The sequence below is a fragment of the Engystomops pustulosus genome, chromosome 10, assembly GCF_040894005.1.
Source record: "Engystomops pustulosus chromosome 10, aEngPut4.maternal, whole genome shotgun sequence".
In the NCBI taxonomy this organism is placed as follows: Eukaryota; Metazoa; Chordata; class Amphibia; order Anura; family Leptodactylidae; genus Engystomops; species Engystomops pustulosus.
In genome coordinates, this window is record NC_092420.1 from 90,746,134 (window position 1) to 90,890,312 (window position 144,179).

At 47.2% G+C, this 144,179-nt stretch overlaps 5 protein-coding genes across 13 annotated transcripts; 2 read left to right on the forward strand and 3 right to left on the reverse strand.

The window, feature by feature from the left end:
• Positions 1-702: 702 nt before the first annotated feature.
• CCDC17 (coiled-coil domain containing 17) lies at positions 703-48,581 on the reverse strand. 3 transcript variants are annotated; one of them, XM_072127111.1, is made up of 32 exons: positions 48,229-48,578; positions 46,312-46,526; positions 45,482-45,616; positions 45,319-45,375; positions 45,109-45,238; positions 44,781-44,934; positions 44,597-44,710; positions 44,260-44,396; positions 41,926-42,048; positions 37,728-37,954; positions 29,759-29,844; positions 29,456-29,671; positions 28,268-28,490; positions 26,406-26,516; positions 23,961-24,118; positions 20,879-21,011; positions 15,289-15,381; positions 14,889-15,087; positions 12,814-12,917; positions 12,436-12,576; positions 11,924-12,078; positions 11,656-11,776; positions 9,691-9,807; positions 9,484-9,581; positions 9,236-9,391; positions 3,421-3,601; positions 3,157-3,339; positions 2,504-2,716; positions 2,322-2,390; positions 2,152-2,235; positions 1,946-2,086; positions 703-1,154 (listed from the first exon to the last, which is right to left on the reverse strand). In XM_072127111.1, the coding sequence occupies exons 2-32, from the start codon at positions 46,519-46,521 to the stop codon at positions 1,062-1,064; spliced, it is 4,362 nt and encodes a 1,453-aa protein (XP_071983212.1). In that variant the 5' UTR covers positions 46,522-46,526; positions 48,229-48,578; the 3' UTR covers positions 703-1,061. The 3 variants fall into 3 exon arrangements, 2 of the variants coding, with proteins under 2 accessions (XP_071983212.1, XP_071983213.1); XM_072127112.1 differs by lacking the exon at positions 45,482-45,616 and having other exon boundaries at positions 48,229-48,581; XR_011850193.1 differs by lacking the exons at positions 703-1,154; positions 1,946-2,086; positions 2,152-2,235; positions 2,322-2,390 and having other exon boundaries at positions 2,578-2,716; positions 3,157-3,344; positions 48,229-48,575.
• A 1,626-nt stretch (positions 48,582-50,207) lies between these two features.
• Positions 50,208-65,187, reverse strand: GPBP1L1 (GC-rich promoter binding protein 1 like 1). Of its 2 annotated transcripts, none has more exons than XM_072127966.1 (12): positions 65,016-65,187; positions 57,982-58,768; positions 56,616-56,735; positions 56,319-56,448; positions 54,842-55,131; positions 54,624-54,696; positions 52,653-52,846; positions 52,330-52,446; positions 52,085-52,243; positions 51,628-51,755; positions 51,271-51,373; positions 50,208-51,125 (listed from the first exon to the last, which is right to left on the reverse strand). In XM_072127966.1, the coding sequence occupies exons 3-12, from the start codon at positions 56,673-56,675 to the stop codon at positions 50,973-50,975; spliced, it is 1,407 nt and encodes a 468-aa protein (XP_071984067.1). In that variant the 5' UTR covers positions 56,676-56,735; positions 57,982-58,768; positions 65,016-65,187; the 3' UTR covers positions 50,208-50,972. The 2 variants fall into 2 exon arrangements, with proteins under 2 accessions (XP_071984067.1, XP_071984066.1); XM_072127965.1 differs by having other exon boundaries at positions 56,616-56,738.
• Positions 62,329-68,311, forward strand: TMEM69 (transmembrane protein 69). Of its 6 annotated transcripts, none has more exons than XM_072127971.1 (3): positions 62,329-62,350; positions 66,883-66,940; positions 67,024-68,309. In XM_072127971.1, exons 2-3 carry the CDS (start codon positions 66,899-66,901, stop codon positions 67,720-67,722), a joined length of 741 nt encoding a protein of 246 aa, XP_071984072.1. In that variant the 5' UTR covers positions 62,329-62,350; positions 66,883-66,898; the 3' UTR covers positions 67,723-68,309. The 6 variants fall into 6 exon arrangements, with proteins under 6 accessions (XP_071984072.1, XP_071984071.1, XP_071984070.1 ...); XM_072127970.1 differs by lacking the exon at positions 62,329-62,350 and adding an exon at positions 63,989-64,010; XM_072127969.1 differs by lacking the exon at positions 62,329-62,350 and adding an exon at positions 66,412-66,550 and having other exon boundaries at positions 67,024-68,308.
• A 316-nt stretch (positions 68,312-68,627) lies between these two features.
• Positions 68,628-78,923, reverse strand: IPP (intracisternal A particle-promoted polypeptide). Its single transcript, XM_072127963.1, has 9 exons — positions 78,773-78,923; positions 74,928-75,235; positions 73,651-74,082; positions 73,417-73,572; positions 73,163-73,330; positions 71,242-71,379; positions 71,049-71,171; positions 69,726-69,946; positions 68,628-69,491 (listed from the first exon to the last, which is right to left on the reverse strand). The coding sequence occupies exons 2-9, from the start codon at positions 75,217-75,219 to the stop codon at positions 69,267-69,269; spliced, it is 1,755 nt and encodes a 584-aa protein (XP_071984064.1). The 5' UTR covers positions 75,220-75,235; positions 78,773-78,923; the 3' UTR covers positions 68,628-69,266.
• A 28-nt stretch (positions 78,924-78,951) lies between these two features.
• DPH2 (diphthamide biosynthesis 2) lies at positions 78,952-82,595 on the forward strand. The gene is made up of 7 exons (XM_072127964.1): positions 78,952-79,108; positions 79,801-79,976; positions 80,199-80,311; positions 80,559-80,779; positions 81,121-81,753; positions 81,863-82,054; positions 82,254-82,595. Exons 1-7 carry the CDS (start codon positions 78,967-78,969, stop codon positions 82,376-82,378), a joined length of 1,602 nt encoding a protein of 533 aa, XP_071984065.1. The 5' UTR covers positions 78,952-78,966; the 3' UTR covers positions 82,379-82,595.
• Positions 82,596-144,179: the final 61,584 nt, after the last annotated feature.

The window sequence follows — 144,179 nt, forward strand, 5'->3', positions numbered from 1 at the left end:
CCCTACAACACACCCCCTCACACGGCTTGGAGGCTGGATTCCCCTGGAACCTGAGTGGTTGGCACGACCTAGCACTAGACATGTCAGTTACTTGGTCCAGGGAAAACGCCTTGTCCACGCAGGGGATGCAAGAGGGGGAGGCTGCAGTACGATGGGGGTTTCCTCTTTGGGCACATCCCCATGTATGTGTGATGCAAGGATCCACAGGTAAAGGGGAGGCCCATCTTAGTGGCAGCCAGGCATCACAAGTAGATGAGATGTAGACCAACACAGCAGTGGTACCGGGCCGAGTGTCCTATTTGCCAGGTCCGATGTCACTGGTTGTATGCAGTCGTAGAGAAAACTTACAGAGCAGGGAGTTAAGGGTTACAGAAGGTCTGAAGGGATCACCCTCAGGTAGGACTGCGGCTCCCTATCATATTTAATAGGGAGCCGTTCAGGAGCCAGAGCTACCTCTTAGTGAGCTGGCTCATTAGGTTCTGCTCACAAAGAGCCGGAATTCCCCTTACTACTCTGGAACACCAGCCAGATGAGGGTAAATTCCCTTCTGGCCAGAGATCAACCAGGAATCTCAAGGTGCAGCAGGATTGACGGAGCAGAAAACACTTATTGGTTCATCAGTAAACTTTCCCTTCCCAAGCAGATCCCATAAAGCTGCATTACCAGTTATGGTCAATAGATGGCGGCAAATATACCAGGGACTTAGTCTGGAAACACCTGGATGTCAGATCCATGGATGGACCAGGTAAGTGTTTAATGTTCATAAGGATGCATGGAGGAGGTCAATTACACCTCTGTCTGTGTAACAGGTTTCTAGGTGTTCCGATCTTGTAGATTTGTGTATTGCCAGAACATGATGTGTTCCGGTACCAGTGATACGGGTCTGGTGGTGCTGCCTTGCTCTGTCCTGATGCACTCCATTGCTTCCCAGGAGACAGGAGCAGAACACCCGATCATCAATGGAGTTTAGTTTTCTACAAGATGCATCAGAGAGCTTGAGAGTCTCCATTCACTGACAGCAAACTCAGGCGGACAATGTCTCAGGCTCTAGTACTGTGAGCTCACTCAGATGTTTCCAGTGTCAGACTTTCAGTTCTGGGGGTCCGATGCTCCTCCACGTCATCAGAACCGGACTGAGGGGGAGACCAGAGATACTGGAGAGAGAAGAGACGTAAAGAATTAGATCCATGGCCCCACAGACAGGATCACAGGTTAGGATTAGATACACGGCTCAGCAGTCAGTATCACACAGGTTAGGATTAGATACACAGCTCAGCAGGCAGTATCACACAGGATGGGATTAGATACACGGCTCAGCAGTCAGTATCACACAGGTTAGGATTAGATACACAGCTCAGCAGACAGTATCACACAGGATAGGATTAGATACACAGCTCAGCAGACAGTATCACAGGTTAGGATTAGAAACACAGCTCAGCAGACAATACCACACAGGATAGGATTAGATACACCGTTCAGCAGACAGTATCACACAGAATAGGATAAAGATACATAGCTCAGCAGACAGTATCACACAGGATAGGATTAGATACACAGCTCAGCAGACAGTATCACACAGGTTAGGATTAGATACACAGCTCAGCAGACAGTATCACACAGGTTAGGATTAGATACACAGCTCAGCAGACAGTATCACACAGGATAGGATTAGATACACAGCTCAGCAGACAGTATCACACAGGATAGGATTAGATACACAGCTCAGCAGACAGTATCACATAGGATAGGATTAGATACACAGCTCAGCAGACCGTATCACACAGGATAGGATTAGATACACAGCTCAGCAGACAGTATCACACAGGATGGGATTAGATATACAGCTCAGCAGACAGTATCACACAGGATAGGATTAGATACACAGCTCAGCAGACAGTATCACACAGGATTAGATACAATAATGACTTGTTACTCTCCTCTTTACCTTCCTGTAGTAATGCACCAGCAGAGTCTTGTAGTCGTCGGGTTGCTGTGTACCGGGTACGAGCTCGGCTAGGCTCCTCCCCCTTGGCTGTGCGGTGTAGGAGTCTATAGCGTCCTGCGGTAGGTACATCAGGTCTACCTCCTATAGGAGTGCAGGGGTGAGGTGACAGTCGCTGCTGTGTGTATGTGTGTGTGCTGTGTACTTACCTGCGGACTGTAGGTTGTCACCTCCTGGTGGCGGCGTCCATCTGCTATCCTCACAGTGACAGCTGCTGTGTCTATCCTCACAATCTGTGACAGGGAGTGGTACAGTAATAGGCGGCCGACCTTGGAGGTGACCCCGGAGAAGCCCCCGGGCCGCCCTGAGCTTTCCTTACCGTTCCCTCCTCTTCCATCTGCCGCAGTTTTTCCCGGCAGTTTCCTGTCTGTAAGGAGCGTAACGCAATCTACGGAGGAGTAATCCGCAAATCAGGGACTGGCTGCCACCAGAACCTTGACCCACATGTGGGGTCCAATGATGTCCTGATCACATGACATCACCCACATCTACAGTCATTACCTGGCTGGGGGCTCCTCGGTACAGGGGCAGCTGGTAGGCCCCCAGGTTACAGTAATTGTTGTAGAAGACCCCCAGCGCTGTCCAGGCCTGTGACCCCACGCGGAGCTCAGGTGATGCTGACCCGCTCCGATCAGACTCCGGGTCTTCTGTCACAATCTCGTGGAGATGGAAGATGAGCGCCAGATGTTTCTGGAAAATTCTGCGGGTGAAAGTCTGTGAGAGAGAAATGGAGGGCAGACAGGTGTGAACAGGAACAAAGCAGGAGGGACATGCAGGGACCCAGGAGAGGAGGGTGATGGGGGACGTGCAGGCACCCGGGAGAGGAGGGTAATGGGGGAATATGCAGGGACCCGGGAGAGGAGGGTTATGAAGGAACGTGCAGGGACCAGGGAGAGGGGGGTGAAGGGGGAACGTGTAGGGACTCAGGAAAAGAGGGTGATGGGGCAACATGCAGGGACCCAGGAGCGGAAGGTGATGAGAGAACTTGCAGGGTCTTGGCAGAGGAAAGTGATCGGGGACATGCAGGGTCCTGGGAGAGGAGGGTGATGAGGGAACATGCAGGGACCTGGGAGAGGAGGGTGATGGGGGTGTGCAGGGTCCTGGGAAAGCTCCTGAATCCACCATGAAGGGGTGAGATTGAGGGTTAGACTCACCTTGAATCCATCCCGCCACATGGGGCAGCGCTGATCGCTGCTCATATCGATGTCATGTACAGAGGTGGGGGGGTCGTATCTCATCCACTGTCCCCCATAATAATAGGCTGCTGGGGGGCTAAAGCAAATATGGCCGAAGGTAAATCCGGACCAAGGCAGGTTCTGGGCGGAGTCCAGAGAGACCTGCACTGACAAGAAAGGGTTAAAGATAAAGCAATGCACAGGTCACACCACAAGCTGCAAGAGACTATCACATCTACTTACCTTCACACCTGATGTAAGAAGATACGGGGAGACACAGCACAGATGGAAGGGTCGGGGGGCTTCCTTCATCTTCTCAGTAAATGTCTTATTTACCCAATCAGAAAGGAGCTTGTCCGCCAACAGACTCCGCCCAGAATCACCTGCGAGTAGAGGGATCACCTCCCGCACCCGCACCAAGGACCTGCAGACAAGAAACCTCTATATAGTAACTGCTTAATGCATGTCCCCCAATATCAGGGCAGCTGAGCCCCATACAGATCATCACTGTGCATATACACTCTGTATTATAGTCCAGAGCTGCACTCACTATTCTGCTGCTGGTGCAGTCACTGTGTACATACATGACATTACTTATCCTGTACTGATCCTGAGTTACATCCTGTATTATACCCCAGAGCTGCACTCACTATTCTGCTGCTGGTGCAGTCACTGTGTACATACATGACATTACTTATCCTGTACTGATCCTGAGTTACATCCTGTATTATACTCCAGAGCTGCACTCACTATTCTGCTGCTGGTGCAGTCACTGTGTACATACATGACATTACTTATCCTGTACTGATCCTGAGTTACATCCTGTATTATACCCCAGACCTGCACTCACTATTCTGCTGCTGGTGCAGTCACTGTGTACATACATGACATTACTTATCCTGTACTGATCCTGAGTTGCATCCTGTATTATACTCCAGAGCTGCACTCACTATTCTGCTGCTGGTGCAGTCACTGTGTACATACATGACATTACTTATCCTGTACTGATCCTGAGTTACATCATGTATTATACACCAGAGCTGCACTCACTATTCTGCTGCTGGTGCAGTCACTGTGTACATACATGACATTACTTATCCTGTACTGATCCTGAGTTATATCCTGTATTATACCCCAGAGCTGCACTCACTATTCTGCTGCTGGTGCAGTCACTGTGTACATACATGACATTACTTATCCTGTACTGACCCTGAGTTACATCCTGTATTATACCCCAGAGCTGCACTCACTATTCTGCTGCTGGTGCAGTCACTGTGTACATACATGACATTACTTATCCTGTACTGATCCTGAGTTACATCCTGTATTATACCCCAGAGCTGCAATCACTATTCTGCTGCTGGTGCAGTCACTGTGTACATACATGACATTACTTATCCTGTACTGATCCTGAGTTACATCCTGTATTATACTCCAGAGCTGCACTCACTATTCTGCTGGTGCAGTCACTGTGTGCATACATGACATTACTTATCCTGTACTGATCCTGAGTTACATCCTGTATTATACCCCAGAGCTGCACTCACTATTCTGCTGCTGGTGCAGTCACTGTGTACATACATGACATTACTTATCCTGTACTGATCCTGAGTTACACCCTGTATTATACTCCATAGCTGCACTCACTATTCTGCTGCTGGTGCAGTCACTGTACATACATGACATTACTTATCCTGTACTGATCCTGAGTTACATCCTGTATTATACTCCAGAGCTGCACTCACTATTCTGCTGCTGGTGCAGTCACTGTGTACATACATGACATTACTTATCCTGTACTGATCCTGAGTTACATCCTGTATTATACTCCAGAGCTGCACTCACTATTCTGCTGGTGCAGTCACTGTGTACATACATGACATTACTTATCCTGTTCTGATCCTGAGTTACATCCTGTATTATACCCCAGAGCTGCACTCACTATTCTGCTGGTGCAGTCACTGTGTGCATACATGACATTACTTATCCTGTACTGATCCTGAGTTACACCCTGTATTATACTACAGAGCTGCACTCACTATTCTGCTGGTGCAGTCACTGTGTGCATACATGACATTACTTATCCTGTACTGATCCTGAGTTACATCCTGTATTATACCCCAGAGCTGCACTCACTATTCTGCTGCTGGTGCAGTCACTGTGTACATACATGACATTACTTATCCTGTACTGATCCTGAGTTACATCCTGTATTATACTACAGAGCTGCACTCACTATTCTGCTGGTGCAGTCACTGTGTACATACATGACATTACTATCCTGTACTGATCCTGAGTTACATCCTGTATTATACCCCAGAGCTGCACTCACTATTCTGCTGCTGGTGCAGTCACTGTGTATATACATGACATTACTTATCCTGTACTGATCCTGAGTTACATCCTGTATTATACCCCAGAGCTGCACTCACTATTCTGCTGCTGGTGCAGTCACTGTGTACATACATGACATTACTTATCCTGTACTGATCCTGAGTTACATCCTGTATTATACTCCAGAGCTGCACTCACTATTCTGCTGGTGCAGTCACTGTGTGCATACATGACATTACTTATCCTGTACTGATCCTGAGTTACATCCTGTATTATACCCCAGAGCTGCACTCACTATTCTGCTGCTGGTGCAGTCACTGTGTACATACATGACATTACTTATCCTGTACTGATCCTGAGTTACATCCTGTATTATACTCCAGAGCTGCACTCACTATTCTGCTGGTGCAGTCACTGTGTGCATACATGACATTACTTATCCTGTACTGATCCTGAGTTACACCCTGTATTATACTCCATAGCTGCACTCACTATTCTGCTGCTGGTGCAGTCACTGTACATACATGACATTACTTATCCTGTACTGATCCTGAGTTACATCCTGTATTATACTCCAGAGCTGCACTCACTATTCTGCTGCAGGTGCAGTCACTGTGTACATACATGACATTACTTATCCTGTACTGACCCTGAGTTACATCCTGTATTATACCCCAGAGCTGCACTCACTATTCTGCTGCTGGTGCAGTCACTGTGTACATACATGACATTACTTATCCTGTACTGATCCTGAGTTACATCCTGTATTATACCCCAGAGCTGCAATCACTATTCTGCTGCTGGTGCAGTCACTGTGTACATACATGACATTACTTATCCTGTACTGATCCTGAGTTACATCCTGTATTATACCCCAGAGCTGCACTCACTATTCTGCTGCTGGTGCAGTCACTGTGTACATACATGACATTACTTATCCTGTACTGATCCTGAGTTACACCCTGTATTATACTCCATAGCTGCACTCACTATTCTGCTGCTGGTGCAGTCACTGTACATACATGACATTACTTATCCTGTACTGATCCTGAGTTACATCCTGTATTATACTCCAGAGCTGCACTCACTATTCTGCTGGTGCAGTCACTGTGTGCATACATGACATTACTTATCCTGTACTGATCCTGAGTTACATCCTGTATTATACCCCAGAGCTGCACTCACTATTCTGCTGCTGGTGCAGTCACTGTGTACATACATGACATTACTTATCCTGTACTGATCCTGAGTTACACCCTGTATTATACTCCATAGCTGCACTCACTATTCTGCTGCTGGTGCAGTCACTGTACATACATGACATTACTTATCCTGTACTGATCCTGAGTTACATCCTGTATTATACTCCAGAGCTGCACTCACTATTCTGCTGCTGGTGCAGTCACTGTGTACATACATGACATTACTTATCCTGTACTGATCCTGAGTTACATCCTGTATTATACTCCAGAGCTGCACTCACTATTCTGCTGGTGCAGTCACTGTGTACATACATGACATTACTTATCCTGTTCTGATCCTGAGTTACATCCTGTATTATACCCCAGAGCTGCACTCACTATTCTGCTGGTGCAGTCACTGTGTGCATACATGACATTACTTATCCTGTACTGATCCTGAGTTACACCCTGTATTATACTACAGAGCTGCACTCACTATTCTGCTGGTGCAGTCACTGTGTGCATACATGACATTACTTATCCTGTACTGATCCTGAGTTACATCCTGTATTATACCCCAGAGCTGCACTCACTATTCTGCTGCTGGTGCAGTCACTGTGTACATACATGACATTACTTATCCTGTACTGATCCTGAGTTACATCCTGTATTATACTACAGAGCTGCACTCACTATTCTGCTGGTGCAGTCACTGTGTGCATACATGACATTACTTATCCTGTACTGATCCTGAGTTACATCCTGTATTATACCCCAGAGCTGCACTCACTATTCTGCTGCTGGTGCAGTCACTGTGTACATACATGACATTACTTATCCTGTACTGATCCTGAGTTACATCCTGTATTATACTCCAGAGCTGCACTCACTATTCTGCTGGTGCAGTCACTGTGTGCATACATGACATTACTTATCCTGTACTGATCCTGAGTTACATCCTGTATTATACCCCAGAGCTGCACTCACTATTCTGCTGCTGGTGCAGTCACTGTGTACATACATGACATTACTTATCCTGTACTGATCCTGAGTTACATCCTGTATTATACTCCAGAGCTGCACTCACTATTCTGCTGGTGCAGTCACTGTGTGCATACATGACATTACTTATCCTGTACTGATCCTGAGTTACACCCTGTATTATACTCCATAGCTGCACTCACTATTCTGCTGCTGGTGCAGTCACTGTACATACATGACATTACTTATCCTGTACTGATCCTGAGTTACATCCTGTATTATACTCCAGAGCTGCACTCACTATTCTGCTGCTGGTGCAGTCACTGTGTACATACATGACATTACTTATCCTGTACTGATCCTGAGTTACATCCTGTATTACACCCCAGAGCTGCACTCACTATCCTGCTGCTGGTGCAGTCACTGTATACATACATGACATTACTAATCCTGTACTGATCCTGAGTTACATCCTGTATTATACCACAGAGCTGCACTCACTATTCTGCTGCTGGTGCAGTCACTGTATACATACATGACATTACTTATCCTGTACTGATCCTGAGTTACATCCTATATTATACCCCAGAGCTGCACTCACTATTCTGCTGCTGGTGCAGTCACTGTGTACATACATGACATTACTTATCCTGTACTGATCCTCAGTTACATCCTGTATTATACTACAGAGCTGCACTCACTATTCTGCTGGTGCAGTCACTGTGTGCATACATGACATTACTTATCCTGTACTGATCCTGAGTTACATCCTGTATTATACCCCAGAGCTGCACTCACTATTCTGCTGCTGGTGCAGTCACTGTGTACATACATGACATTACTTATCCTGTACTGATCCTGAGTTACATCCTGTATTATACTCCAGAGCTGCACTCACTATTCTGCTGGTGCAGTCACTGTGTGCATACATGACATTACTTATCCTGTACTGATCCTGAGTTACATCCTGTATTATACCCCAGAGCTGCACTCACTATTCTGCTGCTGGTGCAGTCACTGTGTACATACATGACATTACTTATCCTGTACTGATCCTGAGTTACATCCTGTATTATACTACAGAGCTGCACTCACTATTCTGCTGGTGCAGTCACTGTGTGCATACATGACATTACTTATCCTGTACTGATCCTGAGTTACACCCTGTATTATACTCCATAGCTGCACTCACTATTCTGCTGCTGGTGCAGTCACTGTACATACATGACATTACTTATCCTGTACTGATCCTGAGTTACATCCTGTATTATACTCCAGAGCTGCACTCACTATCCTGCTGCTGGTGCAGTCACTGTATACATACATGACATTACTAATCCTGTACTGATCCTGAGTTACATCCTGTATTATACCCCAGAGCTGCACTCACTATTCTGCTGCTGGTGCAGTCACTGTGTACATACATGACATTACTTATCCTGTACTGATCCTCAGTTACATCCTGTATTATACTACAGAGCTGCACTCACTGTTCTGCTTTGTGCAGACATTAGAGAATTCTGGGAGATTTCAGCTCTGTAGCCTGCATTACTTGCCCTCACCTGTTCGCCATTGCCCTGTAGAGCTGGGTTTCCCCGGGGTTGGGGAGAGCTGTGCTGGAGATATACACCCCCTGTGAGTATTCGGGGCGCTCCCTGGTGGTGGTTGGAGTTTTGGCCTTTGTGATACGGAGTAACAATGTGGCGCAGGGGACAATACTGTACAGAGGGAGATAAACGATAATTGTTAATGATTGCTCTGCTCTTTATATCAGTTCCCCCCTCTAGACTATAACTCCCATCATTCTCACCGTCCTGGTGAGGTCAGTGACTGCACAGAGAAGGCGCGGTCAGTAGGGGGCGGGCTGTAGTAGACGCGGATCTGATGCGCTCCCTCATTTAAAGAGACCTGGGAAAAAACACATAATACCGTCATGTAATATCATCATATAATACAGTCATACAGCGCTGCCGTGGTGAGAGGTCACAGTCAGGGTATCGGGACCCCAATATCTCACCTGAACCTCTCCAGAGTCAGACATTGGTGCCACCTCGGTTCCTGACTCTACAAAGAGATTGATGGCCGCCCAACCAATCAGGGCAAGGTCCCTGGAGAATCGGTCGATGGTGTAGACCTGGTGAGGAGGAGGGCAGGGGGTCAGTGTATGAGGTCACATGGGATCACACACCGACAGGGGGGTAACTAGGAGAGGCTGGAGGCATGGAGCCCCCTACTGTATACACTCACACACATCTATATACACCCATACAGTCCTACACTCATATACAGACTTACACACTCTCAGGCCCCATTCACACTGCACATGTGGAGGCGTATATCCAGACAAAGTCTGTAAGATCGGAAAATTGGAAAAACTTTGAAAGTGTCCCCAAGTGCAGCTGCAAAAACCATCATGTGCTACAAAGAAGCTGGGTGACGTGAGGAGCGTCCCAGGACAGGAAGACAAAGAGTCACCTCTGCTGCGGAGGATAAGTTCATCCGAGTCACCAGCCTCAGACATCGCAGGTAACAGCAGCTCAGATTAGAGACCCGGTGACTGTCGCACAGAGGTCCAGCAGCAGACACATCTCTGGTAAGAGGAGACTGTGCAGCAGCTTCATGGTAACATATCTTCTAGGAAACCGCTGCTAAGCACCAGCACCAACCACCGGAGACACAAGGAACGGTCACAAGACCTGAACCCAATCCAGATGGTTTGGGGTGAGCTGGACCGCAGAGTGAAGGCAAAAGGACCAACAAGTGCTCAGCATCTCTGGGATCTCCTTCAAGACTGTTGGAAGACCATTTCAGGTGACTACCTCTTGTATCTCATCCAGAGAAGCCAAGAGTGTGCAAAGCAGAAATCACAGTAAAAGGAACCTAGATTATAACACAGATTTTTAGCTGTCTCACACTTTTTGGTTAAGTCTATAATTTCACATGTGATAATTCATAGTTTTGATGCCTTCAGTGTGAATCTACAATTATTATATTCAGGAAATTACAGAAAAATCTTTGAATGAGAAGGTGTGTCCAAACTTTTGTACTGTATATACACACTCATAATAATAATAATAATAATTCTTTATTTATATAGCGCACACAGATTACGCAGCGCTGCACAAATCATGTCAAATTGTTCCCTGTCCCCAATGGGGCTCACAATCTAATCAACCTACCAGTATGTTTTGGAGTGTGGGAGGAAACCAGAGGACCGGGAGGAAACCCACGCAAACACAGAGAGAACATACAAACTCTTTGCAGATGTTGACCTAAGTGGGATTCGAACCCAGGACCCAGCGCTGCAAGGCAGAAGTGCTACATACACACATACAGTATATACATACACACATACAGTATATACATAACACACATACAGTATATACATACACACATACAGTATATACATAACACACATACAGTATATACATACACACATACAGTATATACATACACACATACAGCATATACATACACACATACAGTATATACATACACACATACAGTATATACATAACACACATACAGTATATACATACACACATACAGCATATACATACACACATACAGTATATACATACACACATACAGCATATACATACACACATACAGTATATACATAACACACATACAGTATATACATACACACATACAGCATATACATACACACATACAGTATATACATACACACATACAGTATATACATAACACACATACAGTATATACATACACACATACAGTATATACATACACACATACAGTATATATACGGCAGGAAGTGGAGATGAAATATTCCTAGCTCTGTAAGCGGCAGGGTGATCTGTGTACTGTGGATGATGTGCAGTATAATAAGTATATAATGAGGCACTTCCTCACTTCCTCAGTGTGGTGGGGCCCCCTGTCACTCCCCGCCCCACAGCAGCTGCTATGGCTACTCCCCCTGTAGTTACGCCCCTGGACAGGGAATGTCACCCCCTTGTACCTTTAGCAGGACGGTGGCGGTCGGGGGGACGCCCGGAGACCTGATCTCCACCGAATAATCGTAGAACGGATGGAAAATATCACTGGACAGATCGATCCCACTACAGAGATCCGGCCCGATCCTGGAGGATGACAACACGATACATTGTAACGGAGGATGCAATGAGAGACATATATGTCGTAGTCGCCGTCACTTACTGGTTGTAAGGACATATGCAAATACGTTTTCCAGGATGCAATAAGGAAAACCACGCCTCCTGGTAACTTACTGGTCGTAGTTTTGGTCAAATATCCTCCCAGTGACCCGAGTGACCGTCACGGCATCCGGCAGGAATCGCGCGCCATCAATATGGAGCCTGATGATGTCATCACTGCGGTAAGCGTCTGCGGGGGGGCGACTCCGGGAGCGGGGAATGAACACATCCTGTACGAGAGAACAGACAAGATCCAGGACACTTCAGAAACCAAAGGGAAAAGGACGTCCCTGATTCCCCGGACGCCATATTGGATCCATCGGGAAGAGGGACACGCAGTCAGATGCAGGAATTCTCTTGGGGTTCACAATCAGCTCAGAGATTCGCCAGGGATTCTTATGCAGGTCCATAATGATTGGACCCGGCGCCTTCAGTACCAGGAAGAGCACGTTGTGTAGCTGTGCATCACAGGGAACGTCCCTGGATGTGGTTGCTCCTCCCCTCCACCATTACTCCCCGGGGATCACATAAGATATTTTCCCTTTAAGGTCATCCTAGAGCTTACAATCTATAGGGGCGGATCTTACCTGTGGGAGAGCTCCGCCTCCATCGCTGTCCGTATCCGATGACTCTTCAGGAAAAGGGAAGTCGGGTCGTGATGTGCTGAACATACAGATCCGCAGTCGGGCGTCGCCATACGGCTCAAACATCTCCGCCACGGAGTCCACCTGCCGAGAGGGAAGAAGAGGATGCTGGGACGGCACAGACGTAGATATAGAGGGGCCTCTACATAACGGGGAGGTCCGGAGGCGTTACACTGCAGCACATCAGGATTACCATAAAGAGCTGAGGTTCTGGTACACAATATTATCAGGCGCTGTAACTGTATACAGACGCCTGGAAGCTGCACTACAGAAGATATAGGTCCATATTATATCCATCTACCTGCGACCCATGACACTCACCATAGCGGAAAGCTCCAGAACCGGGGGCGCCGGCCCGTGATACAGGGGGAGGTCATGGACTCCAGTATTCCACTCAACATGGCGGCTCCTAGGACCCTGAGAACCTGAGGACAAGGAGAAATCATCATGTGTGATACTGACTGCTGGGCTGTGTATCTAATCCTATCCTGTGTGATACTGTCTGCTGAGCTGTGTATCTAATCCTATCCTGTGTGATACTGTCTGCTGAGCTGTGTATCTAATCCCATCCTGTGTGATACTGTCTGCTGAGCTGTGTATCTAATCCTATCCTGTGTGATACTGTCTGCTGAGCTGTGTATCTAATCCTATCCTGTGTGATACTGTCTGCTGAGCTGTGTATCTAATCCTATCCTGTGTGATACTGTCTGCTGAGCTGTGTATCTAATCCTATCCTGTGTGATACTGTCTGCTGAGCTGTGTATCTAATCCTATACTGTGTGATACTGTCTGCAGAGCTCTGTATCTAATCCTATACTGTGTGATACTGCCTGCTGAGCAGTTTATCTAATCCTATCCTGTGTGATACTGTCTGCTGAGCTGTGTATCTAATCCTACCCTGTGTCATACTGTCTGCTGGGCTGTGTATCTAATCCTGTCCTATGTGATACTGTCTGCTGAGCTGTGTATCTAATCCTATCCTGTGTGATACTGTCTGCTGAGCTGTGTATCTAATCCTATCCTGTGTGATACTGTCTGCTGAGCTGTGTATCTAATCCTATCCTGTGTGATACTGTCTGCTGAGCTGTGTATCTAATCCTATCCTGTGTGATACTGTCTGCTGAGCTGTGTATCTAATCCTATCCTGTGTGATACTGTCTGCTGAGCTGTGTATCTAATCCTATACTGTGTGATACTGTCTGCAGAGCTCTGTATCTAATCCTATACTGTGTGATACTGCCTGCTGAGCAGTTTATCTAATCCTATCCTGTGTGATACTGTCTGCTGAGCTGTGTATCTAATCCTATCCTGTGTGATACTGCCTGCTGAGCTGTGTATCTAATCCTGTCCTGTGTGATACTGTCTGCTGAGCTGTGTATCTAATCCTATCCTGTGTGATACTGCCTGCTGAGCTGTGTATCTAATCCTGTCCTGTGTGATACTGTCTGCTGAGCTGTGTATCTAATCCTATCCTGTGTGATATTGTCTGCTGAGCTGTGTATCTAATCCTATCCTGTGTGATACTGTCTGCTGAGCTGTGTATCTAATCTTATGTGTGACACTGTCTGCTGAGCTGTGTATCTAATCCCATCCTGTGTGATTCTGTCTGCTGAGCTGTGTATCTAATCCCATCCTGTGTGATACTGTCTGCTGAGCTGTGTATCTAGCCCTATCCTGTGTGATACTGTCTGCTGAGCTGTGTATCTAATCCTATCCTGTGTGATACTGTCTGCTGAGCTGTGTATCTAATCCTATCCTGTGTGATACTAACTGCTGAGCTGTGTATCTAATCCTATACTGTGTGATACTGTCTGCTGAGCTGTTTATCTAATCCTATCCTGTGTGATACTGTCTGCTGAGCTGTGTATCTAATCCTATCCTGTGTGATACTGTCTGCTGAGCTGTGTATCTAATCCTATCCTGTGTGATACTGTCTTCTGAGCTGTGTATCTAATCCTAACCTGTGTGATACTGTCTGCTGAGCTGTGTATCTAATCATGTCATGTGTGATACTGTCTGCTGAGCTGTGTATCTAATCCTGTCGTGTGATACTGTCTGCTGAGCTGTGTATCTAATCCTATCTTGTGTGATACTGTCTGCTGAGCTGTGTATCTAATCCTATCCTGTGTGATACTGCCTACTGAGCTGTGTATCTAATCCTATCCGGTGTGATACTGCCTGCTGAGCTGTGTATCTAATCCTATCCGGTGTGATACTGTCTGCTGAGCTGTGTATCTAATCCTATCATGTGTGATACTGTCTGCTGAGCTTTGTATCTAATCCTATCCTGTGTGATACTGGCTGCTGAGCGTGTATCTAATCCTATCCTGTGTGATACTGTCTGCTGAGCTGTGTATCTAATCCTATCATGTGTGATACAGTCTGGTGGTATGTACCTTCACCTGCCCCTGTGTCCGGTGAGTGTCTGCTGAGTCTCAGTGCGGTCCAGGCTGCGGCCCACTCCTCGGTGGCCAGTAGCGGCTGCAGGCTCTTGCGGTACTGCCATGGTGCCCAGGCTGTGCTGCCCCCCGGCCAGTGGTAGAATCTCAGCATCAGCACCAGGTCGTCCTCTGCAAAAACCTTCTCAAATATTGCCTGAAAGAGCAGGACAATGGTGACAGATCCTGCTCTATGATGGAGGCTGCTCCGCAGGGGCGGGGCCCTGAGATCCTCCTAACATTGTATCCAATCAGCTTCACTCATCAATTAAACAAATCAGAGAACGGATAAATGTACATCCTGTAGATACTCACCCAATAATAACAACCATATAAATATACAGTCCCCACAACTAACCTCCTGCTCCCCAAAGACGAAGCAACCACTCTGGACTGATGAGCTGACAGCCGAAATAATGCAGGACATCCCCCGGCCATGTGTGCGGATCACCTGCAAAAACACAGATCACTGATTAGGGATAGAAGCAGCATTATAGTAGTTATATTCTTGTACATAGGGGGCAGTATTATAGTAGTTATATTCTTGTACATAGGGGGCAGTATTATAGTAGTTATATTCTTGTACATAGGGGGCAGTATTATAGTAGTTATATTCTTGTACATAGGGGGCAGTATTATAGTAGTTATATTCTTGTACATAGGGGGCAGTATTATAGTAGTTATATTCCTGTACATAGGGGGCAGTATTATAGTAGTTATAGTCTTGTACATAGGGGGCAGTATTATAGTAGTTATATTCCTGTACATAGGGGGCAGTATTATAGTAGTTATATTCCTGTACATAGGGGGCAGTATTATAGTAGTTATATTCCTGTACATAGGGGGCAGTATTATAGTAGTTATATTCCTGTACATAGGGGGCAGTATTATAGTAGTTATATTCCTGTACATAGGGGGCAGTATTATAGTAGTTATATTCCTGTACATAGGGGGCAGTATTATAGTAGTTATATTCTTGTACATAGGGGGCAGTATTATAGTAGTTATATTCCTGTACATAGGGGGCAGTATTATAGTAGTTATAGTCTTGTACATAGGGGGCAGTATTATAGTAGTTATATTCCTGTACATAGGGGCAGTATTATAGTAGTTATATTCTTGTACATAGAGGGCAGTATTATAGTAGTTATATTCTTGTACATAGGGGACAGTATTATAGTAGTTATATTCTTGTACATAGGGGGCAGTATTATAGTAGTTATATTCTTGTACACAGGGGGCAGTATTATAGTAGTTATATTCCTGTACATAGGGGGCAGTATTATAGTAGTTATATTCTTGTACATAGGGGGCAGTATTATAGTAGTTATATTCTTGTACATAGGGGGCAGTATTATAGTAGTTATATTCTTGTACATAGGGGGCAGTATTATAGTAGTTATATTCCTGTACATAGGGGGCAGTATTATAGTAGTTATAGTCTTGTACATAGGGGGCAGTATTATAGTAGTTATATTCCTGTACATAGGGGCAGTATTATAGTAGTTATATTCTTGTACATAGAGGGCAGTATTATAGTAGTTATATTCCTGTACATAGGGGCAGTATTATAGTAGTTATGTTCCTGTACATAGGGGCAGTATTATAGTAGTTACATTCTTATACATAGGGGTCAGTATTATAGTAGTTATATTCTTGTACATAAGGGGCAGTGTTATAGTAGTTATATTCTTGTACATAGGGAGCAGTATTATAGTAGTTATATTCTTGTACATAGAGGGCAGTATTATAGTAGTTATATTCCTGTACATAGGGGGCAGTATTATAGTAGTTATATTCTTGTACATAGAGGGCAGTATTATAGTAGTTATATTCCTGTACATAGGGGGCAGTATTATAGTAGTTATATTCTTGTACATAGGGGGCATTATTATAGTAGTTATATTCTTGTACATAGGGGGCAGTATTATAGTAGTTATATTCCTGTACATAGGGAGCAGTATTATAGTAGTTATAGTCTTTTACATAGGGGGCAGTATTATAGTAGTTATATTCTTGTACATAGGGGGCAGTATTATAGTAGTTATATTCTTGTACATAGGGGGCAGTATTATAGTAGTTATATTCTTGTACATAGGGGGCAGTATTATAGTAGTTATATTCCTGTACATAGGGGGCAGTATTATAGTAGTTATAGTCTTGTACATAGGGGGCAGTATTATAGTAGTTATATTCTTGTAGATAGGGGGCAGTATTATAGTAGTTATAGTCTTGTACATAGGGGGCAGTATTATAGTAGTTATATTCTTGTACATAGAGGGCAGTATTATAGTAGTTATATTCCTGTACATAGGGGGCAGTATTATAGTAGTTATATTCTTGTACATATGGGGCAGTATTATAGTAGTTATATTCTTGTACATAGGGGGCAGTATTATAGTAGTTATATTCCTGTACATAGGGGGCAGTATTATAGTAGTTACATTCTTATACATAGGGGGCAGTATTATAGTAGATATGTTACTGTACATAGGGGCAGTATTATAGTAGTTACATTCTTATACATAGGGGTCAGTATTATAGTAGTTATATTCTTGTACATAAGGGGCAGTATTATAGTAGTTATATTCCTGTACATAGGGGGCAGTATTATAGTAGTTATAATCTTGTACATAGGGGGCAGTGTTATAGTAGTTATATTCTTGTACATAGGGGGCAGTATTATAGTAGTTATAATCTTGTACATAGGGGGCAGTGTTATAGTAGTTATATTCTTGTACATAGGGGGCAGTATTATAGTAGTTATATTCTTGTACATAGGGGGCAGTATTATAGTAGTTATATTCTTGTACATAGGGGGCAGTATTATAGTAGTTATATTCCTGTACATAGGGGGCAGTATTATAGTAGTTATATTCCTGTACATAGGGGGCAGTATTATAGCAGTTATATTCTTGTACATAGGGGGCAGTATTATAGTAGTTATATTCCTGTACATAGGGGGCAGTATTATAGTAGTTATATTCCTGTATATAGGGGCCAGTATTATATTAGTTATATTCTTGTACATAGGGGGCAGTATTATAGTAGTTATATTCCTGTACATAGGGGGCAGTATTATAGTAGTTATATTCGTGTACATAGGGGGCAGTATTATAGTAGTTATATTCTTGTACATAGGGGGCAGTATTATAGTAGTTATAGTCTTGTACATAGGGGGCAGTATTATAGTAGTTATATTCTTGTACATAGAGGGCAGTATTATAGTAGTTATATTCCTGTACATAGGGGGCAGTATTATAGTAGTTATATTCTTGTACATAGGGGGCAGTATTATAGTAGTTATATTCCTGTACATAGGGGCAGTATTATAGTAGTTACATTCTTATACATAGGGGGCAGTATTATAGTAGTTATATTCCTGTACATAGGGGGCAGTATTATAGTAGTTATATTCCTGTACAGTATTATAGTAGTTATGTTCCTGTACATAGGGGCAGTATTATAGTAGTTACATTCTTATACATAGGGGTCAGTATTATAGTAGTTATATTCTTGTACATAAGGGGCAGTGTTATAGTAGTTATATTCCTGTACATAGGGGGCAGTATTATAGTAGTTATATTCCTGTACATAGGGGGCAGTATTATAGCAGTTATATTCTTGTACATAGGGGGCAGTATTATAGTAGTTATATTCCTGTACATAGGGGGCAGTATTATAGTAGTTATATTCCTGTACATAGGGGCCAGTATTATAGTAGTTATATTCTTGTACATAGGGGGCAGTATTATAGTAGTTATATTCCTGTACATAGGGAGCAGTATTATAGTAGTTATAGTCTTGTACATAGGGGGCAGTATTATAGTAGTTATATTCCTGTACATAGGGGGCAGTATTATAGTAGTTATATTCGTGTACATAGGGGGCAGTATTATAGTAGTTATATTCTTGTACATAGGGGGCAGTATTATAGTAGTTATATTCCTGTACATAGGGGGCAGTATTATAGTAGTTATATTCCTGTACATAGGGGGCAGTATTATAGTAGTTATATTCCTGTACATAGGGGGCAGTATTATAGTAGTTATATCCTTGTACATAGGGGGCAGTATTATAGTAGTTATATTCTTGTACATAGGAGACAGTATTATAGTAGTTATATTCCTGTACATAGGGGCAGTATTATAGTAGTTATATTCTTGTACATAGGAGGCAGTATTATAGTAGTTATATTCTTGTACATAGGGGGCAGTATTATAGTAGTTATATTCCTGCACATAGGGGGGAGTATTATAGTAGTTATATTCTTGTACATAGGGGGCAGTATTATAGTAGTTATATTCTTGTACATAGGGGGCAGTATTATAGTAATATTCTTGTACATATGGGGCAGTATTATAGTAGTTATATTCTTGTACATAGGGGGCAGTATTATAGTAGTTATATTCCTGTACATAGGGGGCAGTATTATAGTAGTTATATTCCTGTACATAGGGGCAGTATTATAGTAGTTATATTCTTGTACATAGGGGCAGTATTATAGTAGTTATATCCTTGTACATAGGAGGCAGTATTATAGTAGTTATATTCTTGTACATAGGGGGCAGTATTATAGTAGTTATATTCCTGCACATAGGGGGGAGTATTATAGTAGTTATATTTTTGTACATAGGGGGCAGTATTATAGTAGTTATATTCTTGTACATAGGGGGCAGTATTATAGTAGTTATATTCCTGTACATAGGGGGCAGTATTATAGTAGTTATATTCTTGTACATAGGGGGCAGTATTATAGTAGTTATATTCCTGTACATAGGGGGCAGTATTATAGTAGTTATATTCCTGTACATAGGGGCAGTATTATAGTAGTTATATTCTTGTACATAGGGGCAGTATTATAGTAGTTATATCCTTGTACATAGGAGGCAGTATTATAGTAGTTATATTCTTGTACATAGGGGCAGTATTATAGTAGTTATATTCTTGTACATAGGGGCAGTATTATAGTAGTTATATTCCTGTACATAGGGAGCAGTATTATAGTAGTTATATTCTTGTACATAGGGGGCAGTATTATAGTAGTTATATTCTTGTACATAGGAGGCAGTATTATAGTAGTTATATTCTTGTACATAGGGGGCAGTATTATAGTAGTTCTATTCCTGTACATAGGGGGCAGTATTATAGTAGTTCTATTCCTGTACATAGGGGGCAGTATTATAGCAGTTATATTCTTGTACATAGGGGGCAGTATTATAGGAGTTATATTCTTGTACATAGGGGGCAGTATTATAGTAGTTATATTCTTGTACATAGGGGGCAGTATTATAGTAGTTATATTCTTGTACATAGGGGGCAGTATTATAGTAGTTATATTCCTGTACATAGGGGGCAGTAGTATAGTAGTTATATTCTTGTACATAGGGGACAGTATTATAGTAGTTATATTCCTGTACATAGGGGGCAGTATTATAGTAGTTATATTCTTGTACATAGGGGGCAGTATTATAGTAGTTATATTCTTGTACATAGGGGGCAGTATTATAGTAGTTATATTCTTGTACATAGGGGGCAGTATTATAGTAGTTATATTCTTGTACATAGGGGGCAGTATTATAGTAGTTATATTCTTGTACATAGGGGGCAGTATTATAGTAGTTATATTCCTGTACATAGGGGCAGTATTATAGTAGTTATATTCCTGTACATAGGGGGCAGAATTATAGTAGTTATATTCTTGTACATAGGGGCAGTATTATAGTAGTTATATTCTTGTACATAGGGGGCACTATTATAGTAGTTATATTCCTGTACATAGGGGGCAGTATTATAGTAGTTATATTCCTGTACATAGGGGGCAGTATTATAGTAGTTATATCCCTGTACATTGGGGGCAGTATTATAGTAGTTATATCCCTGTACATTGGGGGCAGTGTTATGGTAGCTCTTTGTGCATGTACGGTTGTCTATGTCTTTGAATGTACCTGTCCTGTGGTCATGTGGTATCCGGTCAGTCTCAGGGTCCCATCTCCCGGTGGGGCATTGGTCACTCTGTCTATAATGAAGCCGATTCTGCTCCCTGCTCCAGACTTGTCTCTTCCTTCGTTTCCGTCCTCCCTGAAACACATGGATGTTATGACATTACACCTGATCCTTCTCATCATATGGAGGAGACATCACAGTCTTATTCATTCAACCGTGACTCGAATTTGTGTTGCAGTTTTTACTTCATAAACCCTTCCCCTCCATTGCTGGTGCAGGGCCTGAGGAAAAAAAACTACAAAGCGAGATGAAACACATGTGAATATACATTATACAAGCCCAAAACAAACAATTATAAAAAAAAGAGTTATTGAGTGACAGGGCCAAGCAGGACAGTGGCCCCGATCAGAACCAGTGCAGTGTGTACTATGTGCAGTGTCCTGTGTAGTCTGCAGGGGGCGCCAGATTCAGGATTTGTGGAGCACGTTCTTCATGAATCTGGTGCCCCCTGCACTGCCCCCACAGAGTGCACCAACTTTTTTTCTGGTGCACCTTTAACATTGGGCCTTATTTACTAAGGGTTCACAGTTCACAAGTTTTCGAGATTTGCACCACTGGAACAGATATTTAACTAGGGATTGTGGCGCACATGCACTGCTTTCATGTGAAAGAAAGTGCAGGATTTAAGATTCAAATTGTGTCGCAAGACAATGCACTTACATGCACCAGGAAGAATAAGGTGAACTCCGGGGACCTGAGCGGGGAAGCGACACATGCAGGATATCGGGTGCAGGATCTTAGTGACTCCCCGCACAGCGCATTATACACGGACAATGCACTACATGCACCAGGAAGAATAAGGTGAACTCCGGGGACCTGAGCGGGGAAGTGACACATGCAGGATATCGGGCGCACGATCTACGTGACTCCCCGCACAGCGCATTATACACGGACAATGCACTTACATGCACCAGGAAGAATAAGGTGAACTCCGGGGACCTGAGCGGGGAAGTGACACATGCAGGATATCGGGCGCACGATCTACGTGAACTGCGGCACAGTGCATTTTGGTCGGACAATGCACTTTCGGGGATCACGCAGGACGGGTAGGTAAATGAGCCCCATTCTGTCAGATTTTGCTTGATAAATGTGGCACCTGGTCCGAATGAGCACCGGACCCCCCTGCAGTGCAGAAATTTGTGTCTCGGACACTTGCAAAATACATGTACAAGCAGTCTTCACAGAAAAGAACGGGCAAAATCAGAAAACTGGCGCAGGGGTTTCTAATAAATCGGGGCCACTGAGTGTATAACCAGTGATGATCCTGTTATGGATGTGAGCACAGAGGACGGGTGACACGTGAGCGGGTGCTGCACGCAGGATCCACCGCAACACCTGCAGCAGACGGCAGTATCCACGCGCTGCTCTCTGGATGACGTGAACCCCCTGACCTGATGCCCTGTGCTCCAGAATGTATCTTACTTCCAGGGGCGTAACTACAGAGAGAGCAGCTGCTATGGGGCCCGCAGTGCCAGGGGGCCCCGGATCCAACCTGACACACTGAAGAATGGAGGATAAGCACCATTATATATACATTATATGCACATTATAATATATTATATTTATATAGCAGTGCAGTCAGCAGCTCAGATAATAAATGTCGGGGGAGAGGGAGGGGACAGCAGAAAGACAGGACTACGAATCTCTCATCTCTAATTCCTGCCTTGTACTTCCCCCATGTGGTCATCAGATACTGAGACAGATCTGTGTGCGTGTATAAATGTGTGAGTAGTTAGGTACAGAGAGAGGGGGTAGGGGGCCCCATTCAGAATCCTTCCATGGGGCCCTGCCTCGCCTGGTTACACCCCCACATCCTTCCCATGAGCCGTCCTCTATGTCACATGTTCTGTGGTTTTTATACTAGGAGATGTTATTTGTATCTTTACAAGCTCTGTAACCTTTTGTCTTTCAGATCTCTGCTTGCTGTCAGTGAATGGGACACCAGACTTTGTTTTTTCATATATCCCCAGGTTAAAAACCTCTAAACTTCACCTTGTTCACAGCTGATTGTCTTGTTACTATGTATCAGTGCAGCTCAGAATGGAGGTAGATAACTCTGTGTGACCTCTCCTAGGGGTAGGCCTAATAGTGGGGGCTATTGGTTGTCCTAGGGGGGCTCATTCCCTTTGGGGGCAGTCCAGGACAGCCACACAGCAGACTGCACCACCGAGGAGATGAACCCCTAAAGAAGGCGATAATATCAGACACAAGAAAGCGCAGTCCGGTCACAGAAGGTTCCAATCACTTTTATTATTTATCCAGAAGATTCTGAACATTTACAGCAAAGACACAAAGAGGATCAATGACCGGATAGAAGGCGGGAGAGATACTGAGGCAATGACACCAGGGGGCAGTATAATATTATAAGACCGCCCCGTGGCTGCACTCTATGTACAATACATGGGCCCCATTTATTAAGGTCTGTGCCCCAGTTTTCTGTCGGAGCAGTGCAGGGGGCACCAGATTCATGAAGAACGTGCGCCAGAAATCATGAATCTGGCGCCCCCTTTATTATACACAGGACACTGCACATAGTGCTTAGTAAATGTGGCGCAATGTGTGAGCGCAGGACGTGATGTCTCTGAATATGGAGGGTTCCCTCCAGGTCCGTTCTTGCCTCTAATAATTAAGTGATTTTGGTCTTTGGGGTCCAATTGCATTTTGGATAATAATCCTTATTTATGCTGAGGGGTCTCTAATGTTACAGGGATGAGGCCAGAAGTGATGCAGCCCTGAATATTCTCCATCAGATCCCTTCTATAGCCCCCGTGTACACCCCCTGTACCGTGTCTCTGTGTAGTAATTATAGGGGGTCCTCAGATACGCTGGTGCTTGTTGTGAAGCCCCCGCATGTTGAGGATGAGGTCGTACACATGGGATACAGTGATGGCCGGGGACCGCTGTGTCACAGTCTTGTTCCATCCTTTGGACCTTAACATTTGCAGTTACTTGCAGTTTTAGGGTGTAAGTTGCTCCCAAGGTGAATGTGATCTGCGGACCCCCATCCTGGCTGCGCTGTCTCACCTCTGACTGGGTCCTGGCTGGTTCGGAAGCTCTTGGACTGGGGGAGGGTCCACATAGTCAGTGTATGGGGAGAGAGCCAGGTGAAAGGAGCTGGGGGGCTGATGGTGAAGCGGCGGGGGTGCAGGGGTATCTGTGGGGGCCGCAGAAGGGCCAGACATCTGTGTGAGACAAGAAGGAGGCAAAGGTTAGTAAGAAACAATAGTAAGGTATCAACAGGTAAGACCTAAAGACACTTTGGGGTCATCTCAGCCTAATACTCCTTTAACCATTTACTCTATAGGAGCATCAGGACCTCTGCCCCAGCAGCAATCCGGCTAACCCGGGCAAGTGGCGGGGCCCCGGGGTACTGGAGGGGCCCACCCGGACCCACGGATCTCCCCGGGTCAGCAGGACATCTGCCCCGCTGCCCGGGAGATTCCTTTCCTCTCTCATCGCGATCTGTGTCCTCCAGACACAGATCGCGATAAAAGCATTTGCACTCACTGCTTTCCCCAGAGGCTGAAGGACCTTTGATGATGTCATGGTCACATGACCTGCCGGGGAAAGCAGTAACAACACAGAGAGAGCTGCATCAGGTGAGGGGGAGACATGACAGGGGCCAGGGAGGGGGTCAGTGTGTATACAGGAGGGGGGACAGTGTGTATACAGGAGGGGGTCAGTGTGTATACAGGTGGGGGGGGGCAGTGTGTATACAGGAGGAGGGGGGGCAGTGTGTATACAGGGGTCAGTGTGTATACAGGAGGGGGTCAGTGTGTATACAGGAGGGGGGCAGTGTGTATACAGGAGGGGGGCAGTGTGTATACAGGAGGGGGGTCAGTGTGTATACAGGAGGGGGGTCAGTGTGTATACAGGGGTCAGTGTGTATACAGGAGGGGGTCAGTGTGTATACAGGAGGGGGGGCAGTGTGTATACAGGAGGGGGTCAGTGTGTATACAGGAGGGGGGTCAGTGTGTATACAGGAGGGGGGGCAGTGTGTATACAGGAGGGGGTCAGTGTGTATACAGGAGGGGGTCAGTGTGTATACAGGAGGAGGGGGGCAGTGTATATACAGGAGGAGGGGGGCAGTGTATATACAGGAGGAGGGGGGCAGTGTATATACAGGAGGAGGGGGGCAGTGTATATACAGGAGGGGGTCAGTGTGTATACAGGAGGAGGGGGGCAGTGTATATACAGGAGGAGGGGGGCAGTGTATATACAGGAGGAGGGGGGGCAGTGTGTATACAGGGGTCAGTGTGTATACAGGAGGAGGGGGGCAGTGTATATACAGGAGGAGGGGGGCAGTGTATATACAGGAGGGGGTCAGTGTGTATACAGGAGGAGGGGGGCAGTGTATATACAGGAGGAGGGGGCAGTGTATATACAGGGGGAGGGGGGGCAGTGTATATACAGGAGGGGGTCAGTGTGTATACAGGAGGGGGGGCAGTGTGTATACAGGGGTCAGTGTGTATACAGGAGGAGGGGGGCAGTGTATATACAGGAGGAGGGGGGCAGTGTATATACAGGAGGGGGTCAGTGTGTATACAGGAGGAGGGGGGCAGTGTATATACAGGAGGAGGGGGGCAGTGTATATACAGGGGGAGGGGGGGCAGTGTATATACAGGAGGGGGTCAGTGTGTATACAGGAGGAGGGGGGCAGTGTATATAGAGGAGGAGGGGGGCAGTGTATATACAGGGGGAGGGGGGGCAGTGTGTATACAGGAGGGGGCAGTGTGTATACAGGAGGGGGTCAGTGTGTATACAGGAGAGGAGGCAGTGTGTATACAGGAGAGGGGGCAGTGTGTATACAGGAGGGGGGGCAGTGTGTATACAGGAGGAGGGGGCAGTGTGTATACAGGAGGGGGGGCAGTGTGTATACAGGAGGGGGTCAGTGTGTATACAGGAGGGGGTCAGTGTGTATACAGGAGGGGGGGTCAGTGTGTATACAGGAGGGGGGGCAGTGTGTATACAGGAGGGGGGGCAGTGTGTATACAGGAGGGGGGCAGTGTGTATATAGGAGGGGGGCAGTGTGTATACAGGAGGAGGAGGGGCAGTGTATATACAGGAGGAGGGGGGCAGTGTATATACAGGAGGAGGGGGGCAGTGTATATACAGGAGGAGGGGGGTAGTGTATATACAGGAGGGGGTCAGTGTGTATACAGGAGGGGGTCAGTGTGTATACAGGAGGGGGGGTCAGTGTGTATACAGGAGGGGGGGCAGTGTGTATACAGGAGGGGGGTCAGTGTGTATACAGGAGGGGGGCAGTGTGTATATAGGAGGGGGGCAGTGTGTATACAGGAGGAGGAGGGGCAGTGTGTATACAGGGGGAGGGGAGGAATGTGTACACGGGGATGGGGGGGCAGTGTGACTACTGGAGGGCGGCCCATAAAGGGGCCCACTAAGGCTCTGTCGCCCAGGGGCCTACTAAAACCTGGAGCCGGTCCTGACCCCAATGTCCCGGCTACTCACCAGTGGGGGATAGTGGTAGAGCGAGGCTTTGCGGTGGTCTATCTCAGCCATGGACTGGAGGTCCGCGTCTCTGGCATTGACCACACGGAGGAAAAGTTCTGCGCTTCCAACCTGCAGACATAAGATAGTGAAAAACGTCACCTCCTGTTGTGTCTTTCCTTTCTTTCTAGTGCACCCCCTTACACCTAGTGCACCCCCTTCTATCCAGTGCACCCCCTTACAGCTAGTGCACCCCCTTCTATCCAGTGCACCCCCTTACACCTAGTGCACCCCCTTCTATCCAGTGCACCCCCTTACACCTAGTGCTCCCCCTTCTATCCAGTGCACCCCCTTACACCTAGTGCACCCCCTTCTATCCAGTGCACCCCCTTACACCTAGTGCTCCCCCTTCTATCCAGTGCACCCCCTTACACCTAGTGCTCCCCCTTCTATCCAGTGCACCCCCTTACACCTAGTGCACCCCTTCTATCCAGTGCCACCCTCTTACACCTAGTGCTCCCCCTTCTATCCAGTGCACCCCCTTCTATCCAGTGCCACCCTCTTACACCTAGTGCACCCCTTCTATCCAGTGCACCCCCTTACACCTAGTGCTCCCCCTTCTATCCAGTGCTCCCCCTTACACCTAGTGCACCCCTTCTATCCAGTGCACCCCCTTACACCTAGTGCACCCCTTCTATCCAGTGCCACCCTCTTACACCTAGTGCTCCCCCTTCTATCCAGTGCACCCCCTTACACCTAGTGCTCCCCCTTCTATCCAGTGCACCCCCTTCTATCCAGTGCACCCCCTTACACCTAGTGCACCCCCTTCTATCCAGTGCACCCCCTTACACCTAGTGCACCCCCTTACACCTAGTGCCACCCTCTTACACCTAGTGCTCCCCCTTCTATCCAGTGCATCCCCTTCTATCCAGTGCTCCCCCTTACACCTAGTGCTCCCCCTTACACCTAGTGCACCCCCTTCTATCCAGTGCACCCCCTTCTATCCAGTGCTCCCCCTTACACCTAGTGCTCCCCCTTCTATCCAGTGCCACCCTCTTACACCTAGTGCTCCCCCTTCTATCCAGTGCACCCCCTTCTATCCAGTGCTCCCCCTTACACCTAGTGCTCCCCCTTCTATCCAGTGCCACCCTCTTACACCTAGTGCTCCCCCTTCTATCCAGTGCACCCCCTTCTATCCAGTGCTCCCCCTTACACCTAGTGCTCCCCCTTCTATCCAGTGCACCCCCTTCTATCCAGTGCACCCCCTTACACCTAGTGCTCCCCCTTCTATCCAGTGCCACCCTCTTACACCTAGTGCTTCCCCTTCTATCCAGTGCCACCCCCTTACACCTAGTGCTCCCCCTTCTATCCAGTGTACCCCCTTCTATCCAGTGCTCCCCCTTACACCTAGTGCTCCCCCTTCTATCCAGTGCTCCCCCTTCTATCCAGTGTACCCCCTTCTATCCAGTGCTCCCCCTTACACCTAGTGCTCCCCCTTCTATTCAGTGCTCCCCCTTCTATCCAGTGCTCCCCCTTACACCTAGTGCTCCCCCTTCTATCCAGTGCCACCCTCTTACACCTAGTGCACCCCTTACTATCCAGTGCTCACCCTTCTATCCAGTGTACCCCCTTCTATCCAGTGCTCCCCCTTACACCTAGTGCTCCCCCTTCTATCCAGTGCTCCCCCTTCTATCCAGTGTACCCCTTCTATCCAGTGCTCCCCCTTACACCTAGTGCTCCCCCTTCTATCCAGTGCTCCCCCTTCTATCCAGTGCTCCCCCTTACACCTAGTGCACCCCCTTCTATCCAGTGCACCCCCTTACAACTAGTGGACCCCCATTTATCCAGTGCACCCCCTTCTATCCAGTGAACCCCCTTATCACCTGGGGGACAGCATTGAGTTGTCCAGTGCTGAGGCCGGGTCGCAGGGGCAGGGCCCTCACTGGAAGCTTCCATCGGCCGCTCAGGACCTGGTTGTGCTGATCAAACAGGTCCAGTTTGCTCCACCCGGCAGAGGACATGTGCTGCACCTCCTGACCGTAGGGGTTGAATCCACCGGCCGCCTGCAGCTCCAGAATGAGGGAGATGGAGGATGAGGGACGAACCCTGAAGAAGAAGGAACATTCATGTTATGTGACACCTTCTATCTGACATTGGGGCAGATTTATCAAGTGTCTGAAACTCAGAATATTTCTAGTTGCCCATGGCAACCAATCACAGCTTCCCTTTAAAATATTCATGAGCACTGGAAAAATGAAAGCTAAGCTGTGATTGGTTGCCATGGGCAACTAGAAATATTCTGACTTTCAGACAGCTTGATAAATCTGCCCCATTGTGTCACTTGCTCCTGTGTTTAGGATCTCTGCTTGCTGTCTATGAACATGGACTCTCAGGTAAAGATTGTCTACAGTATTCACTGACAGCAAACGGTTTTAGCGTTAAAGCACCTTGTTGCCAGTATGGAGGTCACTTGAGTGGGCAACCTGACAGTGAGACCCCGGTGAGGACCTGACAGTGAGACCCCGGTGAGGACCTGACAGTGAGACCCCCAGAAAGAACCTGACAGTGGGAGACCCCCAGTGAGAACCTGACAGTGGGAGACCCCCAGAAAGAACCTGACAGTGGGAGACCCCCAGTGAGGACCCGACAGTGGGAGACCTGGTGAGGACCTGACAGTGGGAGACGCCCGGTGAGGACCTGACAGTGGGACCCCGGTGAGGACCTGACAGTGAGACCTCCAGTGAGAACCTGACAGTGGGAGACCCCCAGAAAGAACCTGACAGTGGGAGACCCCCAGTGAGGACCCAACAGTGGGAGACCCGGTGAGGACCTGACAGTGGGAGACCCGGTGAGGACCTGACAGTGGGAGACCCGGTGAGGACCTGACAGTGGGAGACGCCCGGTGAGGACCTGACAGTGGGAGACGCCCGGTGAGGACCTGACAGTGGGAGACCCCCGGTGCGGACCTGACAGTGGGAGACCCCCGGTGCGGACCTGACAGTGGGAGACCCCTGGTGCGGACCTGACAGTGGGAGACCCCCGGTGCGGACCTGAGGTGGATGCTGCGGTACCTTGGTATGGGTTGCTTGGCCCGTATCATTGCGATGTTCCCTCTGGGATTGTGGCTCAGGTGCTGGGAGGGGGTCCACACCTCACTCAGGGCGTCTGGGAGGGTGGAAGGTTGCCCCATTCTGTGCCCGTTACCGAACAGCCCGCTCACCAGACGCACCTTCTGGAACGTTGGCTCCAGCCCCAGGATGAAGTCGTAGAAGATGACAAACCCGGCCCTGACAATAAGACGATGCAAAATCAGAACTACAACCCCCATCATGTGTACAGGGCATATATCATCAGACCCCGTACAATGTCCTTACACCGGGTCATAGGGCGCCGCTCCCAGCACATCCAGGGGCTCCAGGAGATGTCTGTTTGCTGCCGCGCTCTGAGGACGCATAGATTCCTGCAAGAAAGGAAATCCTGGTCATACAACGGCGCCTCCTGCAGGCCAGACTGGTACTACAGCAAGTGTGAGCATCCAGGCAGGTCCTTTACACCCTGACATAACAGCGCCTCCTGCAGGCCAGACTGGTACTGCAGCAAGTGTGAGCATCCAGGCAGGTCCTTTATACCCTGACATAACAGCGCCTCCTGCAGGTCAGACTGGTACTACAGCAAGTGTGAGCATCCAGGCAGGTCCTTTATACCCTGACATAACAGCGCCTCCTGCAGGTCAGACTGGTACTACAGCAAGTGTGAGCATCCAGGCAGGTCCTTTATACCCTGACATAACAGCGCCTCCTGCAGGTCAGACTGGTACTACAGCAAGTGTGAGCATCCAGGCAGGTCCTTTATACCCTGACATAACAGCGCCTCCTGCAGGCCAGACTGGTACTACAGCAAGTGTGAGCATCCAGGCAGGTCCTTTACACCCTGACATAACAGCGCCTCCTGCAGGCCAGACTGGTACTACAGCAAGTGTGAGCATCCAGGCAGGTCCTTTATACCCTGACATAACAGCGCCTCCTGCAGGTCAGACTGGTACTACAGCAAGTGTGAGCATCCAGGCAGGTCCTTTACACCCTGACATAACAGCGCCTCCTGCAGGCCAGACTGGTACTACAGCAAGTGTGAGCATACAGGCAGGTCCTTTACACCCTGACATAACAGCGCCTCCTGCAGCCCAGACTGGTACTACAGCAAGTGTGAGCATCCAGGCAGGTCCTTTACACCCTGACATAACAGCGCCTCCTGCAGGCCAGACTGGTACTACAGCAAGTGTGAGCATCCAGGCAGGTCCTTTATACCCTGACATAACAGCGCCTCCTGCAGGCCAGACTGGTACTACAGCAAGTGTGAGCATCCAGGCAGGTCCTTTACACCCTGACATAACAGCGCCTCCTGCAGCCCAGACTGGTACTACAGCAAGTGTGAGCATCCAGGCAGGTCCTTTACACCCTGACATAACAGCGCCTCCTGCAGGTCAGACTGGTACTACAGCAAGTGTGAGCATCCAGGCAGGTCCTTTATACCCTGACATAACAGCGCCTCCTGCAGGCCAGACTGGTACTACAGCAAGTGTGAGCATCCAGGCAGGTCCTTTATACCCTGACATAACAGCGCCTCCTGCAGCCCAGACTGGTACTACAGCAAGTGTGAGCATCCAGGCAGGTCCTTTACACCCTGACATAACAGCGCCTCCTGCAGGCCAGACTGGTACTACAGCAAGTGTGAGCATCCAGGCAGGTCCTTTATACCCTGACATAACAGCGCCTCCTGCAGGCCAGACTGGTACTACAGCAAGTGTGAGCATCCAGGCAGGTCCTTTACACCCTGACATAACAGCGCCTCCTGCAGCCCAGACTGGTACTACAGCAAGTGTGAGCATCCAGGCAGGTCCTTTACACCCTGACATAACAGCGCCTCCTGCAGGCCAGACTGGTACTACAGCAAGTGTGAGCATCCAGGCAGGTCCTTTATACCCTGACATAACAGCGCCTCCTGCAGGCCAGACTGGTACTACAGCAAGTGTGAGCATCCAGGCAGGTCCTTTACACCCTGACATAACAGCGCCTCCTGCAGCCCAGACTGGTACTACAGCAAGTGTGAGCATCCAGGCAGGTCCTTTACACCCTGACATAACAGCGCCTCCTGCAGGCCAGACTGGTACTACAGCAAGTGTGAGCATCCAGGCAGGTCCTTTATACCCTGACATAACAGCGCCTCCTGCAGGCCAGACTGGTACTACAGCAAGTGTGAGCATCCAGGCAGGTCCTTTATACCCTGACATAACAGCGCCTCCTGCAGGCCAGACTGGTACTACAGCAAGTGTGAGCATCCAGGCAGGTCCTTTACACCCTGACATAACAGCGCCTCCTGCAGGCCAGACTGGTACTGCAGCAAGTGTGAGCATACAGGCAGGTCCTTTACACCCTGACATAACGGCGCCTCCTGCAGGCCAGACTGGTACTACAGCAAGTGTGAGCATCCAGGCAGGTCCTTTATACCCTGACATAACAGCGCCTCCTGCAGGCCAGACTGGTACTACAGCAAGTGTGAGCATCCAGGCAGGTCCTTTATACCCTGACATAACAGCGCCTCCTGCAGGCCAGACTGGTACTACAGCAAGTGTGAGCATCCAGGCAGGTCCTTTATACCCTGACATAACAGCGCCTCCTGCAGGCCAGACTGGTACTACAGCAAGTGTGAGCATCCAGGCAGGTCCTTTACACCCTGACATAACAGCGCCTCCTGCAGGCCAGACTGGTACTACAGCAAGTGTGAGCATCCAGGCAGGTCCTTTACACCCTGACATAACAGCGCCTCCTGCAGGCCAGACTGGTACTGCAGCAAGTGTGAGCATACAGGCAGGTCCTTTACACCCTGACATAACGGCGCCTCCTGCAGGCCAGACTGGTACTACAGCAAGTGTGAGCATCCAGGCAGGTCCTTTATACCCTGACATAACAGCGCCTCCTGCAGGCCAGACTGGTACTACAGCAAGTGTGAGCATCCAGGCAGGTCCTTTATACCCTGACATAACAGCGCCTCCTGCAGGCCAGACTGGTACTACAGCAAGTGTGAGCATCCAGGCAGGTCCTTTATACCCTGACATAACAGCGCCTCCTGCAGGTCAGACTGGTACTACAGCAAGTGTGAGCATCCAGGCAGGTCCTTTATACCCTGACATAACAGCGCCTCCTGCAGGCCAGACTGGTACTACAGCAAGTGTGAGCATCCAGGCAGGTCCTTTATACCCTGACATAACAGCGCCTCCTGCAGGCCAGACTGGTACTACTGCAAGTGTGAGCATCCAGGCAGGTCCTTTACACCCTGACATAACAGCGCCTCCTGCAGGTCAGACTGGTACTACAGCAAGTGTGAGCATCCAGGCAGGTCCTTTATACCCTGACATAACAGCGCCTCCTGCAGGTCAGGCTGGTACTGCAGCAAGTGTGAGCATCCAGGCAGGTCCTTTATACCCTGACATAACAGCGCCTCCTGCAGGTCAGGCTGGTACTACTGCAAGTGTGAGCATCCAGGCAGGTCCTTTACACCCTGACATAACAGCGCCTCCTGCAGGTCAGACTGGTACTACAGCAAGTGTGAGCATCCAGGCAGGTCCTTTACACCCTGACATAACAGCGCCTCCTGCAGGCCAGACTGGTACTACAGCAAGTGTGAGCATCCAGGCAGGTCCTTTACACCCTGACATAACAGCGCCTCCTGCAGGCCAGACTGGTACTACAGCAAGTGTGAGCATCCAGGCAGGTCCTTTATACCCTGACATAACAGTGCCTCCTGCAGGTCAGGCTGGTACTACTGCAAGTGTGAGCATCCAGGCAGGTCCTTTACACCCTGACATAACAGCGCCTCCTGCAGGTCAGACTGGTACTACAGCAAGTGTGAGCATCCAGGCAGGTCCTTTACACCCTGACATAACAGCGCCTCCTGCAGGCCAGACTGGTACTACAGCAAGTGTGAGCATCCAGGCAGGTCCTTTACACCCTGACATAACAGCGCCTCCTGCAGGCCAGACTGGTACTACAGCAAGTGTGAGCATCCAGGCAGGTCCTTTATACCCTGACATAACAGCGCCTCCTGCAGGCCAGACTGGTACTACAGCAAGTGTGAGCATCCAGGCAGGTCCTTTATACCCTGACATAACGGCGCCTCCTGCAGGTCAGACTGGTACTACAGCAAGTGTGAGCATCCAGGCAGGTCCTTTATACCCTGACATAACAGCGCCTCCTGCAGGCCAGACTGGTACTACAGCAAGTGTGAGCATCCAGGCAGGTCCTTTATACCCTGACATAACAGCGCCTCCTGCAGGCCAGACTGGTACTACAGCAAGTGTGAGCATCCAGGCAGGTCCTTTATACCCTGACATAACGGCGCCTCCTGCAGGTCAGACTGGTACTACAGCAAGTGTGAGCATACAGGCAGGTCCTTTACACCCTGACATAACGGCGCCTCCTGCAGGCCAGACTGGTACTACAGCAAGTGTGAGCATCCAGGCAGGTCCTTTATACCCTGACATAACAGCGCCTCCTGCAGGCCAGACTGGTACTACAGCAAGTGTGAGCATACAGGCAGGTCCTTTATACCCTGACATAACGGTGCCTCCTGCAGGCCAGACTGGTACTACAGCAAGTGTGAGCATCCAGGCAGGTCCTTTATACCCTGACATAACAGCGCCTCCTGCAGGCCAGACTGGTACTACAGCAAGTGTGAGCATCCAGGCAGGTCCTTTATACCCTGACATAACAGCGCCTCCTGCAGGTCAGACTGGTACTACAGCAAGTGTGAGCATCCAGGCAGGTCCTTTATACCCTGACATAACAGCGCCTCCTGCAGGCCAGACTGGTACTACAGCAAGTGTGAGCATCCAGGCAGGTCCTTTATACCCTGACATAACAGCGCCTCCTGCAGGCCAGACTGGTACTACAGCAAGTGTGAGCATCCAGGCAGGTCCTTTACACCCTGACATAACAGCGCCTCCTGCAGGCCAGACTGGTACTGCAGCAAGTGTGAGCATCCAGGCAGGTCCTTTATACCCTGACATAACAGCGCCTCCTGCAGCCCAGACTGGTACTACAGCAAGTGTGAGCATCCAGCCAGGTCCTTTACACCATGACATAACAGCGCCTCCTGCAGGCCAGACTGGTACTACAGCAAGTGTGAGCATCCAGGCAGGTCCTTTATACCCTGACATAACAGTGCCTCCTGCAGGCCAGACTGGTACTACAGCAAGTGTGAGCATCCAGGCAGGTCCTTTATACCCTGACATAACAGTGCCTCCTGCAGGCCAGACTGGTACTACAGCAAGTGTGAGCATCCAGGCAGGTCCTTTATACCCTGACATAACAGCGCCTCCTGCAGGCCAGACTGGTACTACAGCAAGTGTGAGCATCCAGGCAGGTCCTTTATACCCTGACATAACAGCGCCTCCTGCAGGCCAGACTGGTACTACAGCAAGTGTGAGCATACAGGCAGGTCCTTTACACCCTGACATAACAGCGCCTCCTGCAGGTCAGACTGGTACTACAGCAAGTGTGAGCATCCAGGCAGGTCCTTTATACCCTGACATAACAGCGCCTCCTGCAGGCCAGACTGGTACTACAGCAAGTGTGAGCATCCAGGCAGGTCCTTTATACCCTGACATAACAGCGCCTCCTGCAGGCCAGACTGGTACTACAGCAAGTGTGAGCATCCAGGCAGGTCCTTTATACCCTGACATAACAGCGCCTCCTGCAGGTCAGACTGGTACTACAGCAAGTGTGAGCATCCAGGCAGGTCCTTTATACCCTGACATAACAGCGCCTCCTGCAGGCCAGACTGGTACTACAGCAAGTGTGAGCATCCAGGCAGGTCCTTTATACCCTGACATAACAGCGCCTCCTGCAGGCCAGACTGGTACTACAGCAAGTGTGAGCATACAGGCAGGTCCTTTATACCCTGACATAACGGCGCCTCCTGCAGGCCAGACTGGTACTGCAGCAAGTGTGAGCATCCAGGCAGGTCCTTTATACCCTGACATAACAGCGCCTCCTGCAGGTCAGACTGGTACTACAGCAAGTGTGAGCATACAGGTAGGTCCTGTCCTACTTCTATGTAGCAGTATGGCCGCCGCGGCTGCCCGGTCTGAACTGATCACTGAACGCTGTGATGCGCCAATGTAGTGGGCACCCATCCAGGAGGCGCGACCATCTGCAGCAGTGATGTTCTGGGTGTCCCTGTATACGGACCTCTGGGCCAGTGGGGCTCAGTGAAGGCTAAACGTCCACATTTCTTGTTTCCAGAAGGAAGCTGGATGGAAGAGCGCGATTCCATCCCGTGTCTCCTGCTGGATGCGACATATACTGAGCCCCAGTACACGGACACGTTCAGCGCACATAAGGAAAGTGCCCAAAAAACGTGTTGCGCTTAAAACGCATTTGTGTGTTTAGCCCTACACACTTACATTTGGGAAGAAGCAACGTGTATTTGGCCATGTTAACCCTTTCTTTACTGGGCTTTTTTCCATTTTTGCGTTTCCGTTTTTTACTCCCCGTTAGTTACAAGCCACATCATCTGAGGGCCTGTTATCCGTGGGACACATGGCGCTCTCCCGTGGCCTCATTTTATGTTTTGTTCAGTGTACAGGGAAACAGGAAAAAAAATTAGTTTCTACATCTTTCCCAGATAAAACCTTCCCTCTGATTATTCGCTGGGTTGGAATAATCACAGAAATAACAAATTTCTATAGTTTTTAATACTAAAGAACACATAATTTTACCATCTTCTAACACTAATAACCTTTCATAGCTCGGTGTATGGAGCTGTGTGAGGTCTTATTTTTTGCGGGATGAGATGACGTTTTCATTGATTCCATTTTGGGGACTGTACAACCATTTTATCACTTTTTATTACATTTTTTTCTGAAGTTTCAGATATTTGGCCGATATTTCCCGTTACGGATTTCAGTTTCAGGAATAAACATTTGGATATTGAATAAATGTGTGACTTTATTTATTGTTTTATTTTTTTCTAGGGAAAGGGGGGTGAATTGAATTCTTTACATTATTTTACACTTTTTAAATTATTTTTCTATTTCAGGCTCTCCAGGATGCTTTAACGCCAGGGGGTCTGATCACTCATGCAATATACTGCAATACATCTCTATTGCACTACATTGGGGATTTATTGCTCCTGTATTACAGTCTGCCTCTGGTAGTCTGTACTATAGAATGCCCTATGACATCTATGGGAGCCTTTAACAGGTTCATTGCACCAATCAACTCCCTAAGATCACATCACAGGGGGAACCAACTGGCCTTTAAACATGGCGGCGCCCATGTGTAGAGCTCTTAACTGCAGTCAGCTCTAAAAGGCTTCAGGTATAACACAGCAGACACCCGCTGAGCCTGTGAGTCCTCTCCGTACAGCCCTTACTGCTGTATGATGCATGTAGTTGTACAGCAGTAAGGAAGGGGTTAAACCGGCAAAAGGGGGTGTTAGGGTCTTGCACTGAATGTAATTCTGTATAAGCGGCTGTAGACATCTCACATTTTCAACATTGTATGCAGACAGCGTCAGGAGATTATTGTCCACTGCCTTTGTGTAATTTGTTAGTAGCAGCAGGACTGTGAAATAAGGATTTACATTCCAGGATTGTAGCTTCTCCAAGTGCACTGAGATTCCCCTTCCCTATTGTCTTTGTGACATCTGGTTTAATTGTTTTTCTTTTCACATCAGGATTTGGTGACTGCGTCCTAGGAGCAGCTGACAATATCTTACAACACCAATTATTGTAACCCCTTTTCTAAGACTAGTACTCCTATGCTGTATGTGGATTTGTTCACGCTTTTATAGGCACTTTTTATACAGTTTGTACATTATTTCTGAAAATAAAAACAGTTTGAAAACAAATGTCCTCACACTGCTGTGCTCTGTGCTCCCTGCAGCCAGTGTAAGGTATTGTCTCTGGAGAGATGTGTAATCAGACCTTTTTGTATGTGGTTAGTAGCAGCTGGACTGTGATATGTGTATTTATATTCCTTCTGCACCTCTCCAAGTACTGCTGTTCTCCCTACATTAGACCATATCTGAATGACCTCTCCTCTGAGTCACTGCTGAAGTATTTAGCCAGAATCCTGCTACAGCTGTTACTCAGAGCTTTCTCCAGGACCAATACATAACACAGGTTGCAGTCTGTATGGTCACACCTGCTGATATCATCCCTTTGAGATGCGGATGGTGGATTATATCAGATAACACTAAATATAACATTTTTGGTTATCTTTACACCAAAGTCTTGAAAACGTTTGGAAAAAGTGGTGTCAGGTTACATGTCGGGTAACTCACCACACCCCCCATGGCGATGGTGGGCTCTGCTCTGCCGAGCAGCTGTCCAGGTGGGTGCACAGGGGGTGGGAGTGGAGGAGCCATGGGTGGAGGTTGGAAGGGTGGGGGTCCGTGGCCCCCGCGGGGAGGCATTCTGGTAACGTCCCTCCTCAGGATCTCGATGTCTGCTTGGAGCTGAGACATTTGTTGTAGATGTTCCCTCTGCAGCTCCACTAATTCGGAATCTCCTGTAACATGAAGGAGAGCGATCACAGTGTAACACCACACAGGCAGCAGAGATAGTACCAAAACCTGAGGCGCTAAGTGCCACCCATGACCCCTGTCTTGTAGGATCCCCTAACTTGTCTCATCATCCTGAAATGTACAAGAGATGTCTGTACTTTGGGTCACAAATTTCCTCCATTCATGTGAAAATAAGAAGAGTCAGATTTTACCTGAGAGGAGTCATGTTTAGAGGCTGCAGGGGGAGTGTCACTTCAGATGACTACATCTTTGGTTCTGTAGCACCGAGAAACATGCTGCTTGTGTCATATTAAAGATAAGAATCTTATCTTTCAGAATGTATCAGGCTGTGGTGTTATGTACAGAACATATTTCTATGGAGGTATTTAACTGCTTGTATCTCTGGTTCTCCAGCTCATAGAACCACAAACCTGATGTGATTTAAAAGATGAGATTCTTCTCCTTAGTATGACACCAGCATGTTTCTAGGTGCTATAGAACTAAAGATAAGGGAGGCTTATATGACTCTGCCCCTGCAGCCTCTAAACTGGACTCATCTCATGCAAATCTGACTCTTTTCTCATTATCACATAAGATTTTTTTTATAAGTAAATGGATGTGATTTTACATAAAAGAGGAAGTGCTGAGGTCCAGTGGCTGCAGAATAAGCCCCAATCCCCCTCCCCCACCATGTTGGACAATCACATAACGCAGAACAGGGCAAAATACAAAACTTTATTAAAAAGCGATAAACCAATGAGAAAACCACAGCAAGCCTTTACCCTTCTATAAGGGTTAGATGGGCACCCATGTATACAGCCCCTGTCTATAGGTTTCCTCTGGTATGACAATTGAGCTGAGGTGCAATACCACACACCACCTGAGCACATGAGTGGCGCTGATCACGCAGGACATTAATGTTATTGCCATAAATCCTGAATATATGGAGTAGAGAGAGTGTCCACCGCTCAGCACAGTCTATAGGTAACTGATATATGGGACACTCGTCCGCTCTGTACTGGGGGTAAGAAGCGCTGAGGTCCTGTCCAGGGGGGATTTCTGCTGTCCACTAATAAGAAGGTGGAGGATGGAGGCCTGTAATAAGACAGGGACAGATTTACTACACATCCTCACCACAGACTACAGGGCCATATATATGATATACTGCAGTACAGCAGGAGATACCAGGGAGCTGGACCTGTGCTGTACTGTCCTCCCTCAGTAATACTATATACTGCAGTACAGCAGGAGATACCAGGGAGCTGGACCTGTGCTGTACTGTCCCCCCAGTAATACTATATACTGCAGTACAGCAGGAGATACCAGGGAGCTGGACCTGTGCAGTACTGTCCTCCCTCAGTAATACTATATACTGCAGTACAGCAGGAGATACCAGGGAGCTGGACCTGTGCTGTACTGTCCTCCCTCAGTAATACTATATACTGCAGTACAGCAGGAGATACCAGGGAGCTGGACCTGTGCTGTACTGTCCCCCCAGTAATACTATATACTGCAGTACAGCAGGAGATACCAGGGAGCTGGACCTGTGCTGTACTGTCCTACCCTCAGTAATACTATATATGGCAGTACAACAGGAGATACCAGGGAGCTGGACCTATGCTGTACTGTCCACCGAGTCATACTATATACTGCAGTACTACAGGAGCTACCAGGAAGCTGGACCTGTGCTGTACTGTCCTCCCCTCAGTAATACTATACATGGCAGTACTACAGGAGATACCAGTGACCTGGACCTGTGCTGTACTGTCCCCCAGTAATACTACATACTGCAGTACTACAGGAGATACCAGGGAGCTGGACCTGTGCTGTGCTGTCCTCCAATAATACCATATATTGCAGTATTACAGGGGATACCAGGGAGCTGGACTTGTGTTGTACTGACCCTCCAGCAATACTATATAAAGCAGTACTACCTGAGATACTAGGGAGCTGGACCTGTGCTGTACTGTCCTCCCTCAGTAATACTATACACTGCAGTACTACAGGGGATACCAGGGAGCTGGACCTGTGCTGTACTGTCCTCCCTCAGTAATACTATACACTGCAGTACTACAGGGGATACCAGGGAGCTGGACCTATGCTGTACTGTTTGCGTAGTTATACTATATACTGCAGTACTACAGGAGATACCAGGGAGCTGGACCTGTGCTGTACTGTCCTCCCTCAGTAATACTATATACTGCAGTACAGCAGGAGATACCAGGGAGCTGGACCTGTGCAGTACTGTCCTCCCTCAGTAATACTATATACTGCAGTACAGCAGGAGATACCAGGGAGCTGGACCTGTGCTGTACTGTCCTCCCTCAGTAATACTATATACTGCAGTATAGCAGGAGATACCAGGGAGCTGGACCTGTGCAGTACTGTCCTCCCTCAGTAATACTATATACTGCAGTACAGCAGGAGATACCAGGGAGCTGGACCTGTGCTGTACTGTCCCCCCAGTAATACTATATACTGCAGTACAGCAGGTGATACCAGGGAGCTGGACCTGTGCAGTACTGTCCTCCCTCAGTAATACTATATATGGCAGTACAACAGGAGATACCAGGGAGCTGGACCTGTGCTGTACTGTCCCCCCAGTAATACTATATACTGCAGTACAGCAGGAGATACCAGGGAGCTGGACCTATGCTGTACTGTCCTCCCCTCAGTAATACTATATATGGCAGTACAACAGGAGATACCAGGGAGCTGGACCTATGCTGTACTGTCCACCGAGTCATACTATATACTGCAGTACTACAGGAGCTACCAGGAAGCTGGACCTGTGCTGTACTGTCCTCCTCTCAGTAATACTATATATGGCAGTACTACAGGAGATACCAGTGACCTGGACCTGTGCTGTACTGTCCCACAGTAATACTACATACTGCAGTAGTACAGGAGATACCAGGGAGCTGGACCTGTGCTGTGCTGTCCTCCAATGATACCATATATTGCAGTATTACAGGGGATACCAGGGAGCTGGACTTGTGTTGTACTGACCCTCCAGCAATACTATATAAAGCAGTACTACCTGAGATACTAGGGAGCTGGACCTGTGCTGTACTGTCCTCCCTCAGTAATACTATACACTGCAGTATTACAGGGGATACCAGGGAGCTGGACCTGTGCTGTACTGCCCTCCCTCAGTAATACTATATACAGCAGTACTACAGGGGATACCAGGGAGCTGGACCTATGCTGTACTGTTTGCCTAGTTATACTATATACTGCAGTACTACAGGAGATACCAGGGAGCTGGACCTGTGCTGTACTGTCCTCCCTTAGTAATACTATATACTGCAGTACTACAGGAGATACCAGAGAGCTGGACTTGTGCTGTACTGTCCCCCTAGTAATGCTATATACTGCAGTACTACAGGAGCTACCAGGGAGTTGGACCTGTGCTGTACTGTCCTCCCTCAGTAATACTATATACTGCAGTACTACAGGAACTACCAGGGAGCTGGACCTGTGATGTACTGTCCTCCCTCAGTAATACTATATACTGCAGTACTACAGGAACTACCAGGGAGCTGGACCTGTGATGTACTGTCCTCCCTCAGTAATACTATATACTGCAGTACTACAGGAGCTACCAGGGAGCTGGACCTGTGATGTACTGTCCTCCCTCAGTAATACTATATACTGCAGTACTACAGGAGCTACCAAGGAGCTGGACCTGTGATGTACTGTCCTCCCTCAGTAATACTATATACAGATAGTAAGATCTGTGAGTAAACACTTTTGGGACGTCCGTATGCACCTCTGGATGGCGGCTCTGGATGATCACAACAAGTCCCCAATCCAGTGTTGTGTGAGCTGACGCCCTCATATCATTGCATCGGTGCCCATCAATGGCAGCGCCAGCACTGGGGTCATTACTGTGATCATCAGAAGCCTCCAAACACCCCCCAGGGGACGGCACCTCCCTGGATCATTATATACATATGGTAACCGCTCTTCTCACCGTTCTCTACTTTCTTCCGGCTCCGCTGCAGCTTTAAGCTGAAGATTTCTTCCTCCAGACGCTGATTCTCAAGCTCCACCGCCATGAGCTCCACATCCAGGACCCGGGGAGCGGCATCAGGACCTGCACAAACGCCTCATGTTATACAACATCCTGGAGACATTACTCCACAATGAGGCTGAAACCTCTGACCTCTCCAGTAAGAATGAAGAGCATGACATCCAAAATCATCCCCAATATCCACATGTGTGCAGACCCCCCGCAGTGACTGTCACATAGTATAACACAATAACGCACCCCTGGGGGGTCACAGGTCAGAGCACCAAAGTGTGCAAGTGGGTGGGAGCCCTCCAGGGGTCCGGGGTATATAGAGGTTATAATGTAACCACTGGAATATTTGGGGATTCTTGTGTTATGCAGCTGAAACAAGAATGTGAGTGTATGTATGGGTAAGTGTATATGTGTGTGCGCATGTATGTGTATATGTGTGTGCATGTATGGGTAAGTGTATATGTATATGTGTGTGTATATGTGTGTGAGTGTATATGTGTGTGCATGTATGGGTAAGTGTATATGTATATGTGTGTGTATATGTGTGTGTATATGTGTGTGCATATGTGTGTATGTGTATATGTATGGGTAAGTGTATATGTATATGTGTGTGAGTGTATGTGTATATGTGTGTGAGTGTATGTGTATATGTGTGTGAGTGTATGTGTGTGAGTGTATGTGTGTGAGTGTATGTGTATATGTATGGGTAAGTGTATATGTATATGTGTGTGTGTGTATGTGTATTTCTGCTAAAAGAATTTGCACCGTCACATTTACAATCACAAGGGATCATTTGTGTGAGTTATAGCAGTGGCTGAGGCCCTCGATGTATCCTGCAGGTGTCTGCGCTGTGTTTTATTTCTCTGCCAGGTCCCATCAGGACAGGAAGGCCCTGCACAGGACCACTGTGGAGCTGGGGTGAAGGGGAACATAATCGCAAATGCTAGCGACATGGGAGCATTTGTGATGATTTCAGGACCCTTTACCCCCATATTCTGGCACAGATCCCTGATTATTAAGCCCTAAAGTGTTTTTAGTGAAAATTTGCACCCAGCGCTTTCCAAACTATAGGAGCCATAGTCTGTTAGGTGTTGTGTCAATTAGCCTGGGAACAACCAATCACAGGTCAGCTTTTATTTTGCTACATTTCATTAATAAGAGCCCTGGGCTATGATTGGTTGCTATAGGCACTGAAGGACATTCTTAAAGAGGTTTTCCCACAATGAAAAGCTGGGCCCCATTCCGTGGATAGGGCCCAACTTGTTGATTAGTAGGGGTCTCAGTGCTGAGACCCCCACAGATCACAAAAACTAGGGCTCCGATGGGGTCCCACATACTTCAGTCGGACCCCTCGTTGCTCTGTCAGATTAATGGAGCAGACGGCCGCACATGATCGTTCTGCTCCATTAATCTCTATGGAGCTGCCAAAAATTGCTGATTTGTGGGGGTCTCAGTACTGACTAACTTTTCTTTGTGGGAAAACCCCTTTAATATAAGAAAGTTTATGTGTGAGATTATATGATTTTGAATGAGACACTGAACAACGTTGTTGTAAAGGCATCAGAGGCATTGTAGTCACACCCAAAGCTGCAATCTTATTCTTTCAATTATATATTCTCTGATACTCCAGTCACATCCAGAGATGCAGTCCTGTATCTTCCATTATATCATCTCAGGTGACTGCAGCTCTGGCTGGGACTGTAGTATCAATCTGATGTTATATCATCTCTGATACTCCAGTCACCTCCAGAGCTGCAGTCCTATATCTGCCATTAGATCATCTCAGGTGACTGCAGCTCTGGCTGGGACTGTAGAATCAATCTGATGTTATATCATCTCTGATACTCCAGTCACCTCCAGAGCTGCAGTCCTGTATCTTTCATTAGATCATCTCAGGTGACTGCAGCTCTCGCTGGGACTGTAGTACCAATCTGCTGTTTTATCATCTCTGATACTCCAGTCACATCCAGAGGCAGTCATCTGAGATGGTATAAATGTAGATAGAAGATTGCAAGCTCCATAAAGGCTTTATGCGAGCAGACATGCAGCAAGGAATAAACCTCACTGCCATTTCTTCAGATATACATACATATACACACACACATACATACATATACACACATACATACATATACACACACACATACACTCAGCTTTAAACATTAGATGTAAACTTCTGGTTTCAACTGTATGTATTGCAGCGCCCCCCGGTGGGGTGTGTCGTTGCCCCCATATCTCTCTGTATATATACAGCCCTGGCTCATGATCCGCTCCCACACTCACGTTTCTTCTTCTTCTCTTTTCGCTCCTGTTTGTGGGAAATCTCTTCGAATGCCAAGGCCTCGGCCTGCAGATCCCTCATCTGTGCCAGGACGACAGGGTCACTTCCCCCGCTCTGGACATAGGCGAGCTGGAGGGCGCTGCGTAAAGAATGTGGGAGTGTTATCATGTGGGCACAGACATGGAGGGTGCACTGCCGCTATGTACAGAGTGACAGGGAGTGTTATCATGTGGGCACAAAGACATGGGGGGAGATGATGAAGTGATTGGAATAGTCTTGTGACCTGTGGATTACAAGTAGGTGCAGAGGTCATGCTGGGTCAGGTCCGATGACCTTTACCTGATCTCGGAGGAGAGGCTGCTGCCGCGCACTGGGAATGGGATGACGGTGACAGGCGGTGGCTTCATCACTGAGCCGGACGGACGCTGCGCAGACTCCTTCTCTGTCCTGGACCTAAACATAAATTATAAGTTGTCACTGGACACCGAGGGCCGAATACTGACCCCCAGTGACAGCCATGTACCTGCTTTCTGATTGGATCAGCACCACCTGGTCCCTCAGAGCGTCCAGGGCCAGTTGGTTCTTCTCCTCTTGAGCCTTCAGTTCCAGGAGCATCTGCTCTATGTTGCTGGTGGAGCTGCCATTGCTGGTGACGTCCGACAAGCGCTGGCGGATTTCTGCAATAAAACCAGAACCAATCGGAGAAAATCAGAATCCAAGTAACTAGACATAGGAACCCGAGAGAGGAGATGGGATTATGGCAGACATGATGGACCATACATCTGGACCCGGATCTCTGGGTACTGATCCGGATGGCTCTATACGTGGTATCAGGGTATCCCCGGACTGACCTTCCCTCTGCACCTCCAGCGCCTGGTTCCGTGCCTGGATGTCAGCGAGGTGTCTCTCATGGGCCTCTGTCATCTCCAGGATCCGCTCCCTGTACTCTCTATCCCACGGAGAGGAGAGGACCTGGTCGCCCTGTGACAGGACAATGGGGTCAGCAGGTTCCCCTATAACCCGTTATGGAGACCCCCATCGCGTACATCCTCCACCGTTACCTGGAAGGAGCGTAGAGTCGGGACTGAAACTTCCAGAGATTTCCTCAACTTGTGGAACTAAGACAAAAGGAGAAAAGTTCTGAGACGTCAGGACACAGACCCCACAACATGAGGTTACATCTGCTGTACAGGGGGGTGCACAGGAGGGGTTAATGTCACCTACCTCCTCTGTCAGGTTCTTCAAGGCTCTGCTGTCTGTAAGACCCCCCGACTGCCCCCCATATTCACCCATCAGACGCTGCTCTCGCTCGTTCAGCAGGTTCTCTCTCTCCAGCAGTCTCGCCAGGCTGTCTCGTGTCTACAGCGCATTACACAGGATGGTTACAATGTACAATGACAGAGGAATGAGAAGACACGGCATCAGGGGCTCTGCTGTGGCCCTAACAGAGCAGGGGCCCCACACGTGTACATTATCAGGGGCTCTGCTGTGGCCCTAACAGAGCAGGGGCCCCACACGTGTACATTATCAGGGGCTCTGCTGTGGCCCTCACTGGTGCATTATCAGGGGCTCTGCTGTGGCCCTAACAGAGCAGGGGCCCCACACGTGTACATTATCAGGGGCTCTGCTGTGGCCCTAACAGAGCAGGGGCCCTCACTTGTGCATTATCAGGGGCTCTGCTGTGGCCCTAACAGAGCAGGGGCCTTACACGTGTACATTATCAGGGGCTCTGCCATGGGCCTTATAGAGCAGGGGCCCCACACGTGTACATTATCAGGGGCTCTGCTGTGGCCCTAACAGAGCAGGGGCCCTCACTTGTGCATTATCAGGGGCTCTGCTGTGGTCCTAACAGAGCAGGGGCCCCACACGTGTACATTATCAGGGGCTCTGCTGTGGCCCTAACAGAGCAGGGGTCCCACACGTGTACATTATCAGGGGCTCTGCTGTAGCCCTTATAGAGCAGGGGTCCCACACGTGTACATTATCAAGGGGTTTTCCATGACTCATCCCAGGATGTTATCTCAGGGGTCTCCAGCCTGTGGCCTGGTCCTCACCGTGAAGTCAGGGGTCTCTGCCCGGAGTGGGAGGTCTCTGCCTCCTGATAAGCGGGTGTGGCCCCCAGCGCTGATGTAACGGGGCCCCAGGACCGGGGGGTCTCCTTTTTGGTTTCCGATGCAGAATTTCTCTCTATGTTTCTCCAGCAGCGGAAGAGATCGGAAGATCATATTACAGGTGCGACAGCGGTGACTGCCCAGGTCCGCCATGACACCTGCCAGGTGAGAGAGAAGACTGCGTCACCCGGGGGTGACTGTACCATTGTCACCCCCACCTATCTCTGACATCCGGGGGGTCAAAACTTTAACTCCCATCATCCTCTGACCACCTATAATTATACCATCACTCTCAAGGGTCACCACACCAAGGGCACACACCCCAAAGCAGGTCACTATTACCCGGGTCACCCACACCCCAACCAAGGGCACACACCCCAAAGCAGGTCACTATTACCCGGGTCACCCACACCCCAACCAAGGGCACACACCCCAAAACAGGTCACTATTACCCGGGTCACCCACACCCCAATACAGGTCTCTATCACCCGGGTCACCCACACCCCAATACAGGTCACTATCACCCGGGTCACCCACACACCAATACAGGTCACTATCACCCGGGTCACCCACACCCCAATACAGGTCACTATCACCCGGGACACCCACACCCCAATACACATCACTATCACCCGAGACACCCACACCCCAATATACATCACTATCACCCCAGTCACCCACACCCCAAAACAGGTCACTATTACCCGGGTCACCCACAGCCCAATACACATCACTATCCCCCAGTCACCCACTCCCCAAAACACATCACTATCACCCCGGTCACCCACACCCCAATACAGGTCACTATCACCCGGGACACACACACCCCAATATACGTCACTATCCCCCGGTCACCCACACCCCAATACAGGTCACTATCACCCGGGACACACACACCCCAAGACACACTATTAGCCCGACCCCTGATGAAGCCGGTGCTCCGGTGAAACATGTCGGGGGGCTAATCCTTTGTTGTTTTAACTAGCAGGAATACCTAGGCTCTTCTTGATACACTTGTGCTCTTCAGTGATCATGTAGGTTAGGTCTTACTGATAGGGTCCGGCTAGAGACTATGCCTGAAATTTACCAGAGGGCGAGCATAGAAACACTATATGTGAGGGACGTAGTTATGTTCAGTATGTTTAGGGATCTCAATTGATCCCCCCACTACTGAACCTGCTGTACTGGGTTTAAATATAATAACCCTTTGCACAAGGAACGTATTGCATTAGTCAACTTAGCCACTCTAGCCGCCCTCAGTATTCCAATACACATTGCGGAGAGCACATACTCTCCTAACTATAGGCTTATTCTCCTTCCTACAATTGTTCACTACAGCTTTCTATAGATCACCTATGAGCCATAGGCACCTGTGTTTTTAAAGTGAAGTCTCTCAAGTGAAGTAGTCAATAGTTATTATACTATCACTTCTTATCCTCAGTATTATTAAAAGTTACGTTTTATATTACTTTACTGTCCGGATATGGGCATTTTTCTGCGCTACCGTAGGTGGCGTTGGTAGTCTAAGTGTATCTTTATATCCCTGCCGTGACAGTAGGTCCAAATACTTTTTTCTTTGCTGACACACACCCCAATACACATCACTATCGCCCCGGTCACCCACACCCCAATACACATCACTATCACCCGGTCACCCACACCCCAAAACAGGTCACTATCACCCGGGACACCCACACCCCAATACACATCACTATCCCCCGGTCACGCACACCCCAATACACATCACTATCACCCCGGTCACCCACACCCCAATACACATCACTATCCCCCGGTCACGCACACCCCAATACACATCACTATCACCCCGGTCACCCACACCCCAATACAGGTCACTATTACCTGGTTTCTAAAACGAATCACAGCAGAGATCTTGGTCTCTAGCAAAGGTTTCCGGCGTCGCTCCCGGTCACTGTGGATCCCGGGTCACTGCAGGGGTCACTGTGGATCCCGGGTCACTGCGGATCCCGGGTCACTCGTCCTCGGGAATGAGAGTTCAGGTGAAGTTTTGCGGGCGGCGGCGGTCACCATGGTAACGGCGGGACAGGACATGGGCGGAGCCTGCTGCATGTACTAAGCTGTGATTGGAGCGGAACGCACTTGGGTTATACCATTATTCCCTTATGGAGGGGCGTACTAGCAATGATCCTGCACAGCGGCAAAACCAAGTCTTCAGTTTTAAATCACTCTGAGCACAGGACAAGGACAAGAAGAGGACCATGGCGCCCGAGGAGCCCGCACTACTGGGGGACTGAACCATCACAACCAGCGGTCCAATAAGATCCAAGCTCTCATGTGGACAGCATGGGTATAGCATGAAAGCTGTGGCCTGATTGGACAACTCCTCCACATTCACATTGCACTGCTGTTATCTGCCCTGTGCACACTTGCGTTTATTAAGAGTATTTCCACTTCTAAAAAATAATATTGTTTGTATTATTCTTTCTGTATCAATTCCTCACCGTTATCTGTATCTCTGCTTGCTGTCATTCTATTGGAAGCTTCTATGTTTACTTCCAGTGGATAGAAATCTGACCAGGATCACAGGTTATATCATAGAGAATAATCAGATTTGTGATAACGAGCCGTGCACCAGTGTGACCACGGGCAGCAAGCTTTGTATAGAATGACAGCAAGCAGAGATCTAGAAGACTATGAGGAATTGATACAGAAAGTATATTGGAAATTTGTAGAACTTTATTATTTAAACAATATCAATGACTTTAGCTGGAAATATTTGTTTACACCAAGTGTAATATTAGCGCTTGCTGTAAGTCATTTATAGCAGATCCTGCAGATTTTATGCATTCCTGTAAGAAAAACACCAACCAAAATATACTGAAAAGATATTCACCATAAAAATTAATGAATAATGTAAGAACACAAATCCTGACTTCAGTGTGAACAAGGACTGAGCTACATCGGCGCCATAGTTAAACACAAACGGATTATTCATAACATCCACGCAGTTGAGAAACATGTACCAATACATGTGATGATGCAGAACATCTTCATCAGAAAAAATTACTACAACCCTATACATAGCGATCATAACTAGGAGTGGTCAGGGGTCCGCATGGGCGCTCTGACCTCTCTGTGACTACACCCCCCATACACAGCGAGCTGCCATGTCCTGTGTGTCCTGACACCTTTCTATCATAGCCAGCAGTGGTCAGGGGTCAGCATGGGAGCTCTGACCTCTCTGTGACTACACCCCCCATACACAGCGAGCTGCCATGTCCTGTGTGTCCTGACACCTTTCTATCATAGCCAGCAGTGGTGAGGGGTCAGCATGGGCGCTCTGACCCCTCTGTGACTACACCCCCCATACACAGCGAGCTGCCATGTCCTGTGTGTCCTGACACCTTTCTATCATAGCCAGCAGTGGTGAGGGGTCAGCATGGGCGATCTGACCCCTCTGTGACTACACCCCCCATACACAGCGAGCTGCCAGGTCCTGTGTGTCCTGACACCTTTCTATCATAGCCAGCAGTGGTCAGGGGTCAGCATGGGCGCTCTGACCCCTCTGTGACTACACCCCCCATACACAGCGAGCTGCCATGTCCTGTGTGTCCTGACACCTTTCTATCATAGCCAGCAGTGGTCAGGGGTCAGCATGGGCGCTCTGACCCCTCTGTGACTACACCCCCCATACACAGCGAGCTGCCATGTCCTGTGTGTCCTGACACCTTTCTATCATAGCCAGCAGTGGTCAGGGGTCAGCATGTGTCAGACACACAATTCTCACTCACCCACACCCTTTCCGTCAAGGGACAGTCCCAACCACACGCTTTCCAACCTACCAGAGAAGACGACACGACTTGAATTTGCCAAACTGATGCAAAATATTTATTCCAAGTTATTAGCTGCAGTGCTGACGTCGCCCTCACATACAGGTAACCAGTTTTCTTTAATCTGTAAATAATGTTATCAAAATAATCTTCTGAAATCTTCCCCGACAATAGTCATGTTTTTTAAAGTTTATTATTTTTATTTTATTTTTTTTTACCCAAATCTTGTTTTATTTTACAATCCACCCTGAATGTCAAGGCTTTGAAAAAAAAAAGAAAAAAAACAATATCTGAATATCTTACAGATGCAAAGTCATTCCCCCGTAAAACAAAATACAAGCGAGAGAGCTCCAAGACAAAGAACCCGCCGGAACTAGCGCTGCAGAACATCGACGCGTCACCACGCCGGGGATGATCACGGAAAATAAAAAAAAATGTGAGCGTTTATCCAAACAGTGATTGATTTTAGTGGGTTAACTGGTATTTAATCTGCACAATTAGAAGCTTCGCTGCCTGCAAATGATTTGTGTCAAACTCCATGAAAACAAGGAGGACGCAAGGGGAAAAAAAACCAAAAACATAACAAAAAAAAAAAACCTCATCCGATCGCCTCCAGATCTCATACAAAACACTGTTTGTGACTAGGAAGCATAAAATGGATGATGTGACGACATATCCCGAGAAGAAGGCGCTGCACAAGAAGGTGTTGATCCCCATCTTCCCCTCTTTAGGACGCACAGTAAGTACAATGCAGTATTACAGGGGCCGGGTGAGATCTGCGGTGTCTCTTATGCATCAAGATTCATCGTCTGAAGTGTCTGTGCTGCTTGTGTCAGAGTCTGAGCACTCGCTGGGGTCAGGGGTGAGAGGGCCACGCCAAGCAAAGAGTAGAGCACATCTTCGGGGCTGACGGAGGAAGCCATTCTGTCCCATGCCGTTTCTTCTTAGCTTAGGAGAGAATAAAAAAAAGTTAAAAAAAAAAAAAAAAAAGTTCTAGAAGTGCAGATAAAACTGAAAGTTGCACAATGTACACAAGCAGAGTTTGGATGCACCACCAGGGGGTGCTGTACACGGCAGAGGCGGCAGATTTTACCTGCTGGGACTTAATGTGAAACTCCCGCAGCTCCTCCTCAGTCAGCGGCAGGCAATCCTCATCGTTTTCTGGAGATTCCTGCCAACCCATTTCTTTCAAAAGTCTGAAGGACAAAAAGAACAGAAACCTCCTGAATGACGCTGCAGCATCGATATACAAGTAATGCAGTAACATCACAGTCCGCTGAGGCTGGTGGTATAGATCAGTGTGAGATTCAGATTATTTCAAGTGGGGAGTGATTGGGATAACCTCTAGTTCTGGAGTCAACTTTTCTTTAAAGTAGCTCCAGGGGGCAGCACTGAGCACCAGATACAGGAAGATACCCGTCCTGATGCTGAAGCTTTCCTGGCCACTCACCTGTGTTCTGCTTCCAGTGAGTATGACAGACGGTCCCTCTTATCTCCAGACATACCATTGTGATGGCCGCTGACATTAATGTGCTCTGCAGAATTGTCATTATGATCCAAAGAACACCGACTCTGCACCTGGCGAGGAGCAAAAGAAGAAACCTTTATCACTGCCATTCTAATACTGATCACTATATGCACCAAGCAAGGACAGTCCTGTAGACCGCTATGAATGGCTGACGGTATCCAGCAGATACCAGCAAGGAACAATGACAGCCACAGGTGGACGGCAAACACATGGCGTGACCTCTGATACTACACTGAGCACACCGTGGAGCCTCAGGGTGGGGTCATCACGAGGACTAGGTTTCCCTCTCCTGAGGCCATTACCAGCTATTGCTTCATAAGGTCACACATGCACTTGATTTTCAGGAGTGGTTTCATCTGACTGAAGCTTTGAGTCTTACATCTTCCAGTTTATCACTATCTCGGTCCTCTGTGTGGTCCGCGTCCTGCTCGTCCTTTAGTGCCTTTAAAAACTCGCTCTTCTTGTCTGGGACTCGTCGTGTCATGCGGGTGAGACGTGAGATGCTGAGCTCCAGTGGTGGGGTAACACTGGCTGTGCCCTAAGCAGGAAAGAACATCTCATCAGTGAGGACAGAAAAGGGTTAAATCCCCACCAAGCCAGAGGGGCACAAGGCTAATCAGTTACCTCTTTTGGCGAGGACAATACAGGAGCCGGGGCCAACACTGGGCTGGTAAAAGAGGAATCACGGTTGAAAAATGAGCTGGGTTTGGGCTCCCGGCCGTTTGCCTTCCAGGGGCCAGGCTGTAAGAGAGAGTGAGATCCTATAAGTCACAACATAAAATCAGAGGCCCCAGGACTAGAAAACTTTTACACCTGCTCTCTGAACACAAAACCAGAGCACACCCCAAAACCTGCAAGACTGGATAGCTGCAATATCAAGTGTGGTCCACAGATAATGAGTCTAAAGAGTCCTAAGGTTGACCTCTGACCCCGAGGCTCATTGTTACCTTAGTGGATGAGGTCGCTGGTTTGGGAACCAGATTCTTGTACACAATTGGCCCGGAGGGGCTGGTCTTGTTGTTTCCATTGGGAAGGTGAGGTACAGGAGAGGCAAATGCAGCAGAGAAAGCAGATGGATCGTCCTTTGAGATTTTTTTGATGACCAGCATCTTGAGCGGCTGCTTGGCACTGGGAGGGTTTTCTATAAAGACGAGAACAGGTCATTCAGGACGGCTGCCACAGCAAATGATTATTGCTATAAATATGATATATATTTGGAAAACTTTTTTTTAAATCAAATATTTTTATTGAACATTTTCACATTTTAACCCCAACAAGTACAACACCAGGGGAGGTAAGTACAGATTTTTGCCGCATACGGAAATATTATACAATATGTAAATAGTATCTTGCAACCATATATGTATTACAGAATGATTTCAGCTTTTACACCTTACGTTATACACTTTACATATATACTTTCCGAGTTGGCAATCAAACATATTTATGACAATACATTAACTGTTGGGATACTGTTTCTTTTCACATATGTGCTATACTCCAATCGTATGATTACATTCAAGCGATCTATAAATTCTTTCTTATCAGGAGGCCTAGGTCTTATCCAGTGAGCCGCTATAACTTTTCTTGCTTGGTAAAGAGAACGTTGAATCGCGATGTTATTAGGTTCCGTCAGATTATCTACTTTTAATACACCAAGTAAGCATGCTAGAGGACTACCTTCTATAGCTATGGAAAATACTTTACGCATCAGTTCTAAGACCTCTTTCCAATAGGATGCTAACTCTCTACATTCCCACATCATGTGAAGAATTCCAGCTTCTTCAACTCCACACCTAGGACATTCAGAATTAGGCCTAACCCCTATATTAAACAATAATTGAGGGGATTTATATGCGCTATGTAATAAAAGAAGGTGTGACATCCTACGAGACTCACTAGGAGATAGGACTGGGACTAGTTCCAGGGCCTCAGTCCATTCTTCCTCCTCAATAGGTCCCACCTCTCTGTCCCATTTTGCCCGACATTTTAGTGGGGTATCTTTTATAAAATCATTAAGTAATACAGTATAAGAGTAGGAAATTAGGCATTTAGTAGAATTCGCTTTTAATATTCTGTTCAATGCGCCAACGGAACCCACTTCTATTGATTCCGCCCTTTTCTGCGCCTCAAAGGCGTGTCTAAGCTGTAAATATTGGTAAAACCACACATGTGGCACCTGAAACGAATTTCTTCAAACGTCCTAATATTGCCTTCAGAACATATATGTTTTAACGTCTTTACCCCTTTCACTTCCCACGGAGTGAAGCCCTCCAGGCGAAATATTTCTGGTAAAGGTGGGTTACGCCATATTGGGGTGTCCGAGGTGTACTTAGGGATTCCTAAAATGTTTTTGACTTTAGACCATACCTTTGACATAAGGGACATTGTTGGTTTATTACTTAGTGTCCCCCCCCCCCAAATCCACTCTCCAAGGCGTGCACCGGCGTTGCAGGTTTTGACCACAGAATAATCAAACGATGGTCTGAATTCACTACCTCTCCTTCTACTTCCAGTCCCCATCCTTGAAAATGCTGCAGCTGTGCTGCCAGAAAATATAGCCAAGGGTTCGGTATGGCTAGGCCTCCATCCATTTCCCCCCTTTGTAGGGTATCTAAACTTATCCTGGCCTGTTTACCCTTCCAGACCAAGCTTCGAAATAGCCCACGGATTCTATGGAAATATTTCAGTGGGATCCAGATTGGTGAATTATGCATGATGTACAATAGCTGGGGCATTAACACCATTTTGACTAGATTACCTCTTCCAATAGGAGATAGCGAAGTTTACACCAAAGTTTTATTTTTATTTGGAAAACTTTTGCTTGCACCAATTCCGGGACTAAGTGGAAAATACTGAACTTTTTTGCTGCATCACTGCAAAAGCTTTAAATATTTGACAGAATGATCCTCACGTACCCCAGACTCCTGCAGGGGTCCCAGTCTGCTTGTTCTGAACTATATGCTTCCCAGGCTCAGGGTTTAAAGATGGCTGCAAAAATACAGAAGCAGAGAATGAAAATAACGTAGAGAAAGCGATGAAGCCCAATATACACACACCACTGATGTACTTGTATAACACAATGGCTTCCCCCCCCAAAAAAAACTATTAGCAACCAGTTTATGCCACTACGTACAAAGTCTTCCTCCTCGAACTGTAGTTTCTTTTTGTCCGCGTTCTTTTCCTCTCTGGTCTCGGACGGCTGCTTGTCCTGCAGGGAAGCATTCTTACGGAGAGCGCTGCCGTTGCGGTGGCGATGGCCGCTGCTCCCTGTCCCATTACTGCTATTGCCTCCTCTCTGCACCGGGCCATCCTGCTGCCCCCGAGATGCCCCATGCCACCCTTGCTGGGATGATGTGTTAGTGCCTTTCGAGACCCCAGAGTCCACCGAGTCATGGCGTAATAGTGATGGCTGGTGCCACGAATCTACGGGAGAGGAAACCGAAGTGAAAACCCTGTATGTGCACGTCATGTACTAGACTGAACATAACCACCTGGAGCCATGCGAGAGATGAAACCAGAAGATTCCATACACTATGTAAAAAGACGTGATATCTAAAACAAAAAGCAGAACAAACCTTTCGTGGTTTAGGTTAATTAGGAACCAAAATTATTTATATTTGCCAAATGCCAGAATGAGAGAAAAATTTTAAAGTATTATTATTACTTTCTGCAAAGTCAAAAGTTTCCATACCTTTCATTACAATTTAGTACCATTGGCCTTACACTATTTGACTGCCAAAAGCTTCTCCCTTTTCCTACAAACTTTGAACTATTCGGCCAAAATGACCATTGTTCAATGTTAGTTTCCTCAGACCACAGGACAAGACTCCAAATATTAAGGTCTTTGTTCCTGTGCATTTGGATCCAGGACACATCACTGTGGATAATCACGCTCACCAGCTTCAGCATCTTCACAAGGTCTTTGGCTTCTATTTTTGGGTTGATCTGCACATTTCAGACTGAAGCGCATTCATTCATCTCTGGGACACAGAACCCATCTCCTTCCTGAGCGGTATGATGGCTGCACAATCCCATCTTGTTTGTGTGAATGAAAGAGACATCTTCAGGTATCTGGAAAATGCACTTAAGGAGGAACCAGGCATGTGCAAGTCCACAACACTTTTCTCGATATCTTGGCGGATTTTTTTTACTCTCCCATGATGTAACACAAAGAAGCAGTGCGTTTCAGGTGTGCCTTCAAATACATCCACAGGTGCATCGCTAACTTACCGTAGATGTTAGCAATAATCCTATAAGAAGCTTCCAAAGACATGACATCATATGGGCTCTCCCAAATTGTTTAAGGGCATAGTAATCTTGGGAGTAAGCAAAATTCTGATATTGCAGAGAAAAAAAAATGCTTTAAAACATTTTCTAATTTTTCTAGCATTTGGCAAATATACAAATTTTTGGTAATCTTAAGTGACCTTACACAAGAAATGCTTATTTTGATTTCAATGAGAAATTCATCAAATACATCTTTTCATGTAGTGGATGAAAATGTCTGGTATCAGCTGTACATTGGTTACAAAAACCAGTGCCGAGCCTCCATCATCCCCAGATCCCCACAGAAGACAAGAAGCACTACAAGTCTCAGGCTGGACGCTCACCTCCTGTAGTGCGTAGGGGACCATTGTTGAAGAATCCATCAGAAGAATTATGTCTTCTGCGACTCACTCCCAAACGGCCCTCACCCCTAGGAAGATGCTCTCCATGTTTCTCGACAAGGCCTGCAGAGGACTGAGGAAGAGAAGTCCATGATCATCATTTATAACTACATACAGAGGGCAGGAAAGGTAACCAAATCCAAAACATTCCCACAAGCAAAATCTGGCCCTAAGGGGGTTTAAACAAAAACTGGAGAGGCCACTGAATGCTTTGAAAGAAGCAGCAAGGAGGTTGGTTACCTTGGTGGACTGTGGTGTGGAGAAGCTAAGCCAAGCAGGTACAAAGTCATGCTGCGCCATTTAGGTTGTAGATCTTCTAACACTGAATCGAGGCATTAATCCTCATGGCCAAGGCAGGGTCTGCTGAGAGACAAAGACACCAACACAACTCAGTGCATCAGGCACAACATATATACACAACACCATGAGAGAGGCAGGAGGTTACATCCTGTGTTATACTCCAGAGCTGCACTCACTATTCTGCTGCTGGTGCAGTCACTGTGTACATACATGACATTACTTATCCTGTACTGATCCCGAGTTATATCCCGTATTATACTCCAGAGCTGCACTCACTATTCTGCTGCTGGTGCAGTCACTGTGTACATACATGACATTACTTATCCTGTACTGATCCTGAGTTACATTCTGTATTATACTCCAGAGCTGCACTCACTATTCTGCTGCTGGTGCAGTCACTGTGTACATACATGACATTACTTATCCTGTACTGATCCTGAGTTACATCCTGTATTATACTCCAGAGCTGCACTCACTATTCTGCTGCTGGTGCAGTCACTATGTACATACATGACATTACTTATCCTGTACTGATCCTGAGTTACATCCTGTATTATACCCCAGAGCTGCACTCACTATTCTGCTGCTGGTGCAGTCACTTTGTACATACATGACATTACTTATCCTGTACTGATCCTGAGTTACATCCTGTATTATACTCCAGAGCTGCACTCACTATTCTGCTGCTGGTGCAGTCACTGTGTACATACATGACATTACTTATCCTGTACTGATCCTGAGTTACATCCTGTATTATACCCCAGAGCTGCTTGAGCATCAAATACAACCAAGTCTCCTATTCACAAGTCACTAATTGTCGGGGGCAGCTCGCACCCTTTATGAAAGCTAACTATTTAGGTTCTGGGGTACAAAGTTGCAACGTCCATATGGTGCCTATATATCTGCTGCTAAATTGAGACTTTAATAAGTCTAGCACATGTATGTATCTGATCACATGAAATCACAGCAGCCTCTACATACCCCCATCCGAGGCTACTGTGATTCCATATGCTCATGTGATGTGATAGATAATGGACAAGTTCCTGCTTCCACTTATTACAGTATCAGCTCTGCTGCATATCAGGGAAGCAGAAACTTCATGCATCATATGATACAGGAGCCCTGTCCCCAGCTGTGAGCTCAGTCTGACACTTTCCATGGTCAGTGATCACACACGGGTAAGTGTTTTAGCCCTTAGGGTTAGAGGACATTTTCGGGTCATCCTGAGATTTCACCCACAATCCAAACATCCCTAGTTTTGTGTGAGAAGTGTAAGCACAGGTAAGTTGTGATGGATATGACTTACCCCTTAGTCTGAGCTCGCAGGGCAGCACCTTCCAGTATCGTCGGCCAGTTCTGAGGTTTCTCGATTCGTTTCTCGTTAATGGGCGATGGAGGGTAAGGGCAGCCCCTCTACTACGTGCCTGCACGCCCCTTATAGAGAACCTGTCATTTCTTCAAGTGCTCATTTTTATTGTTTCCATCAAAACCCTCAGAAAATGTTAAAAAAAAATTTACAAAAAAAAAAAAAAAATTAAATCCTATAACTTCAAGAGGTCACATCGGTCAAAGAACCTGTTAACTGACCGCTATGAAAAAAAAAAATTAAAAAAAGAAAAAAAAATCCTCAAATTCCACGTTCACCTCATGAAACAGACATGGGGGTCATTAATGAGTCAATGCGGTTGACTATGAGGGTCATCCAAGACGTTCCATCCGGTGTCCTCCAGATGTGGGGTCAGGGGTCCAGGGGGGACACAACTGGGCAAGTTCGCCCTGGAGCTGAGACTCTGCACCGATCTGATGTCTTCATTAAATAAAACTCAAAAAATTCAAGCAAGAAAAAAAAAAAAAATCAAGTAAAATGTGAAGGAAAAAAGAGAAACCTCAAACACTTGTTCCAGGAAGCAGAGAGGAAGAAGTTATAATAGTGCAACCACCGTGGCTGGAGATGAAGAGGGGTCACGATCCACAAGACCCCAAAATCCAGTCATATCCCTGATCAACAACATATAGACGGTGGTGAAGTATGGAGGAGAGCGGCCACGTAAAGCAGTGCCACGGCGCGTCCTCTAGGTCAGCGGGAGGTAAATCTGCAAGAGAAGAGGAAAAACAATCAGTAAATAACATGCACAGAGCAGAGTGTGGACTACATGGCGGTATAATGTACATCTATAGTCTTTATGGAGCTGCAATACAGTAGCTACCAGCTCATGTGGCCCTCAAGTACATACACTTCCAACAGGGGGCGACTGTGAGACTGCTAGAGACGTGCAAGCTGCCTCTCTTGATAAGCCAAGAGGTCACTTTCCCCATGATCCAGTAATGGTACAGAGGGGAGATGAAGTTCAGTATAGAGAGCACAGAGCACAGCAGTGTGAGGACACTTTCCCAGTACAATCCTGTACTATAAATCCATATATCATAGGTCTGCTGCTAACAACAACACAGAAGTCTGATGACACTTCTCTCCAGGGACAGTACATACAACACTGGCTACAGAGAGCACAGAGCACAGCAGTGTGAGGTCTGATTACACATCTCTCCAGGAACAATACATAACACTGGCTGCAGAGAGCACAGAGCACAGCAGTGTGAGGTCTGATTACACGTCTCTCCAGGAACAATACATAACACTGGCTGCAGAGAGCACAGAGCACAGCAGTGTGAGGTCTGATTACACGTCTCTCCAGGAACAATACATAACACTGGCTGTAGAGAGCACAGAGCACAGCAGTGTGAGGTCTGATTACACATCTCTCCAGGGACAGTACATAACACTGGCTGCAGAGAGCACAGAGCACAGCAGTGTGAGGTCTGATTACACGTCTCTCCAGGAACAATACATAACACTGGCTGCAGAGAGCACAGAGCACAGCAGTGTGAGGTCTGATTACACGTCTCTCCAGGAACAATACATAACACTGGCTGTAGAGAGCACAGAGCACAGCAGTGTGAGGTCTGATTACACATCTCTCCAGGGACAGTACATAACACTGGCTGCAGAGAGCACAGAGCACAGCAGTGTGAGGTCTGATTACACATCTCTCCAGGGACAGTACATAACACTGGCTGCAGAGAGCACAGAGCACAGCAGTGTGAGGTCTGATTACACATCTCTCCAGGGACAGTACATAACACTGGCTGCAGAGAGCACAGAGCACAGCAGTGTGAGGTCTGATTACACATCTCTCCAGGAACAATACCCACCAATGCTGCAGAGAGCACAGCAGTGTGAGGACACAAGGTTCTGATTACATCTCTCTCCAGGGACAGTACATAATGGCGGCAGCATTCAGCATGGTCACCTGCTGACAGGATCCCTTTAAGAGCTAAAGTTGCAGAAGTTTTTGCTGTGGCTGTGACTGGCAGGGAGGGAGCTGGGCGACACCGTCTCTTAATGACAGAGAACCAGGCTGGTTATATAATGTCACTGGTGACTATTACATCACCCGGCAGGTACCAACATGACAGACTGGTGGCATAGGGCCAGGACCTGCTGCACAACAGCCTCGGACTATGAATGCAGCTCTTGATGTGACTAGAGCAAAATGTTGAAGATACTACGTGTTACATCTGGCTGGTGTCTGTACATCAGTCTGAGAAGACAGATCACACATCAGAGGCTTATTACACGGCCGCCCATTATAACACTGGTGACGGGGCAGCTTTCTGTGTGATGTCCACCCAGGGACAAACACAATATAACTGATAAGATAAATCGATGACCTGAGAGGAGGGGGATGGCGGATTCGACAACCTTCACCGGCCGCTGACCTGACACAAGGAGCAGATTATTCATTTTGCTACTTTAAAACCTGACACTTTAACACGCGCCCTGCAGAGGGTTTGTCACAGCGTATCAGCAAACCAGGAAACTAAAAATCCTGCTGCCCTCTACACTGATGTCTATTCACAGACAACAAGCAGAGATTATGAAGGCGCAATGCATTAACCCTGTGTGTAGTGTAAAGTTGCATCTCTTCTAATTACACAAGTGCACTTCCAGGAGGTCGGAGTGACTCCCATCATCCGCTTGTGTGCTCACTACTCTGCAGACTCCACATGACTTCAGTCTGTGATAACAGCCCAGGGGACAAAACAAGGAGGAAAGATCATGTGACACAATCACCAACATATTAGGTGTCACCCTCTGTGCTCCAGTCACATCCAAAGCTGCAAAACAAGATCCGCCAAAGTTTGTGACATATGATGCTCCTAAATCTCCACCAAGCAATACTGTGTGACCCCAGGGGATGAGAGCTGTATCTGACAGCAGCTTGTTATTGAGAACATGCGCACACCAGGCTGAGATGAGCATGTATGTATGTATAAGTCTGTCTGGCAACTAGGTCACATTTAAATAAATTTTGCAGGGACGGACAGGAAAAAGTAGTAAAACCCGCTATAAGATATTGGAACAAAATCATGGGGCGTTTTGCTTTTGAGAACAAGAAGGTCCGATAACAACCTGCGATGTCATGTTCACATGTGGCTGCAGCTCAGTCCTATTCTAGAGGTGCAATATTATATACAGCCACTTTATAATGTATGGCACTGTGCTGTGAAGAAATGCTGTCTCTACAATAAGCAGATCCTACAAAACCCTGTAAAGTCCAGGGTCACGGATGCCGCAGAGGGACCCATCCACCTGCCCAATGTCCCGTTTAAGTCCTGTTAGTGCCTGTACCTCCCCAGCTCCTGGCACATTATCATTCGGCACAGGGAGCCATCCGACAGGGGTGATGACACCCAGAGCTGCCATCTACGGACACTATAAAAGCAGGAACAACCCTAAAGTGTAACCCCGCTGCACTGGGAGGGGGATCCATCAACATAGATGGAAGAAGTATCTCAGCCTCATGATGTCATGTTATATCACATACAGACAGTCCCTGGGTTACATACAGGATATGGTCCATAGGTTTGTTCTGAAGTTGAATTTGTATGTAAGTCGAAAATGAATATTGTATAATTGTAGATCCAGACAAAAATTGATTTTGCCCCAGTGACAATAAGTTTCAAATTTTTTTGCTGTAATTGGAGCAAGGATTATCAATAAAGCTTCATTACAGACATTTTACAGCTGATCATTAAAGCCTGGGACTATAGTAACATCCAGAGAGCTTCACCAGAGGTCACAGTGGGCAGAGGGGTCCATCCGTAACTAGGGGTATGTCCTCAAAAAGCTGGATGCCTTCCTATCCACACAGCAAGCAGAGATCTGTGGGCAGAAGTGAGAGCCCTGCAGTCAGTGAAGGAGTTTCCATCCCTGTTCATGGCCTGTAGGGATCACACAGGCTGAGCTTTGCTCTGACAAACACACAAAGTCTCTGCGTGCCGACACATTATGCAAGATCTCCAGCAAAGGGAAGGCGGACAGCAGAGGTCTCACCTCCTGCCTTCATTATCAGTCTCTTCCCCACTCTGACTATGTCTGATAAGGCGGCGTTCACACAGTCAGCCACAGGCGTCATATAGAGACGGCAGACAGTCACCTCCCTCTGGCTGTGCCCCCAGGGGGCACTCGGCACCTAGCGACTCCCCTGCCCTTTACTCCTGTTTGAACATACTTCCTCAGCAGCTGCTGCACCACTTCTTCCAATCCTTTAATACCCCATGGGATGTGCACAAAACTCGCAATGTGAAAGAGATCCTACAGACTTGTAGAGCAGGTAAGACAAGCCGCAGGTTCTGATGATGCTGCACTACAAGGGCATAAAACTTGGTACTTCATCAATGGAGGATTACAGGGGTTCCCCAATAGTAGAAAAACATGGAGACCATATTTCAAAAGCAGCACCTCAGCAGTCTACAGGTGGTGTACGGTACTGCAGCTCCGCAATCACATAACCAGCAGAGCGATGGAATCATGCAGCCATGTTCTCCTAAAACTGGACATCCCCTTTAAGGTGCGTTCACACATTCAGTTTAGCAGATGCAGTTTTCAAAGCCAAAAGCAGTTATAGATCTGGCAAGTTCTGTGCAGCGCCACGTAATCTGTGTGCGCTATATAAATAAAGGAATTATTAATTATTAGAGATCATAATGAGTGAGAACATTATTGTGAGAAGTTGCTCCTCTTTTTCACACCACTCCTGGTTTAGACATTGAAAATTGCATCTGAAAACACGGCCTGCAAGTTCAGGTCTCCTCAGTCTACAAGACATTATGTGATCACCTGTATTATATAGTCATTTCTTTACACTTCTGCATATACAGAGGAGCTTCAGTACAGAGGAGACCCTCGTCATACTGTAGTCCTACACAATCTACAAGAACAGGACGATAAGCTCTTCCATCCATATTACTGATAAGTGATGGCTGACCTTATATATATATATATATATATACACACACACATCAGGACTGTAGTATCAGACGCTCCGGAGGCTGATCGCAGACACTTGCTTTTTCCTCCCGTAACATCGCGTCAGATTAATGGCGGCGCATTACGTGGGTGGATTTCCTCCATGTGATGAGCTTCACCCGTCTGATGTGGATGAGATCACTTCTGATTATTCACTGATGAAAGTGTAATGTGTGATTCAGCGTGTAACACCGAGTGATGGGGGACACGTACTGGATGCTACTGCAACAAAACTTCAGCACATCGGGACTGCATTATTATTCATTGAAGGTTTTCTCAACCCAGGTAAACCCAACCAAGGCCCTATGGGACAAGTCTGGCACAATGCTGTGGGGTCTACAGAGGGCGGTGTGAGGGGAGGCCATGCAATAGCTTTAGAGAGGGGCAGATTCTTACATTAAGGGCCATAAATCATGTCCCAGAAATGGACTGGGCTAGAAATATCGGTGAGGAGTGCGCCTTTAAATAGCATGGAGGATATTCAGAGAGGAGCCCAGCGCCGCTCCCTTGCTCTGTAAATAGACATTCATCATATAGCTATCAGCAATGTGCAGGAGTGTGTACTTCTCACAGCTGGGGTTTGCTACATTGCATCAGTATTAGTGAGACTCTGACATGGGATCCGACTGATTGCTATTTTATCTTAGCACAACATTTTATACATCTCCCCCGGCAGGACAAGTACCCCTGCTCCTCATATATATATATATATATATATATATATATATATATCTCCCCTGAATCAGGTGTAATCTCCCGGGGGTCATCTGATGGTCACTACACAGGGGTAATAGGGCAGCGTGTGTTTACCTAGGTCACAGCACGTGAGCGGGACAGACGCCAGCGGCCGCACACTCATCAACAACATCCTGAAACGTTCCCACAAACTTTAGGGGAATTTCCTATCCCACTGGTTCTCGGATTTTCAATAAACTTGTTGCGTCTCTGCAGCAGCCGGAAACATGGTAAGTGAGGCTGGTAGTCACAAGTCACCCGCTTCTGCTTAAAGGGGAACGCCACAGAGCATGGTATAGTAAACTCTGTGCATCCCCCGTGTCACAGGACCACCAGCAGCCCGCTGGATCTGAACCCCCGGCATCCATAACAGCAGCCGGCAAATAAACTCCTAAACCACATCAAAACTTTACTAAAACTTTCTCACAGCTGATGAGCTTGTTACAATGTATTACTGTGCATTAGTTTGGAGGACACTGCTACACTGTAACAGACACGATAGCACGTGCAGCATGCACAGACCATACAAAGTTGTAGATCCCTTCATTGTCAAACCAAAACTTTATTTATAAGTCATCGCTGACATGAGGGACCGCCGCTGTACGCTCTCACCACTTAATAGCGCAAAACAGGAGGGGACAATCACTTCCCCGCAGACGTCCCCCCTCGCTTCCTGGTCACATGACCTTACATCACAGAAGTTATTATTCTTACAATGTAACAAACCCTCAGCTGTCAGACGTACAAGTTATTTTTTATCTAAACTCATCTGTGTAATAGTCTCCACTAGGAGATGATGTTATCCGCGCTGATACATTGTTACAGACCCTCAGCTGCGGGCTCAGGACAAAAATTTAGGCACATGGCTGTAATCACATCTATTCACTGACAGGCAGCAGAGATGTGGAAATGTGATGAAAAGTTGCAGAAGTTTGCAGGCTCAGCCTGAAGGTCACAGTGTGAGGTGACTGACAGCTGCGGGTCCGGTGCAGTGTCTGTGGCAGGACGCACTGAGTATACGAGGCTCTCGTGACGTCACAGCTGGTGTATACAGACCGGGCGTGCATGTTTTCTGCGGGGTCAGGGCAGACACACGCGGCCGGGCCCTCAGCAGTCTCCTCAGGCCTCACACTCCGGGGCCACAGCACAGGGGCCCCACTCCGGAGCGCCCTACCACCAGCAACACGTGAGCGCTCGCCCGCGCACACAGGCCCCGGCCGCCCCCATACACTCACCCGGCACCGCGCTCACACTCCGGGCCTCTGTCACACCGGGGTCGCCGCTCTCCGCTAACAGCCGCTGCCCGCTTCCTGCTCCTCACAAACCATAACAAAGCGCGCACCAAAATGGCGTCCCCTGGAACCTGACCATAGACACGGCCTCCGGGTCCAGTACGACTGCGGACACGCCTCTCTCTCACCGTCAGCACACACAGCGCCAGCTACCGGCCTTCGCCTGCTAGTGCAGGCGTCCTAGTTCACTGATGTCATCTCACCGCCATCTTGTGATTGGCGGCGGGCTGACTGGAAGGCGGAGGATGCGGCTCCGGGCGCCATCTTGTGGCTGGTCGCTGCCTTTCATGTGTGGCGGCAAAACGTCAGACGTCGCCTGTATAGTCACAGCAACATGTATCTGAACAAGAGTTAGATACAATGTATCACTAATGATAGGGCGAGGTTCTGTATCTAATCCTAAATTAGATACGAGAGAATTAGCTACACAGCTCAGTGGACAGTATCACACGGGATGGGATTAGATACACAGCCCAGCAGACAGTATCACACAGGATAGGATTAGATACACAGCTCAGGAGGGGCAGTATTACACAGGACAGGATTAGATACACAGCTCAGCAGACAGTAACACACAGGACAGGATTAGATACACAGCTCAGCAGACAGTAACACACAGGACAGGATTAGATACACAGCTCAGCAGACAGTAACACACAGGACAGGATTAGATACACAGCTCACCAGACAGTATCACACGGGATAGGATTAGATACACAGCTCAGTAGACAGTATCACACAGGATGGGATTAGATACACAGCTCAGCAGACAGTATCACACAGGGTAGGATTAGATACACAGCTCAGGAGACAGTATCACACAGGATAGGATTAGATACACAGCTCAGCAGACAGTATCACACAGGAAAGGATTAAATACACAGCTCAGGAGGCAGTATTACACAGGATTGGATTAGATACACAGCTCAGCAGACAGTATCACACAGGATATGATTAGATACACAGCTCAGCGGAAAGTATCACACAGGAAAGGATTAGATACACAGCTCAGCAGACAGTATCACACAGGAAAGGATTAGATACACAGCTCATCAGACTGTATCACACAGGATAGGATTAGATACACATCTCGGCAGACAGTATCACACAAGATTGGATTAGATACACAGCTCAGCAGACAATATCACACAGTATAGGATTAGATACACATTTTAGCAGCCAATATCATACGGGATATGATTAGCAGACAGTATCACACAGGATAGGATTAGATACAGAGTTCAGCAAATAGTATCACTCATGATAAGATTGAATACACAGCACATCAGACTTATCACACAGGAAATGATTAGATACACCCCTCGTGCTCTCACACATGCAATACACATCTGCAGGGTGGATAGGCCCACGCATGCTCAGTACATTCTGCCCACACTTGTTGTGGCTTCATTGTTCCCCGGAAGTAGATGTGTGACTTCCTGTTGGTGACCTCTCGCAGCGTTTGTGTGCAGCAGGAGGTGAGTGAAGTAGTTACAATGTGTTATTGCCGGATTCATGTTTTGGGGTCACACCGGGGGGGACAGGCTGCTGTAATGTGGAGACTTAGGGCGCCCCCTAGACCCTAGTCATTGCAGTATATTTGAGGAGGGGGGCACTATTTAATGGGGGAGGTTATGGTGAACCCCCGTTTACACAGAATTGACCCCTGTGCCCTTTTATTATGGTGTCAGTGGCGCCCTGGTCACGTGATGAGGTCAGTATTATACACGAAGCCCCGCCCATCCCTTATAGCCTGTGGGCAGATGAGCTGACACTCTGCAGGTTGTAATATGCGTCTTTTTTTGGCCAGGTGTTGGAGCCGCAGGATGCTGCGTCTGGGTGGAAGGAGCTGGCAGATGGCACTACAGGTATTATAATGTAGGGGGCGCTTGAGGGAGATGGGGCAAAAGTGGAGGAGTTGGTGATAATGACTGATTTTTCTTCTTTTCAGCTTTGTAAGATGGTGGCACCGGTGGTCAGACAGAAGACACATATGGCGCCGAGCTGGCGGTGGTCCCGGGCACAAGCCTTGGCTGTAGTTGCCCACCCGACCCTGCGGTGCGGGTCTCCCCTCCTCCGCTGCACGCTCCACACCTCCAGCACGTTACACAAGAGGAGAAAAGACCCCCAGGAGGAGGAGTTCAATGAGATTATACAGAACTACCGTCAGGAGCTGAGGAAGACCCCGCGGCCGGCCGTGTATCTGAGCCTGGCCGGTCTGGTCCCTGTGGTGGCAGCCCCCCTCACCATGAGTTTTGGGGGTCACTATTACCCAGAGATGGCATTCCTACAACTCGCCGCTGCTAACTGCCTTCTGTCCTTCTACGGGGGGATACGTTGGGGGATTTCGGTTCCTGAGAGCAGCTCGTTGCGGCCGGAAGCGCTGAATCTGGGCCTGGGGGTGATGCTTCCGTTCATGGCCTGGATGTCGCTACTTCTCTCAGACAATATCTCTGCGGCAGCGATTACCATCATAGGGGGGCTGCTCGTAGGGGTGTTTGGGGGAGTTGGGCTGCTCCCTCCTTTCCCATTTTGGCTGAGTTTTCTGAGAGCCGCCTGTTTCTTGGTGATCTTCTGCTCCATCATGTTCACTCTCTGGCTCTCAGTTGTTTACCCAGAAAAATCATTGAAAGATCAAAGTCCAAAATAAACTGTTTTTGGGGTGACGGACGGGTGAGGATTACAGTAGATGAGATGGATGTTACTCTGGGGCCTGAGTCAGAGTGGGTTTACACTAGAATATCACATAGAGAAGACACTTTGTATCACATGCTCTAGTCACATCCAGAGCATCGGCAAAACATTTTTGATCAGCCCTGTAGAAGCTGTGAGCACTTACTAACAACCCCCTAGGGGGGGGGGGGGGCGGTCAAGATTTGTTGATGTTAGGGCAGATATATTTATTTTGTATGATATTTAGGGAGTGTAAATTCAGCCCACTATCTAAGCCACGCCCTATCACATAACCCATGATCTCAGCCACACCCCTATCATGTAGCCCATTGATCCAAGCCACGCCTTATCAGGTAGCCCATGATCTGCTGTGCTGCATTGTGGGATATACAAGACCTTGTAATCTGCATCTTCCACCATTTATAACAGCAGATCTCATTCTATTCTGAACCAGTAACTAGAAGACACCAAAGGCAGCAGAGTTCTGCAGCTCTGGCAGTGACTAGAGTATAAAGCATTTATTTGAAATCATCCATATTCACTCTTTTTCAGTCATGTCCCTTGTAAATAAAGTTTAAAAAAAAATCAATTGTAAAAGTTTGGCTGCCCCGTGTGCATTCATAATCAGATCCAACCTGCTGTGTGCAGGAAATATGACAATACTGGATGTTCTGCAGCAGCCTAGTCATTTCCATTCTTCTGTACAGGACAGACAGTGACTACAGGAGACGCATGAATGATCCCGACCCTGGAGCCTCCGAGGATGACATTAAGAAAGACGCTTCTGGAGGCTCCTGGTAACAGACAATTCCTGATGGGAGTTGTCGCAAGTTGTATCGTTATCCCATATCCATCGTCCGCTAAAAATACTCGGGGACCTCGACCCTGTGACATCGCTTTATTAGACCCCGATAGTGATGCAAATCCCTCCCTCATTACAGCGCAAATCTGAGCAGCGACTCCCACGTATCTGCACTGCCCAGCGGAGCCACAAGCTCCTCCGCCTTGTACTGAAGCCCGGCTCAAGGAGACCCGTGCACGGAGCAGAAATCTATAATTGCCTTCATCCGAAACCCTCATCCCATGATAATCTGCAGTATGTAGAGTATTATTTACTGCTCTCTGTTATCAGCCATTTCATCCTGGGGAGAGGAGACTATACAGGGGGGGATACAATCTATTACTCTCTGTTATCAGCCATTTCATCCTGGGGAGAGGAGACTATACAGGGGGATACAGTCTATTACTCTCTGTTATCAGCCTCTTACTACACACTTTGCATTTAACTCTTGTTATGCTGGTGACTGTTTGTCCTCACAATCACCAGATGGGCATCTGGCTCTATTGGGTTATATCCTGACAGAACTGTGCCTGGTAATACACCTCAGACTGCTCCCAAGAACCTTCACGTTGTGCCCATCTGAGTGTCGGATGCCTGGTGCCCCCACATACAAATCACCAAGCTCCGACATAAGCAGAATCCAACAATAACACCATCAGAAGTGGCGCCATCTGCTGATACTATAGAACGGCCAGGGTGCCCTCGCAGCGGCTGGTGATCATGCCCCCAATCTCCACCCAGGTGTCAGTGTGCGGGTTATAAACCTCCACCGAGTCCGAGGTCACAGGGGCGGAGAAGTTCTGAACACTGGCCCTGCCCCCTGCAGCGTATAGAAGCCCGTTCACACTGATGACAGAGACGCCAGCTCTGGGGATCCTCATCGATGCCACCTCCACCCACAGCTCCTACAATGGAAGGAAGATAAGGAATGAGAACAGAGGCAACTGCTTCCAAAGCACAATCACTCCACTTCTGAGAGTTTGTTACATTGTATTTGGTCAAAGAAAATGACTAAACTGGATCCAAGTGTAACAAGTTATTAGCTGTGAGCAGCAACTGACAGCAAGCAGAGATTTTTAGAACAGATTTGTTTTACAACATAATACATCAGCTTTTTACTCACAATTCTATTAATTTACCTCCTCAAAAGAAAACTTCTCCACTGTGTTCAGGGCGTCCTGGACCTCGTTCCAGCCACCCACCACATAAAGACAGTCGTTTAAGGAAGCTACACCCAGGTGTGCCCTGCGGGTCCCCATAGGGGGCAGCGTTGTCCAGCGCCTGGCAATGGGATCAAAAACTTCAACGGAAGAAAGTTCTATCCCCTCATGACTAATCCCACCGACCACATATATCAGCCCTGAAAGAGAGGAGTCACATATCAGCAGAATAGTGAGTGCAGCTCTGGGGTATAATGCAGGATGTAACTCAGGATCGTCATGTATGTACACAGTGACTGCAACAGCAGCAGAATAGTGAGTGCAGCTCTGGGATATAATACAGGATGTAACTCAGGATCAGTATAGGATAAGTAATGTCATGTATGTACACAGTGACTGCACCAGCAGCAGAATAGTGAGTGCAGAACTGGGGTATGATACAGGATAAGTAATGTCATGTGTGTACACAGTGACTGCACCAGCAGCTGAATAGTGAGTGCAGAACTGGGGTATGATACAGGATAAGTAATGTCATGTGTGTACACAGTGACTGCACCAGCAGCAGAATAGTGAGTGCAGCTCTGGGATATAATACAGGATGTAACTCAGGATCAGTACAGGATAAGTAATGTCATGTATGTACACAGTGACTGCACCAGCAGCAGAATAGTGAGTGCAGAACTGGGGTATGATACAGGATAAGTAATGTCATGTGTGTACACAGTGACTGCAGCAGAATAGTGAGTACAGCTCTGGGGTATGATACACGATGTAACTCAGGATCAGTACAGGATAAGTAATGTCATGTGTGTACACAGTGACTGCACCACCAGCAGAATAGTGAGTGCAGCTCTGGAGTATAATACAGGATGTAACTCAGGATCAGTACAGGATAAGTAATGTCATGTATGTACACAGTGACTGCCCCAGCAGCAGAATAGTGAGTGCAGCTCTGGGGTATAATACAGGATGTAACTCAGGATCAGTACAGGATAAGTAATGTTATGTATGTACACAGTGACTGCACCAGCAGAATAGTGAGTGCAGCTCTGGAGTATAATACAGGATGTAACTCAGGATCAGTACAGGATAAGTAATGTTATGTATGTACACAGTGACTGCACCAGCAGCAGAATAGTGAGTGCAGAACTGGGGTATAATACAGGATGTAACTCAGGATCAGTACAGGATAAGTAATGTCATGTATGTACACAGTGACTGCACCAGCAGCAGAATAGTGAGTGCAGCTCTGGAGTATTATACAGGATGTAGCTTCTTAATAATCATTAGTTCTCTCCTCACCTTGTCTCTCGCAGCAGGCAAAGTTATACCTGGGCAGCGCCATCTGCCCCACTATCGTCCATGTGTTCTCCTCTGGTGAAAATCTTTCAATGCCGTTCCCGATCTCTGATCCGACCCAGCCTCCTGCAATACAAGGTATAATGCTGCCATCCTCAGGCTATAATACAATGATCGGGTATGGGGTGGCACTCACCCATTGCGTAGATGGCGCCGTGGCAGGAACACACCCCCAGGCCACATCGCGGCTGATTCATGGAGGCCACTGCTGCCCACTGTTTGCTCACTGGGTCGTAGCTCTCCACACAGTCAAAGATCATTGAGTCCTTTTCCCCTGCAGAGAAGAGCAATAAATCACACAGCAGAACATGGCGTCGGCACAGGGTGCACAAACAGCGGCCCCCAGGAGCACGGCACAGGGTGCACAGACAGCGGCCCCCAGGAGCACGGCACAGGGTGCACAGACAGCGGCCCCCAGGAGCACGGCACAGGGTGCACAGACAGCGGCCCCCAGGAGCACGGCACAGGGTGCACAGACAGCGGCCCCCAGGAGCACGGCACAGGGTGCACAAACAGCGGCCCCCAGGAGCTCGGCACAGGGTGCACAAACAGCGGCCCCCAGGAGCTCGGCACAGGGTGCACAGACAGCGGCCCCCAGGAGCACGGCACAGGGTGCACAGACAGCGGCCCCCAGGCGCACGGCACAGGGTGCACAGACAGCGGCCCCCAGGCGCACGGCACAGGGTGCACAGACAGCGGCCCCCAGGAGCACGGCACAGGGTGCACAGACAGCGGCCCCCAGGAGCACGGCACAGGGTGCACAGACAGCGGCCCCCAGGAGCACGGCACAGGGTGCACAGACAGCGGCCCCCAGGAGCACGGCACAGGGTGCACAAACAGCGGCCCCCAGGAGCTCGGCACAGGGTGCACAGACAGCGGCCCCCAGGCGCACGGCACAGGGTGCACAGACAGCGGCCCCCAGGCGCACGGCACAGGGTGCACAGACAGCGGCCCCCAGGCGCACGGCACAGGGTGCACAGACAGCGGCCCCCAGGCGCACGGCACAGGGTGCACAGACAGCGGCCCCCAGGCGCACGGCACAGGGTGCACAGACAGCGGCCCCCAGGCGCACGGCACAGGGTGCACAGACAGCGGCCCCCAGGCGCACGGCACAGGGTGCACAGACAGAGGCCCCCAGGCGCACGGCACAGGGTGCACAGACAGAGGCCCTCAGGCTGGTGGCAAACGTGGCGTTTTGAACCCATTTTTGGGCTGTTTTTAAGCAGTCCATTAAAAAAACACATGCGTTTTTTGACAACGCATCAGTTTTTGACCCATTTTAATTATGATAATTGGTAAAACCGGTCAAAAACTGATGCATTTTTCAAGGGACTTCTTAAAATCGGCCCAAAAACGGGTTCAAAACGCCACGTGTGCTGCCGGCCTCAGGAGCATGGCCCAACACAGGACACCGTGTCCTCAGATGACTCCTGTCTCCATGCTTTACACTGCAGCTCTGCTCTATTTAGCCTAGGTGTATAGATACATAAGTAGATGGATATATAGGTGTATGTGAACAGGAGTCTGAAGAGGTCTGGAAAGTGACTAAAAAAGGTAATTTATCATTAGTTTTGTTCATGCAGAGAGGAGAGCGGGATTGTAGTGTCTACAAAAGCACCTGGTCTGTGTCCTCACACTGCTTTACTCCGAGTTCTCTAAATAGTATGATTTCACACCCCTTCCTCTGTGTGGGGAGTGGACACGCCCCCAGGGCACTTGGAGAAGCTACAATCCTGGAATAGAAATCCATACATCACAGTCCTGCTGCTACTAACAACATACACAAAGGTCTGATTACACATCTCACCCAGGACAATACATAACACTGGCTGCAGAGATCACAGAGCACAGCAGTGTGAGGTCTGATTACACATCTCTCCAGGGACAATACATAACACTGGCTGCAGAGAGCACAGAGCACAGCAGTGTGAGGTCTGATTACACATCTCTCTAGGGATATTACTAATTACTGTAGGGTCACACCACCTGGTAGATCCCGCACACATATAGAGTATAGTAGAGACATGGTATATTTTATGTGTGTGGGGGGTACCTACCTCCGACCACGTATATCTTCCCATCCAGGACGGCTGCGCTCATCCCGCTTCGTGCCTGGTGCAGGGAGGACACGGTGCTCCAGTACTGACTGAACGTATCGAACCTCTCCACACAACTCAGCGCTCTGCTGTCACTCCAACGCCCCCCCTGTAGGCGTGTGTACCCCCCTGTGTGGAGGCAGATGAATACATTACGAAAGCCATGAATCCAGCATAGCCCCCACTACTCCCACCATCCACCATGCTGTCCTCACCTATAGCATACAGGAATTTGCGCGCCTTCCTGCGTGGCCGCACACGTGATGGCTGGAGGAAGCTGCAGAGCTTTTTGTCTTTGGGGGACAGGCTGGGCTCACAGTATTCCCTCAGAAGCGTCTGCAGCGCCACCCGCAGGCTGAAGTCTGTTACCTCTGTGACAAGGAGATGTGATGAATAGGGGCAGGTGGGGCAGGTCCTGTCTGCGCGGGGTGAATGGCAATTCTACTTACCTTCAATGTCTTTGTGGAGGCGCTGCGGAGGGAGCAGGGGGAAGCGCACAGGCTCCAGGACCTCCACCACGTGTCTCTTACGTGTAGTTGTGTCTTTCTGGAGCCAGGACATGGCGGCAGAGAAGACCTGGTGCTCGTCCTCGATGCATAGCTCCTCGCTGCGCAGGAGGCGGATCAGCTGCTCCTTGCTCAGCGCCAGGAACTCCTCGCCCCGCTGCACCTCCGGGAAGTGAGTGTGGATGTAGCTCTCTGTGAACTCCAGCAGCTGCTGACAGCACAACTGCTCCGAGAACTGGAAGAAGCCGATGCAGTTACCCGGCTCAATCTGCTCCTTCAGGAAATCGCAGCAGAGCGCCACCACATGGCTCAGCTGCAGCATGTCGGCCGCTGTCATCAGTTCCTGCACGTTCTCTGGGCTGATGAGGACCGAACCTGGGACAGAACAAAGAAGATTCATATAACCGGGAATCCACGGGAAAGACAGAGAAGGGGCACCGGAGGGAGGAGCTACATGCATCACTGCATCAAAGGGAGGAGCCACAGATCACTGTACCAGAGGGAGGAGCTACATATATAGACACACCAGGGGAGGGTCTAAACGCAAAAGTGCACCAGAGGGAGGAGCTACATCAATCTCTACACCAGGGGAGGGTTTATATGCATCACAGCAGCAGAGGGAGGAGCTAAATGCATCACTGTCCCGGGGGAAGGGCTACATGCATCATAAGGAGGAGCTACATGTATCACTGCATTAGAGAGGGAGTAGCTACATGCATCACTGAACCCGAGGAGGGGCTACATTAATCACTGAACCAGGGGGAGGGGCTACATTAATCACTGAACCAGGGGAAGGGCTACATTAATCACTGAACCAGGGGGAGGGGCTACATTAATCACTGAACCAGGGGGAGGGGCTACATTAATCACTGAACCAGGGGGAGGGGCTACATTAATCACTGAACCAGGGGGAGAGGCTACATTAATCACTGAACCAGGGGGAGGGGCTACATTAATCACTGAACCAGGGGGATGGGATAAATGCATCTCTGAAAGGATCTGATATATAGTTTTATCTAGAAACAGATATCAGATAACTTCATAGGGGGGAATATTACAATAGTGTCTAACAGACACCAATCAGAGCTCAGTTTCCAGTTTATAAAAAAATTTAAGCTGATTGGTTGCCATTAGTAACTAAGTCAGTTTTGCTCTTGTGATAAGTAATACACAATCAGCTCTGCTACATATCTGTGGAGATGGTGGAATAATCCACTGACCAGTGTAGATGAAGTCCAGGAGCAGCTGGAAGATGGGGGGTTCCACCTCCTGGATCCGCACCACGTCCCCGGATGACTCCTTCATGCCCCCTGAGAGCAGAGCTGCAAAGTACGGGCTACTGGCGGCCAGCACCAGCTTATGCGCCCCGAAAACCTCCTGTCCAATGTGGAGATGCAGGTCACAGAACTCCAGCTGCTGCCTCATCTTCTCCATCTGCTGCAGCACCAGGTGTGCGTGTCTCTCTACGGATCGCAGGGAGGCGCCGGGGGAGGCTGTTGTCACTGGGTCCATGACTGCAACAGATGACCTGAAATACAAAAACCATTAAGAAGGGCTTGGGGTCGCAGTGGAGACGGGTACATCTGAGGGCACGAACCGATCACATGACACAGTTTTATTTCTAATACTGCGGTGCCCCCTCCTGACTTGTGGCAGTCACATGGTATCACACTATGAGGCAATTGTCACAGGATGACATTTCATCTTGCTAAGAACTTTCCCCCAGACTCTGCACCCAATACAGGGGTGACAGGGGGCACATGGGATGTAACACGGGGGGTCACATAATAACAATGCGTTACTATGGGGGTGTAATTATATAAGAAACAACAGTGTAGTAATGAGGATACAAGGAATCATGGGGGACAATACAGTGTCCTGTATCGCAGCTGGGGAAGTATCACTAGTGTCCTGTATCTCAGCTGGGGAGGTATCACTAGCGCCCTGTATCGCAGCTGGGGAGGTATCACTAGTTTCCTGTATCTCAGCTGGGGTGGTATCACTAGCGTCCTGTATCTCAGCTGGGGAAGTATCACTAGCGTCCTGTATCTCAGCTGGGGAGGTATCAATAGCGTCCTGTATCTCAGCTGGGGAGGTATCACTAGTGTCCTGTATCTCAGCTGGGGAGGTATCACTAGCGTCATGTATCTCAGCTGGTGAGGTATCACTAGCGTCCTGTATCGCAGCTGGGGAGGTATCACTAGCATCCTGTATCGCAGCTGGGGAGGTATCACTAGCGTCCTGTATCTCAGCTGGGGAGGTATCACTAGCGTCCTGTATCTCAGCTGGGGAGGTATCACTAGTGTCCTGTATCGCAGCTGGGGAGGTATCACTAGTGTCCTGTATCGCAGCTGGGGAGGTATCACTAGTGTCCTGTATCTCAGCTGGGGAAGTATCACTAGTGTCCTGTATCTCAGCTGGGGAGGTATCACTAGTGTCCTGTATCGCAGCTGGGGAGGTATCACTAGTGTCCTGTATCTCAGCTGGGGAGGTATCACTAGTGTCCTGTATCGCAGCTGGGGAGGTATCACTAGTGTCCTGTATCTCAGCTGGGGAGGTATCACTAGTGTCCTGTATCTCAGCTGGGGAAGTATCACTAGTGTCCTGTATCGCAGCTGGGGAGGTATCAATAGTGTTTTGTATCTCAGCTGGGGAAGTATCACTAGTGTCCTGTATCGCAGCTGGGGAGGTATCAATAGTGTTTTGTATCTCAGCTGGGGAGGTATCACTAGTGTCCTGTATCTCAGCTGGGGAAGTATCACTAGTGTCCTGTATCTCAGCTGGGGAGGTATCACTAGCGTCCTGTATCTCAGCTGGGAAGGTATCACTAGCGTCCTGTATCTCAGCTGGGGAGGTATCACTAGCGTCCTGTATCTCAGCTGGGGAGGTATCACTAGCGTCCTGTATCTCAGCTGGGGAGGTATCACTAGTGTCCTGTATCGCAGCTGGGGAGGTATCACTAGTGTCCTGTATCGCAGCTGGGGAGGTATCACTAGTGTCCTGTATCTCAGCTGGGGAGGTATCACTAGTGTCCTGTATCGCAGCTGGGGAGGTATCACTAGTGTCCTGTATCTCAGCTGGGGAGGTATCACTAGTGTCCTGTATCGCAGCTGGGGAGGTATCACTAGCGTCCTGTATCTCAGCTGGGGAGGTATCACTAGTGTCCTGTATCGCAGCTGGGGAGGTATCACTAGTGTCCTGTATCTCAGCTGGGGAGGTATCACTAGTGTCCTGTATCTCAGCTGGGGAGGTATCACTAGTGTCCTGTATCTCAGCTGGGGAGGTATCACTAGTGTCCTGTATCTCAGCTGGGGAGGTATCACTAGGGTCCCTTATCGCAGCTGGGGAGGTATCACTAGTGTCCTGTATCTCAGCTGGGGAGGTATCACTAGTGTCCTGTATCTCAGCTGGGGAGGTATCACTAGTGTCCTGTATCTCAGCTGGGGAGGTATCAATAGTGTTTTGTATCTCAGCTGGGGAGGTATCACTAGTGTCCTGTATCACAGCTGGGGAGGTATCACTAGTGTCCTGTATCTCAGCTGGGGAGGTATCACTAGTGTCCTGTATCGCAGCTGGGGAGGTATCAATAGTGTTTTGTATCTCAGCTGGGGAGGTATCACTAGCGTCCTGTATCTCAGCTGGGGAGGTATCACTAGTGTCCTGTATCGCAGCTGGGGAGGTATCACTAGTGTCCTGTATCGCAGCTGGGGGGTATCACTAGTGTCCTGTATCGCAGCTGGGGGGTATCACTAGTGTCCTGTATCGCAGCTGGGGAGGTATCACTAGTGTCCTGTATCTCAGCTGTGGAGGTATCACTAGTGTCCTGTATCACAGCTGGGGAGGTATCAATAGTGTTTTGTATCTCAGCTGGGGAGGTATCACTAGCGTCCTGTATCGCAGCTGGGGAGGTATCACTAGCGTCCTGTATCACAGCTGGGGAGGTATCACTAGTGTCCTGTATCGCAGCTGGGGAGGTATCACTAGTGTCCTGTATCTCAGCTGGGGAGGTATCACTAGCGTCCTGTATCGCAGCTGGGGAGGTATCACTAGCGTCTTGTATCACAGCTGGGGAGGTATCACTAGTGTCCTGTATCGCAGCTGGGGGGTATCACTAGTGTCCTGTATCGCAGCTGGGGAGGTATCACTAGTGTCCTGTATCTCAGCTGGGGAGGTATCACTAGTGTCCTGTATCGCAGCTGGGGAGGTATCACTAGTGTCCTGTATCTCAGCTAGGGAGGTATCACTAGTGTCCTGTATCGCAGCTGGGGAGGTATCACTAGTGTCCTGTATCTCAGCTGGGGAGGTATCACTAGTGTCCTGTATCGCAGCTGGGGAGGTATCACTAGCGTCCTGTATCGCAGCTGGGGAGGTATCACTAGTGTCCTGTATCTCAGCTGGGGAGGTATCACTAGTGTCCTGTATCGCAGCTGGGGAGGTATCACTAGTGTCCTGTATCGCAGCTGGGGAGGTATCACTAGTGTCCTGTATCGCAGCTGGGGAGGTATCACTAGTGTCCTGTATCGCAGCTGGGGAGGTATCACTAGTGTCCTGTATCGCAGCTGGGGAGGTATCACTAGTGTCCTGTATCGCAGCTGGGGAGGTATCACTAGCGTCATGTATCTCAGCTGGTGAGGTATCACTAGCGTCCTGTATCTCAGCTGGGGAGGTATCACTAGTGTCCTGTATCGCAGCTGGGGAGGTATCACTAGCGTCCTGTATCTCAGCTAGGGAGGTATCACTAGTGTCCTGTATCGCAGCTGGGGAGGTACCACTAGTGTCCTGTATCTCAGCTGGGGTGGTACCACTAGTGTCCTGTATCGCAGCTGGGGAGGTATCACTAGTGTCCTGTATCGCAGCTGGGGAGGTATCACTAGTGTCCTGTATCTCAGCTGAGGGAGGTATCACTAACGTCCTGTATCGCAGCTGGGGAGGTATCACTAGCGTCCTGTATCGCAGCTGGGGAGGTATCACTAGCGTCCTGTATCTCAGCTGGGGTGGTACCACTAGTGTCCTGTATCGCAGCTGGGGAGGTATCACTAGCGTCCTGTATCGCAGTTGCTGTTACCTGCTCCTCCGCTCAGTTCTTCATTCAGTCCGGTTTGTTATGGTGATGACGTCATGACGTTTACGGCATGCATCCGGCTTAGGCGGACGGCCATGTTGGAGGTGGTGGGCACAATTCCGGCCTGGGGCGAGCTGTGCCCTGGATGGGCGGCCATGTTGGGAGTGGCGGGGGAGCTCTGACCAGGACGGACGGCCATGTTGGAGGTGGCGTGGGGAGTTCTGACCTGGACGGGCGGCCATGTTGGAGGTGGCGGGGGAGTTCCTGGGCTCCATGTGGAGGCGGCTGTGCTGTCAGTGTGCTCGGTGCTGAGTGTACGGAGCTGGCCCGTTATCAAAGGTAAGTCATGAGCATCATCTGTTATGAGAAAGAGTAGCACTGATCCAGCACACGCCTCTCCTAATATGTTCTGCACTGCTGGAGAATCCATCCTCTTTCCCTGCTATAAGATCTGCAGACTTGTTTCCTGACATCCTCTGTGCTGCTGGGACTCTGCTCCATCCTCTTACCCTGCTATAAGATCTGCAGACCTGTTTCCTGACATCCTCTGTGCTGCTGGGACTCTGCTCCATCCTCTTTCCCTGCTACAAGATCTTCAGACCTGTATCCTGACATCCTCTGTGCTGCTGGGGACTCTGCTCCATCCTCTTACCCTGCTATAAGATCTGCAGACCTGTTTCCTGACATCCTCTGTGCTGCTGGGGACCCTGCTCCATCCTCTTAACCTGCTATAATTTCTGCAGACCTGTTTCCTGACATCCTCTGTGCTGCTGGCGACTCTGCTCCATCCTCTTACCCTGCTATAAGATCTTCAGACCTGTTTCCTGACATCCTCTGTGCTGCTCAGCGACTCTGCTCTATTTTGTAATAGTGCAACTGTAGTCCTTGATCTCCCAGATGATCAGCACTTTCTCTCCTGACATCCTCTGTGCTGCTGGGGACCTTGCTTCTCCCACCAAATATTTCTTTTACCTGCTGTAAGATTAGCACTCTTGTTTCCTGACATCCTCTGTGTTGCTGTTCTCCCTTAGATCACACTGGCGCTAAGATGTCGAGCGCTCTCTTTAGCAGCGATGGGGCGGACGCCATCTTCCGAGATTTGAGCCCCTTGGAGCCGAGTCCTGATGTCACCACCGAGACAACACTGGACCAAATCTATGAAATCCAGAGAACCATCGACTTCATAAAGGAGACGGCGGTGAAAAAGGTCAGTGGTGGCTCTGTCCGATAATCCGTAACATTTCATGATCTGGATTACAGGATGTCAACTCATCCTGAGGGTTTGTTACAGTGTATCAGTGCAGGAAATCATCTGTCATATCAGCCCAGCAGCTGCCAACCTTCTCTCCCTTATACACTGTCACAAACCCTCAGTTTCTACTCACTGCCAGCAAGCAGAGGTCTAGAATCGCGTTGCCTCTTTCCCCAGGTGGCGCTGCAGTTTCCGGACGATCTCCTTGTCTTCTCTGTCCCCATAGCCAGGAAGCTGGAGGAGGCGACCGGAGCCAAAACCTACATCCTGGGGGACACGTCGTATGGCAGGTGAGGGGCGTCCGGGTCTTTGTCAGTCACCCAGCTTTCCTTACATCCTGAAAAAAGTCAATTTCAGGCAGATAACCTCCTTGGTCCTAATATTCTGTATATTGTGTCATTCAGGACTTGGGGAAAGCTGGATGAGAACTATACTAAGCCCCACAGGGGCTCCCCTTTCCACCTGATTACCACCCAGCTTTCCCAGGACTGGATCTGGTTGTTACGTATAACGTGTTATTCCTTCACCCCCCGACAGCTGCTGTGTGGACGAGGTGGCGGCAGAACATGTGGGAGCTGAAGCTTTGGTACATTATGGGCGGGCCTGTCTGAGCCCGTGCCGGCGGATACCTGTCACCTACGTGTTTGGCCGTAAAGCGGTGGACGTGGATCTGTGCGCCGAGGCTTTCCACAACCTGTTTCCTGAGCGAAACGCTGCGGTCGTGGTCCTGAGTGACGTGGTGTACGATCACATTCTAGGTACGTGGGTCTGACCCCTGGAATGCATCTTGTAACCCCAGGGCCCTTGTTGGTGTTCCTGGGGCCTGGGCGATGGCGTCTGTTGGACCTCGGAGGTTGGGGGCCATTGCGTTTGCGGGCCATTGGGGAGGAGAAGACGTCTGGGGGCCGAGGGTGTCCGCATTCATTTACAGAACAATGTATGTCATAGTGCACTGCCTTCTGCTACCTGCAGGTGTCGCTGTTGTCTTTCCCGTTTTCTTCTTTCTCCCTCTATGGCTCCTGCCAGGGATAATTACTGAATGTTCTGCCTCTGACCTGATGTCTGTGGCTTGCACTGACTGCTCTTCCTTTACCCGCAGGAGACCTGGAATCACGTCTGGCACCTGTTTATCCCCGTGTTGTGTTCAGCACACTGTCCTGGCACATAGGGGCGCCCCCTGCTGGTGGGGTGTGTAAGTTTGGCCGGACATTCACCCCTGACCCCAGTGTTTGGCCAGACGGCTACAGCTTCTTCTATGTGGGCGGTGAAGGTGCGACCCTAAATAACCTCCTCCTGACGTGGCCGCTCTGCCCCTTCTTCAGCTTCAACCCAGCGACCAATGAGTCCAGGAGGGAAGGAGTTAACGTCAACCGGGCGCTGATGAAACGCTTCTACCTGATAGAGAGGGCGCGGGACGCCCGGGTGGTGGGGATACTGGTGGGCACCCTGGGGGTCTCGGACTATCTCTCTGCTCTGGCGCATGTGAAGGGGGTCATCCGCCGGGCAGGTAAGAAGAGTTACCTGCTGTCCATGGGGAAGCTGAACCCCGCCAAGCTCGCCAACTTCCCGGAGGTCGACATCTTCGTGCTGGTGGCGTGTCCCGAGAACTCGCTGCTGGACTCCACCGAGTTCTACCGGCCAATCATCACCCCGGATGAGATGGAGGTGGCCTGTAACCCCGCGCGGGAGTGGGCTGGCCGCTGCGTCACTGACTTCCGAGAATTACTGCCAGGTGTGTGGGAAACTGCGGGCTTAAAGGGGAAGTCCAGCTCTGCCTGGAGATAATCCTAGATAACACTAGAAGTCACATAGAGGAGTAACTCGTACCTTCCTCCTCACAGGCGGAGCAGCTCATGTAGCGTTCCCAGAGATTAACCCTGAAGATGCCGACCGCACCGATGTCTCCCTGATCACTGGGGATCTGCGGTCTCTACGATTCTCATCAGCGATGGAGGAAGCCTCAGCGGAGCCGCCTGGTGGGACCCTGGCACAGAGGAACAGTGATACTACAGTGGCCGAGCTCGGGCCTGCAGGTAAGTGGCCGCCAGCTGGGGAGGTCATGTGATTACGCTGAGACTTGTGGTTGCACAGAGAAAGAAATGTCATTAGGTCCTTATACTCCAGTCACATCCAGAGCTGCACACAATCCACACTTATACTCATCTTACATCCAGAGCTGTACATAACTGTGTTGCATTGTAGGGATTGTAACCTCTGCCCTCTCTCTTGCAGCCTCCTTCCTGTCTTCTCGGAGCTGGCAGGGACTGGACAAGGCTCTGGGGGAGACACGGGTGGTGAAGGCCGTGGAGGGGCGCAGAGGGATCGCCATCGCGTATGAGGATGAAGTGAGCAGCTGATGGGGTGACCTCCGCAGACTATCACCCCTCCCCCTTGTACATCGTGACCCTGGGGACATCATTGCTGCAGAGGCTGCACTCGTCTCTCCTGGTGGCGCCCCCTCCAGGCTGCTGTCACCGCTCAGATCTGCGACGCCTCCTGTTTTATGTACATAAAATAATATTGTAGAATGAAAAGTCTTTTCCATTCCTGCGCATTATACTTTTCTCCACTATCTCTGCTTGCTGTCAGCTTGTCCTGCTCACTCCTGCGCTTTATCATCACCTACATTGTAACAAACCCTCAGCTGTGCTCTCTGCAGTCAGTGTTATGTACTGTCCCTGGAGAGATGTGTAATCAGACCTTTGTGTATGTTGTTAGTTGCAGCAGGACTATGATATATGGATTTATATTCCAGGATTGTAGCTTCTCCAAGTGCACTGGGGGCATGTCCTGACACTTCTTTGCTCTTAGCTCAGCAGTGTGAGGACACCCCCAGTGCATTTATAGAACATACTTTTATGGAATATTACAAAGGTTTGATTACACATCTCTCCAGGGACTATTCATAACACTGACTGCAGAGAGCACAGCAGTGTGAGGTCTGATCACGCATGTCTCCATGGACAGAACTTAAAGGACATCTACTACCAGAATATCGGTGGTAGACTGTCCTCTCGTGGATGCCCGTTACCTCTGCGGGATGATGGAACAGGTTCCAGCTAAAATCAGGGACCCAGTATTACCGATAAAATAATGTTCTAAAAATATGTAAATTAACCTCAGGGGTGTGTACACATGGGGCGTTTACAAATGTTCCCATGCGTTCGGCTACTTTGAAAGTGTTTTCTTCATTGCTGGAAGTGTAAGCAACTGTGTAAACATTTTGACGGCTGCTTACACTTCCAGCAATGAAGATAACACTTTCAAAGCAGCCGAACGCATGGGAACATATTAAAACGCAAGTGTTTTATTACATATATTTTACAACGTTACACAGTCATAGACTTCATTTAAATAGTTTACTTCTGCTTTCTACCACTTATTACATGTCCCCTGCTCCTCCATGTGATGGAAGCTGCCAGGCTGTCACCATATGCATCCTGTATGTGCTGTGCATGTCCCTTGCTCCTCCATGTGATTGAAGCTGCCAGGCTGTCACCATATATATCCTGTATGTGCAGTGTTCACTGGATTTACTTGTAGGGATTTTAATGGATTTGCTGCTGAATTACTTTGGGAGAGAACTCAAGGCATCATGGAAATTCTGTTGGGCAGAGTGAATTGGACTGAGCTTCAGGGCAGATACAGGAAGAAGTTAGACTCCACCCACTTGAGAGAGTTTTCAGAACAGGTTATGCCACCACTTTGGAAAGAAATAAGCAAAAGGCACCACATGGGCGTCGTTCTGTTTTGATTTTAAAGGGGGAATCGTGTATAAAAATTTTAACTCTACAGTTACGCTTTAACACTGGCTGCCTGCAGATAGCACAGCAGTGATAGCACAGCAGTGTGAGGACATATCTCACAGTCCTGCCTGATGTCACTGCTCTACTTATTTCCCTGTTATTCGCTATGTGACCACTAGAGGGCAGTGCAGTTGCAGCTTTCTATTTTAAAACCTCCAGCTGAATCGGCCCAGTGGGTTTGGCAGCAGTGGGCATCGCTCGGTGCCAGGCTGCAGTGCGCAGTGTTGGCATCGCTGTCTGACTTTGGATAATGTTCTGCAGCCGCAGGGGACAACTGGATTAAGCCGATAAATGAGGAAAGTGGAAAGAAATTTATTATTCTTTGCGAATCCTTGGAAAAGCGGCAGCGAGATGCCAGGAGCCGAGGGGGGGGGGGGGGGCGGCGATTGGGTTCGCATCATGTCTGATGAATTTTGAGACTTTTTTTGTTTGGGCCTATTCTTTTCTGAAAATGGAAAGAAAATCTAATTTTACAGTGAAGGGACTGAGACCCCTGGCGCCCGAGACCCCGACTCTGCCTGACAATCTATTACTTATTTATAATCCTAATTCTGCTAATTTGACTGATTTTGCCTTCATTAAGATTGATAATTGAGAATGAAAGTCTTTAGCTGAAATCCCTCCCCCCCCCTCTCCTCCCCTGGTGGTCGGTGGTATACTCTGCTCTTGGTACCCCGGGTGGTCGGTGGTATAGTTTGCTTTTTATGATCCTAAAATCCGGCAGGGTTAGGCTTCAGTCGTGATCCTGGATCGGTCACGTCTCTGGGTACAAGGTGTATCTTAATGAGGGTGAAATTACAGAGCGGCAGCGCCATCCTCTCATATCCAGCGCAGCTTTGTCCCCGTCCTCATATAACCCGCTGATTCAAAAGAAAAACAAAAAACAAGCTGAAAAGTGAGAGGAACATCTGCAACTTCATAAGCCATTTTTAGTGCTGCACCAATGTGTTCTCTTCGTTTACCTGGAACCAAAATAGGGTAGAAGAAGGGTATAACCTGTATAATCTGTCTGTAGTGATCTCCGCCTAGTGGTGGTGTATAATCTGTATGTAGTGAGCTCCCCCTAGTGGTGGTGTATAATCTGTATGTAGTGGTCTCCCCCTAGTGGCGGCCGTATAATCTGTATGTAGTGAGCTCCCCCTATTGGTGATGTATAATCTGTATGTAGTGATCTCCCCCTAGTGGTGGCTGTATAATCTGTATGTAGTGAGCTCCTCCTAGTGGTGGTGTATAATCTGTATGTAGTGAGCTCCCCCTAGTGGTGGTGTATAATCTGTATGTAGTGAGCTCCCCCTAGTGGTGGTGTATAATCTGTATGTAGTGATCTCCCCCTAGTGGTGGTGTATAATCTGTATGTAGTGATCTCCCCCTAGTGGTGGTGTATAATCTGTATGTAGTGATCTCCTCCTAGTGGTGGTGTATAATCTGTATGTAGTGAGCTCCCCCTAGTGGTGTTGTATAATCTGTATGTAGTGATCTCCTCCTAGTGGTGGTGTATAATCTGTATGTAGTGATCTCCCCCTAGTGGTAGTGTATAATCTGTATGTAGTGATCTCCCCCTAGTGGTGGTGTATAATCTGTATGTCGTGATCTCCCCCTAGTGGTGGTGTATAATCTGTATGTAGTGAGCTCCCCCTAGTGGTGGCTGTATAATATATATGTAGTGAGCTCCCCCTAGTGGTGGCTGTATAATATATATGTAGTGAGCTCCCCCTAGTGGTGGCTGTATAATATATATGTAGTGAGCTCCCCCTAGTGGTGGCTGTATAATATATATGTAGTGAGCTCCCCCTAGTGGGGGCTGTATAATATATATGTAGCTTTAAACTATCCTGAATTATAAATCCATATATCACAGTCCTGCTGCTACTAACAACACAAAGGTTTGATTACACCTCTCTCCAGGGACAATAGATAACACTGGCTGCAGTCTCTTGGTCACACCTGCTGACAGCTTCCCTTTAGGATATATATCGGTGGACATGTGTGTGTGATACAATGTATTATAGTGAAATATATATCACATACAATATTACAGGTAATACGCTGCACAAGTATCATATATGAAGTGTGAGGGTCTACTCCTCGTCCTGGGGGTCTGAGACTGAGTGATGTAGGCACACAGCAATGGATATAGGATGTACCCGGAGATGATGAGGGTAGTGATTCTAGTCCTTGTGGAGGATCTGCCCCCTGCAGTGCACAGGGGGAGCAGGACCCCAGCTCCTTCTCATCTTCATTGCTTGGTCCGCGTTCTGTCTGTATTGATCCCAGCCCCGGGGTAATGACCCCATACTCAGGATATCTGCTCCCGACACGCCGTCACTCTGCCGCCATCACGTCCCTGCTATTAATACCCTCTAGGTCTCTCTAAACTGAACCTCCTCTTATTAGTTGTGGTGGTTGTGAGTCTTGTGCAGGCTCCAGACATGGCGGGGGGTCACATATATACATGTACACTCATTCTGTCACTAATCCACCCCCTACCAGCGCTAATCAAATGATAACAGGCAGCATCGCAGCAGGCCAGAAAGCAGCATGCTCCTCTAGATGTGGTGACTGACATCTTGTGGCCAAAATGAGCATTGCATTTTTCTTCCTATGATGAAGTCACTTCTCATCATCTTCTCGTCTGCTCTTTGTAAATTGGGGGGCTGGGGTCTTCACTCCCCGTCCCCATGTAGAGATACTGGTGCGATTGAACACTCTACACTGCAATTTATGGGTTTAAGAGATTTTAAGGGCTTGTCCAGATTTGAAGATAAACATGACTCCCGTTTGTTTGCATATCACGTGTGGCACTGTAACTGTTTTCAAGTTATTGAAGCTGAACTGCAATACCAGCTCCAACCTGTATATGTGACTGGTGCTGCTTTTTGGATGTCTATGTTCTTGTAATCTCTTCCTTTAAGCTTTCTGGATGTCCCATGGTACAATGTATACACTGCTTAGCTGCTTACTGAGACACTATGGAACTGGTTATCTGCCACCCACACCACTAGGGGGAGCTCTTATTGAGTAGATTGCTTGATGTATTGTAAATGAAGTGAGCGCCCCCTAGTGTTGGTTACCGGCAGGAAGAGTTCTACCATTTGTGAAGCCATAAATCTCAGCTCCTCATACAGATGTAGTGTGTGATGGAGCGGTCAGAGGGCCTATAGCTCCTGTATATGTCCCTGGTGCGTTGCTGGGAAATGATAATAATGTATATATCCAACCCCATATACTGGTGTATATGATGTGGTTCTCCTGGGTCAGCACTGGTGTATATGATGTGGTTCTCCTGGGTCAGCACTGGTGTATATGATGTGGTTCTCCTGGGTCAGCACTGGTGTATATGATGTGGTTCTCTTGGGTCAGCACTGGTGTATATGATGTGGTTCTCTTGGGTCAGCACTGGTGTATACACTCACTGGCCACTTTATTAGGTGCACCTGTCCAACTGCTCGTTAACACTTAATTTCTAATCAGCCAATCACATGGCAGCAACTCAGTGCATTTAGGCATGTAGACATGGTCAAGACAATCTCCTGCAGTTCTCCCGAGCCTCAGTATGGGGAAGAAAGGTGATTTGAGGCCTTTGAACGTGGCATGGTTGTTGGTGCCAGTAGGGCTGGTCTGAGTATTTCAGAAACTGCTGATCTACTGGGATTTTCATGCACAACCATCTCTAGGGTTTACAGAGAATGGTCCGAAAAAGAAAAGACATCCAGTGAGCGGCAGTTCTGTGGGCGGAAATGCCTTGTTGATGCCAGAGGTCAGAGGAGAATGGGCAGACTGGTTCGAGCTGATAGAAAGGCAACAGTGACTCAAATCGCCACCCGTTACAACCAAGGTAGGCAGAAGAGCATCTCTGAACGCACAGTACGTCCAACTTTGAGGCAGATGGGCTACAGCAGCAGAAGACCACACCGGGTGCCACTCCTTTCAGCTAAGAACAGGAAACTGAGGCTACAATTTGCACAAGCTCATCGAAATTGGACAGTAGAAAATTGGAAAAACGTTGCCTGGTCTGATGAGTCTCGATTTCTGCTGCGACATTCGGATGGTAGGGTCAGAATTTGGCGTCAACAACATGAAAGCATGGATCCATCCTGCCTTGTATCAGCGGCTCAGGCTGGTGGTGGTGGTGTCATGGTGTGGGGAATATTTTCTTGGCACTCTTTGAGCCCCTTGGTACCAATTGAGCATCGTTACAACGCCACAGCCTACCTGAGTATTGTTGCTGACCATGTCCATCCCTTTATGAGCACAATGTACCCTGTAACATCTGATGGCTACTTTCAGCAGGATAATGCGCCATGTCATAAAGCTGGAAGCATCTCAGACTGGTTTCTTGAACATGACAATGAGGTCACTGGACACAAATGGCCTCCACAGTCACCAGATCTCAATCCAATAGAGCATCTTTGGGATGTGGTGCAACGGGAGATTCGCATCATGGATGTGCAGCCGACAAATCTGCGGCAACTGTGTGATGCCATCATGTCACTATGGAGCAAAATCTCTGAGGAGCTTCCAGCACCTTGTTGTATCTATGCCACGAAGAATTGAGGCAGTTCTGAAGGCAAAAGGGGGTCCAACCCGTTACTAGCATGGTGGACCTAATAAAGTGGCCGGTGGGTGTATGATGGGGTTCTCCTGGGTCAGCACTGATGTATATCATGTGGTTCTCTTGGGTCAGCACTGATATATATCATGTGGTTCTCTTGGGTCAGCACTGGTGTATATGATGTGGTTCTCCTGGGTCAGCACTGATGTATATGATGTGGTTCTCCTGGGTCAGCACTGATGTATATCATGTGGTTCTCTTGGGTCAGCATTGATATATATCATGTGGTTCTCTTGGGTCAGCACTGATGTATATCATGTGGTTCTCTTGGGTCAGCACTGGTGTATATGATGTGGTTCTCCTGGGTCAGCACTGATGTATATCATGTGGTTCTCTTGGGTCAGCACTGGTGTATATGATGTGGTTCTCCTGGGTCAGCACTGATGTATATGATGTGGTTCTCCTGGGTCAGCACTGGTGTATATGATGTGGTTCTCCTGGGTCAGCACTGATGTATATGATGTGGTTCTTGTGGGTCAGCACTGTGGACAGCTCCGTTCTCTGGATTGTATATTTCGGATGAGGCTCCAGGTCGCTCTGCCCCGGCTCGTACGGTCACCATTAGTAACAGTTCTCTGGTGTTATCAGTACATGTCTGTATTGTGCTGCAGGTACTGATCCGTTACTTTGTGTCGGTGGTGGCACACGACGTTCCAGGCTCGGTCCACGTGACGCTCATTACATTATTATCCAGGACTGTACAAAGACTTCATTCATCTTCTGCCTCCGGAGCTGAAAGCCTCTTCATCTCATCATGTTCTGTGTTCATTACAAAGCAAATGAACCCCGAGAATGGGGGCACCTCCCCCCTCCCCCGCACGTGGAGGGTCCTGAGGTCACTGTCATTTATTTTCGGATCTCACAAGGGAGGAGGATGAGGAGGGTTTAGAGCCGCAGGTCCTGGGGGTCCGGGCACACGACAGGAAGAGGCTGTTACATTTCATCATCACTATTGATCACCATGTTCATCCTGATCTTGCTGATTCATAAATAAAATACCAAGATTACAGTGAAGACGTCCCCACAGGACACAATGGATTGGTCTCTGCAGCGCTCAGTACCTGGCGATCCGGAGATTAGTTACCCTCCCTAATTAAATATTCAGTGTTTTTTCTATTTTCCTCCAAGAACTGTGGAAATTTATTCTGTGCACAAATACAATTTTCTGCAACTTTGTTACATATTTATATTCCAGGATTGTAGCTTCACCAAGTGCAGTGGCGTTGTATACTCACACAGCTGTGCTCTTAGCCCTCTGCATGGACCTGCTTACAGCCTCTCCCTCTGGGCAAAAGCTGTCACAGGATTCAGGTGGAATTCAACAGATATTGTGGAACACTTGGTAGGGGCAGGAGAGCTATTTAAAGGGTTAAAGGGCATTTACAAAGGACTATATGCAAATGAGCCTGAGGGGCTCCAAGCTTTATAGGTGTTAATGGTGCCTGGAGCCCCTAAGGCTCATTTGCATACAGTATTTCATGTTGGTGGTAACACAGCAATGAGAGGACACATCCCCAGTGCACCTGGAGAAGCTACAATCCTGGAATATAAATCCATATATCACAGTCCTGCTGCAACTAACAACATACACAAAGGTCTGATTACACATCTCTCCAGGGACAATACATAACACTGGCTGCAGAGAGCACAGAGCACAGCAGTGTGAGCTCTGATTACACATCTCTCCAGGGACAATACATAACACTGACTGCACAGAGCACAGCAGTGTGAGGTCTGATTACACATCTCTCCAGGGACAATACATAACACTGACTACAGAGAGCACAGAGCACAGCAGTGTGAGGTCTGATTACACATCTCTCCAGGGACAATACATAACCCTGGCTGCAGAGAGCACAGAGCACAGCAGTGTGAGGTCTGATTACACATCTCTCCAGGGACAATGCATAACACTGGCTGCAGAGAGCACAGAGCACAGCAGTGGGAGGTCTGATTACACATCTCTCCAGGGACAATACATAACACTGGCTGCAGAGAGCACAGAGCACAGCAGTGCGAGGTCTGATTACACATCTCTCCAGGGACAATACATAACACTGGATGCAGAGAGCACAGAGCACAGCAGTGTGAGGTCTGATTACACATTTTTCCAGGGACAGTACATAACACTGGCTGCAGAGAGCACAGAGCACAGCAGTGTGAGGTCTGATTACACATCTCTCCAGGGACAATGCATAACACTGGCTGCAGAGAGCACAGAGCACAGCAGTGCGAGGTCTGATTACACATCTCTCCAGGGACAATACATTACACTGGCTGCAGAGAGCACAGAGCACAGCAGTGTGAGGTATGATAACACATCTATCCAGGGACAATACATAACACTGGCTGCAGAGAGCAGAGAGCACAGCAGTGTGAGGTATGATAACAAATCTATCCAGGGACCATATGATTAACATTCAAATTGTGTCGCAAGTCCAAGCACTTACATGCACCCCAAAAAAATGGTGAACTCTGTCGGACCTGAGCGGGAAAGCGACAAACACAGGATATCGGGCGCACGATCTTAGTGAATGACAATACATAACATTGGCTGCAGTCTCATGGTCACAGTTGATACCATATTTCCCTTTAAGATGGGACATTTTTCCACTTGTTCAGGGATTTGCAGGAGGATTGGGAGGGACGTAATCCAGCGGCTGCAGAATTACATATGGAGAAGATTTGATGAAATCTTTGCCTCTCCTCTCTGGGGGGCTCCTATGTGTCACTCCGGCTCATTACCACATCACACGCTGCGCCTTCCGCTGGGACAGGTGACAATGCTGTCATGAAAATTGGAAATCTGCGCTGAGCCCATCACCACCTTAAAACCTGCCACCTCTCCAATAAAAACCCACCCCCAAATACTTCAAGGACTACAGGTATCTTCTTATTACGTTTTCTTATTAGTTCCATGCATTTTGTGAGAAGCTTAAAGCTCTGTTCATCCTGTGCTACCTGGTTCATGAATAAGCAGTGCTGCATCTGTACAATACGGCTCCCCATATCCTGGGCCTGTAGGGGGGTCACAGTCCTGGGGACCCGGATGCTTGTGGTGGATACAGATGGATTCTGCCAGAACTGATGATCTTTTTATTTTTTGCTTATCTTGAATATTGTATAAAAATTCAATTATCTCCCAGTCAGTAACGAGACCCCAGAGGAGGAAGACGCTCATGGCATAACAGAAAGCGAGCAGCGCTGCAAATAATGGACAAGGAAATTCTGGTACTATGATTAACCCTGCCAGTACCACAGTGTAGACCTTGCCACATCCCCCTCCAGAATCCTCTGTCCTCCTTCTCCTCCTCCAGAGTCCGCTGTCCTGAAATAAGATGTTGTATAAGAATATTGTCCACATCGTACACAGCAAGAGGATGCTATACCACCATGCAAAGGGTTAATACCGGCACAAAGATGATTAACCATTTTTAAGAGTAAATTAAAGATTATTAAAAATGTATGATAAGAGCCAGGAGATTATCAATATTCCTATGTACAAGAATATAACTTCTATAATACTGCCCCCTATGTACAAGAATATAACTACTATAATACTGCTCCCTATGTACAAGAATATAACTACTATAATACTGCCCCCTATGTACAAGAATATAACTGCTATAATACTGCCCCCTATGTACAAGAATATAACTACTATAATACTGCCCCTATGTACAAGAATATAACTACTATAATACTGCCCCCTATGTACAAGAATATAACTACTATAATACTGCCCCCTATGTACAGGAATATAACTACTATAATACTGCCCCCTATGTACCGGAATATAACTACTATAATACTGCCCCTATGTACAAGAATATAACTACTATAATACTGCCCCCTATGTACAAGAATATAACTACTATAATACTGCCCCCTATGTACAAGAATATAACTACTATAATACTGCCCCCCATGTACAAAAATATAACTACTATAATACTGCCCCCTATGTACAAGAATATAACTACTATAATACTGCCCCCTATGTATAGGAATATAACTACTATAATACTGCCCCCTATGTACAAGAATATAACTACTATAATACTGCCTCCTATGTACAAGAATATAACTACTATAATACTGCCCCCTATGTACAAGAATATAACTACTATAATACTACCCCCTATGTACAGGAATATATCTACTATAATACTGCCCCCTATGTACAGGAATATAACTACTATAATACTGCCTCCTATGTACAAGAATATAACTACTATAATACTGCCCCCTATGTACAAGAATATAACTACTATAATACTGCCCCCTATGTACAAGAATATAACTACTATAATACTACCCCCTATGTACAGGAATATAACTACTATAATACTGCCCCCTATGTACAGGAATATAACTACTATAATACTGCCCCCTATGTACAAGAATATAACTACTATAATACTGCCCCCTATGTACAAGAATATAACTACTATAATACTGCCCCCTATGTACAAGAATATAACTACTATAATACTGCTCCTATGTACAAGAATATAACTACTATAATACTGCCTCCTATGTACAAGAATATAACTACTATAATACTGCCCCCTATGTACAAGAATATAACTACTATAATACTGCCCCTATGTACAGGAATATAACTACTATAATACTGCCCCCTATTTACAGGAATATAACTACTATAATACTGCCCTCTATGTACAGGAATATAACTACTATAATACTGCCCCCATGTACAAGAATATAACTACTATAATACTGCCCCCTATCTACAAGAATATAACTACTATAATACTGCCCCTATGTACAAGAATATCACTACTATAATACTGCCCCTATGTACAGGAATATAACTACTATAATACTGCCCCCTATGTACAAGAATATAACTACTATAATACTGCCCCCCATGTACAAGAATATAACTACTATACTACTGCCCCTTGTGTACAAGAATATAACTACTATAATACTCCCCGTATGTACAAGAAAATAACTACTATAATACTGCCCCCTATGTACAAGAATATAACTACTATAATACTGCCCCCTATGTACAGGAATATAACTACTATAATACTGCCCCTATGTACAAGAATGTAACTACGGTAGTATAATACTGCCCTCTATGTACAAGAATATAACTACTATAATACTGCCCCCTATGTACAAGAATATAACTACTATAATACTGCCCCCTATGTACAGGAATATAACTACTATAATACTGCCCCCTATGTACAAGAATATAACTACTATAATACTGTCCCCTATGTACAAGAATATAACTACTATAATACTGCCCCCTATGTACAAGAAAGTAACTACTATAATACTGCCCCTATGTACAAGAATATAACTACTATAATACTGCCCCCTATGTACAAGAATATAACTACTATAATACTGCCCCTTATGTACAAGAATATAACTACTATAATACTGCCCCCTATGTACAAGAATATAACTACTATAATACTGTCCCCTATGTACAAGAATATAACTACTATAATACTGCCCCCTATGTACAAGAAAGTAACTACTATAATACTGCCCCTATGTACAAGAATATAACTACTATAATACTGCCCCTATGTACAAGAATATAACTACTATAATACTGCCCCCTATGTACAAGTATATAACTAGTATAATACTGCCCCCTATGTACAAGAATATAACTACTATAATACTGCCCCTTATGTACAAGAATATAACTGCTATAATTCTGCTCCTATGTACAGGAATATAACTACTATAATACTGCCCCCTATGTACAAGAATATAACTACTATAATACTGCCCCCTATGTACAGGAATATAACTACTATACTACTGCCCCTTGTGTACAAGAATATAAATACTATAATACTGCCCCCTATGTACAAGAAAATAACTACTATAATACTGCCCCCTATGTACAGGAATATAACTACTATAATACTGCCCCTATGTACAAGAATATAACTACGGTAGTATAATACTGCCCCCTATGTACAAGAATATAACTACTATAATACTGCCCCCTATGTACAAGAATATAACTACTATAATACTGCCCCTATGTACAGGAATATTACTACTATAATACTGCCCCCTATGTACAAGACTATAACTACTATAATACTGCCTCCTATGTACAAGAATATAACTACTATAATACTGCCCCTTATGTACAAGAATATAACTACTATAATACTGCCCCTGATGTACAAGAATATAACTACTATAATACTGCCCCTTATGTACAGGAATATAACTACTATAATACTGCACCTTATGTACAAGAATATAACTACTATAATACTACCCCCTATGTACAGGAATATAACTACTATAATACTGCCCCCTATGTACAGGAATATAACTACTATAATGCTGTCCCCTATGTACAAGAACATAACTACTATAATACTGCTCCCTATGTACAAGAATATAACTACTATAATACTGCCCCCTATGTACAAGAATATAACTACTATAATACTGCCCCCTATGTACAAGAAAGTAACTACTATAATACTGCCCCTATGTACAGGAATATAACTACTATAATACTGCCCCTATGTACAGGAATATAACTACTATAATACTGCCCCTATGTACAGGAATATAACTAGTATAATACTGCCCCCTATGTACAGGAATATAACTAGTATAATACTGCCCCCTATGTACAAGAATATAACTAGTATAATACTGCCCCCTATGTACAAGAATATAACTAGTATAATACTGCCCCCTATGTACAATAATATAACTACTATAATACTGCCCCCTATGTACAAGAATATAACTACTATAATACTGCCCCTATGTACAGGAATATAACTACTATAATACTGCCCCCTATGTACAAGAATATAACTACTATAATACTGCCACTATGTACAAGAATATAACTACTATAATACTGCCCCCTATGTACAAGAATATAACTACTATAATACTGCCCCCTATGTACAAGAATATAACTACTATAATACTGCCCCCTATGTACAAGAATATAACTACTATAATACTGCCCCCTATGTACAGGAATATAACTACTATAATACTGCCCCCTATGTACAAGAATATAACTACTATAATACTGTCCCCTGTGTACAAGAATATAACTACTATAATACTGCCCCTATGTACAGGAATATAACTACTATAATACTGCCCCCTATGTACAAGAATATAACTACTATAATACTGCCCCCTATGTACAAGAATATAACTACTATAATACTGCCCCCTATGTACAGGAATATAACTACTATAATACTGCCCCCTATGTACAAGAATATAACTACTATAATACTGCCCCCTATGTACAAGAATATAACTACTATAATACTGCCCCCTATGTACAGGAATATAACTACTATAATACTGCCCCCTATGTACAAGAATATAACTACTATAATACTACCCCCTATGTACAAGCATATAACTACTATAATACTGCCCCCTATGAGCTATTATATAAGTCTCTCCTCTAGGGGTTGTGCTGTGGTTTGGTCTCTTTCTACAGACTTTCCTTGAAGTGGCTTTTAACAGAGAGACTTCTGGGCAATGAACACTCGTCTGTGATTCCTTCTGCCTGGAGCTTAGAGATAAGAATTACTTGTCTCATGGTTAATTGGAAACAAGTTCCCGTTATTGAGGGTCTCGACCGTGAGCTGCGCAGCGACAGTCACAAGTGCAATTGTCTGAAGTTTTCTTTCACTATGGAGATCGGAACGCAGATTCCTGGAATACTGATTACTCCACTTCACACAAAAGATAATTTTCTCATTAAAGTTACAGAATTTTAGGAATGAGACATAATCTCTAAAAGGCTTGTGAAATAATATAGTAAATAAAATATTTTGATACAGAAGAGGTGGTCACAGCACCACCCCCTGCCTGTATATCCTGTGTGATAGGTAGTCACAGCACCACCCCCTGCCTGTATATCCTTTGTGAGGTAGTCACAGCCCCACCCCCTGCCTGTATATCCTGTGTGAGAGGTAGTCACATCCCCGCCCCCTGCCTGTATATCCTGTGTGAGGTAGTCACAGCCCCACCCCCTGCCTGTATATCCTGTGTGATAGGTAGTCATAGCCCCGCCCCCTTCCTGTATATCCTGTGTGAGAGGTAGTCACATCCCCGCCCCAGCCTGTATATCCTGTGTGAGCGGTAGTCACAGCCCCGCCCCCTGCCTGTATATCCTGTGAGAAGTAGTCACAGCCCCACCCCTGCCTGTATATCATGTGTGCGAGGTAGTCACAGCCCCGCCCCCTGCCTGTATATCCTGTGTGCGAGGTAGTCACAGCCCCGCCCCCTGCCTGTATATCCTTTGTGACAGGTAATCACAGCCCCGCCCCATACAGAATGTCAGGTTCGCTAGGGAGATTGCTGGGACTTCTGGTTCTTCTGGTGGTACCAGCAGCGTTCTCCGAACCCCGGCGCGTATCCGCGCAAACTCCACCTCTCGTCCTGGGCAGCGGCTGCTAAGATCTCGCGCTGTCTAGGAGTGGCTGGGACTTTGAACCTCTGCTTGGTGCCTGGTTGTTTCTGCACCATGAGGGGTTAATTCCCAGATGCTGTCCAGCACCTATCAGGTTCTGGAGGTGGGGTTCTGGCTGCATAAATTGCAGCTTCACTAGTCACCTGTGCCAGTGTTTGAAAATCCCTTTCTCCACTCGCTGCTCTAGGTTGTATTGCTCAGTATCTGTATCTGTATTGTTGTTACCTCGGCTAGTTTTTGACTTTGACTCTTTGCTTACTGATTTTGCTATTGACGTACCCTCTCATTGTGATTCCGGCTTGTTTACCATTCTTTTGTGTTTTATGTTGTCAGTCTGTTTGTGTTTTCCTTCCCTCACTTATTCCAGCGTATCTCGAAGTCTTCAAGTAGTCGCCCCACGGTTTAGCGTGGGGGGGCTATAGGAAGGGACAGAGGTTGGGGCAAGCTCAGGGCTCACTATCCCCTGTCTTTTGTGTACCAATCTTAACAGAAACACTGGCCACACATAGGTCTGCATCCTGTATCCGACCTGCTACATTCTCTCCTCCCATGGAGCCTTTGTCAGCTGTGGTCACTGAGGTCCAGACCCTAACTCAGCTTGTTCAGGATCTAGCCTCCCGTCTCCAAATTCAGGAATCTATGCAGGTTCCGCGGCAGACATCACCGCAGGATCCACTGCCACCCACACCTGAACCTAAGGTTCCTCTCCCTGACGTGTTTTTTGGGGACCGTAAGAAATTTTTTTCATTTCGGGAGGGCTGTAAACTTTATTTTTCCTTACGTCCTCGTTCATCGGGCACAGAGATTCAAAGGGTGGGCGTGGTAATTTCCCTGCTGCGTGGGGATCCGCAAAATTGGGCCTTTTCTCTCCCACCTGACTCTCCATCCCGTTCTTCTCTTGACGCTTTTTTTTCTGCTTTAGGCCAGATTTATGACGAACCTGACCGCCGAGCACTTGCAGTTTCCCACCTTAGATCTCTGTGTCAGGGAAAACGGACAGCAGAAGATTATTGTGCCCAGTTCAGACAGTATGTGACTGACTCGCAATGGAATGACTGCGCCCTAAAAGACCAATTTATGTCCGGACTGTCAGACCGAGTACAGGACTTAGTCTTAGCTTATGCCGAGCCTCAGACATTAGATGATGCTATGACTCTGGTCATCCGAGTTGATCGTCGCCTAAGATCCAGGCGATCACCTCGGGTGTCCTCTGACTGTCAGTCAGCGGCCAGTCTGTCTCCAGGTAGTCCAGAATTGGAATCCATGGAGCTGAATAGCATCTCTCCTGCACAGCGGAAGCAACATCGACTGAGACGTCATCTTTGTTTCTACTGTGGAAGTCCTGATCATCTGGTCAACACCTGTTCCAAGAGGCAGCAGCAGGAAAACTTCCGCTCCTAAGCAGTAGTCGGGGGGACTGCTTAGGAGCTCAGGTACTCCCAATTGTGTCTAGAATGTATTTACCTTGTACAGTTAAGTTTCAGTCTGTTTCCTGCACTGGTCGCGCCTTTTTGGATTCAGGTGCTGCGTCTAATTTAATCGATTATAAGTTTGTCTCTCAGTTTTGCATGTCATTGGTTCCATTGTCCACTCCTATCCAGATGTCGGGTGCGGATTTGACCCCTCTACAGGCAGGGTTGATCAAATTCAGAACCCCGCAGATAAAGCTTATGGTAGGAGCTATGCATGAAGAGTGGTGTTCTTTCCTAGTTATGGAAAACTTGTCTGAAAATGTCATTCTTGGTCTACCCTGGCTCCGGATCCATAATCCGGTAATTAATTGGGAAACTCTGGAGCTGGTTCATTGGGGTCCTCTCTGTAAGGAGCACCTGACCAGAGTTTCACTATGTACAGTAGTGACGGAAGATCAGAGTCTTCCAGGTTTTCTCTCTGATTACTCAGATGTGTTTTCAAAACCCTTGTCCCAAGTCCTTCCTCCTCACAGGGAGTTTGATTGTAAAATTGACCTTCTTCCTGATGCTAGATTGCCAAAGGGTCGTATATATAACCTGTCAGTACCAGAACGGGAGTCACTGAAGAGTTATATTGATGAGAGTTTGGCAATCGGACATATCCGTCCCTCTGAGTCGCCCACTGGGGCCGGGTTCTTTTTTGTTGAGAAAAAAGATGGTGGTTTACGGCCGTGTATTGATTATCGAGAATTAAATAAGATAACGGTAAAAAACTCAGGTCCTCTCCCCTTGATCCCGGATCTCTTAAATCAGGTTTCTGGGGCCCAAGTTTTCTCTAAATTAGATCTCAGAGGGGCTTATAACCTGATTCGGATCCGAGAAGGGGATGAGTGGAAAACCGCATTTAATACACCTTTGGGACACTTTGAATACCTGGTTATGCCCTTTGGTTTGAGTAATGCCCCAGCGGTTTTTCAAGGGTTTATGAACTCCATCTTTCATGATTACATTGGTGTGTTTATGGTGGTGTATCTAGACGATATTTTGATTTTCTCTCCTGATATGGTTTCTCACCAGCAACATCTCCGCCAAGTACTTACCAGGTTGCGCAAAAACCACCTCTTCGCTAAGCTGGAAAAGTGTGTTTTTTGCGTCCAGAAGGTTTCCTTCTTAGGTTATGTTGTGACTCCCTCTGATGTACAGATGGATCCGAGTAAGGTTCAGGCGCTCACGGACTGGGTTCGGCCTACCAATCTTAAGGCCCTACAACGTTTTTTAGGTTTCGCTAACTATTATCGGAACTTTATAAAGAGCTTTTCCGTGATCGCCAAACCCCTCACGGATCTGACCCGTAAGGGTGCTGATCCGAACAATTGGTCCCCTGCCGCTTACTCAGCATTTGAAACTCTAAAAGCGGCATTCTCGTCAGCCCCGGTTTTGGTTCAACCTGACCTCTCTCTACCGTTTGTTGTGGAGGTTGATGCCTCCGAGGTAGGAGTAGGTGCAGTGTTGTCTCAGGGGTCTTCCACTCTCACCAGACTTAGGCCCTGTGCATATTTCTCTAGAAAATTTTCTTCTTGTGAGAGGAATTATGATATTGGTAATCGAGAGCTCCTTGCCATTAAGTGGGCATTTGAAGTCTGGCGACACTTTTTGGAGGGAGCTCTTTATCCGATAACTGTGCTCACGGATCATAAGAACTTAGTATATTTGGATACTGCTAAGCGCTTGAACTCACGTCAGGCTAGGTGGGCCTTGTTTTTCTCTCGCTTTAATTTTGTGGTCACCTACCGACCTGGGTCAAAAAATGTGAAGGCTGATGCCTTGTCCCGTAGCTTCGGGACTCCTGAGCTTCCAGAGGCTGCTGACAGTAATATTTTGTCTCCAGGGGTTGTGCTGGCAGCTGTCTCCTCCCACCTCTCCTCTCAAATTTTAGCAGGACAAAGATCTGCACCTAAAGACCTTCCGGAAGGCAAATTATTTGTTCCTCCTTCTTGTCGTTTGAGAGTGTTGGAGGAGACGCATTGCTCGGTATTGGCAGGTCATCCGGGAATGCGGAGTACCTTGGATCTCTTAAAGAGAAGTTACTGGTGGCCTCACATGACTAAGGATGTGCACGCATTTGTCCAAGCCTGTCAGGTCTGTGCGCGAGGAAAGACTCCCAGGAGACGTCCTGAGGGGCCTCTTCTTCCGCTTCCAGTTCCCACCAGGCCATGGTCTAAAGTGTCTATGGACTTCGTCACTGATCTGCCAGCATCTCAGGGCTGTTCAGTGGTTTGGGTGGTAGTGGACCGTTTCTCTAAAATGGGACACTTTGTTCCATTAAAAAAGTTGCCTTCAGCTGAAGAATTGGCTGAATTGTTTATACAGAATATTGTACGCCTCCATGGTATACCAGATGATATTGTGTCAGATAGGGGCGTACAATTTGTTTCCAAATTTTGGCGAGCATTTTGTTCTAGACTGGAAGTTAATTTGTCGTTCTCGTCGGCGTTTCACCCTGAGTCTAATGGTCAGTCCGAGAGAATGAATCAGGAGATGATTCAATATCTGCGACTCTTTGTCTCGGACAGTCAGGACCAGTGGGTGAAATTCCTTCCGTTGGCAGAATTTGCTATTAATAACCACTGTAGTTCGTCCACACAGGTATCTCCGTTTTCTGCAATTATGGTTTTCATCCACGTTTCTCTTTTTCATCTGTGCCTGTCTCTAATATTCCTCGAGCGGAAGCTATTACATCCAAGTTGCGCTCGCTCTGGTCACAAGTTCGGGAGAATATTCAGAGGGCACAAAATTCTATGGTCCAACAAACTGAAAGAAGGCGCACTAAATCTGATACGTTTGTGGTGGGGGATAAAGTGTGGTTATCAACAAAAAACCTTAAATTGAAGGTCCCCTCTTTGAAGTTTGCGCCCAGGTTTGTGGGTCCGTTTGTTGTTACTCATATTGTTAACCCGGTTTCCTTCAAGATTACACTTCCAGCAGGGTGGCGGGTCCATAACACCTTCCATAAGAGTCTTCTGAAGCGCTATGTTGAGCCTGTTTTGCCTCTTTCTGACCCTACTTCTCCATCTATTGTGGAGGGGAATCTGGAATTTGAGGTGGAAAAGGTGGTGAATTCCAGATGGGTAGGTAACTCCCTGCAGTACCTGGTCCATTGGAAAGGTTTTGGTCCTGAGGATAGGTCTTGGGTTCCGGCTAGAGATGTTCATGCTCCACGATTACTCAGGTTATTTCATCAGACCTACCCTCAGAAGCCATCTTTAAGGTCTAGGGGTCCGAAGGCCCCCCGTCAGGGGGGGGGGTACTGTCAGGTTCGCTAGGGAGATTGCTGGGACTTCTGGTGGTGACAGCAGCGTTCTCCGAACCCCGGCGAGTATCCGCGCAAACTCCACCTCTCGTCCTGGGCAGCGGCTGCTAAGATCTCGCGCTGTCTAGGAGTGGCTGGGACTTTGAACCTCTGCTTGGTGCCTGGTTGTTTCTGCACCATGAGGGGTTAATTCCCAGATGCTGTCCAGCACCTATCAGGTTCTGGAGGTGGAGTTCTGGCTGCATAAATTGCAGCTTCACTAGTCACCTGTGCCAGTGTTTGAAAATCCCTTTCTCCACTCGCTGCTCTAGGTTGTATTGCTCAGTATCTGTATCTATATTGTTGTTACCTCGGCTAGTTTTTGACTTTGACTCTTTGCTTACTGATTTTGCTATTGACGTACCCTCTCGTTGTGATTCCGGCTTGTTTACCATTCTTTTGTGTTTTATGTTGTCAGTCTGTTTGTGTTTTCCTTCCCACACTTATTCCAGCGTATCTCGAAGTCTTCAAGTAGTCGCCCCACGGTTTAGCGTGGGGGGGCTATAGGAAGGGACAGAGGTTGGGGCAAGCTCAGGGCTCACTATCCCCTGTCTTTTGTGTACCAATCTTAACACAGAACTAGTACATTAGCACATTGTAACATACACTTACATTGTGTTGCTTGCACGGGCTCAGATAATGACCCTATGCAATGAGATCTGGAGTTTTGCACATACTGACAGCCGAGTCCTTCCACAAATGCCACAGTTACTTGAATTTCTCCTTGGTAATATAATCTGATCATTCCCAGGGTGGGACACAATGTATTTTTAATATTTTATTCAAATAAAAAACTGCATCACATCCTGGTTAATAATTTTATTAAAAAATAATCCTGCCATCGATGTAGTCCCCTGAAGCCGATGGAGTCCACCACAGGCACGGATCTGTTGAAGAAAAAGAAAATTAACCTTTTAATGAATTTGAAATTCTTGGAGGCTCCTGAGCCGTGATGAAGGGCGCAGAAAGGCGTGGGTGATATGATGTTACTTCTACCCTGTACATGTGCTGGATTGTTTTAGGGAACAATTGGAATTTCTCAATAAAGCTTGAAGACAATGGGGCAGATTTACTTACCAGGTCCTGTCGCAAGGAGGATTCGGGTCTTCCGGGGACTCACTAAGGCAGTTCCTCCGACGTCCACCAGGTGTCGCTGCTGCACTGAATGCACTGAACTTCACCAAGCCTCGCCCGGGTTCAGGTAAGCGTGTGTCCAGCGACACTGTTTTTTTTTTTAAATGCGGTGGTTTTTCCAAATCCGTCAGGTTTTCGTATGGCCACGCCCCCCAATTTCCGTCGCGTGCATGCCGGCGCCGATGCGCCACAATCCGGTCGCGTGTGCCAAAATCCCAGGGCAATTCAGGAAAAATCGCCGCAAAACGGAAAAATTTGGGTAACCCGCCGTAAGAACGCGATTCGGGCCCTTAGTATATGACCCCCAATACTTTTTTAACGTTTTGGTGCTGGATCAATCTGATATTTTGCTACCTTTTCTTTCGCAACATATTTGTGTCCTGTAATTCATGCATTGGGGATGGGGACACATTCTGGATTTCTTATGATGTTTTCGAAGCCAGAACCAGAGGTGTATAGCAAAGATTAGGAGATCCCTATATTTAATCTCTGCAATGATCCACATCTATAGCTTCAAAAACTACCAACCATAAGCTGCCAACCCTATGACACTAACCATATCCACTAACCCAAGTCCTCTAACATATACAGTGCCCCCCATAATTAACATACACTCACCGGCCACTTTATTAGGTACACCTGTCCAACTGCTTGTTAACACTTAATTTCTAATCAGCCAATCACATGGCAGCAACTCAGTGCATTTAGGCATGTAGACATGGTCAAGACAATCTCCTGCAGTTCTCCCGAGCATCAGTATGGGGAAGAAAGGTGATTTGTGGCCTTTGAACGTGGCATGGTTGTTGGTGCCAGAAGGGCTGGTCTGAGTATTTCAGAAACTGCTGATCTACTGGGATTTTCACGCACAACCATCTCTAGGGTTTACAGAGAATGGTCCGAAAAAGAAAAAACATCCAGTGAGCGGCAGTTCTGTGGGCGGAAATGCCCTGTTGATGCCAGAGGTCAGAGGAGAATGGGCAGACTGGTTCAAGCTGATAGAAAGGCAACAGTGACTCAAATCGCCACCCGTTACAACCAAGGTAGGCAGAAGAGCATCTCTGAACGCACAGTACGTCAAACTTTGAGGCAGATGGGCTACAGCAGCAGAAGACCACACCGGGTGCCACTCCTTTCAGCTAAGAACAGGAAACTAAGGCTACAATTTGCACAAGCTCATCGAAATTGGACAGTAGAAGATTGGAAAAACATTGCCTGGTCTGATGAGTCTCGATTTCTGCTGCGACATTCGGATGGTAGGGTCAGAATTTGGCGTCAACAACATGAAAGCATGGATCCATCCTGCCTTGTATCAGCGGCTCAGGCTGGTGGTGGTGGTGTCATGGTGTGGGGAATATTTTCTTGGCACTCTTTGGGCCCCTTGGTACAACGCCACAGCCTACCTGAGTATTGTTGCTGACCATGTCCATCCCTTTATGAGCACAATGTACCCTGTAACATCTGATGGCTACTTTCAGCAGGATAATGCGCCATGTCATAAAGCTGGAATCATCTCAGACTGGTTTCTTGAACATGACAATGAGGTCACTGGACACAAATGGCCTCCACAGTCACCAGATCTCAATCCAATAGAGCATCTTTGGGATGTGGTGGAACGGGAGATTCGCATCATGGATGTGCAGCCGACAAATCTGCGGCAACTGTGTGATGCCATCATGTCAATATGGACCAAAATCTCTGAGGAGCTTCCAGCACCTTGTTGTATCTATGCCACGAAGAATTGAGGCAGTTCTGAAGGCAAAAGGGGGTCCAACCCGTTACTAGCATGGTGTACCTAATAAAGTGGCCGGTGAGTGTATATATACAGTGCCCTCCATAATTAATATATATACAGTGCCCTCCATAATTAATATATATACAGTGCCCTCCATAATTAGTATATATACAGTGCCCCCATAATTAGTATTTATATATATACAGTGCCCCCCATAACTAATATATATACAGTGCCCCCCATAATTAATATATATCCAGTGCCCTACATAATTAATATATATATCCAGTGCCCCCCATAATTAATATATGTACAGTGCCCACCATAATTAATATATATCCAGTGCCCTCCATAATTAATATATATACATGTATATATATATATATACAGTGCCCCCCATAATTAATATATATATACAGTGCCCCCCATAACTAATATATATCCAGTGCCCTCCATAATTAATATATATATACAGTGCCCCCCATAATTAATATATATATACAATGCCCTCCATAATTAATATATATACAGTGCCCTCCATAATTAATATATATATATACAGTGCCCCCCATAATTAATATATATACAGTGCCCTCCATAATTAATATATATATACAGTGCCCCCCATAATTAATATATATACAGTGCCCCCCATATTTAGTATATATACAGTGCCCCCCATAATTAATATATGTACAGTGCCCCCCATAATTAATATATGTACAGTGCCCCCCATAATTAATATATGTACAGTGCCCTCCATAATTAATATATGTACAGTGCCCCCATAATTAATATATATACAGTGCCCCCCATAATTAATATATATATATATATATAGTGCCATCCATAATTAATATATGTACAGTGCCCTCCATAATTAATATATATATAGTGCCCTCCATAATTAATATATGTACAGTGCCCTCCATAATTAATATATGTACAGTGCCCTCCATAATTAATATATGTACAGTGCCATCCATAATTAATATATGTACAGTGCCCTCCATAATCAATATATATACAGTGCCCCCCATATTTAGTATATACACAGTGCCCTCCATAATATATATACAGTGCCCTCCATAATATATATATATATATAGTGCCCTCCATAATTAATATATGTACAGTGCCCTCCATAATTAATATATATATATATATATATAGTGCCATCCATAATTAATATATGTATACAGTGCCCTCCATAATTAATATATGTACAGTGCCCCCCATAATTAATATATATATAGTGCCATCCATAATTAATATATATACAGTGCCCCCCACAGTTAATATATATACAGTGCCCTCCATAATTAATATATATACAGTGCCCTCCATAATTAATATACAGTGCCCTCCATAATTAATATATATACAGTGCCCCCCATATTTAGTATATATACAGTGCCCTCCATAAAATATATACAGTGCTCCCCATAATTAATATATGTACAGTGCCCTCCATAATTAATATATATATAGTGCCCCCCATAATTAATATATATATAGTGCCCTCCATAATTAATATATATATAGTGCCCCCCATAATTAATATATATATAGTGCCATCCATAATTAATATATGTACAGTGCCCTCCATAATTAATATATATATATATATAGTGCCATCCATAATTAATATATATACAGTGCCCCCCATAATTAATATATATATAGTGCCCCCCATAATTAATATATATATAGTGCCATCCATAATTAATATATGTACAGTGCCCTCCATGATTGATCATGAGAGTTACTTCAAATGAAAGCCACCAAAAAATACAACTTGTCTCACAAAAAACAAGCCCTCAACCAGAGACAGACTTGGGAAAATGGAAAAAAAGTTACAGTGTTTAGAACTTAATGGAAAAAAAATTAGAAAGCCTCCTCGTCCTGAAGGCGCCTATATACTGTACATCTATACTTGTGATGATTTAAGGGAAATGAAAAGTGCAAAGACCTCATTGTTATTTTTGGAAACAGGGAATCAAACTCTGACTCTGAATAGTATGCAGGAAACCTGGAAGCTAATGGGTGGACAGGGGTCTGCACAATACAGGGAAAGGGGGATTGCACAATACAGAGGCTGGGGTCTTCTTAATACAGGAGCTGGGTAACTGCACAATATGGGGGTGGGGGGGATACGTAAAGTCCTTGTGAGGAGGCAGCCGTGTACTTTTAGGAGCAGAATGATCAGAGCGCAGGAGAGTGCTCCCCCCCCCCATCCATGCGCAGAACACAGAGAACATGAGAACATTGACTCCACGTGAAACCCACAGGTCTGAGCGCAGCCACATCACAAGCCGCCAGCAATCATCCACTAATGTATCCGAGCAAAATGTGCAAGGAACTGCAGGACAATTACAGAGAGACAAGAATTGTTCCCACATCAACCGGGGACTGCAGAACCGTGACTATCCTGGTAAACAAGGAGGAGCCCTGCGGACTATACACAGAACATCCAGTGTCAGAGCCACCCTGCTGGTACATAGACATATTCCCCATATTGTGGGAGTCTCAGATCCAGGAATTTCCTGGCAAAGGCAAGGAAAGTAGTGAACTATATCTTGACATGTCGGGATCACCTAGAAAAGAAAGTTATAATTAGCAGCATGGAGCTCAGGACAAGATGTCCGGCACTTTGGGCTGCTAATTATGCACGCCCCCGCACCTCCCTCTCACATCCTGGAGACTGAAGACCTCACATTGAGGGATCAGCTGACTCGCCGTGTGACCTGGGGACAGCAGGAGACATCGTTGTAAAGCAGTAATTGATGCTTAAAGGGAACCTGTCACCAGGAATGTCATTTTAAGCTGGTGACCAGATCCAATAGCCTCTACGATGCTGATATTAAAAATGCCTTTGTCAGCATGTACTCAGGAAGCCTGTACTCAGAGCGACGTCCCCCCCCCCCCCCCCGCCCATTAATGTAATATGTCAGGGAGTGCCAGGACCAGATCCATCATATTGGTTTGGTGTAAAAATTAAGCAATGCAAAATGCATACAGAGTGCCGCCATATAGTATAAAATGCATACAGCGTACCGCGATGTAGAATAAAATACATACAGCGTACAACCATGTAGTATAAAATGCATCCAGCGTGCCGCCATGTAGTATAAAATGCATCCAGCGTGCCGCCATGTAGTATAAAATGCATACAGTGTACCGCCATGTACTATAAAATGCATACAGTGTACCGCCATGTACTATAAAATGCATACAGCATACCGCCATGCAGTATAAAATGCATCCAGTGTGCCGCCATGTAGTATAAAATGCATACAGTGTGCCACCAAGTAGTGAAAAATAGATACAGCGTATCACCATGTAATATAAAATGCATACAGCATATCAGCATGTAGTATAAAATAGAAGCCCTGATAAATATCACAAATGCTGTATATACATACAGCATATATACACATAAACAAACAGTAGATACAGCATATACACATACATATATACACACACATATTACATATATATATATATACACACACACATACATACACATACATATATACAGATATATACACATATATACACACAAACATACATATATACAGATATATACACATATATATACACACACATATTACATATATACAGATATATACACATATATACACACACATATACATATATACACACATATTACATATATCCACAAATGTTACACACACACACATATATATATACAATGATAAAGTAACCTTACCTCTCTGTTGTGTTATTGGAAAGTTTGGTGAGGGAGCTGGGAGCGGGTAGGCCGCAAGCCGGGAGCGGGGACCGGGAAGGGAGCCTGGAGCTTGAGTGGGGGCGGGGGGAGCAGGGAGCCGAGAGCCTGGAGGGGGGGGGACATTCTCCGGATGGGATGACTATATACATATGAGATGTGAATGAGCTCTGCTGCGGCTGATGGTGAGAGCTGCTCTCCTGGCGATACAAGGGCTTTTCAAGGACCTCGCTGTTATCCTGTTATCAGGATCTGATAGGAGCTGCCTCTGACATATCTCCATGTGGAGCACTCTATGATGTCAGAGACATAAAGCTGGGGTCATCTCTGAGCGATGGAAGGTTCTGCAGACTGGAACAATGGGGCTCATTTACTTACCCGGTCCTTTCGCGATCCAGCGGCGCGTTCTCCGACGAGGATTCGGGTCTTCCGGTGATTCAGCAAGCTCGTGCGTCCAACTTCCTGCAGGTGTCCTGGTGGAATTCGCCGCAAAATGGAAAAAGTCGGGAAACCCAACGAAAATGCGGCCGCGGAGCCCTTAGTAAATGAGCCCCAATGTGATACTGTGTTACTGGGTCAACTAGGCTCACACCAACCAGATCTTATCCACAGCCACATTAACAATCCTCCTAACAATCAGCCTCTTCTTATTGTAAGGAAGCGTCTCACTAAAAGGAAATCCTCCCCCCCTTCTATAGTCAGGGACAGTCTCCTCTCAGCGCTCTCATTATGTGTCAACTGTTGCAGATACAGACTTCTAGTGGGAACAGTGTAAGAGTGCTGACTGGAGACTGTCCCAGATACAGGCTTGTAGGGGGAGCAGTTTTAGAGTGCTGACTGTAGACTGTCCCCGGACACAGACTTCTAGTGGGAACAGTGTGAGAGTGCTGACTGGAGACTGTCCCAGTTACAAACTTCTATGGGGAGCAGTGTAAGAGTGCTGACTGGAGACTGTCCCAGTTACAAACTTCTATGGGGAGCAGTGTAAGAGTGCTGACTGGAGACTGTCCCAGTTACAAACTTCTATGGGGAGCAGTGTAAGAGTGCTGACTGGAGACTGTCCCCAGTTACAAACTTCTATGGGGAGCAGTGTAAGAGTGCTGACTGGAGACTGTCCCCGGATACAGACTTCTAGTGGGAACAGTGTGAGAGCGCTGACTGGAGACTATCTCCAGATACAGACTTCTATGGGGAGCAATGTAAGAGTGCTGACTAGAGACTGTCCCCGGATACAGACCTGTAGGGGAGCAGTGTGAGAGTGCTGACTAGAGACTGTCCCCGGATACAGACCTGTAGGGGAGCAGTGTGAGAGTGTTGACTGGAGACTGTCCCCGGATATAGACCTCTATGGGGAGCAGTGTAAGAGTGCTGACTGGAGACTGTCCCCGGATATAGACTTCTAGGGGAAACAGTATAAGAGTGCTGACTGGAGACTGTCCCCGGATACAGACCTGTAGGGGAGCAGTGTGAGAGTGCTGACTGGAGACTGTCCCCGGATATAGACTTCTAGGGGAAACACTATAAGAGTGCTGACTGGAGACTGTCCCCGGATACAGACTTCTATGGGGAGCAGTGTGAAGGTGCTTACTGGAGACTCTCCCCGGATAAAGACTTCTAAGGATAACAGTATAAGAGTGCTGACTGGAGACTATCCTCAGGTACAGACTTGTAGGAGGAGAAGTGTAAGAGTGCCAATTGGAGACTGTCCCCAGATACAAACTTGTAGTGGGAGCAGACTAAGAGTGTTGACAAAAGACTATCCTGAATACAGAAGGGCAGAGGAGCAGTGTGGGAGTGCTGACAGGAGACTGTCCCTGTATATAGAAGGGATGGGAAGCTGTGTGAGACTGCTGACAGGAGACTGTCCCCAGATACAGAAGGGATCGGGAGCTGTGTAAGACTGCTGACAGGAGACTGTCCCCAGATACAGTTTTGTAGAGGGAGCAGTGTGAGAGTGCCATTTGGAGACTGTCCCCAGATACAGTTTTGTAAAAGGAGCAGTGTAAGAGTGCCATTTGGAGACTGTCCCCGGATACAAACCTTTAGTAGGACCAAACTGAGAGTGTTGACAAAAGACTTTCCTGAATAGAGAATGGCGGTGGAGCTGTGTAGGAGTGCTGACAGGAGACTGTCCCTGTATATAGAAGGGATGGGGAGCAGTGTGAGAGTGCTGACAGGAGACTGTCCCTGTATATAGAAGGGCAGAGGAGCAGTGTGAGAGTGCTGACAGGAGACTGTCCCTGTATATAGAAGGGATGGGGGGCTGTGTAGGAGTGCTGACAGGAGACTGTCCCTGGATACAGAAGGGATGAAGAAAAGTGTGATTGAAATAGGGGCCCCCCAGGATTGACTAATCTGGGGGACACATGGCCCCACAGCCCTCCCGGTTTATGTTAAAATTTATTAATTATTTATTTAGGTTGAACTTACATTAGTTGTGTTTTTGGGGTTTTGGTTTAATCTGACCCACCTCTGTTTGCTCGTGAGTTGGTTTATCCGTTCTGGAACGTTCGGGGTCTCCGGGCAGATAAATGTCGGCATCTTCATGATTGGCTGCTGCGCTGGGGAGGAAAGTACTTAAACGGCTGTTGCCGGGCGGCGATTGCCAGAAGACGTCGTTTGTGAAGAAGAGAAGAGACCCACCCTCCCTCCCTATTTCTTGGCTTATGAACTGCTGTGGTGTTCGTTAGTAGGGCATTGTCACCCAGCAATGCTGGGTGGACTGGGTTTTTATTAATAAAATTGAAGTTATTTTGCTTTAGTAATATTTAATGATTTATTAGTAATGAATTTATTTATTTATTAAATTATTTAATGGATTCATTTTAAGTCACCCTTTAATAAACACCACGGCCATTATTTATCCAAAAAGAGCTTGGTTGTCTTTTCTTTATTTATTTATTGGGTAGGGCTTGTGCTGCCATGTGCTGACAGGAGACTGTCCAGGAACACAACAGAGATGGCAGATGAGGAACAAAGGAACAAAAAAACGCAGTCCAAAGGGATAGTCATAAGATGAAAGCCAGGGTCAGAAAACCAGAAATACAGAAGTATAGAAAGAGCAGCAAAACTAAAACCGGCACTGGACTGGATGTGATCCAAAAAAGAGGAGGAGCAGCTTCTCTCAGTGATAGGTGAGAACATATTATAATACATAACTGCATCTGAAAAACTGAACTTGTGAACGCCCCCTGATAGGAGACTCTGCCCCAGGTGATTGGCACAGAGCTCAGTCACAATAGTTAACCATTGCTGGACCAGAGCATACTACAGGAGGATACAGATGTGGTGCAATTAACTCCAAATCAGCCAGCGAGCTAAACGCGTGTTCACATGGCAAGCAGTGTCGGTTACGTATGTATCGCTCCATCCTATCGATCATAGTAGTCAATCGGGGAAGGGTAACAGAGGGGAGCACGGCTTTTGATTTCATGTGTTCATGAAGGTAGAGCTCAGCAGATATTTTCCCCTTTGCTGTGTCAATGGTGGCAATTATGGAGTTGTGGTGGTGATGTAGCCGTAGAGGTGACGTTGTCATGGTGGTGATGTGGTCACGGTGGTGATGTGGTCATGGTGGTGATGGGGTTGCGGTGATGATCTGGTTGTGGTGAGGATGTGGTCATGGTAGTGGTGTAGTTGTGTTGGTGATAATGGAGCAGTGGTGGTGATGGGATTGAGGTGTTGATGGGGTCGTGGTAGTGATGGGTCATGGTGGTGATGGGATCGCGGTGGTGATGGAGATATGGTGGTGATGGGATCGCAGTGGTGATGGGGTCAGGATAGTGATGGGGTCGTGGTGGTGACGGGTCATGGTGGTGATGGGATCGCGGTGGTGATGGGGTCGCAGTGGTGATGGGTTATGGTAGTGATGGGGTTGTGGTGGTGATGGAGTTGCAGTGGTGTTGGGTCATGGTAGTGATGGGGTGGTGGTGGTGATGGGGTTGTAGTGGTGATGGGTCATGGTAGTGATGGGGTGGTGAAGGGGTTGTAGTGGTGATGGGTCATGGTAGTGATGGGGTGGTGGTGGTGAAGGGGTTGTAGTGGTGATGGGTCATGGTAGTGATGGGGTGGTGGTGGTGAAGGGGTCGTAGTGGTGATGGGGTCGTAGTGGTGATGGGTCATGGTAGTGATGGCGTGGTGGCGTTGTTTTACTGTATCAGATGCGTTAGTTGTATAATTTTTTGTAGGACCTGGTGACCCCACCCCTACCTCCCTGGTGCGGACCCTCCCTGCACATCAGTGGCGCTCGTCAGGGAGGATTAATATTCCCATATATTTGTCTCCGGCATGCAGCCTCTTCATTATCACAATGGGCACACGGTTAAAGGACCCTCCATCACACAGCGACGGGAACATTACTGAGAAGAGGAGTTAACCCCCTGTGTGCCAAACTTAAGTGTCTGCATTACTAAAGTTCAGATTTATTTTCCTCTCCATATCTTCTGTGTTTTAGGTAAGTTTTTTGGATACACGGGATATTTTGCCAACCATGACGTAGAAGTTTTTAATTTGGAAGGCTTAACCTTATTTTTTTTTCCCACTGATTTTGAAGATGCACGGGGGCCTGTTTTTGTCAGGATGAGTTGTAACATATTTGGTAAATTTGATGTAATAATAAAACTTGACAATTTTAGGAAGGAAATAGCAAAAAATAAAATAACATTGAAGGTTTCAGTTTATGCTCCATACATAACATAACAGCCACGAATGTAAACACTTACAATATATGTTTTCTTCTATTTCCAGCTGCACGAGGGCTTGTTTTGTTGTGGGTTGAGCTGAGTTTTTCACTGATACAGGTTACAGTCAAATGTAGTGGCTTTTAATTAGCTTTTTTCTGCCTCCAAAAATGTGAAATAAAAGGTAATTAAAATAACCTTTTATTTCACATTTTTGGAGGCAGAAAAAGCTAATTAATTTTTTAATCCAAATATTTTTTCCTTTAGGTTCCTCTGAAAGAGGTGATATCTTTTAAGTCTATTTTTTTGACATTGTACATCATTGTGGATGTAAACCTAGTGTGGATTTGTCTTCCGCTGTTGAGGAGGGGGTGACAGGGGGAACGTCATTACATTATTCAACCTCCGTAATTGGTCAATTTGTAACTTGCTCGGTGGAGCCGATTGACTTTAATGCAATAATTGACTTTAATGCACTTTTCATCCTCATGGACTCTGATCACAGATTAAAGGAGGATAATGGCGCTGGAGTCGTCTAGTGCGCGGCTGATGATTTGCCTGGTGTCACCGAGTACTTTGCTAAATTGGAATCTTGGAATAAGTTACAAATTGTGTGATACAAGGAGCAAGGCTGAGGAAATGTAACAGGTGGAGGTAGCTGTACTATATACAAAGAACTACAGGTCTCGGGCAGAGGTGGGTGCTGAATCTTTGAAAGACTATGTTATCACCACCCTTGTACATCGTGGTGAGGACTTGGTGGTCCTTGAATGACCTGTAGTGGTGAGGACTTGGTGGTCTTTGAGGGGGGGTTACAACAATTCAGATACTGGACGGCTGGCAGCTCCCAGTTATAACATCCGGAGGTCTAGGGGTCTCAGGACACGTTAGGTACAGGATGTCTGGTAGCTTCCAGTTATGGGGTCTGAGGGTTTCAATAAACATTAGATACAGGATGGCTGTCAGCTCCGTGTTGTGGGGTCTGGGGGTCTCAGGACTCGTTGGATACATGATGGCTCTCAGCTATCAGTTATTGGAGTCTGGGGTCTCTGGGCACATTAGATACAGGAAGGCTGGCAGCTCCTAGTTATGGGATCTGGGGGTCTAAGGACATGTTAGATACAGGATGGATGGCAGCTCCTAGTTATGGGGTCTGGGGGTCTCTGGACACATTAGATACAGGAAGGCTGGCAGCTATCAGTTATTGCGGTCTGGGGTCTCAGGACACATATCTCACACTTTCATACAGTATATGAGGACATGGCCCTGTGACACCATAACCTGGGCGCTCTGGTGTTCTGCTCCGCTCCTGATGTCCTATCAATGATGATGAATCGATGGTCAAATCCCCTGAGTCATCAGTACAGCAAGCAGGGGTCTGAAGCAGAGACTTCTTTTGGTGCGCTGAGAAGGTCTCGGGTGATTTGGGAAGAAGAGAGATACTTTGTATCAGTCTGGGATCCATCTTATTCTTGAAGTCTCTGAATGGAGCTTTCCCGGTTCTGCTCACGATTCCGCACTCGTTATCTGTTGCGAAATTTACCATGGCAACAAGACATACGATAAACAGGAGCAGAGGCGCTGCTTCATCTGCCAGAGTGAGAACATGGTGATGAGCAGTGACAAGAAGGGAACCTGGGTGCATCACATAATCATCCCTCCCCACGGGATGTCTGGAAAAGGCATCTAGCCCCCGCCCCTGGTGCACCAGTAGAGCTAACTCCGCCCCTGCTGCACCAGTAGAGAAACCTCCGCCCCTGGTGCACCAATAGAACTAGCCCCGCCCCTGGTGCACCAATAGAACTAGCCCCGCCCCTGGTGACCCAGTAGCGCTGGCCACGCCAGTGGGGTCAGACACTATCCCGACACGGTGCTATGGCAGGGGCCTCTGTCCCCATAGGAGGACTCTGCCAGTTATACTAAAATTACTCAATGTCCAGGAACTGCTCCAGTACTATGAATGAAACAGTCAGTAGTATCTGCATCTTTAAGACGCACTGCATCTGCGTAATGAATCACAATTATAGAAGGATAAAGGATGTTCTGTGATTATCTCAATGTCACTTGTTGTCTGCCCAGTTCGGGGGTCCCGGGGGTCTCTGCCTGGCAGAGCAGCTCTGGATATGGATTAACTCTTCAATATAAATTTGTAATAAGCGGAGTCTTATCTCCCGGGCAGTGGGGGAGCGCAGATGGCGGAGCTCAGGGTGCAGCGAGTGCGCCAAAAGCACAAATCCCCAACAAGAAGCAGATGTTATTGTCACCACCAGAAAGCCAATTACAGGACAAGAATGAGATTATTTCTCCTCGTGGCCCGCGGCGGCCCAGTGATAACGGAATTGTATCGGTCGCCATTCACAGTGGATACGTCTCTATAAAGCGGACAATGCTCTGTAACCAAAGCGCCCCACACTGTACAACCTGCCATCTGATTGGCCCACAATGACTTCCCGGACGCAACTACAAAAGAACCCTCAAAGTACCTAAATCAAGTACAGCGAGCATGTGACCCGGCGGAGGATGAATTATTCATGACGCGGAGAAAAAAAATGGAGGATTGTGATGGGATATTATCACACATCTCATGAATAATTCATAACTGCACCGCGCACATCTCACCCCCAGAGCCGGAGCGCGGCACATTCTTCTAGGGGAGACGCTCCATACATGATGGATCAGACATGAAGCTGATGCCCCAAAGCTGCGACATCAAAGAGGAAGCAGATCCTGGAAACATCAGCCCCAGTGCTGTGCTCTTATATCTGATCCTGGGAAAGCTGGGTAACTATATGAATTTATACAATCCTGGACTATAAATCCATATATCACAGTCCTGCTGCTACTAATAACATACACCAAGATCTGATTACACATCTCTCCCGGGACAAAATCATGGCTATATTATAAATCTGAAAATGCAAACAGCTTAGATACTTTGAAGGTTTGCTACAGTTGTATCCAATCTTGACAATCGTCTGAGGGTTTTGTGAATACATTTTGCCTACATTAAAATATTGTAGCAAACAGTCTGGATACAATTAGCTCCCAGATGATGATGCATTGTTACAACCCATCAGCTGTGAGCAGGACAGGGCCTATAGATCTTCAAGGCGCTTTATCTGACAGCAAGCAGAGATCTAATCATACAGCTTCTCTGTCTGGAAATGGTTAATTCCTTCTACATGACTGTAATGAAATATTTAGGGAACGTCTCCCCGTCCTGGTGATTGGTATTCAGCCCCCGGCCGATCCAACATCAACATTCATCAGAGATTTATAGGAACAAATGACTGGAAGGAAATTTCCTAATTACTCGCATTTTACACCATAAACGTCTCCGACAGAAGCAACCGCAATCCCCGGAGTCACTGAGCGTGTGCAGCAGTGTGAGCGCAGCTCTGAGGCCAAGATACCAGATAACAGCCCTCTATCACCCTCCAGTATCACACAGGATAGGATAAGTTACACAGCTCAGCAGACAGTATCGCAAAGGACAGGATTGGATACCCAGCACAGCAGACTGTATCACACAGGATAGGATTAGATACACAGTTCAGCAGTCAGTATCACACGGTAGGATTAGATACACAGCTCAGCAGACAGTATCACAAGGTAGGATTAGATACACAGCTCAGCAGAGAGTATCACAAAGGACAGGATTGGATACCCAGCACAGCAGACTGTATCACACAGGATAGGATTAGATACACAGCTCAGCAGCCAGTATCACACAGGATAGGATTAGATACACAGCTCAGCAGACAGTATCACACAGAATAGGGTTAGATACACAGCTCTGCAGAGAGTATCATACAGGATAGGATTAGATACACAGCTCAGCAGACAGTATCACACAGGATAGGGTTAGATACACAGCTCAGCAGACAGTATCACACAGGATAGGATTAGATACAGAGCTCAGCAGACAGTATCACACAGGATAGGATTAGATACACAGCTCAGCAGACAATATCACACAGGATAGGATTAGATAGAGAGCTCAGCAGACAGTATCACACAGGATAGGATTAGATACACAGCTCAGCAGACAGTATCACACAGGATAGGATTAGATACACAGATCAGCAGACAGTATCACACAGGATGGGATTAGATACACAGATCAGCAGACAGTATCACACAGGACAGGATTAGATACACAGCTCAGCAGACAGTATCACACAGGATAGGATTAGATACACAGCTCAGCAGACAGTATCACACAGGATAGGATTAGATACACAGATCAGCAGACAGTATCACACAGGGTAGGATTAGATACACAGCTCAGCAGACAGTATCACAAAGGATAGGATTAGATACACAGCTCAGCAGACAGTATCACACAGGGTAGGATTAGATACACAGCTCAGCACAGTATCACACAGGGTAGGATTAGATACACAGCTCAGCAGACAGTATCACACAGGATAGGATTAGATACACAGCTCAGCAGACACTATCATACATGGTAAGTTTAGATACAGCATTTTATGGGAGGTTATGTATGGGCTTAGATACATCTGTTATATTCCAGGCAGAGCGCTGCGTAGCTTCTTGTGTATTGCTGGCTGCACTCATTTTCACCCTGCAAAAAGGCATCAGCTATGATGGCACCTCGGGCCTGGTGGGGAAGGGGGGGGGGGTAGCTGTCAGGGCGCCGGGGGGAGAGGGGGGCACTACTGTAATATGATTGTCCAGATAATTGGAATCGCTATGTGACTGGTGTCATCATAAGGGACAGTCTCCGGGTGACTGCAGACATGTGCTGCACAGAGCAAACATCAGGGGTCCGGGGCCTACAGCCACCTGTGACCCCCGTATTATAGTATGACAACTCAGTGCCAGTCAGGAGACTGCCACGGGATGGGGATGGGGTGGGTGTGATTTTACAGGCTCACTACTAAGGGTGAAGACACACGTGGCGTTTTTAGGCCGTTTTTGGGCCGATTTTAGTTAGTGCGTTTTCACATCGTTAAAAACGCATGCGTTTTTGACCAGTTTGAATTAAGATAATTGGTCAAACCTGCCAAAAACGCATGCGTTTTTTTACGATCTGAAAACGCCCACTAAAAATGGCCCAAAAACGTCCTAAAAACGCCACGTTTGTCTTCACCCTAAGGGAGAGAAAAGTCTTCCCTGTCGTGAGGTGTGAGTAAACATGCTACCTCCTATAATCCACAATTTAAAATGCGCTTTATATACAAAAAAATGTGCTGAAAAACACCCCCTCGGCTTATACACGAATGTATAAAAAAGAATAAACTTCCATTCCCCGATGCTCCCCGCGACTCCTCTTCATGTGTAACAGAGTGGGCAGAGACGCGTCCATGCGCTCTGCCCGCCAGCATGCACTATGATGCGGCGGCGCAACATCATCAGGTGCTGCCGAGGTGTTGTAGGGAGGTCATACAGGCACGTGGAGGCCACACACAATACTGAACATCATCAGGAGCTGCCGAGGCATTGTAGGGAGGTCATACAGGCACGTGGAGGCCACACACAATACTGAACATCATCAGGAGCTGCTGAGGCGTTGTAGGGAGGTCATACAGGCACATGGAGGCCACACACAATACTGAACATCATCAGGAGCTGCCGAGGCATTGTAGGGAGGTCATACAGGCACATGGAGGCCACACACAATACTGAACATCATCAGGAGCTGCCGAGGCATTGTAGGGAGGTCATACAGGCACATGGAGGCCACGCACAATACTGACCTTCATTTTGTCTTGTTTAACAGACATTACATTAATGTTGGATCAGCCTGTAGTGTGTGAGCCTTCGTGTTGTGTGTGGCCTCCACGTGCCTGTATGACCTCCTTACAATGCCCGGGCAGCTCCTGATGATGTTCTGTATTGTGTGTGGCCTCCACGTGCCTCTATGACCTCCTTACAACACCTTGGCAGCTCCTGATGATGTTGCGGATGGTCTCCTGAGGGATCTCCCCCCAGACCAGGACTAAAGCACCCGCCAACTCCTGGACAGTCTGTGGTGCAACATGACATTGGTGGATGGAGCGAGACATGATGTCCCAGAGGTGCCTAATAGGATTAAGGTCTGGAGAACGAGCGGCCAGTCTGTATCTTCAATGCCTTTATCTTGCACGAAGAGCTGACACACTCCAGCCACATGAAGTCTAGCATTGTCCTTCATTAGGAGGAACCCAGGGCCAACCGCACCAGCATATGGTCTCACAAAGGGTGTGAGGACCTCATGACAGTCAGGCTAATGACCCACTACCAAACCGATCATGCTGAAGGATGTTGCAGGCAGCAGATCGCTCTCCATGGCGTCTCTCGACCCCTTGTCACGTCTATCACATGTTCTCAGTGTGAACCTGCCTTCATCTGTGAAGAGCACAGGGCGCCAGTGGGGAATTTGCCAATCCTGGTGTTCTCTGGCAAATGCCAAGTGTCCTGCACAATGTCTGGCTGTGAGCACAATCTCCATCTGTGGACGTCGGGCCCTCATACCAGCCTCATGGAGTTGGTTTCTAACCGTTTGTGCTGACACCTGCACATTTGTGGCTGCTGGAGGTCACTTGGCAGGGCTCTGGCAGTGCTCCTCATACTCGTCTTTGCAGAAAGGCGGAAGTAGGGGTCCTGCTGCTGGGTTGTTGCCCTCCTATGGTCCCTCACTGTCTCCTGGTGTACTGACCTGTCTCCTGGTAGTGCCTCCAGCCTCTGGACACTACGCAGACGGACACAGCAAACCCCTTCTCCTTTTCCTCTCAGTGTCGGGGTTCCTCAGGGCTCAGTCCTTGATCCTCTTCTCTTCTCCCTCTATACTGCCCCCATCGGACAAACCATCAGTAGATTTGGGTTCCAGTATCATCTCTATTCTGATGACCCCCAGCTATATACATAACATCCCCCCTGCCTCACTCCAGAACTCCAGTGACTGTCTCTCTGCTGTCTCTAACATTAGGGCACATTTACTTACCCACTCCTGTCACGATCCCGCGGTGCAATGTCCGACGAGGATTAGGGCGCGATTCACTAAGATCGTGCGCCCAAGTTCCTCCATCCGTTGCTTCTGCGCCGAGGTCCGCCGGAGTTCACCTGCTTCTTCCTGGTGCATGTGAGTTCTTGATCTTGTGACACATTTGCTTTTTTAAATTCCGCGGTTTTTCCGAATCCTTCGGGTTGTCCGACGGCCACGCCTCCCGATTTCTGTCACGTGAAAGCTGGCGCCGATGCGACACAATCCGATCGCGTGCGCAAAAATCCTGGGGCAAAGTGCGGCGTCTGAACCCTTAGTAAATGAGCCCCATTGGGGCAAATTTACTTGCCCGGTCCATTCGCGATCCAGCGGCACGTTCTCTGCGCTGGATTCGGGTCCGGCCGGGATTTATTAAGGTAGTTCCTCCGACGTCCACCAGGTGGCGCTGCTGCGCTGAAAAGCATCGGAACGCACTGGAATACACCGAGGGCGGCTGAATGAAGGTAAGTGCAATTTTCGCAACAAATTTTTTTTAAAAATTGCGTCGGGTTTTCGTTCGGCCACGCCCCCTGATTTCCGTCGCGTGCATGCCGGCAACGATGCGCCACAATCCGATCGCGTGTGCCAAAATCCTGGGGAAATTCAGGGGAAATCGGCGCAAATCGAAAATATTCGGGTAACACGTTGAAAAAACGCGAATCGGGCCCTTAGTAAATGACCCCCATTGTGTCCTCTCTCTTTCTAATCTTTCTAAGACTGAACTTCTTGTCTTTCCACCATCTACTAACCAACCCAACTCTGACCTCTCCGTCTGTGGGATCACTATATACCGAGGCAGCAGGCCGATGTCCTGGGGTTGTGCTGGACTCTCCTTTGCACCGTATATTCAATCCCTTGTTCGCTCTTGTTGCATCTCAGAAATATCTCCAGAATCCGACCATTTCTTACAATTGAAACCTCTAATGCTAATTGTTGCTCTGATTCTCTCTCGACTAGACTCCTGTAACTCCCTACTTATCATCTTCCAGTCACTTAATTTTTCTCCTCTACAATCTATTCTTCATACAGCAGCCAGACTCGTCTTTCAGACCAAACGCTACACGGATTCTCCAGTTTGTGCCAGTCACTCTCTCCTTCCGAATTCAGTTTAAAATAATAACCCTCATCCACAAAGCTCTGTATAATGCTACACCTCTCTTCTCTCATCTCAGTCTGTCACCCTTCCCGTGCTCTTTGATCTGCCCATGAAAATAGATTAATCTCTACCTTAATTCGAACCTCTCCAGGACTTCTCCCGGGCTGCACCAATTCTCTGGAATGCCCTTCCCCGGACTATCAGACTATGTATTCTTGTACATAGGGGCAGTATTATAGTAGTTATATTCTTGTACATAGGGGCAGTATTATAGTAGTTATATTCCTGTACATAGGGGGCAGTATAATAGTAGTTATATTCTTGTACATAGGGGGCAGTATTATAGTAGTTATATTCTTGTACATAGGGGGCAGTATTATAGTAGTTATATTCTTGTACATAGGGGGCAGTATTATAGTAGTTATATTCCTGTACATAGGAGCAGTATTATAGTAGTTATATTCTTGTACATAGTGGGCAGTATTATAGTAGTTATATTCTTGTACATAGGGGGCAGTATTATAGTAGTTATATTCTTGTACATAGGAGCAGTATTATAGTAGTTATATTCTTGTACATAGGGGACAGTATTATAGTAGTTATATTCTTGTACATAGGGGACAGTATTATAGTAGTTATATTCTTGTACATAGAGGGCAGTATTATAGTAGTTATATTCTTGTACATAGGGGGGCAGTATTATAGTAGTTATATTCTTGTACATAGGGGGCAGTATTATAGTAGTTATGTTCTTGTACATAGGGGGGCAGTATTATAGTAGTTATATTCTTGTACATAGGGGGCAGTATTATAGTAGTTATATTCTTGTACATAGAGGGCAGTATTATAGCAGTTATATTCTTGTACATAGGGGGCAGTATTATAGTAGTTATATTCTTGTACATAGGGGGCAGTATTATAGTAGTTATATTCTTGTACATAGGGGGCAGTATTATAGTAGTTATATTCCTGTACATAGGAGCAGTATTAAAGTAGTTATATTCTTGTACATAGGGGTCAGTATTATAGTAGTTATATTCTTGTACATAGGGGGCAGTATTATAGTAGTTATATTCCTGTACATAGGAGCAGTATTATAGTAGTTATATTCTTGTACATAGGGGGCAGTATTATAGTAGTTATATTCTTGTACATAGGGGGCAGTATTATAGTAGTTATATTCTTGTACATAGGGGCAGTATTATAGTAGTTATATTCTTGTACATAGGAGCAAGATTATAGTAGTTATATTCTTGTACATAGGGGGCAGTATTATAGTAGTTATATTCCTGTACATAGGGGGCAGTATTATAGTAGTTATATTCTTGTACATAGGGGGCAGTATTATAGTAGTTATATTCTTGTACATAGGGGGCAGTAGTATAGTAGTTATATTCCTGTACATAGGGGGCAGTATTATAGCAGTTATATTCTTGTACATAGGGGGCAGTATTATAGTAGTTATATTCTTGTACATAGGGGGCAGTATTATAGTAGTTATATTCTTGTACATAGGGGGCAGTATTATAGTAGTTATATTCTTGTACATAGGAGGCAGTATTATAGTAGTTATATTCTTGTACATAGGGGGCAGTATTATAGTAGTTATATTCTTGTACATAGGGGGCAGTATTATAGTAGTTATATTCTTGTACATAGGGGGCAGTATTATAGTAGTTATATTCTTGTACATAGGGGGCAGTATTATAGTAGTTATATTCTTGTACATAGGGGGCAGTATTATAGTAGTTATATTCTTGTACATAGGGGGCAGTATTATAGTAGTTATATTCTTGTACATAGGGGGCAGTATTATAGTAGTTATATTCTTGTACATAGGGGGCAGTATTATAGTAGTTATATTCTTGTACATAGGGGGAAGTATTATAGTAGTTATATTCTTGTACATAGGAGGCAGTATTATAGTAGCTATATTCCTGTACATAGGGGGCAGTATTATAGTAGTTATATTCTTGTACATAGGGGGTAGTATTATAGTAGTAATATTCTTGTACATAGGGGGCAGTATTATAGTAGTTATATTCCTGTACATAGGGGGCAATTTTTATTAGTAAAAAACAAACATAAATACAGAAATACTTTTTCCATCAAAATAAATCATAGATCATTCAGTATAAATCATACATGTTCATAAAATAAAATGTATACTAAATGTAACTTAAGAGTCCATATTAGCTGAAAGGGAAACAAAGAAAAAAAAAAAAAAAAAAAAAACTGAAAAAAAACAAACAAATGCTTCCACATTATATAATCAGACAGATTTCAGCCTAGATGGATGTTCCTCCAGAGTCTTACATTCTCCCCCTTTTTCCTGACCTCTAGTGACCGGATCCACCTGAGCTCGGACATGATGAGGCTTATGGCTTTATGATGGTGGAATGGCTCGCTATGTATGGACACTCTGGTTCTCATGTGCCAGTGATAGTATTTGATGACCTGGATCACTATGTACATGGTCTCCTGGTTGATGTTATGTACATTAGATCTTATACCATAAAGGATCTCTGGGTACCTGAGGGACTGCAGTGATGGGATTCTTATCTTGGTGGATATTTCACGCCAGATGTTCCGTCCACCCCAGCACTCAGATATAAAGTGGACCATTGTCTCCTCCTGCTGACACCCGAGGGGACACATACGATCTGCCACACTAAGGAACTTTAGATTTCCCCTGACAAAGAGCTTTCCCTGTAATGAGAGCCAGGCGATGTCACAGAACTTGGGGGGCAGCCTCCGACCATTCAAGAACCTCAGACTGTCCTTTAGGATGGTGGTTGGACAATCCGGAAGTGCCAGCTGCAGAAAGTAGAAAGTCCTACAGACTCTGGAGTAGAGATCTTTCCTGGTCTTAGTTTCTATGAAAGACTTTTCTATCCCCCATTTCCTTAAACACCGTATCCCATACTCCAGATACTGGGGGAGGAAGCCAGGAGTCCATCGGCCCCTCTTGAGACTGCCGCCTCGCATCCAGGATTCTGCAAAAGGCAATATCCAGTCCCTGACACTACTTACCCACAGGAGACCATTATTTGAGTCCAAGCTTCCAAAATTAACTTTCAGAAACATGGAGTCAAAAAATACCCTTGGATTTAACATATCCAGCCCACCCTCTCTCCTCTGCAGGTAGGTGATCCCTCTTTTTACTGGGTTCAGCCTGTTCCCCCATAAAAGCTGGAAGAACAGGCTAAAGAGCCTAGCGGAGAAAGATTCTGGCAAAGGAAAGACGACAGAGACGTAGAGGAAGACAGGGACCAGGTAAGTCTTCATCAGAGTAACCCTTTCTCTATAGGTCAGCCTCCAGTTCTTCCATCGCTGAACCTTTACATTTCCGGCTTCCAACTTCTCTTCCCAATTTAGTGTAGAATTATCTTCCCTCCCGAATTTAACCCCAAGGATTTTAATATGGGCGGAGGCCTTGGCGAACTGTGGCAGATCAAAGCCAGGAGCAGTATCCAATGTCCAGAAAGCTTGACTCTTCTCAAGGTTGACCAGAGACCCGGAGGCCTCTGAGTAACTTCTGATGGCTGCAGACAACATCTCCACCTCACGAGGTTCAGATATCACCACAGTCACATCATCCGCGTAGGCAACAACATCCAGGGGCAAGCAACGGGGGACCGGCACCCCCTGAAAATCACACCGCTGCAGTGATCTCAGGAACGGGTCGATAGCAAACACATACAGCAGTGGACTCAGAGGACAACCTTGTCGCACCCCTGCCTCTACCCTAAAAGTGTCCCCCTGCCAACCATTGATCAGAGGAAAGCTCTTCGCCTCTCTATACAAAGTTCTCAGCCAATCTATAAATTGTCCCGGAATACCGTACTTTGATAAAGTGGCCCACAGATAATCATGATCAACCCTGTCAAAGGCTTTAGCCTGGTCCAGACCTACAACATATCTCCCACACCTCAGAGCTTTACATCTCTCAAACATCTCCCTTATCGAGATGACTGCTCCAGAGATGTTCCGCCCTCTTACTGTGCCGTACTGAGAGCCTGCCAACAGTGCCGGGGACAAACAGACTAATCTAGAGAAGAGGATTTTTGCCAAAATCTTCCTGTCGACATTCAAGAGGGCGATCGGCCTCCAGTTCTTGATGTCACTAGGCTCTTTCCCTTTGGACAGCAGAATCAGCGATGAGACCCTCATGGATGGAGGCATCAGGTGATTTTCTAGACAATTTCTATAAACATCCATGAGGATTGGAGCCAAGAGGTCTCTGAACTTCTTATAAAATTCTGCTGTAATACCATCAGGACCTGGTGCCTTCTTCAGATTTAACTTATCAATCGACTCTTTTATCTCCTCCACCGTTATTTCTGCTGTTTAAAGGAGAAAAGTCCAATTCTCTAGTGTCAGGGCCTGGAGTTGCCTCCAAGAATTGGGCCACTTTTTCCTTATCCAAAGCCTTCTTCTGAAACAAGTCAGTATAGTACGATCTCACCACCCCCAGGATACCCTCCCGAGACTCTTGTAAAACACCCTGGGAGTCAGTGAGACCTGTGATCAGTTTTTTCTCCACACGCTCCCGGCAATTCTCAAATGGATCAGGTGCCCCTCGGGTGCCATAGTCCCTCTCCACTACCAGGGAGGTGTACCTACTGTACTGATACTGCCTTATCTCAGATTTCAGCCGGTCAATCCTTTGTTGGTCATCCCCACCCGCCGAATAGAGTGACTCCAATTCTTTCCGCAGTCTCAGATACTGGCTGTACTTACTTCTCCCCTTCTTAATTGACAGTCTTTGCAAGAGGGACCGGATCTCCTCCTTGACGTCCTCCCACCAGTCGGCCATGTTGTCATAAAAATCCACTCTTTCCAGTTGATGCTGCAAAAAAGATGAAATGTATTCCTGGACCGAGTTATCATCTAGTAGACTACAATTAAGTCTCCATAGCCCTCTACCAGCCTCAGGATACTTTGTAGCACCCAAACAAAAATATAAGGCCAAGTGATCCGAATATGGGACTGTTCTTTCTGTTCTTTCATTGATGGCTTCAGTAGGACTCACCAGAGCAAGATCTATCCTACTGCTTCGTCCTGCACAGGTGTAAGTAAACTTAGGACTCCTACCACCCTGTACAAAAACATCGGACAGGCCAGCCTGCTGAATTATGCTATTAAGGACCTTACAGTCCCTGGTAAGGGGCCTACTGTTCCTGTCCCTGGTGGTAGTGGTGGCATTAAAGTCCCCGGCCATGATGACTGGAATAGACGTGAATAGATAAGGCTTCACATCATTAAAAAGCTGAGTCCTTTCGGTCACTGTCTGTGGGCCATAGATGTTAATGAGCCGGAGTCTTCTGCCTCTGATGGTGACCTCTAGCAGCAGGCACCGCCCCATCGATACCTCGGTGAGTCTGTGGACGGTGACATCATGGGTGTTAAACAAGATGGAGACTCCGGCATAAGGCTCCACAGCCAGCGACCAAAAGGAAGGACCAGACTGCCAATCTCTCTCCGCCTCTCGCATGAGACCCAAGGTGTTTAAACGGGTCTCCTGTAAGAAAAACACATCGGCATTGAGATATCTTAGATGATCATACACAACATGCCTGGTCCTTCTAGCTCTAATGCTATTCACATTACTGGTGACCACAGTAAGATGGAAGTCTGCCATTAGAAAAAGAAGAAGAAAGAACATCCCCATCATCATAAGTCAGAGTCAGAGTTATCTTCCTGACTACCGGCTTCCATATCCCATACAGACTGAGACTCGGCATTAAGGGGTTTCCTTTTTGTGGGAGGATCCCCCCCTGGGTCGTCATCATACTCCTCCATCATGCGCTTCAATTCTCTCTCTATCTCCTCCTCTCCATCTGACTCGGACAGTACACTGTACCTATTAGTGGTCACAGTAACGTCCGCCTGACTGTACACTTTCATTTTAGAGGGTTTTTGGACAGTGGTCCATGCAGTCTCAGGTTTTCTGGTGCTCCTGTCCTTTTTCCTCTTTTTAACAGCCCTATTATTATCCCCAGTGGTAGGTGCTGGTGCTGGGTCAGGAGAAGGGACAGGCACTGGCTGCTCTGCAGGCTGCTCCAATACCTCCATGTCTCCCTCAGTGTTACCTGTCCCTGGATGGTCCGGGGCAGCACCACTAATATCTGGGGTCTCTGGCACTGTGCACACTGACCCTGATAATAACGCCTCCTCCTCCTGCTCCTCCTCTGGTACATCTGCCCCTTCCATCAGGTCTTCATCGGGGAGGTCCCTACAGATATTATGCCAGGCATCAGGACAGTCCCTATGGGGGTGACCGATCTGACCACAAAGGTTGCATCTGATGGTCTTGCAGTTGGCGCTCACATGGCCCAGGTCCCCGCACAGGGTGCACTTCACTGTGGTGCAGTTACTCGCCACGTGACCTGATCTCCCACACCTAAAGCATAACCTGGGCTGACCAAAATAAAAGCATACACCCTTCTCTCTACCGATAAAGAAGGAGTTGGGGAGGTGATGGGTGATGTTCTGGTTCTGATGTAATCTGACCAGGACCCTCCACCCCCCGGTCCAGATTCCATCCTCATCCCTGGTCTTAGTCATGTCTGACATGAGGGTACAATGTCTCTTGAGCCATATGATGATATCCTGAGGGGGGACAGACTCGTTCCAGAACATGATGGTGACAATCGCTGTATCTAGTTTGGAGATGGGAATAAAACTAAACTTGTTCCACCCCTCAGTATCTCTATAACGGGGTTGTTGAGCCCAGAAACGGTCCAGATTAGACATCAGCTTGAAGCTAATGTCATACCCCTGTCTGTCAGGCAGATTTATTACTGCCAGGATGTCGGCTGGCTGGAAACCCATCTGGGTGCACAACATGTCCCTGACCACGTACCTCCTGTCAGGTAGATCCTCCTTAGCCCCTCTATGCCTAAATCGGACAACATTCCTCCTCTTGAAAGCCTGACCAGTATAGCTGGTATTAGAGGAGAAAAATGGGGAACCCCGACTCCACGCATTACCTGATGACTGACCCCTGTCCTGCTGTGGGGGATGTGTTGGCTGCGGACCATCTGTAGTAGGGGGCTGCTGACCACCCGGAATATGGGGCTCTGCTGTCTGTGGTGTGACTAGTGGGGGGAACTCCTCAGCTGTTGACTGTCCCGCACCCTCCACAACATTGGGGCTCTCTGTGTCACCAGCTGCCCTAGACTGTACCTGGGATGACTCCTCAGCTGGGACATTATCAACCACAGAAACATCAGAAATACCAACAACAGAGACATCAGAAATATCAGACATATCAGCAACATTATCATCATTACTGCAGGACTGCCGATCACAGCCCTGAATGTCCTGCTCACATGTATCCTGCACCTCACAGTCCTGCTCACATGTATCCTGCACCTCACAGTCCTGCTCAGATACACCTTGGGGTACAGATACAGTGTTACCTGCATGCGAGAGTCCAGAGTCCTCCTGCAGTGCGCCGCCTCCTGGGACTTGTGGTGTCTCCTCCACTTCACTGCTGATATCAGGTCTGACTGCTGGGATTTGTAGTACCTCATTAGGGACTGCTGGGACTTGTAGTACCTCATTAGGGACTGCTGGGACTTGTAGTACCTTCCTTGTAGCTGCTGCAGGACTTGGCTGTTGTTGCCTCTTTTTGTAAATTTCTCCCTCCTCAAAAGGCAGTGTAGCTGGCTGCAGAATGGGTCTCACATGGGGCTGTGGGGTCTCACACCTGGATGATGAGGCCTTGTCTCCCTCAAACCTCTGCTGGTTCCTGAAGGTCTCTCCAACTGGTCCCATCTGCTCAATAGTGGCCTCCATCTCCCGCACAGTATCAGAAAGCTGTTTGGCCAGTGAGTCCAGCTTGTTGTTCAGCAGGTTCTGCTTCCCTGGGTTCGCTGCCTTTAGCATATATGTGCAATCTATCTGTTTTTGCAGGTACAGCTTTTGTTTTTTCAAGGCTTGCATCTTTCTCACCAGTGCTGGGATCTGCCCGGCCAGCTGGAGCTCCGGTGATGGCTCTGGGGGCTGCAGTTTGCTGCTGGGGTGTTGTTCCGGCTTGCTCACTGTGATGCTTCCTCTAGGTGCACTACCACCGCTCTTCCCTTGCACCAAACTCTGTGATTTTTGCACAAAGTCCTGAGATTCCTGGAGTTTCACGGTGGATGTCACTGCTCTTGGGGCACAATCTCCTGATGGGTGACTGGGTCCCAGATGTCTTGCAGGTATCACACTGGTCGCACCTTTGGGTCTTTCCTCATGGCCGCCTTGCATCTCCTTCCCAGCCTGCATTCCCCCAGACCTGGTGCGCTCCGCTGGTAACATCACTCGCTGCTTCAGGTTCTCCTGGATTGTTTGCCTCTCCAGCGATGTCCTCCTCTGCCTGCCCGGGGTGGAGGTGGATTGTCCACCTGAGGCCTGGGATGGAGGCTGCTGCACACTCTGCATAGGACTTGCTTTTGGACTTTCCAACGTTTTGCTTTTGCTCACAGGTGATCCCACACTGGCAGCTTGTTTCACCAGGGTCTTGCTTTTTGCTGCATCTTTTTCCACACAGACTCTCTTTACATGACTGCTGACACTTCTTACATTCTCAGAAACTTTGGGATTTTCTTCCCTTTCTTTAGCATGCTGGTTTGCTGGATTAGGCCTTGGAGCCTGGGCCTTGCATGGGGAGCTTCCCCACCCAGGGTGGCCCCGCCCTGGGCTAGCACCAGACATTGAGAGAGATCAGGAGCTCAAACCACGCACAACCTCACCTCTAGGAGGCAGTATTATAGTAGTTATATTCCTGTACATAGGGGGCAGTATTATAGTAGTTATATTCCTGTACATAGGGGGCAGTATTATAGTAGTTATATTCCTGTACATAGGGGGCAGTATTATAGTAGTTATATTCCTGTACATAGGAGGCAGTATTATAGTAGTTATATTCTTGTACATAGGGGGCTGTATTATAGTAGTTATATTCCTGTACATAGGGGGCAGTATTATAGTAGCTATATTCCTGTACATAGGGGGCAGTATTATAGTAGTTATATTCCTGTACATAGGGAGCAGTATTATAGTAGTTATATTCTTGTACATAGGGGGCAGTATTATAGTAGTTATATTCCTGTACATAGGGGGCAGTATTATAGTAGTTATATTCTTGTACATAGGGGGCTGTATTATAGTAGTTATATTCCTGTACATAGGATGCAGTATTATAGTAGCTATATTCCTGTACATAGGGGGCAGTATTATAGTAGTTATATTCCTGTACATAGGGAGCAGTATTATAGTAGTTATATTCTTGTACATAGGGGGCAGTATTATAGTAGTTATATTCCTGTACATAGGGGGTAGTATTATAGTAGTTATGCAACATCCCCCACCGGGGCCTAGCCCTTGCGGTGAGGCCTGGAGTCAGCCGGGGCCCGCTGTACCGGAGTGGCTGGCGGTTGCGGCCTAAGCACGCTATTGTCACGGTGCTTGGTACTGGGGAACCGGAGGGCTGTCCTACAGCCTGGCAGGTCTCCAGCAGGGTGGTGTTGGCAAGAAATGATGAGGGAGAGGCTGCTATAGCGGATCTCCCTGGGGCAACCCCTTAATGTCCCGAGTGTGAGTCTCTGGGTGATGGACAGGGTGCCGGTGATGAAGGCAGCCGTATTAGCAGGGACCAGACGGAGACAGAAGTTGAAGAAAACAACTTACAGTTCTTTATTTGAACCGCAGGAACCGCAGCAAACGTGCCTTTAACAGGTAGGTAGGGTGCCGAGATGTGAGTTGGAGGGAGCCTCAGGAGATAGTTCACCAGCCTGGAAGTAGAGGGCAGGCTGGGAGGCAGCTGTGTCCTGGTAGGAAGCTTCAGCTTGTCCTGTAGGGCTTCAGGTATCACCTTCAAAGGTAAGATGATACCCCTTTTCCTCACTACACTAACTCTAGTCTAATGCTCCACTCTTCAGAGGCAGGGGCTAGGCTCTTCCTGCTCTGGTATGGGCTAGACAGAGATTACTCACTCACTCACTGATTCTCCTACAACAGAATCTCTCTGAAAAGATCTCTGGAAAGACCCAGAACATTCCTGGCCAGGGAGTTTTATTACCTCCCTTTGGTCAGGTGGTGGCTGCTCCTCCAATCACATCTCAGCTCACAAAGCACAGGATGTAACACATATCATTGGACAATAGCATCTTGCATTATACAAAATACTTAACCTCTGCCTTGCCAGGCAGGATTCACCACTGCAATATCCCTATGTCCTATCAGAACCATGTTGTGTAATGGGATTACATGCAGGTGGGACGTATTCGCAAACCTTACCTCGCCATTGCATCGGCGAGGGTGTTGCATACCCCGGGGGCAATTGAAAGAGCCGCCCTCGGCTCGACTACAGATGTTTTGGGGCACAGAGGGGGCTAAGGGCACTTCTAGGAAGTGCAGGCTATGTGAGGTGTAGGGACAAACCGCCCATGGTCCTGGAGACAGGCACCTGGGTTGGTGTCGGACTAAGACAAAACATATAGCTGTATGACAGTTGGTCGCTGACGCCATTAAACCGAACTGTACAGTAGGAAAGGTGTGGTGTCATGTCCTGTAATCCACTCCTTGCACCAAGGCCTGTATATTTGTTTGATCAACGCTTCTTCCCTGGCGGCAATTATATAAGGTGTTTATCTGCATTGCGTTAGCATATGCGACACAAGTACCTCCTGACTGGCATCCTTACCCAGGTATGGGTGGCATCCAGGTGCTAACTGTGTAACACCCCCGGTCCCCGTAGGACCCGCAGTTTACGGACTACCCCCATGTGCAAACCTCAGTTTGAGGGATCAGGTAGCGGTCAGTGTTTTACATAAAAAGACGGTCCGACACAGCCACACTACAACCTGAAAAGCCTATGAAAGGGTTAATGCAGACTACTGGCATATCTTCTGACAGTGTGCAAACAGGTTAATTCACATTGGCTTAGGAGCCCAATGGGTACACATCTTGAACGTTACAAACGTTACAGAGGTAGATAGGCTACTCAGGGTAGCAAGGTAGTAAATGTCTCTTTTCCTGCAAAGAAAAGGCATAAAGAGTGCAAGCAGAATGTCCGTACCTAGAAAGGAAGGCATTAAGTGCAAAATGATAATTAATAGCAATAGCAACTTTTCCCTGGTAGTATCTGGCGAAAGTCTCTCAGAAGGTCTCTAATGACAAAGTCCATCTTCTGGGTACAGCCCTTGATGTGGGGAAAAGTGTAATGAGAAGCAAAGGGTCTCCTCTATGTGTAGAGGGACAGAGTCCTTTGAAGAGAATCTCTGCTGTGGCAGAGGAAGGGTGCTATCATAGCACAAGACAGTAGGCAGTTCAAGGAGAGTCTCTTGACTGAGATAAATAAGGGTGAGCGGGCGCTCAGCCCAAATGGGATAGCAGTAATAAATATACATATGTACAATATTCACAGTACCTGAAGTGGGCTACAGCCCTTCAGGGGTTAATCTTGCTGCTCAAGAGCAATGGCTGCAGGCATGGAAGCAGGAACTGCAGCAGGGACATCATCAGCCTGGGTGAAGAAAGCAGTGTTGAGATCTGTCACCTGAAGACATCTGGTGGTAGACACTGGAACTGCTGACATGGAACACCCAGAAGCTGGAGCTGGGACAGCAGGAAGGTCATCTGCGGCGGCAGGCATCTCAGCAAAGGAAGGAGACAGGCACTTCTCTGGCTGACCTTCTGTAGCTGGGGGCGCTTTGGAGCGCATGATGATGACCGCAGGAGCTGTAACTTCTTCACTGCTGACAGCTGAAGGATTGTTGTTCCTGGACTGACCTGTAGCTCTTGGGGGCGCTGTTGCGCTGGCGGTGGTAACCTCTGTAGCTGGCAGGGCGTTCTCACCGGACAGCCTGGGCCTCTTAGCAGGTGGTCCTGGATACTCCGCAGGACGGTCAGCAATGGCTACAGGAGTGTTGGGCTCTTCTGAGATAGCTTCCAGGGCAGAGGGAGCCCAAGGGAATAGCAGCGGTTTCTCGCCCGCTCGGGCTGGCTCCGGCAGGTTCCCCAAAACAAAACGAAAACCCTCCGGTGCATACGGAACCTGGACACCGATAGTGGAGAGGGTCCTCTGCAGGGGTTGAACCGGAGTCCCAGCCGGGGAAGATGGCTGCTGAGGATGGTCCGCCATTCTGGACCTATTGCAGAGAAGTCCGGCAGCTAGCAAACTCGATGCATGTAGAGGGGCACTCTCCGTCCCAGACCGGAGGTAAGTGTCCGCAAAGGAGGCCCGAGTTGTACCGCGATGCAGCCGGTGCGCAGCAAAAGATCTCCGGATGGGGTGCGCTGCCACAATGATTAAAGTTTCAAAGGCCTCAAGGAACTCCGGTTCCTCACTGGGAGGTGAAGGCCTCGGTCTTGCTAGGATGGTGGCTGCGTCTTCACTCCACAAGGCGGTCAGCGGTTCACTTCCTGCGCTGAGGTGGAGCGGGAAACTCTCGCGCCAGAGGGCGGGGCTTAAGTCCTTCCCGCCAGGAGCTGTGGCGGGCTGAATTTTCTGCTGCGCCACAGCACGCTGAGGCAGGATTCGCGCCATACGCGCAGGGGGGCGGAGCTTAGCGATGCCTCTGGGTTTTCCCGCCAGTGAAGGTTTTGGCGGGCTGGAATTACTTGCTGCGCCACAGTTTCTGAGGTAAATTCTTCAGGCGCGGCAGCGCCGGATGTAGCAGAGCTGACACAGTTCTTGCAAGGATTAACCTCTTGAGTGCTGGAGCGGCGCTCGACAGCACGTGGCAGCATTAACACAGTTCAGTCCAGAAACACACAAGTACTTGGGCCTAAACCCGGATGGCAGCAGGGTTAGGCAGCACAGTCTTTTTAATAAAGGAAAGTCTTTAATGCCGTGATAAGGCACAGAAGTATCAATCCTGTTCGTGACGCCACTTGCAACATCCCCCACCGGGGCCTAGCCCTTGCGGTGAGGCCTGGAGTCAGCCGGGGCCCGCTGTACCGGAGTGGCTGGCGGTTGCGGCCTAAGCACGCTATTGTCACGGTGCTTGGTACTGGGGAACCGGAGGGCTGTCCTACAGCCTGGCAGGTCTCCAGCAGGGTGGTGTTGGCAAGAAATGATGAGGGAGAGGCTGCTATAGCGGATCTCCCTGGGGCAACCCCTTAATGTCCCGAGTGTGGATCTCTGGGTGATGGACAGGGTGCCGGTGATGAAGGCAGCCGTATTAGCAGGGACCAGACGGAGACAGAAGTTGAAGAAAACAACTTACAGTTCTTTATTTGAACCGCAGGAACCGCAGCAAACGTGCCTTTAACAGGTAGGTAGGGTGCCGAGATGTGAGTTGGAGGGAGCCTCAGGAGATAGTTCACCAGCCTGGAAGTAGAGGGCAGGCTGGGAGGCAGCTGTGTCCTGGTAGGAAGCTTCAGCTTGTCCTGTAGGGCTTCAGGTATCACCTTCAAAGGTAAGGTGATACCCTTTTCCTCACTACACTAACTCTAGTCTAATGCTCCACTCTTCAGAGGCAGGGGCTAGGCTCTTCCTGCTCTGGTATGGGCTAGACAGAGATTACTCACTCACTCACTGATTCTCCTACAACAGAATCTCTCTGAAAAGATCTCTGGAAAGACCCAGAACATTCCTGGCCAGGGAGTTTTATTACCTCCCTTTGGTCAGGTGGTGGCTGCTCCTCCAATCACATCTCAGCTCACAAAGCACAGGATGTAACACATATCATTGGACAATAGCATCTTGCATTATACAAAATACTTAACCTCTGCCTTGCCAGGCAGGATTCACCACTGCAATATCCCTATGTCCTATCAGAACCATGTTGTGTAATGGGATTACATGCAGGTGGGACGTATTCGCAAACCCTACCTCGCCATTGCATCGGCGAGGGTGTTGCAGTTATATTCCTGTACATAGGGGGCAGTATTATAGTAGTTATATTCTTGTACATAGGGGGCAGTATTATAGTAGTTATATTCCTGTACATAGGAGGCAGGATTATAGTAGTTATATTCCTGTACATAGGGGGCAGTATTATAGTAGTTATATTCTTGTACATAGGGGGCAGTATTATAGTAGTTATATTCCTGTACATAGGGGGCAGTATTATAGTAGTTATATTCCTGTACATAGGAGGCAGGATTATAGTAGTTATATTCCTGTACATAGGGGGCAGGATTATAGTAGTTATATTCCTGTACATAGGAGGCAGGATTATAGTAGTTATATTCCTGTACATAGGGGGCAGTATTATAGTAGTTATATTCTTGTACATAGGGGACAGTATTATAGTAGTTATATTCTTGTACATAGGGGGCAGTATTATAGTAGTTATATTCTTGTACATAGGGGACAGTATTATAGTAGTTATATTCTTGTACATAGGGGGCAGTATTATAGTAGTTATATTCCTGTACATAGGGGGCAGTATTATAGTAGTTATATTCTTGTACATAGGGGATAGTATTATAGTAGCTATATTCCTGTACATAGGGGGCAGTATTATAGTAGTTATATTCCTGTACATAGGGGGCAGTATTATAGTAGTTATATTCTTGTACATAGGGGACAGTATTATAGTAGTTATATTCTTGTACATAGGGGGCAGTATTATAGTAGTTATATTCCTGTACACAGGGGGCAGTATTATAGTAGTTATATGCTTGTACATAGGGGGTAGTATTATAGTAGTTATATTCCTGTACATAGGGGGCAGTATTATAGTAGTTATATTCTTGTACATAGAGGGCAGTATTATAGTAGTTATATTCTTGTACATAGGGGGCAGTATTATAGTAGTTATATTCCTGTACATAGGGGGCAGTATTATAGTAGTTATATTCCTGTACATAGTGGGCAGTATTATAGTAGTTATATTCTTGTACATAGGGGGCAGTATTATAGTAGTTATATTCTTGTACATAGGGGGCAGTATTATAGTAGTTATATTCCTGTACATAGGGGGCAGTATTATAGTAGTTATATTCCTGTACATAGGGGCAGTATTATAGTAGTTATATTCTTGTACATAGGGGGCAGTATTATAGTAGTTATATTCCTGTACATAGGAGGCAGTATTATAGTAGTTATATTCCTGTACATAGGAGGCAGTATTATAGTAGTTATATTCTTGTACATAGGTGGCAGTATTATAGTAGTTATATTCCTGTACATAGGAGGCAGTATTATAGTAGTTATATTCCTGTACATAGGGGGCAGTATTATAGTAGTTATATTCCTGTACATAGGGGGCAGTATTATAGTAGTTATATTCCTGTACATAGGGGGCAGTATTATAGTAGTTATATTCCTGTACATAGGGGGTAGTATTATAGTAGTTATATTCTTGTACATAGGGTGCAGTATTATAGTAGTTATATTCCTGTACATAGGGGCAGTATTATAGTAGTTATGTTCTGAGACATGATGGCCAGTATTATACTTGCAGTCGCATGTTTGTGCCATTGTTAGCATTCTCTCTTACGGTAATATTATGTGAGTGACAGTGTATATTGTAAGCGACTTCTTGGTGCTCGGTGACCTGTCAGTGTCTCCAGTGTCGCAGTAATCAGGATGACTTTGTGCCTCTCGGTAATGGATGTAACGGTCAGGTTAAGGATGTGGCTACAGAATATTTCCGCTATAAGAAGCCTATTACGCTCCATACAAAGTCTGTGTCCCGCTGCGTGCAATCACCTCGACTTCTCTCTCTATAACAAGGCGCAGCAGAGACTCCGCAGCAGGAGCCCTCAGACACTTACGGTGATGATGTTGGATTACAATCATGCGCCTCACCCTGCACCCATATGACGCCCACTTCATGTCTGACACCTTCCTGCAACTTTTTCAGTATTTACGTGGTATCGTCTCAATGTCTATTCTTGATCTATTTTTGTCCTGATGCCGGGATCTGTTCTGCTGTAAAGGTCACATCTCTGGTGCGTCGTGCAAATCCTGCGTAAACACAGAAGAGAAGACGATGTTTAGCTAAAATTCAGAAATATCAGAGCTTACAGCTACCTGTCACGTTGAGGAGCTTACATGTCCTCTACTCTAGTTACATCCTAAGCAGCACTCGAGTGATGCTTGGTGTCACTGCAATCAATGCAGCTAATAAAAATGAATATAGGTCGGTGACAAACCATTGAGCTGGAAACAAGAGCATGTGCTGGTGACGGGGGTCCTTGCATCATAGTGCAATATCCTGCCGACAGAACAGCAGTGATGATATTATATCAGTCTGTGACTACATCATCTAAAAAATATTGTTTGCAATAATCAGAAATGTATGGCAATTTTAGACTGAATTCACTTCCATTAGGGCATACGATGTATCTGTACCAGGCTCTATGACAGCAGGACCCCCTATAAGTTCAGACTTAAACTGTATCTATATTACAACACAGTACTACTATTCCTCTCATGTATATATAGGAACAGCACAGTACTACTACTCCCATCCTGTATATATGGACACAGCACAGTACTACTACTCCTATCTGTGTATATGGGTACAGCACAGTACTACTACTCCTATCTCTGTATATATGGACACAGCACAGTACTACTACTCTTATCCTGTATATATGGGCACAGCACAGTACTACTACTCCTATCTGTGTATATGGGCACAGCACAGTACTACTACCCCTATCCTGTATATATGGGCACAGCAAAGCACAGCACTACTACTCCTATCCTGTATATGTGGGCACAGCACAGTACTACTACTCCCATCCTGTATATATGGACACAGCACAGTACTACTACTCCTATCTGTGTATATGGGTACAGCACAGTACTACTACTCCTATCCTGTATATATGGACACAGCACAGTACTACTACTCTTATCGTGTATATATGGGCACAGCACAGTACTACTACTCCTATCATGTATATATGGGCACAGCACAGTACTACTACTCCCATCCTGTATATATGGACACAGCACAGTACTACTACTCCTATCTGTGTATATGGACACAGCACAGTACTACTACTCCTATCCTGTATATATGGACACAGCACAGTACTACTACTCCTATCCTGTATATATGGGCACAGTACTACTACTCCTATCCTGTATATATGAGCACAGCACAGTACTACTACTCTTATCCTGTATATATGGGCACAGTACAGTACTACTACTCCTATCCTGTGTATATGGGCACATGACTACTACTTCTATCATGTATAAAGGGGCACAGGACACTACTACTACTCCTATCCTGTATATATGGGCACAGCACAGTACTACTACTCTTATCCTGTATATACGGGCACAGCACTACTACTCCTATCATGTATATAGGGACACAGGACAGTACTACTACTCCCATCCTGTATATATAGGCACAGCACTACTACTCCTATCCTGTATATATGGATACAAAACTACTACTCCCATCATGTTATATAGGGCACAGCACAGTGCTACTACTCCTTTCCTTTATAGTTGGGCACAGCACAGTTCTACTACTCCTATTATGCATTAGGAGGTAATGAGGAGAGATGTACATGTTGTCCTCCCTTGTATGTGATGACCTTGTGTATATATTGAGCCTATAGTCCATGTCTGGCGCCCCCCTCCCCTTCAGTCCATTAGGAGAGGCGCAGATATTCCCCCTCGGTCTGGAGTGATTGTGCAGTGTTATCAGCCCGGGGCACAGAGTGTAATTGCCTGAGGGATGTGATAACGGAAGCGGGTGCACACTCTGTTTGTTAATGCACCCGCCTATTTATCTGCAATTAGGCGACAAAATGATCATAATTGCAATTTCTGTTCCTTCCTCACTCCAATAACCCGAAGTCTGGAATGAATGGTGGAGACGAAGGCTGCATCACAATGACATGTAAAGCAGATCCGAAGATGAATGCAAAGGAACATCATGACTTCGGTCCTTCATCTCTACTGGCTCCTCAAGTCCCAAGCATCTCATGACTTCTGTCCTTCATCTCTACTGGCATCTCAAGTCCCAAGCATCTCATGACTTCTGTCCTTTATCTCTGCTGGTTCCTCAAGTCCCAAGCATCTCATGACTTCTGTCCTTTATCTCTGCTGGTTCCTCAAGTCCCAAACATCTCATGACTTCTGTCCTTTATCTCTGCTCGTTCCTCAAGTCCCAAGCATCTCATGACTTCTGTCCTTCCTCTCTGCTCGTTCCTCAAGTCCCAAGCATCTCATGACTTCTGTCCTTCCTCTCTGCTCGTTCCTCAAGTCCCAAGCATCTCATGACTTCTGTCCTTCATCTCTACTGGCTCCTCAAGTCCCAAGCATCTCATGACTTCTGTCCTTCATCTCTACTGGCTCCTCAAGTCCCAAGCATCTCATGACTTCTGTCCTTCATCTCTACTGGCTCCTCAAGTCCCAAGCATCTCATGACTTCTGTCCTTCATCTCTACTGGTTTCTCAAGTCCCAAGCATCTCATGACTTCTGTCCTTCATCTCTACTGGTTTCTCAAGTCCCAAGCATCTCATGACTTCTGTCCTTCATCTCTACTGGCTCCTCAAGTCCCAAGCATCTCATGACTTCTGTCCTTCATCTCTACTGGCTCCTCAAGTCCCAAGCATCTCATGACTTCTGTCCTTCATCTCTGCTCGTTCCTCAAGTCCCAAGCATCTCATGACTTCTGTCCTTCATCTCTACTGGCTCCTCAAGTCCCAAGCATCTCATGACTTCTGTCCTTCATCTCTACTGGCATCTCTAGTCCCGAGCATCTCATGTCTTCTGTACCTTCATCTCTGCTCATTCCTCAAGTCCCAAGCATCTCATGACTTCTGTCCATCATCTCTACTGGCTCCTCAAGTCCCAAGCATCTTATGACTTCTGTCCTTCATCTCTACTGGCATCTCAAGTCCCAAGCATCTCATGACTTCTGTCCTTCATCTCTGCTCGTTCCTCAAGTCCCAAGCATCACATGACTTCTGTCCTTCATCTCTACTGGCTCCTCAAGTCCCAAGCATCTCATGACTTCTGTCCTTCATCTCTACTGGCTCCTCAAGTCCCAAGCATCTCATGACTTCTGTCCTTCATCTCTACTGGCTCCTCAAGTCCCAAGCATCTCCTGACTTCTGTCCTTCATCTCTACTGGCATCTCAAGTCCCAAGCATCACATGACTTCTGTCCTTCATCTCTACTGGCTCCTCAAGTCCCAAGCATCTCCTGACTTCTGTCCTTCATCTCTACTGGCATCTCAAGTCCCAAGCATCTCATGACTTCTGTCCTTCATCTCTACTGGCTCCTCAAGTCCCAAGCATCTCATGACTTCTGTCCATCATCTCTACTGGTTCCTCAAGTCCCAAGCATCTCATGACTTCTGTCCATCATCTCTACTGGTTCCTCAAGTCCCAAGCATCACATGACTTCTGTCCTTCATCTCTACTGGCTCCTCAAGTCCCAAGCATCTCATGACTTCTCTCCATCATCTCTACTGGCATCTCAAGTGCCGAGCATCTCATGACTTCTGTCCTTCATCTCTGCTCGTTCCTCAAGTCCCAAGCATCTCCTGACTTCTGTCCTTCATCTCTACTGGTATCTCAAGTCCCAAGCATCTCATGACTTCTGTCCATCATCTCTACTGGTTCCTCAAGTCCCAAGCATCTCATGTCTTCTGTACCTTCATCTCTGCTCTTTCCTCAAGTCTCAGACAACTCATGCCTCCAGTCCCTCACCACTATTGGTGCAACATCCCCACTAGGGTTCACATTGTATGGGGGGAGATGTGGACCAGGAGATGAGTGGTTACGGCCTAGACACGGATGTCATGGTACCTGGTGTAGGCCTCACCCACACTCATCAGGGCGATCCAGGAAGAGGGGGGTCTTGTGGTGAAGTGTCTCGGCTGTATTTGATGGGTCCTGGCTGAAGGTACAGGGAAGGCCCATGACGTGGTGTTCTGCAGCAGCAGCACAAATCTGTATTGTGCCTGTCCCTTAACTCTTCTTATAGACTCAAGTTCTCAGCATCTGCAAAGTTCCAGGGTGCCAGCCAATTGGACAGCTTGCATTAACAGCATGTGACTTATACTGTAAACATAATTAGAATACATAATTACACATATTGCACATAATTATACCCACTAGGAGCACTCAAGTCCCCGCCTGCCGTAGAAATAAACGCAGATTGCGAATTTTCCCATGTGAAAGTGACACCCTACGCCGTCCACGCGTCCCCTGGATGTGGCGGATTGGGGTAAATAATTACAACTACTAGCAATAAGCTAGCATATAAGATTATTTCAGGTCTTCTACGCCACTGACGGCATGCCTCCAATTTGTGCGCCACAATCCCAGCGCAGACACTTCTTAACCCTTTTCCGCCGCAGCCCTTTTTCGTTTTTGCGTTTTCATTTTTCACTCCCCACCTTCAAAAATCTATAACTTTTTTATTTTTCCCTGTACAGAGCTGTGTTATGGCTTATTTGGTGGTATTTAATATTCCATGCCGTGTACTGGTAAAAAGGAAAAAAATTCCAAATGCAGTGAAATTGTGCCGTATTCTTGTGGGCTTGGATTTTACGGATTTCACTGTGCGCCCCAAATGACAGGTCTACTTTATCCTTTGGGTTGGTACGATTATGGTGATACCACATTTGTGTAGGTTTTATAATGTTTTCCTACATTTACAAAAATTAAAACCTCCTGTACGAAAAAATGTTTTTGGATTATGCCATCTCTGGCACGAATAACTTTTTTTTACTTTGGTGCACGGAGCTGTTGTTGGTGTCATTTTTTGCGGCTTTTGATGACGTTCACAATGTTCTAATTTTCAGGACTGTACGACCTTTTGATCACTTTTTATAGAATTTCGTATTTTTTTTTTAAATGGCAAAAAAGCGCCATTTTAAACTTTGGGCGCTGTTTTCTGTTACCGAAAAAGGTGCACAGGCGTGACCCTTAGTAAATGAGCCACATGGTTTCTTAAATGCCAAGACATCTTTAAGGTCAGGCAGAAGATCTGACCTTTCACTGTATTTTTGCCTGGTCTGGGATTATTATCACAAACCTTCAACTGTGAAGATGACAACTACTGCAGAACCTCTTGCTCGGATACATCTGACGACTCATAACCAGTTCTGCAGCTGAGAGTAAATCCTATTAGATTTTTGCTGTGAAGAAAACCTGGCATCCAACACGAGGCGTCAGCGCCGTGAGTGTAATACAATTACATGAGGCTGCGGCCTCAGAGGGAAATGTAATAAGATGAAGAGCTGAAGATACACGGCCCCTGATCCCTCGCCGCTCGTCTCTCCTCATTATCCTGTAACCGGCGCTGATCTTCTCACCTCCATCCTCAAGTCATAACAATCAACCAGATCCTTCACCTTGTCTTATTACCAATCTCTCTAATCTTATAGGTTCTTATTCTGCTCTAGTTACATCCAGAGCTGCAGTGTGGATACCTCTTAACGCATGATATGTCCCCACTTATCCCAGAAATCAGCAAAAAGGAGAGAGGACTGGAGCTTTTACACCTCATCTGATGAAAGGGATTAGTATCATCTTTATACAGCGGGGATGTAAAGTATTTAAACCCCATTACATTTTTCACACTTTGTTTCATTGCAACCAATTGGTAAGATATAAAAAAAATTCTCATTAATTAATGTGCTCTCTGCTCCCCATTTTGACAGAAAAAAACCCAGAAATTTTTAGTTTCAACAAGATTTTATTGAATTAAAAGCATACTAGTGCCTTACAATAGGTCATGGCATAACATGTGCCCCTTGCAGGGGGGTCTCATAGAAGTTATTTTAGAGTGATGCATAATCAGCAACTGTATTAAAGGGAACCTGTCACCAGGGACCTCTTTTTCAGGTTGCAGAAGCTTATTACACCTGCAGTGCAAATATGTCTTTCTGCCTTATCTAAGCATTTACATTACAATATAATTGTGTGTTATAACTTATCTTGCACCCTGAGAAAATCCTGGGGTAGTCCCAGGGGTTGGGCTTTGGGTTGGATGCATTTCAAAAAGCAACATGTCCCTTGTCTGTGTTACTCACTCCTCAGATCTTAGCCCCCACCTCTGTGCTCCTCTACAGCTCCTCCTTCTGCTCCTTCTCAGAGGTCACAGCATGGTCAGCCTGACATCAGTGGGGGAGGGACATGCTGTACAGGAGCATAAAGATGGAGGCTGCCTGCAGCTCAGACAAGTCACAAGTTATTTTTTGAAATGCATCCAAACCAAAGCCCAACCCCTGTGACTACCCCAGGATTTTGTCAGGATGCAAGAGTAAGTTATGACACACAATTATACTGTAATGCAAATGCTTAGGAAAGGCAGAGAGGCATTTTTGCACTGCAGGCGTCAAGTGCTTTTACAGTCAGTCTTTAGTGAAAATGAGCTCCCTGGTGACTGGTTGGGTAGGTGCGGATACATATTGGCCAGACGCGTGAGAACATAATAAACTCTATGTAGTAACCTAAGGGAGGTCTCAGTCAACAATACCTGCTGGCTGCCCTTCGCCCGAGTGGAGCAACAATGTCCCCATCTTGCCAAGGACAGTTCAAAGCCTAAATCTGATACTCACTGATCCATAAATCGCGACTTGATGTCTGGGGAAGGAGCGTTAAAGATTGAGTATAGGAGGGAGATTGTCCCTCGACCGAATGGGTTATTCAGCCAAAAACTTTCAAATGCCGTTTCGGGAGTCTGATGATATTTTTGCTTATTAAACAAGAAAAACTGAAATATTTTCAATAAGTATTCAGCCTCTTTGCTAGACTCCCACATATAACTCACATGCTGTCCATTTCTTTCTGATCCTCCTTGAGATGGTTCTACTCTTTTATTGGAGTCCAGCTGAGTTTAATTAAACTGATTGAACTTCATTAGGAAAGTCACATACCTGTCTATATGAGACCTCACAGCTCACAGTACATGTCAGAGCACATGAGAATCATGAAGTCTAAGGAACTGCCCAAGGAGCTCAGAGAGCTAAGTATTGGGAGAAGAGCCTTCGTGAGAAGAGTAAAGAAGACCCCAAGATCAATGTGGCTGAGCTCAAGAGATGCAGGAGGGAGATGGGAGTCAACTCTAGCAGCTGGGGCTTTATGGCAGAGTCTGGAAGCCTCTCTTTAGTGCAAGACATATGAAAGCCACATACAAAAATCAATCACTCACATGCACCAGGAATAGGTTGGT

What these genes read in the sequence shown, in the direction of transcription:
- CCDC17 (XM_072127111.1), bottom strand. Translation starts at nt 46,521, where the DNA reads ATGGCGGACCTGGGCAGTCACCGCTGTCGCACCTGTAATATGATCTTC. An exon ending in CTGATCCAATCAGAAAGCAG is followed by an intron (nt 44,711 to 44,780) that starts GTACATGGCTGT and finishes ATTTATGTTTAG; the next exon opens with GTCCAGGACAGAGAAGGAGT. An exon ending in CAGCCAGGACCCAGTCAGAG is followed by an intron (nt 21,012 to 23,960) that starts GTGAGACAGCGC and finishes CATGTGTTTCAG; the next exon opens with GGAGGACGGAAACGAAGGAA.
- GPBP1L1 (XM_072127966.1), bottom strand. Translation starts at nt 56,675, where the DNA reads ATGGCGCAGCATGACTTTGTACCTGCTTGGCTTAGCTTCTCCACACCA. An exon ending in CCACACCACAGTCCACCAAG is followed by an intron (nt 56,449 to 56,615) that starts GTAACCAACCTC and finishes TCTCTTCCTCAG; the next exon opens with TCCTCTGCAGGCCTTGTCGA. An exon ending in TTCACATTAAGTCCCAGCAG is followed by an intron (nt 51,126 to 51,270) that starts GTAAAATCTGCC and finishes TTCTCTCCTAAG; the next exon opens with CTAAGAAGAAACGGCATGGG.
- TMEM69 (XM_072127967.1), top strand. Translation starts at nt 66,695, where the DNA reads ATGGGGGAGGTTATGGTGAACCCCCGTTTACACAGAATTGACCCCTGT. An exon ending in CGCCCTGGTCACGTGATGAG is followed by an intron (nt 66,787 to 66,882) that starts GTCAGTATTATA and finishes TTTTTTGGCCAG; the next exon opens with GTGTTGGAGCCGCAGGATGC. An exon ending in GCTGGCAGATGGCACTACAG is followed by an intron (nt 66,941 to 67,023) that starts GTATTATAATGT and finishes TCTTCTTTTCAG; the next exon opens with CTTTGTAAGATGGTGGCACC.
- IPP (XM_072127963.1), bottom strand. Translation starts at nt 75,219, where the DNA reads ATGGACCCAGTGACAACAGCCTCCCCCGGCGCCTCCCTGCGATCCGTA. An exon ending in GAAGATATACGTGGTCGGAG is followed by an intron (nt 71,380 to 73,162) that starts GTAGGTACCCCC and finishes TCTTCTCTGCAG; the next exon opens with GGGAAAAGGACTCAATGATC. An exon ending in CGGCGCCATCTACGCAATGG is followed by an intron (nt 71,172 to 71,241) that starts GTGAGTGCCACC and finishes CTTGTATTGCAG; the next exon opens with GAGGCTGGGTCGGATCAGAG.
- DPH2 (XM_072127964.1), top strand. Translation starts at nt 78,967, where the DNA reads ATGTTGGAGGTGGCGTGGGGAGTTCTGACCTGGACGGGCGGCCATGTT. An exon ending in GAGCTGGCCCGTTATCAAAG is followed by an intron (nt 79,109 to 79,800) that starts GTAAGTCATGAG and finishes GTTCTCCCTTAG; the next exon opens with ATCACACTGGCGCTAAGATG. An exon ending in GGCCGAGCTCGGGCCTGCAG is followed by an intron (nt 82,055 to 82,253) that starts GTAAGTGGCCGC and finishes TCTCTCTTGCAG; the next exon opens with CCTCCTTCCTGTCTTCTCGG.